This window comes from Furipterus horrens, unplaced genomic scaffold, assembly GCF_987537825.1.
Source record: "Furipterus horrens unplaced genomic scaffold, mFurHor1.1.pri manual_scaffold_11, whole genome shotgun sequence".
Taxonomy (NCBI): Eukaryota; Metazoa; Chordata; class Mammalia; order Chiroptera; family Furipteridae; genus Furipterus; species Furipterus horrens.
Genome location: NW_028327181.1, coordinates 5,381,457 through 5,499,672, shown reverse-complemented (window position 1 = coordinate 5,499,672; position 118,216 = coordinate 5,381,457). Strand labels below are relative to the sequence as shown.

General features: G+C 51.1%; 3 protein-coding genes and 2 long non-coding RNA genes across 8 annotated transcripts; 2 read left to right on the top strand and 3 right to left on the bottom strand.

The window, feature by feature from the left end:
• Positions 1–2,590: 2,590 nt before the first annotated feature.
• Positions 2,591–18,091, bottom strand: OAS2 (2'-5'-oligoadenylate synthetase 2). Its single transcript, XM_090292428.1, has 11 exons — positions 17,786–18,091; positions 15,959–16,232; positions 13,127–13,305; positions 11,450–11,685; positions 10,803–10,944; positions 10,513–10,686; positions 8,839–9,133; positions 7,081–7,268; positions 5,587–5,825; positions 4,573–4,729; positions 2,591–3,530 (listed from the first exon to the last, which is right to left on the bottom strand). Exons 1-11 carry the CDS (start codon positions 17,978–17,980, stop codon positions 3,426–3,428), a joined length of 2,184 nt encoding a protein of 727 aa, XP_090148554.1. The 5' UTR covers positions 17,981–18,091; the 3' UTR covers positions 2,591–3,425.
• Positions 2,591–19,095, top strand: LOC149996826 (uncharacterized). 2 transcript variants are annotated; one of them, XR_016514246.1, is made up of 5 exons: positions 2,591–2,660; positions 2,832–2,991; positions 6,654–6,745; positions 7,612–7,726; positions 17,527–19,095. It is a non-coding gene; the product is annotated as an uncharacterized LOC149996826 (long non-coding RNA). The 2 variants fall into 2 exon arrangements; XR_016514247.1 differs by lacking the exon at positions 7,612–7,726.
• An 8,974-nt stretch (positions 19,096–28,069) lies between these two features.
• On the bottom strand, positions 28,070–35,349 carry OAS1 (2'-5'-oligoadenylate synthetase 1). 3 transcript variants are annotated; one of them, XM_090292424.1, is made up of 6 exons: positions 35,095–35,349; positions 34,106–34,448; positions 32,708–32,892; positions 30,973–31,205; positions 30,056–30,212; positions 28,070–28,489 (listed from the first exon to the last, which is right to left on the bottom strand). In XM_090292424.1, the coding sequence occupies exons 1-6, from the start codon at positions 35,272–35,274 to the stop codon at positions 28,421–28,423; spliced, it is 1,167 nt and encodes a 388-aa protein (XP_090148550.1). In that variant the 5' UTR covers positions 35,275–35,349; the 3' UTR covers positions 28,070–28,420. The 3 variants fall into 3 exon arrangements, with proteins under 3 accessions (XP_090148550.1, XP_090148551.1, XP_090148552.1); XM_090292425.1 differs by having other exon boundaries at positions 28,439–28,618; XM_090292426.1 differs by lacking the exons at positions 28,070–28,489; positions 30,056–30,212; positions 30,973–31,205 and adding an exon at positions 31,628–32,294.
• Positions 35,350–41,624: 6,275 nt separating this feature from the next.
• On the bottom strand, positions 41,625–115,501 carry RPH3A (rabphilin 3A). Its single transcript, XM_090291036.1, has 21 exons — positions 115,246–115,501; positions 115,008–115,123; positions 92,145–92,232; positions 80,583–80,729; positions 66,157–66,286; positions 64,821–64,907; positions 63,793–63,958; positions 61,238–61,276; positions 60,999–61,139; positions 59,355–59,444; positions 57,709–57,768; positions 56,513–56,734; positions 54,804–54,883; positions 52,103–52,177; positions 50,522–50,631; positions 48,695–48,821; positions 46,567–46,623; positions 45,661–45,815; positions 43,773–43,854; positions 42,513–42,609; positions 41,625–41,774 (listed from the first exon to the last, which is right to left on the bottom strand). Exons 3-21 carry the CDS (start codon positions 92,213–92,215, stop codon positions 41,644–41,646), a joined length of 2,067 nt encoding a protein of 688 aa, XP_090147162.1. The 5' UTR covers positions 92,216–92,232; positions 115,008–115,123; positions 115,246–115,501; the 3' UTR covers positions 41,625–41,643.
• Positions 42,965–44,313, top strand: LOC149996824 (uncharacterized). The gene is made up of 2 exons (XR_016513957.1): positions 42,965–43,097; positions 43,851–44,313. It is a non-coding gene; the product is annotated as an uncharacterized LOC149996824 (long non-coding RNA).
• Positions 115,502–118,216: the final 2,715 nt, after the last annotated feature.

Here is a 118,216-nt window from a genome sequence, read left to right as displayed (position 1 = left end):
TAAAATACATATAATATTTGCCACTTAAACCATTTTAAAGTCTACAACTGCTACTCTTAATTACATTCATAACACTGTGTAACTGTCACATCTCTCTAGTTGCCAGACTTTTTCACCATCCCAGACATAAATTCTGTACTTATCAAGCAATAACTCTCCATTTGTTCCCCGCCCACAGCCCCTGGTAACCTCTAGTCTACTTTGCATCTCTGAATTTGCCTATTTTACATGTTTTATATAAGTGAAAACATACAATACGTGTCCTTTTGTGTCTTGCTGTTTCTGCTTAGCATAGTGTTTTCAAGGTCCATTCATGTTGTAGAATGGATTGATCCTTCATTTCTTTTCAGGGCTGAGTACTATTCCATGGTATGGATATACCGTTATTTGTTTATCCATTCCTCTGTTAATGGACACTTGAGTCATTCCCACCCTTTTGCCTACTGTGAATAATGCTGCTGTGAACATTTCTGTACAAGTGTTTGTTCCAGCGCCTGTTTTCAAGTCTTTGGCGTATATACACCTAGGGAAGGAATTGCTGCGGTCAGATGGACATTCTACGTGTAATTCTGAGGAACTGTCAACTGTTTTCATAGTGGCTGTACCAATTTATAGTCCCACTGGCACTGTGTAAGGGGTCCAATTTCTTCACATCCTCTCCAACACTTAAAATATATATATATATATATATATATAGCCATGCAAATGGGTGTGAAGTGGTATCTTATTGTTTTGATTTGCATTTTTAAATGACTAATGATGTCAGGCATTTTTTTTTCATGGGCATATTGGCCATCTGTAGATCGTCTTTGGAGCAGTTCTTTGCCCATTTTAAAATTGGGGTTTTGTCTTTTCGTTGTTGAGTTGTTGGAGTTTTTTATGTTTTCTGTATTTTAAACCCTTATCAAATTTGCAAACATTTTCTCCCTTTCTATGGGTTGTCTTTTCACTCTCTTGTCAGTGTTTGTTTTGTTCTTAAAAAAATAGTTTTCTTGATGAGAGGGAGAAGAGAGAGAGGAGAGGAGAGGAAAGAGAGAAAAAGAGAGACACACAGAGAGAGAAACCTATTGATTGCCACCCATACGTGCCCTGACTGGGAATTGAACCTTCAACCTCTTGGTGCATAGGATGGTGCTCCAACCAACAGAGCCACACCAGCCAGGGCTTGGCAGTGTTTTCTGATACAAAAAAGTTCTAAGTCTTAAAAAACGATTTTATTTTTATTTTTAGAGAGAGGGGGAGGGAGGGAGAAAGAGAGGGAGAGAAACATCCATGTGTGGTTGCCTCTCGCACGCCCCCAACTGGGGACCTGGCCCTCAACCCAGGCCTCTGCCCTGACTGGGAATCGAACCAGCGACCCTTTGGTTTGCAGGCTGGTGCTCAGTCCACTGAGCCACGCCAGCCCTGGCAAGAGTTCTAAATCTTAATGAAGTCTACTTTATCTCTTTTTCTTTTGTTGCTTGGGCTTTCTGGAGTCAGATTTAAGAAACCAATGTGAAATACAAGGCCATGAAGGTTTTCCTCCAAGTTTTCTTCTTATAGTTTTATGGTTTTTAGCTCTCAAAATTTGGATCTTGGATTGGAGCTTGAAATGATTGTTGAGTTAACTTTTTTTATATGGTATAAGGTAAGGGTCTAACTTCATTCTCTGTGTGTGTCTTTCTAGTGTCTTGGCATCATTTGTTGAAAAGACCATCCCCTCACCATTGAATGATCTTGGTGTCCTCATTGAAAATCAATTGACTATAGATGTGAAGATTTATTACTGGGCCCTCAATTCTATTCTATTGGTCTATATGTCTATACTTATGCAAATATCACACTGTTTTGATTACTGTAGCCTTGCACCAGGTTTTGAAATTGGGAAATGTGAGTCCTCCCACTTTGTTTCTCTTTTTAAAGGTTGTTTTGTCTATTCTGGGTCCCTTGAAAGTCCATATGCATTTTAGGATGATTTTTCCCCCCATTTCTATAAAAAATACCATTGGGATTTTGATAAGAATTGTCTCGAATCTGTATATCGCTTTGGGTAGTATTATTGTCTTAATATTAAGTCTCCCAATCCATGAACACAGTTCCATTTATTTTTGAGGATCTTCAGGATTAGCATTTTAGTAGGGGATTCTTAATAGTGGGAATATCTACAGAACTCAAAGACCTGAATCCCTCGTGGTCAAATCTGAGATCAAAGGGAAAGACCTGTTTCTGGAATATACAGCATAGAATGGCTTCAGAAATACCACAGTGGATCAATTCAGTAGCAACTGTCTAGTGTCCCCAGGCTGCTGGGAAGCCCCATGAGAAGAAAACAAAGCTGTTTTAGAGCCGTGGGCCGGCTTTTCCCTCTCTGCTCCTAGGGAGTGTCCGTGAATGCCACGTGGGACCAGCAGGTTGCTTAATGATGCCTCATCGCATGGACCAGGATTCAGAATGAACCCCGCCTCCCGTGAGCGCACCACGGGGGCTTAAAACATCCCTCTCCTTTTCCAGGACTTTCCTGCTTCCTGCTCTGGCTAACTTTGTTCCCTCTGACACCACCAGGTGGCAGTGAAAGCCGGGCTGCGAAGAGCGGGGCGCGGCAGCACCCAGAAGATCAGGCGCAAGGAAGAAGGAGGAAGATGCAAGGAGGACTGAGAACAGAGGACGCGGGATGTGAGCAGGTCAGACACGGCTCCACGTGGATGGTGTCCCCCCCCTCGCCCCCTGGAGTCGCACCTGCACCCTTGGCAGCCTGGGGTGCTGACGGTACCTCCGAAATGGCCCCGTGCAAGTGGGTGGCCAAGCTCAAAGTACCATGAAATTGTTGGAAAACTACTGTTTTCCTTTAACAGTGGGAATGGAGGAAGCAAGGAGGAAGTTATGGAGAGCAAAGAACTACCAACCCTTCCCCTCCTTCTCCCTTCGACTTCCTCCCCGTTGAAGACCCTGCCAGCAAGCCAGGAAGAGAACCTTCTCCCGGATTATAAACTTTTATGATAAGCCGGGAATCTCGTAAGTAAACTGGTTTTCGGAGGCCTGCGAGCCATTCTAACAAACTGTTGAACCTGAGGAGGGGCGGGGGAACCCCGATTTATAACCCGTGGGTGAGAAGCCCTGGAGGCCCGGACTTGTGGCTTGGTCTGAAGGGGTCACTGAATTATGGGAACCAAGGGGTAGGTCAAGGACTTCACTTTCAGAATACGGAGAGAACCCCCTTCTGAAACTTGAAGGGAAAGGAAGGAGCTAATTGAGAGACTACGGATGAGAGAAAATGTGTTTCAGGAGGCAGGTCTTTCAGAGGGAGCGAGGCGAGGCATTAAGAGAAGGATGGGGCAGTCTCGATGTGAAGAGGAGCTGGAGCAGCGAGGGAAGGAGCAGCGGGGAAGCATGGATCCCGGACACACTTTCGCACAACGGGTTCTTCAAAAGCGATTGCCAGGTGACGTCTAGAAGATTCTTCTTCGGTCTAGGATGCCACGACTTCTGAAGGAGAACATCTCATTGACCATCGGATGTACATCGGCCCCACAGCTTCCTGGAGTCTGTACTGTCTAGAAAGGAAGAAATAAACATGTGGGAATAATACGTGTCCTAAGCAGTTAAAACCATTGGTTAACAGAGTTGGGGGTGCAGGGGAGAAGGAAGTGTATCTGAGATGGTAACCATTACCAGGGATACTTTGGGGCACTTGTTGACAGTGCAGATCTTGATAACTAAAGCTAACCCTGGAGTGGCGTGGGGGTTCCTTTAAGAGCAGGTGATTTTGTCCCCCACCCTATGGGGCAATGTCCTGAGACATTTAATGGTCACAACTGGGTGGGCAGAGACTTGGGATGCCGCTCAGCATCCATCATGCACAGGACAGAATGAGCTGGCTCTCTGACCCAAGATGTCACTAGTGCTGAGGCTGGAGAACCCTGCTTTGAAAGAACCTTGAGGAAGAGCTTGGTGGGAGAACCAAGTGTACCTGGTGGCAGGTATCTTGGTAGGAGGGGCGCCTGGGACAGGTGTGCAAGACACTCTTGGTTGCTGACCCAGCCCCTCTGTGGAGCCACTTTTAAGTAACAGGTAGCCACATGACAGTCTGGACAGTGACGTACAAGAGGATTTGCTGGATGAAGCTCCTGATAAGATACTCTTGGGTAGGCATCTTCCCCTTTCTGTTCTTTCTGCCTAGAGCGTGGACCTGCCACCTGGAGGTACAGAGGCAATGTCTGGAGACGTACATTGTCACATAGTGGGGGCAGATCTACTGACAGGTAGTGGGTGGAGACCAGGGATGCTGCTCAGCACCCCACACTGCCCGGAACAACCCCCAGCACAAAGAATCACCCAGCCTGAAATGCTAACAGTGCTGCGGGGTGGAACCTGTTCATGGAGAGGCCACCATGGAGCTGTTGGGAGAGGCCTGGCTTGCCTGCCTGAAGACTTCTTATAATGGGAAGAGAAAAAAGAAACACAATTGCTTAAGGTCCTGAGCTGGGCTGTCATCTATGGCTGAATAAATTCTAGTTGCTACAGCGGGAGAAGCTCTTGGATCTAAGTCTGTCGCAGGGAAATCTCCGGAGACCACTTCCTTTCGGTTATTCTTACCGGCACTTTCCACGACGGCATGGGAGCTCCAGTTCCATCTCTGAAGCACAGAGAACAGGACAGCCATTCGGTGGCTTCTTGTGCTAGAAGATGCCAGCTCCAACGATGCCCTCCGCCCACGTCGCCGGTAGGATCGGCTGGGTCCAAGATCACAGGCCTGGGAGAGGGTTGGAAGGCGTGAGAGGCTTAGAACCAGAGACCTCAGCGTGGGGGACCCATCTCCCTCTCAGCCATACAACCATGTGTCCTTATCTCTGAGGCGTCAGGAATTCAAAGGTACCAATTCTGTGCCAGGGAATTTCCGGGAATCAAATTATATTTGCCAAACATGTTCTGAAAGCTTCTAATTATCGTAGCCAGGAAGGCATCCTCCATGCCAGGCCAGCTGAACTACGATGTGTAACGGGACCAAATATAATGCTGCTAAGTCGGCTGCATCATGGTAGGCAACCCAGCGTACTGTTCCCTCGTTCCTCTCCTCTGTCCTTTCTCAATACTCCTTCCTTTTCTCCCTTTCCTTTCCTTTGGCTTCCAGTGTTTTTGTCCCTTGCTGGTGGCTCGGAGCAGATAACTAAGATTCCTCTTAATCCTTGAAGAGTAAAGGTTTTATGGGATGCAGGTGTGAAAGGGTAGATAAAACCCGACTTAATAAACAGCCTGTAGGATAAATGGGCCTCTGAATGACATGTTACTGCTCAGGGACACGCTTGCAACACCTGTTAGACCTGCTAATGAATCCACACTTTTCCTTCTGACCTAGAGAGACGAAGGCCACGCAGAGACCTGGAGCCTGGGTCCTTCCCTCTCTGTTCCTTCTGGATGACATTTTCTCCCGCCTCCCTAGGGTTTTATCCCGGGAGGCCTTGGGAGGTTCTGTTGGTTAGCACCCCCCGACCCCCCTGCACTTTCACAGGAGGATAATGAATCAGGACCCACGGGAGGAGAATCCAGGTCGCTGAGGTAGTAGTTGGAGGGACTCAGGTCCAGAAAAGGTGGGCGGTGGGGTCAGGGCACCTGGTTCTCCGGATCTGGGTCAGGAGGAAGTGCTTCACGATCTCGTTCTCGAAGTTGTAATTGACCGTCCAGAAGATGCAGAGCTGCTGGTACCGCGTGACCAGCTCCAGGGCTGTCCGGAAGCCTTCGGCGGTGTCAAAATCCTCCATCCCGCTGCCCTGCTCCCAGGCGTAGATGGTGAGCAGCTCCAAGGCGTACTTGGGGGGCAGAGACCCCTTCTTCTTCAGTCTCCTTGCACACTGAAGGAAGAGAGGGGTCACCAGATGATGCTGGTCAGGGCAGCGGGCAAGCACTGTGCATTCAGGACTCCCGGAGTCACAGCAGGGAGCCGCGTCCTGCGTGGGTGGGGCTGCTCAGGGCGGTCTGAGCAGGGCAGGTTCGCAGGTGTCCCTGTAGCCCCTCAGAGGCAGCACCCGCGGGCTTCTCTGTGGTGCTCTGGCCAGATGACTCCCTAGAGCCCTACTATGGCTGCCACTTTCTGACCACCCACTGTGTGCTTATCACGGGGCCGGGCGTGTGAGCCTGTCACTCCTCATCTCCCCCACCACCCTGCAAGGCGGGCATTATGGCTGCCATGGCAGATGAAGCCACGAGGCGCGAGGCAGTGAGGTGACCCACTCCGGGACACCCCGTAGCCTTGAGCCCTCAGAGCACCCCGGGCTGGGTGTGGAATGATTTCCCCCATGTTCTGGGCTGAGAACCACAGAGCTCAGTCCTCATCGCAGGGGGCAGGGAGCTGAACACAGAAGGGAGACATCTCAGGCAAGAGCTGACATCGTGCTGGGTGTCTGCCGTTGTGAAAACACGCAGACACTACTGTGCACGCGAGACATGACAGACGTGAAGGCGGGCTCAAGAATCGTCTAGAAGATGCAGCCCCTTGGGCCGAGGCGGATTTCACGGCGGGCGCACCGGGCGCGCGCCCTGGGCCCCGACTTCTGAAGGGCCCCACAAAACCCCAACTTGACACTTTTTTCTAATGACACCAAGTTTGGTTTCATGACTATGCTGCATACAATGTGGTTAACAGGTATTTTTCTTTTCTCTGTCTCTCTCTTTTTTTTAAGGGGCCCGATGTTTTCTTCTGCGCCCAGGGCCTCAACCGACCTTAACCTGCCTCTGCCCCTGGGACCACGTGCAGCCGCGACCTGCCTTCCAGGTGAGCACCTGCGCCTGTTACTTATGGGCACCGAGCAGCCGGAGAGCCGGGCCGGCAACTCGGAGGCAAGCAAAGCCCACGTCAGTGGCCTTCATAGGCAGGGCAACCTAGCCTCCTGCAAGATTCCTTGGGTGTCAAGCAAGGGCCAGATAAGCCCCAGTGGCAGCTTTGAAGGTAGGGGTGCTCCACGCCCGACACGTCTGAGCCCGGTTAGTGATGGGCGACCCCCACAAGGATGCTCAGGATTAAGAAGCAGGCAGGTTCCTTAAGGCAGCGGAACCCCCAGCGTGGGAGAGCGCGGGCGTTCGGAGCCCATCATACTGCTCACTCTGTACCTGCTTGTACCAGTGCTTCATCAGGCGGATTAAATCCTTCAGTTTGGTGGGCCGCGAGACCACGAAGTCACGCTGCAGCTCCGTGAAGCAGGTAGAAAATTCTCCCTCCGCGAGGTCCACGCTTTTATACAGAGAGATGAGGTCAGTGTAGACGCTGGGGCTGGGTCTCTGGCCAGTTTTCACCTGACCTAGCATGGCGGAGATATGTTTACATGAGGCCTTAATATGTGCCGGAAGTGACCATTTTCAGAAACATCTGTGACCAATGTAACTTAATTCTGAGAAATTACTTTCAATTCTGTTAGTGTCTGTCTAAGATATTGGCAGCATGTCTCGAGGAACGTGGTGTGTAAACAAATGACATGGTGTATAGGAGCACCAGTAGTATTATTAAAATATTATCTGGTTTTGCGTTGGCCAGTGTGGTACCCGTCAGCCAATGGGGCTGTTTGCATTCAAATTAATTCAAGGGAAATCAAATTAAAATCTTGATTGCCCAGGTGCACTAGCCACATCTCAAGCTCTCCACAGATACACAGCAGAGACCGAGAATATTCCTATATCACAGAAAGGCCTTTTGGACCGCGCTGAACAGGAATTTGCTAACTGTGGCCCCCAGGCTAACTCTGGCCTACTACCTGCTGTTGTAAGTAAAGTTTTATTAAAATTGGCATCCCATTAGTTAGTGTATTACCTATAACTGCTTTCAGGCTACAATGGAACAGTGGCGTAGTTGTGACAGATACCGTATGGTCCTCAAAACCGAAAAGATTTGCTATGTTGCTTTTAAAAAAAAATGTTAACAAACCCCCAGTCTGTACTGTTATTTGCTCTTTGAGACACTGAGGTCCCTTTAGAGTTTGGATGGAAGGCACCAGAGTCTTCGTGATTTGGATTTGGAAACTGCCTGCAATAGCCCTGGTTCCTCTTAATACTTCTTTATGTTTCTGTCACCCGTGAATTGAATTTGTAAGGGACAGTTTTGCCTAAGATTGAAGCTGAACACCCAGATTTCTTGCCTTTGTTTCAGAATTCCTCCCACAGTCTGTTCTTTCCTTTCCTACACTGATCCTTGAGGCATTTGATCTATAAATGGGTGAGGAGCTCCTGTGTACCTAGTTCTTTAATAGCTATTGTGAATGACACCACGTGAGAAGAACATGTGAGCCCTGGCCATCTTGGGGTGCTTAAGTGAGGAGTGAAATATACACAGACGTAAGGGCCAGTAAGGTCCCCCTCACCCACAGGGCACACGCTCTCCGATCCCATGCATACTGTGTATTCTCCTATACCTAGAGACCTCACGCTTCTCTCTGGCATGTCTGCATGGCCAGTATCACTGCTCTCGTGCTTTGGGGACATTATGAAGTAAAATTAGGGTGACTTGAACACAAGCACTGTGACCCCATGGCAGTCAGTCTGATGACTGAGGTGGCCGCTAAGTGACTAATGGGGTGCGGGGAGGAGTCCGTCCCGTCCTCGGCTGGATGGAACGGGATCTCGTCATGCTCTTCAGAACAGCCTGCGGTTTAACACTTATGCATTGCTTATTTCTGGGATTTTCCATTCCCTATCTTCCGACCATGGTGGATCACAGGGTCTGAAATCATGGAAAGCGAAACCGTGGGTCAAGGCTGGGGACTCCTATACCGCTCCTGTTATTAACGCCACCCGTGACCCATTGTTGCATAACGTGGCTTTTCCTCCGCCTGCCCCCCCCCCCCATCCCTCCCAAAGCTAAGCTATGGGGAGTCTCACCCAGCGCATTAAATGCTGGCAGCACGTCGAAGTCAACACTGTCGCTGAGCTCTCTGGATTTCAGAGAGAAGCTCAGCACCCTGGGCACATTCCATTTTGAAATCTCAAGCTTCACTTCAAACTTCTGCTCGCGGGCTTCCTGCCGCTGAAAGGCTTCTAGCCGTTCTCGGACTCGCTTGATGATGTCACCTCTCTCAGTTTTCTGGGACTCGTAGCTTCGAAGCGCGTCAACAAAGAGGACGATGTCGGCATCAGAGCCCGTCTTCAGAGCCGTGCCTTTGCTGGTGGACCCGCCCTGGTGAGCAGAGGCGCACTGAGACCCAGCGTTCTCTAGCCCGTGAGCCCCTCACCCCCACGGGCCCCCACCGGTTGGACTAATTAACAAGGACCCCCCCCCCCCCCCCCCGCTGCCCCACGTGGATTCCAAGCTCGGGTCCAGTGAAGGGTGACTCCAAAGCAAACTGTTTCATTTTCCACACAAATAGAATCACAGGGTCCCAAACATGTCTCCTAAGGCGGATTTCACTTTGGATTCTTGTGACCAGAAAGAAATCCACCTGGATGCCCTCATGATGTTCAAGGCTCTCATCTGTTCCCTGAGCCATCCGTTTTCTCCTGCAGTCTGGGCATTGTTGGGCGAATTTTTGTAATTCAGATACAGGGGTTGGCAAACTCCTGGTCAAGGGCTTCTCCATTTCCTTCCTCCTTCCCTCCCCCTACGCTTCCCACCATCCTTTCAACAGCTCGGTAAACATGTAAAACCCGTTCTTAGCTTGCTGGCCCTGCTTTGGCAACCCCTCCATGGGCTGCCAGATGCGTTCTGTCTGGAGTAGCTCTGTCTGTAGGCACAACTCCTTCGCTGATGGGCAGTAAATGCCTGGCTATGCAGGTGAGGGACGAGAGGAGGATGTTCTGTTTGTTTCCTGTCTACAGATCCTCAGTTAATCCCTGTTTCAGCCCAATTCACTCACACAGACAGAGGGAAGAGTATCAGCCATGGCCTCTGGGCCACGGACAAGAAGGATGCCGTCCACTGAGTCTCTAGCTCCGTGGACGGGAGGAATCAGTCTCCAGTCACTGAAGCAAGAACAAGGCTACTCTTTGGTTCAAGAGACACCAAAGTCAGAACCTGCAGTGGCTTGAGCAGTCCGCGGCTCCCCAAAGGCATGCCTGCTGGGAAAGTGCGCATGGGATCTTATTGGGAAAAAGGGTCTTTGTAGATTTAATTACATTAGAGTTCTGTGGGCCCTAAACCCGAAGACAGAGAAGGGAAAGGGAGAAGGCGGTAGGAAGACAGAGGCAGAGATCTGAGGGGTGCAGCCAGAAGCCGCAGCCCTGCTCAGGATACCTGCAGCCCAAGGGCGCTTATGGAGTCACATGTGTTGTTGGTGACGTGTGCAGTCCATCAGCACCACCCACCCCGCAAACCAGGAGAAAATAACAGTCCAGATTGGGGTTTGTTAACATTTTGTTAAAGCAACAGAGAAAATCTTTTCCGTTTTGAGGGCCACGCGGTATCTGTCACAACTATGCCACTGCACCTGCTTGCCAACCTTCCAGCTTCCCTTCCTCATCCTTTGCCCTTCAGCCTCTGCTGGGGCGTGAGCATCACAGAGTCCCAGAAACTGCTTAGCATCCTCTAGCCACAGCCTTTGAGAGAAAGACCATGCTCACCTTGACAGACTTCTGAACCTTGATAGTCGAATGCCGGAAGCATTCTTCCTTGAGGAACGTGCAGATGATGTCCACAGCTTTACGCATCTGATCTAGGAACGTGTCATGGGGCTGGAGAAATAACTTGATGAACTTATCCAGATGGTGGCCTAGGGTCTCGTGGAGCGGCGCTGGCTGGGGAAGGCGAAAGAACCCCACTGTGAGGAAGACTGCAGTCTGGGGGTCAGGACGCCCCCCAATCCCACCCCAAAGCATGACAGACGTGAGCTGGATTTGGAAAGCCCCCTCACCAGAACATCCCAAGATGGTCCAGGTGACTCTTTCAGGCTGGGAGAAGACAACCAGAGTTGAGCTTCTTCCTTTAGCAGTTCCCAGCACATCTTATCTTTGCTCAGGTTATTGGTCGGGTCAGTTGGGTCCAAGATTACCGGCCTATGAATTCCATTAGATTACAAAAAAAAAAAAGTCAGTTGAGCTGCTTGTGGGAGGAGAAATCAGTTTTGGGGAAAGAGGCCTAGACTGGGCTTCTGGTGAAACCTAGATTTTAACTCCTGTAGTTTCTCTCAATTGCTGAGCTGCTTGGTCCAGCCTCTCTGGTCCTGTGCTCTCTGCTTGACAGAGATGTTCCATTAATTATGTAATAAAAGGGTCTCCTCCTGCTGACCTTTCTTCTCTCTCAGCCTCTTCCTTCTAGAAGGGAAAGTACCCCTCAAGTGTTTGTTTTGGGCATAAAATGTGATAATGGTTTGGAACGTGAAAAGTATTGGTCAGGTTTCACTCCCTTCCCTGGACCTCTCTTTGCCTCCTTACCCAATGCTGCTGTCATTCTTGGGGTGCATCCTAGGCTGGGAAGGATAGGGCTGAGCTTTTCTTCTGATGGGGAACAGTCTGGCATGCAGATGAAGAGGTAAAGCGAGGGGCCATGGAAGCTTGGTACCTTGGGGATCGGATCTGGCTCAGCACAACGTTCCGGACAGTCCCATCCTCAAAGTTGTAGTTGACTGTCCAATAGACACACAGCTGCTCCTGCTGCTCGATCAGCCCCAGGACAGTTCTGATGCCTTCAACTATATCAAAGTCTTCTGCCCTGCACCCCTGTTCCCAGGCGTAGACCGTGAGCAGCTCCAGAGCGTACGAGGGCGGCGGCGATGCGCCCTTCCACTTCATCTGGCACTGTGGGAGAAAAAAGGGGCAGTGGATAATCTGGGGACCCAGTTCCTCCCACTCCAGGAGTCTGAAATCAAGAAACCAGATGTCTATAAGAAGTCCCTGTTCCCAACCAGGGACCAAAGGGACACTGTGCCTAAAGTTTGACAGACTAACAATATCAATGATGACAAGGATGTGGAGCCCCTGAAAGTGTCACACATTGCTGATGGCCGTGTCATTTGGTACAAATTTTGGGGAAAACTACAGATGCTGCTCAACTGACAATGGGGTTACCTCCTGAGAAACCCACTGGACGTCGGAAACATCACACGTAAAAACACATCTAATACAAGTAACCTGGCAAATATCAGAGCTTAGCCTAACCTGCCGTAAATGTGCTCACAACATGTACAGCTGGGCAGCAATCTTGAGATTTGTCTCAAGAATCATTGCCTTCCTCTTCTTCTCACCAGAAGCAGGAAACAGATGGGTGTTTTGGAGACAGGATGGGATGTGAAAACATGAAACCCAGCACCCCCGAAAGACTGGCCACACAGCACACCGCAGAGTAGCGGTCGTTTACCCCGGTGATCCTGAGGGTCCCGGTGAGACTGGGAGCCGAGGCGCGTGGCCACTGCCCAGCCCCAAGGGAGAGTATGTACCACATATTCTCAAACCAGGAAAAGATCCAAGTGTGAAATATGGTTTCTGTGGAGTGCCTATCACTTTCCCACCATTGTAGCAAAAAAAAATCCAAAGTCAAACCGTCACAAGTCAGGGCCCGTCTCTATTTGGCAGTATTTCCTAAAATTAACTATGTACATAATCCTCACTGTGTACACATACATGCACACACATATATGTCATGTGCACATGTAGACACACGTATGTTTTCATATACATATGGATAGATAACCCAGCAGTTCTGCTCCTGCATCTTGACCCAAGAGAAAGGAGTGCTTTAATTCACGAGAACACATGCAGGGGAATATCTGTAGTCACCTAATTCATAACAGCCCCAATTTGGAAATGGCCCAGACGTCTAGCAGCGGTAGAATGGATCGATGTGTGGTATAGGAATACAACGGAATAGTATGAAACAATGAAAAATGACTGTCACGCGTACCAACACGGACAAGCTTCTCAGACGTGATGGTGAACAGAACACGGCAGACACAACACACAGTATGATTCCATTTCTATCCGGGGAAAAACAAGTTAATGCATCCGTGGCGACAGCTGGTAGGTGAGTGGGCCATTTGGGGGAGTATTACCTGGGGGGGTGCACTTGAGGAAGACTCCTGGGGGGCAGGAAACGTGCCCTCTTTTGATCTGGGTGTTGCTTAAAAACCACACAAACGTGCATTGAACTGTATACGTAAGATTGTTGTATTTAACCAGATTATAAGTGATCTTGACCGAAAGGAAATGGGGGCTAGCCAGAGATGTACAATTTGAAACGTACCTGTTGATACCACTTCTTTACCAAGAGGATCAAATTCTTCAGCCTCCTGGGATGGTTGTTAAAAAAATTCTGCTGGAGTTTTGTGAAGCAGACTGAGAATTCTCCAGGGCTGGCTTTTGTCATATCCAAGGATCTTTTGAGCTCTCGGTAGACCCAGGGGCTGGGCTTTTCACCTAAGCCTGGCATGAAAAGGAAAAAGAACTTCTGGTAATAATCCAAGTGATTACCCACCTCGAAGGTTGGGTGTGGCTGGATAGCAAACGGCTCCCTCCATGAGAGACGAGGTACGTTTGCACCGAAGCTGAGGGGTGGTTTGCCCTGCTCAGTAATAAAACACAGTCTACAATGACCGGCATGCCAGTGTGATGGAGCCGGCTTGAGACAAGATCAGCAGAGCTACACAGAGGAAACGAGAAACACAATGATCAGTGAAAAAAGAGGAGCCTCAAATTAGTAGGGAAGAGACGGTTTCTTTGAAAGATGGCTTTGGCCTCCACCTGGAAGAAAAGCAAGCCAAGGGAGAGAAGGAAGTGGGTGATATATGGAGCCTGCTGCCTCGAGCCATCTGGGTAGGGTTTTTTCTCGGCTAGACAGCAGTGGAAAGGCCTCATTTTCATCACATACCACTCTGGATACTTTCTTTAAAGATACTTGCATTAACGATCTTTTCATAAGGTATTTAACTGGGACCTGGGAGGCTAAGGGGCTCAGGTCCTGACTCTTCAGTGAATTTAACTGTGTGACCTTGGGCAAGTCACTTAGCCTCTCTGTGCTTCAGTTTCCTTGTCTTGTAAAATGGGAATACTGCTACCTCACACGGTTGCCATGGGGAATTAATTAGATATAATGCCCCCAACTGGGGACCTGACGTACTACCTAGTCATGTGTCCTGGCTGGGAATCGAACCAGCGACACTTGGCTGGAGGGCCGATGCTCGGTCCACTGAGCCACACCAGCCAGGGCTCAATAAGGTAGTTCTTATTACTTCTCTATACCCCTGGCTGGTGTGGCTCAGTGGATTGAGCGTCGGCCTGCGAGCTAGGTGTCGCTGGTTCGATCTTCCAGTCAGGGCACATCAGAGAAGGAAAACTCTGACTCCAAAAAACCTCCGCTGCCTTGCGGCATACCTCTTCAGGGGAAGGGCTAAGGGAGTAAACCCCGACAGAAAATCCAGAGCCGGAGTCCCTAAGGCGGTTCGACGTTGTAGTCAACACCGGCAACTCCTGCGGCGCACCTGAAGCCAAGCTGTATTGACTCCGTCTTTCCCTTGGATCCTTCAGCTGCGAAGAGAGGGGGGGTCAGCTGCATGGGCAACAGCAGACCCTCCATATCACCCTGCCCAGGCTCTGTAGCTTCAGCTTCACTGGAGAGGACACTCCAGCGTCATCGCAAGATGTCGATTCAACACGGGAGGAGACAGATACCGTGTCACTCCCGAGTCGGACTGCACAGCCATTCTCGGCGGTGCAGATAGACTCTTAAGAAGCTACACCATCGTCTCTCGAGACGGACGGCTGCAGACGAATGTCTGTAAAGCATCTAAGGTTCTTGAAGAAGCTGCTACAGTAATACAAAATCATATCTATTAAAGGTGGTTGATTTGTGGGGAAAAATGCAATGGGAAGATGGCAAAAGGTCACAGAATTTAATCAAAGGGTTTCCATTCTCACAAGCTGAGCTCTACTGTTTATAAATGTATTTAAATAAACAGCCAAGAGAGGGGAACCGCCTGTTCTTTTCATTCACCCCAATGAATATTTGCCGACTTCTGACTATTAGCTAGGCATGGTCCTGGGCACTGGGCACACAGGAGGTTGAAGGAAAGAATATTCTATCTTGCTCGATAATGGTAATTATACTGCAACATTTGGGGGGTGTTTATTCTGTCCCATGCACACTTATCACATACAGTGATATATACAGCAGTCCCTCTCTATATCGCGGTTCACTTATTGCGGCCTCCCTGCACCGCGGAATTTAAAAAAAAATTATATTTAATTGTTTATCGCGGATTTTTTGCTCTATCGTGGGATTTTGCGGTACTGTGTATGTATGCTATTAAAGTGACATAGGTTTAAGAGTGTAGAATATGTTTAAGAACATAAGTAGTGTTTATAAAAGTGTGGAAAAGGTTAATAAGGGAGTGGGAAAGGTTAATAAGGGACTGGGAACGGTTTATAAGTGTGTGGGAAGGGCTTATAAAGCCTTAAAATCTATATAAATACTAAAGTAAATGTAAGGTTCCTACTTCGCGGATTTTCACCTGTCGCGGGGGGTCTAGAATGTAATACCCGCGATAAGGGAGGGAATCCTATACAAGCCTCACAAATAACTTACAGATGAGGAAACTGAAACACTAAGAAGTCAAGTAAGTTGAAGAGTCTTGCTTTGGGTCAGACCCCCCAGGGAGAGAGCTGGGGCCGCACAGGGCAGGGGAGAAGGTGCAGAGCTGAAGGAAGTCTGCCTGGACTGGTGTGGAGAGTAAGCCAGCTTAGTTAGGCTAATATTTATTAAAGAAAGTAATTGAAAATTCCCCAGTAGGTTACTTTTCTCAGAAGGCGACTATCGTTTCCTTCTAGAGAGGGATCTTCGTTGGGAGCGTGCAGCTCCAGAGTCTAGAACCTTTTCTGCAAAGTCAGTGAGGAGGTAGGGGAGCAGCCCTAGAGAGGAGAGTGAGCCCAGGGTAGGAGAGACCTCCTCTCCTGAAGGCCTACAGTCTCCCACTTTGCAAATCACCAACGCTGTCTATCCACCACGCCTTTCTTTGACTTTGCTCTCTCAACACACCCCTCCAGAGCCATACTCCCCCATCACGCACCCAGGAGGGCTCACCCAGGGCGTCAAAGGCAGGCAGCACGTCCAACGTGACGCTCTGCGATTTTGTGGACAGCTGGATGGCGAGCCCGCCGCTGGGCCTCTTGATCTCCACCCTGGCTGCCAGCTTTCTTTCGAGCAGACAGGCTCCCAGCCACGCGGAGATTTTGTTGAGGATTCCGTGTTGGCTTTTCTTCTTCTGATCCTGGAATTGTCCAAGGTCACTGGTGAAGATGACAAGGGTACCATCGGAGCTGCCCCTTAAGACTGTTTTCCGGCCATAGGAGCCACCCTGCCAGCGACAGAGAAGCGGGTGTGAGACTTTGGACACTTGTGTGTGGGGGTTGTGGGGCTTCCCAGTAGGCAGTAGTATTTTTTAACTTGAGCAAAAGCCCAAAATGTCGCCATCTTCTTAAAGCTGAATGGCAGGTGCCCATTTGTCCACCCAAAGACCAGGATGCCCACAGCAATACTTTCAGACGAGCCCTGCCCTGGAGGAAACGCAAACGGCCACCAACCCTCAAATGCACACCGGGGGTGTGTCCATGCAGCGGAATACTCTGCAACAAGGAAACGGTACGCAGAACCTGCCCACGACGACAGGCCTTCTGTCGGCACACGCTAGAGCCACACAGTGCATGGCTTCTTTTGGTCTGGTCTGCGCAGCTGCTTGGCCCATTTCCCAGAAACGCCCCCCGTCCCAGACAAACCGGGACGGTTGCTCATCTTACATTTATACGAAGTGTAAAAACTGGCACGACTCACCTCTGCTGTCAGGAGACTGGCTGCCTGCAGTTAGGGGCAGCGCCGGGACAGGGAGTCCAGGGGCTCTGAGGGGCTGGGAATGCTTTGCTTCTTGATTGGGGTGTAGGTTACACACGTCCGTTGTTCATGGCAGTCCAGGCAGACTGCCCATGAAGCTCTGTGCACTTTTCTTTTTGTACACTTTATTTTAATTAGAACAAAAGTTAATATGGAGAGGCAGGATGGTGCCGTGGTTAAGAGCGCATGCTCCTGCCTGGGCCTAACTGCCAGCTCTGATTCCAGCTATTAAATAACTTCCCTGTGCCTCAGTTTCCTCACCTGGGCCAAAGCAGGAGACACCAAGCATCCAAGTGTCTTTATTGCTGAGGCTAGTGGGTGTGTGGGAGGGCAGAGGCTAAACAGCACTGTGCTGCAGAGAAGTGAGTCTCCAGTGCCGGGGAGCATGGGGGTGGGGGTGAAGGATCTCTAACCCCCTCCCTACCCTGGGGTTCTGGCTTCTTCCCAGCAAGCACCCTTTCTTCCCCAAAGGGCCAGAGTCTTCAGCCTCAGCCCTGGGGTTTTTGCCCATAGCACCATCTAACTGGTGAGAGCCCCCAAAACCCTCTTGTTGGAAAACCACGGAGCAACTTTTGGGGAGTTTTACAGAAGTCTTTTAGCCTCAGTTTACTGCTCTGTAAATGGGGAAGACAGAAGCAGTAACAGTGAGTAATTGCAGCTAATTTACTGAGGACTAACTATGTACCAGGCCCTGTACTAAGGACATGATATGCTTACCCCTCATAACTCTTACAGATGGGTATTATTCTGCTCCCATTTTACAGGTTCAGAGACTGAAGCACAGAGAGTTTAAGCAACCTACCTCGGATCACACAGCAGTGCAGTAAGGTGTGAAGCTGGCTCCCAAGCCTGTGCTCCTAAACTCTACGTCTCGTCCTCTCACTCGAGGGGGGAAGGACAAGATGCCATATGATGCACCCAGGGCCTGACACACAGTAGGTGCTCAGCACCAGGTCCCTCTGCCTTTTGGTGACCAGAGAATCTCCTGGCTCCCAGAAGCCCTGACCCCAGCCTTCCACTCACTTTGGCCACATCTACCACCATGGGGAGTTCGCTGGCTTCCTGCAGGGCGGTGCAGATGGTGCCCACAGCCTTGTCGATCTGTTTCTGACAGTCCTCAGAGGGCCTCAGGGACTGCTGGATGTACTCGCCCAGCTTCTCAGCAGGCACTGAGGTCGCAGTTGTCGGACAGGCACTGAATAGCCTGCTTTGCATCATTCCTGCTGGCTGTTGAGGTGATGGCTAACGGCAGAGCAGGAAGCAGAGGAGAAAGCACAGCTCTGGGTGGAGAGCCTGGATGGCGACAATGGCAAGAGCCAGGAAACTGAAACTCACCGGTTTGCCCAGCTGACTTCCTCAATCCCTGTCCTGCCCGCCCCGCCCCTCGGCTGCCTTTCAGCTGTTCCAGAGGAGGAGCCCTCAATGTCAGGCCTGCTCCTAGCTTCTAAGGGCGTGGTGCATGCTAGGCCTCTCTTCTGCCTTGACTTCCCCCTGTATAAAATGGAGTTAACTGTGGTACCTCTCTGATCAGGTGAATGCGAGAATAAAATAATACCTACTAGGTGATCAGAACAGGGCCCGGCAGATGGGCGCAGTTCTACAAGTGTTTGTTAAGTGCATACCATTTTATAGGGGGCAGAGGTTGTCCCTTGAGGCCCTTTTCCCTTCTTCCTGTTCCCAGGGATCTGAGAACTCAGACCCAGTGAGCGTGGTGAGGGGAAAGAGACCCAGAGAGGTGATGGACTTGCTTAGGGACTCACAGCAATACAAGGGCTGAGCTGGACTCGGGGGCCAGAGCGGCCAGTGGGCGGGAGCTTCTGTGTGCTTCATTATTTTCTCAGCACCCATGGAGACCTGCAGGGCCTCATCACTTACCCAACCCAGCAAGGACAGAAAACAGGCTCAGAAGCACACAGGTCAGAGGGGCAACTCCTGAGCCCAGAGCTATGAAAAGGAAACTCCAAAGCAGACCTCCCCAAGGCGTGGGAAGAATAGAGCTCTTCTCTGCCATGATGATGAACTTTGTATGTCAGCCTGACTGGGCCATGGTACCCAGATATTTGGTCAAACATTATTCTGGATCTTTCTGTGAAAGTATTTTTTTAGATGAGATTAACATTTTGATGAGTGGGCTTTATCTCTAGAATGTGGGTGGGCCGCTTCTAATCAGTTGAGGGCCTTCATGGAAAAAAGACAGACTTCTCTTGAGAAAAAGGGCATTCCACCAGCAGATGGCCTCAGGCTGGAGCTGCAACATCAGCTCTTCCCTGGGTCTCCCTCCCGCCAGCCTGTCCGGCCGTGCAGAATTTGGACTGGGCAACCCCCATAATAGCATGAGCCGTTTCTTAAATCTCTAGATCTAGTTCTATATATACTAATGGTTCTGTTTCTTTTTTGTTTGTTTCTTTTTTCTTGTAGAACCTTAACTACTACACCTGCTCATTAAGGGTCCTTCCTTCCCTGCCCTTACCCGACTTTCACTGTAGCACCCAGAGGTTGGCTGGGCAGGAGCCAGAAGGCTCCTTTTTCACGTGAACACACGGAGGCTCAGAGAGGTGGAAACATTTACCCAAGGTCACACAGCTAGTAAACTGTCAGGTAAGGTTCTGACTCCATACTACCTGATTCCAACATCTGTGCTTTATTTAGCATTATTTTTTGAAGACTTGATTCTGAAGTAATTTGAAACACTGAGAAAATGTACAAGATGAGTACAAAGAACTCCCTTATATCCTCCCCCAGAATATCGTCCATTTGCCCCTCAGTCTGTACACACATCTTATCGCTATGATTATTACTAAGGAATTTGAGAGCACGTTGCAGATATCATGCCCCTTTACTCTTTCTAAAAAAATACTTAATTTTTTCGAGGAGTTTTAGGTGCACAGCAAAATTGGGCAGAGTGAATTCCTATGCACTTCCTGTCCCCACACACGCATAGCCTCCCCGACCAAGGTGGGACATTTGTTACCATTGATGAACTCACATCAACACATCGTAATCACCCAGACCCCTTACTCTTAAATACTTGCATGTGTAACACCTAAAAACAAGGCTGCTTCCTCTGTGTCCCCTGGCCTCCCCTCTGGCGGGCGGGGGATCCACACCCTCACCCACCCAACAGACATTCACAGTGCGTTATGCTGGGGTGCTGTCCCGGACACTGCCCCTCGGCCCTGGGCATTTACTCCTCCTTGTGCACCATGGGGTAGGAGGCGAGATATTCACTTTTCAGACTCTCCTGCAGCCAGCGTTCCGTCTGTAATTTAGATTATTTTGAAGGAGGGATGCAGGAGCCCAGCTCCTGCAGCCCTGGCGGCGGCCAAGTCCTGGGAGATATCCGTGGCTGCTGGGGTCCACGTGAGGCAGCGGGCGGGGGGGGTTGGGGGGGCAGCTGCAGTGGCGTGGGCAGAAGTCGCAGCAGCTCCCTGACCTCTGATCCAGCCATGCTGGTCTAACATTGGAAATAATGGTCCGGTGGGGGCTCCAGCTCCCTCCACTGGTCCGGGGGTTTAGATGGAATCCCTTTCCCCAGCCAATTCCCGGATTGCTTTCTGCTTTCCGTGCCGATCCTTCACTAAGAGGGACACTGCTATCGGGCTGGAGGTCAGGCCTGGTGGGTGTGCGCTGGGGGGCAGAGACCCGGAGGGAGCTCTGCCGCTGTCCTTGGACGTCTCCTGGGCAGGGCCTTGCACGATGGGGTGGTCCACACCTGAGCACCCAGTGCGTGGAAGGCCCTGGAAGTCCGTGGGAGGGGCTGTCTTACACACGCCAAGGTTTGTACATTCCTCCTCTCGCCAGCCCCCTCCCACTGAGTAGTCAGGGTGACTGTGGCTCAGAGAGGCGGCCCTTATGGCGCCTTTGTGCTGATTAGCGGTGGGGCCCTTAGGAAGGGGGTAGATGGTAAAGAGGTCCCTGCGGTGGGCGAACCCAGCTTGGTAAGCAGACGATAACTACGCAAAGATTGGTGATTAGATTGCCTCACACGCCTGCTGTCCCCAGCGCCTCAACTCTGTTCCACACCCCACGGCCCCCAGTGCGCAGGAGATGCTCAGAAAGCAGCGAGCACATAAATGAGGTGTAAACCCCGAGGGTCCTGGGAGCCCCTCCCTCACCGGCACCTCCCAGGGCTGCACAGCAACCCCTGCCGTCTGCAGAAAACACGGGGCCAGGCTGCCTGTTCCCCACGTCCCAGCCTGTAAGTTCAGAGGGACAAAAAGATTCTGGTTGGCAAGATAGCCAAGATCAGGGGTTCTGGAGTCCAGCTGCCCTGGATCCAATCTCAATTCAGCTACTTTCCAGCTGTGTGACCAGAGGCGGATGGCTTACTTCTCTGAGCCTCGGTTTCTTCATTTTCAAAATGGGGACAATAACAATGCCTGATCCGATGGTTAAATGAGAGCAATGATGCTCAACGCCACCTGCATGTTAGAATCACAAGACCCAGCCCTGGGTATCTGCAAGTTACAGCCTATGACTTAGCCATTGCATTCCTAGGTAGAAGTCCAACACACATGTATGTGCACTGAAATACAAGGCCGTCTACCACAGCCCTCCGGGGAGCAGACCCAGAGTGGAGATGCCCCAAATACGCATCACACGTAGAAGGGAAAACATATGGCGATGAACCCACACAATGGAAGACAATGAACCACAGCGACATGCAACTACATGGATGAATCTCAGAGACTTAACTTGAGAAGGAGAAGACAGACACAAAGATACATGCTGTGTGATTCCATTGAAATACGATTTTAAAACAGAACTGAAATGATAACAGAATGGGGTTACCTTCAGGAGGAGCCCAAGGAAAGCCCCTTGGGGCCTGGAACATTCTGCCTTGATTTAATGGGGGTTTCCCAGGTGTGTTCCCTTCACAGAAAGTCATCAAAATGTGTTATATGACAAAACATTTAGTATGTGTCTAAGAACACCCCCAAGTGATTCTAATTTGCATCTGGGCCGAATCCACTGAATTAGGAAGTTCGCACGTAGCACGTGGCTTTGGCCCTCAGCAGACACGACCTGTTTTATCATGGCTGATTGCCTCCCCATGGCCCAGGCCCAGGAGAGCAGGTGGTGGGGTGCTAGGAGGTACCTGGGTCTCTCAAGCTGGGGAAGCAAGAACTTCTTAACCGCAGGATCCTTGAAGCTGTAGTCGGTGGTTCAGGAAACACGCAGGTGCTGATACTGCTGACTCAGGCCCAGGATGGGCCGGAGGCCTTGGGCCAGGCTGAAGGCATCTTCTCCACAGCCTTGCTCCCAGGTGAGGATGGTCAGCAGCTCCCGGGGGTAGGCTGGGGGCATTCCCCTGCTCCCCTCCAGTGGGCACACCTGTAAGAGGACAGGGCCGGGGGGCGCAGAGGATGAAAGGGAGGGGACAGCGAGCTCTCTGTCGAATTTTGCCGGATCTCTTGGTCTCTGGGGTGGAGACCCAGCAGGCTGAACCTGGGATGAGATGCTGTGTCCCAAGCCCATTCCAAAAGCCACCTGGTGTTTCTCATCTGCCCTGACTGCTGGGGCTTCAGCAATGTGCTTGGCCCATATTGTGGTAGGGGGAGGAGAGGTATGAGATTCCAGCCCCCAGGAAGGGGGAAGCAGTCAGGTCAGGCCAGCAGGGAGACTGAGACTGTTCTCCCCCAAGTAAAAGCACGGCAGAACCTGCCCAGGGGCACAGAGCAAGTCCACGATTGAGCAAGAATTGGCGTGCAGGACTTCCTCATTCCAGACCTGCTTTAGGAGGCGTGGTCCAAGAGAAGGACCAAGCCCTGTGCCTTAAAATTTGGGGCAGCCTGTTCCCTCTTCTCTAGTCACAGGCTGGGCACCCCATCCCCAACACACAGTAGTCTATCAGCATGCATGGACAGTGCAGGGGGCTATTCCTGTAGCTGGGGTAGGAGCTGTACAAACTCTGCATACTTCATATTGTACATAAAATAGTCCAGGGAGCTTCAAAACCTGAAATATGAAAAGAACGTCTTAAAACCTTTTGGGAGGAAACATGGGAGAACAATTTTAGAAAGTCAGAATAGGCAAAACTTCTTAAACAAGACACACAAAGCACAAATGGCACAGGAAAAAGATGAACACAACTGATTACATCAAAATACAAACCTTTTCTGTGACAAAAGGCCTGTAAACGAAGGGAAAGTGTAAGCCACCGATGGGGAGACTAGATTTGCATTGTGTTAACTAAGTAAAAATCAGCACCCGCAATATATAAAGAGCTCCAACCAACCAACAACAAGGCGGCTCACCCAGTAGAAAATAATGAACAAATTATTTGCACAGACAATTCCCAGAAATAGGAATGGCTGCTAGACAGAAGGAAGTATTCCTGGGGCTTGGGTTTGACATTGGAGCTGAGCTTCCCTGTGGATGTCTTCTCAGGAGGCAGGGAGGGGAGTTGTGGACCAGAAGGGAGGGTCCTTTCCTCCCAAATGGTCAGGCAGGCCCCAGAAGCTGGGGAAGAAGTGCAGCTTCATTCCCAGGAGGTTAAATAGAAATGATGCTTCCTGCTGAGTCAGGAATCCTACAGCCCGGCAATTCCTTTCTCCTGGAGGCTCCCTCAGGCTAGACTAAAATACCACTGCACATACCTTTAATTAATTGGAGCCATGAGAGAAGAAACGAAGCCAGAGAAATATAAGGCAAGGGGTCCTGATTCCTTAGCAGTAATTGCTAATCTTCTTTGAGCACTTACAACATGCCAGGCATTGTGCTGAAAGTTTTACACGAATCCTCTCATTGGATTCCCCACTGAGATCCTATAATTCTTCACCTCATTTTATAGCTGTGGAAACTGAGGCACAAAGAGGTTATATCACTGGAGACAGGATTGGAAGGCACAGCCGGGTGACTTTACAGTGTGTGCCCACCTCCTCTGGGCCTGGTTGGGAAAAGTAAACACTCTCCATAACTTCCTAAGTTCCCGACATCACTTATTTGCTGTGTGGCTTTGAGTGGGTTACTGTATGTCTCTGTGCCTCAGGGTCTCTGTTGGTAAAATGAAAGACAAGACCACCAGACTTCATAGGTTTGTTTTGAGGAGTTCATGAGACAAAACATGTCAATTGCTTGGAGTAGCTATTACGACTAATAACAGGGTGTGTATATAGGCGTGGGAGAGTGTAGCCGTCAGCCAGGATATCAAAACTCTGGATAAATTCAAGATAGCTGTCTCCCAGAACATCATGGTAAATGATCATATTAATATCAATAATAATAATTATAATAAAAATAAGAATAGCAAGCACTCATATAGCCCTATCATGTGTCAGGCACCGTTCTAAGTTCATTACATGTATTAACACACACAGTCTTTCCCAGGACAAATTACTATTGTCCTATTATTACTATCTGCATTTTACAGATGCAAACCCAGAGGCATATTATTATATTAAATCAAGGAGAGTGCAAAAATTACATCAATGCTCTTAAGACAAAATACAAGATTTTGCAGGATGCTGGTGCCAGGCATGTGTCCATTTGCCTCCCCACGGCAGTATCTATGGAAGGGCTGAGCTCACTCAGCAGTGGCTGAAGAAAGTCTCCTCAGTTGTCTGAGCAAGGGCCAAGCATCGTGGCTCCAGGGCCCCGGATCCAGGAGGAACTGGGCCTTTTTGGTCCTTGTCTGGTCCAAACCCAATAGTTTTAGTCAAGAAACTGAAGCCCAGAGAGGGTGGCCCAGGTCACACAGGAAGCTGGTGGCAGGACTGGAACCGTTAGCCCTGTCTTACTCCTGATGATCTTGCCGCACCCAGGAATGGGCCAGGCAGGCACCCCTCACCTAGAGCATCAAAGGTGAACACCAAGCTAACATCCATCCAGTTTTCTGGGTCTCTGGTTGCCAGTTGAAACTGGAGGACCCCAGACGTGTCCTGCTTAAGAATCTCAAGGCTCAGACCAGGGGCTGAGCGCCCACATCTCCCCGAGGATCTCTGTGTGTCGCACACCCTGGTCCTCATAACTCTTGAAGAAGTTGAGGAAGACGACAAGTTCAGAATCACAGCCACCCCTCAGAGCTGTGCCCCAGCCAAAGGAGCCTCCCTAGGAAGAAAAAAACAAGCAACCCCCCCCCCCAAAAAACCCCCACAAAACAGTAGTCTGCACTCTCCAATTCTAGTCCCCACAGAGGCTGGCAGGCGAGTGGGCTGGGTGGGGACTGTGGCCACACAGCTCCTGGCATTCAAAGCCACACAGGAATGTGGACCAAGGGCAGCCAGGTCTGAATTTCCAAGAAAAGCAATTTTTATGTACCAGTCCACAATTTCTAAATGTTGGCAATGAACTATACAAAAATTAAAACTGTAGGGGAAACAAATTCTGGTTTGCAGAACACATGTTCACGACCTTTGCCTGGGATCAGTACAAAGCAGTATATGTAATTTGAATATGAATTTCTGAGACCATTCTCATCAGCGTTTCTTTCCGCAAAGCTGCCAGCCTGAGGAGTCAGGAAGGACAGGCACATTATTCAGGTCTCTGCTCTGTGCCTGGCGCTCTGTCAAATGTCTGACACCTGTAATCTCGCTGCCAACAGGCGGCAACCGTCAGAGCAGTACAATGAGCCACACTAAGCGCAGTGAAGTAACACGGCCAGTAAGAGGGAAGAACCAGGGCTCCCTGGGGCACCTTCCTACCCAACGGGGATCACCGCCCACCCCAGAGCTAAGCCAGCTCATTCGCTGCCAGCCCCTCGCCATCGCACTGCCCACAAAGGGCCAGAGCGCAGGGGAATGTCATAGGCTGAGCATTTCTTTCACGCACAGCACAGGGTCACCTCATTTAACCTTCCGCACAAGCCTGGAGGAAGGTACTAGGATTGCTCTCAGTTTACAAACAAGGAAACGGAAGTGCAGGGAGGCAGCCGCTTTCTCGGGATCCCCGGGCCAGGAGCGGCAGCGCCGGGATTCGAGGCCAGAGAGTCAGGCTCCAGACCCACGTTCTCCGGCCCCCACCCCAATAAATTAATTCACTTAAAACACAGTTCTTATTATGGAAGTGTGCAAACCTACACAAAAGACGAGATGATTTTAAAGATGTCTTTTTGCCACATTTGCTCGTTTGTTGGAGGCTTTTTTCCCCGCCTCTATGTGATTTTTTGAAAGAAATTCCAGCCAATGTGTCATTTTACCCACATATGCCTTCACGGGCATCTCTGAAATGGCGATTCCCCAGCGTGAGCAGCTGTGCCCCCGGGGACATTTGGCAACATCAGGAGACATTTTTGGTGATCACAGCTGACCAGGGGAGCCCCTCTATGTGGGCCCTGGGGGGGTCCTGCATTTTCTCTTCCACCGCCTTTCCGTTGTGTTCAGATCTCCTCCGGGAACTCCACCCTCATCTCTGCTGACTAACTGGAGCTCTTCTGGGTTTCAGTTTCATTTTCCCAGCAGGAAGTTACCCAGAAAGTGGCCTTATCTCTGGGGAGCTCAGAAATATATGCCTCAGGTGCCTCCCTTGCTATCATGCCTTACAGTTGCTCCTCTGTTTCCAAATCTCATGAATTTGCACTTGAACCAGCCACTCCAAAATTCAGCACCCTAGAGCCTTCCATAAGCTGGGCTTGCTGGCTTTTCACAAACCACCAGAGCTGAGCTGAGAGAAATACTTATTAAAATTTTTCTGGAAGAAAAATTGCTTTATTGAGTTTGTGTGTGTGTGTGTGTGGTCATACAAGAAATACAGGTTTAAATGTAAATAAAATCAGAAAATTCAGAAAAGCATTAAGATCACTGGTAATGTTATAATCAGATGTACCTACTGAAAACATTTAGGTCTTCCAGGAACCAGCCATTACAAAACAAAAGGAAAGAAAACACTCTTAGTACAATAACAGAAAGAAATACCAAAGAATAATGTGACAAAAATATGGAAGACCTAGTCAGGGAACAATGATAAAACTTAGTCATTAAAGAAGACTTAAATTAATGAAAAAGGGATTGATTGTGAGAGGTAAGGGGAGGGGAGGGCAGTTGAAGGGATAATTGAGACATCTGAATAGAACAACAATAAAAAAAAAAAGAAACTCCAACTTCACGGATTGGGATTTTCAATATTATATAGATGTCACTGCGCCTAAACTAATTTACGCAACTCCAATTAACCGCCTCCCCATATTTCGGGTGGAACTGTACAAATTGAGTGTAAAATTAACATACAAATAGAAAAAGCCAAGGGAAGCCACGGATTTTGATAAAAAAAGGAGAACCGACTTTTCTTCGAGATAGTACTAATTATTTTAAGATGCTAGTCATTAAGACAAGGTAGTATTTAAATTTATTTAATCCTTAAGTCTTTAACCCATTTTGAGTTGATGTGTGTGTGTGTGGTATAAGAGAAGGGTCTGATTTCATCCTTTGGCACGTGGAAGTCCCATTTTCCCAATGCCCTTTGTTGAAGAGAGAGCCTTTCCCCATTGTGTATTCCTGGCAGGTTTGCTGAAAGATCAGCTGTCTGTGCACAAAGCACAGGCAACAAAAGCAGAAACAGGCAGGCGAGGCTACATCAGACTAAACAAGAAGCAATCAACCGAGTGAAAGGCAGGCTGTGGAAAGAAAGAAAATATTTGCAAACCATAAACCTGAAAGGGTTAATTTTCAAACTAATAAGGAGCCCCTACAAGTCAATAGCAAAACAATTAAAAAACAAAACAAAAAAACCTAATATGTTCACTAAAAAAAAAGGAGCCAAGCACCTGAATAGACATTTCTCCAAAAAAGACCTACAAATGGCCAGCAGATAAATGAAAAGATGCTCAACATCACTAACCATCAGAGAAATGCAAATCAAAACCAGGGTACTATCCCCTCTCATCTGTCAGAATGGCTATTTTATTTTATTTTTCAAAAACTAAAGACACAAGCATCAATGATGTTGTGGCGAAGGGAACCCTCATGCACAGCTGGTGGGAATGCAAAATGGTGCAGCCACTGTGGAAAGCAGAATGGGACTTGCTCAAGAAATTGAAATGAGTACTACCATGTGATCTACGTGGCTTTTCAATTAAGCAACTAATCACTAATTCAACTAAATCTGCTGATCACTGTAATGCTGTCTGTCACCCTGAAATGCTCAGAAGACAACACAGGTGGACTATCCACATGTAGATGCAATGGTGCCGTTACAGGACGCTGAAAGTTTCCTCTTAGCATGGAGCGATACACCTGACAAAGCGGGTAACCAAATTGGAGTCGGGGGTAGGACCCCATTTTTGTAAAAACTCTGCATACACAGGGGGACAGGCAGAGTCAGAGAAAAGGCTAGAGAGACAGGCCCCAAATTTTAACAGGTTGGAGGGAGAAACTGAAAGTGGTTTTTGGTTTTTTGTTTTTTTTAAATGATTTATTTTGCTCATGTTACAGGCAATAACTGAATATGGTCACGAAGGAAGTTTCTACTCGCAGGCCCCTAGAAACAGGAGGTACCAGGGTTGTTCGTGGGGCTGAGGGAGTGAGGGGAATGCGTGGGCACGGGCCTTTGTCACAGTTCCCACGGGGAAGGCAAGGCGGGTGCGCAGGCTGAGGGTGGGCCGCTTCACCCATGGAAGGCCGAGATTCTCTTCCTCCCGCTGGGGGAGGGGGCTTGGAAGGATCTGGAGCGCTGGCGTCCTCGTGGGGCTGATATGTCTTGAGAACACAGGTTAGTCATGGTCAGTCATCTTTGCTGCTTTTTTTTTTTTTTGGCTGCCTTTTTTTTTTTCTTTTTCTGTTTTCTTTCCTTTTCCTAGAGAGAGGGGAAGGGAAGGAGAGAGGGGAACGTGGATAGGCTGCCTCTTGCACACCCCCCACCGGGGACGCTGCCTGAAACCCAGGCATGAGCCACGCTGGTCAGGGCTTTGCTGCCTTCTTAGATCTGAAAGAGAAAAGCACACGGTCCCATCGGAGAGGCGGTCGCCCCACCTTGGCATTTGTGGTGGACTCTGTGACGTGCCACTCGGATCCTCCTCAGAGAAGGACGAGCAAGTGCCAGCTGCCGGGGAGGCTGTCAGCAAACTGACCTTAGGGATCAGCGCCTTTAGGGTGACTGGGGCTGCAGAGAGGCCCTTGCTTGAGGCCATGCCCCTTCCTGGGGTGCTCCATGGTGGGTGGAAAGGCGTGACCCCTTCAGGCTTCTTCTGTAGGACACCTCTGAAGGTCATTGGAGCGCCAGGGCTCCCCGGGGTGCGAGGGCATAGCTGACACTGTCCCTGGGCTGCATCCCAGCTGGACTCTTCCCTGTGCCCACGCCTGCTTCCTTCCCCTCTGACCCACAGGTGTGGGTTGCTGCACACCACACTCCCTCTGGGAGTCTGCTTCCCGGGGAACCCCCCTATGACGTCTCCCATTCCCCAGCATGAGAAAGACCCCAACCCTAGAATTGGAAAGACCCCAGCTCAGGAGTCTCTGCCACGACTAGCTGTGTCACATGTCCACGTCGCAGCTGCTCTAAGCCTCCTGGTTAGCAGGTGCCAAATAGGGGGATGCAAGGCAGGCCGATTACACAGTGGGCTGAGCACTAGCGTGGGAGTCCACGGGTTTGAATCCCACCTCTACCACTCCCTCGCTGAATGCTCTTGAGTAGGTGGCTTCATGTCTCTGAGCCTCCTTTTCTTATCTCTGAGAGGAGAGTATAAAACCTACCTCATCAAGTGTTGTGAGGATTGAATACGATAATGTGTGTCCAAGGGCTTAGGACAGCGTCTAGCCCCAAAACAAATATTAATGAGCAGCAATTGCTGTGTTTTGGGTCTGCTGCATGGGCAACAGCAGACCCTCCATATCACCCCGCCCAGGCTCTGTAGCTTCAGCTCCACTGGAGAGGACACTCCAGCGTCATCGCAAGATGTCGATTCAACACGGGAGGAGACAGATACCGTGTCACTCCCGAGTCGGACTGCACAACCATTCTCGGCGGTGCAGATAGACTCTTAAGAAGCTACACCATCGTCTCGAGACGGACGGCTGCCGACGGAATTGCTGTGTTTTATTATTATTATTATTATTATTATTATTATTATTATTATTATTAGAATGAGCCAACCAGAGTTGTTAAACAACCTTCAGCTAAGGCAACATTAATTAAAGAATGAACTCTGAACTAAGGTTGTGAAAATTCTAGGAACCCTCAGAATGGGGTCAAGTCGGCTGTAAAGTTACCCTGAAACGGGGAGGAGCTTAGCCTGAAACTCTATGCATGAGCGTGACCGCCAGCAAGAGGCAATTTCTTGGGAAGGAATGGTCTCTGGCTATATGCCCCAAGCCGTGTGGAGGCATGGGGCAAGGAAGACAGGGAGGAAGCAGAAGGCCTCACCTGTAACTCCCAGGAGCCCACTGGATTCCCATTCGAGTTCTTACAGCATCGATAAGTCAGCCACTCCGCAGCCTCTACTGCCAGGCGCTCCCAGCTACCCTCTGGGTCGTCAGCACCAATGTTTCCTGTAGGGTCAGCTGGGTCCAGAATCACAGGCCTGAAGGGCAACATTTAGAGGGACAGGTGAGGAGCTGGGCTGTGTCTGGGGAGTATAGATGCTCCTGCAATTGCAGAACTCCAGCATGAGGCGGGGTGGGACTCAGGGTGGGAGGAAGGGCCCGCAGGGCGCTGCTGCGTGGTAGGCAGGGAACCCTGCAGGAGGAGCCTTGCACTCGGCCCTGCAGACCTGAGTCTGAATGTCACCTCTGCCCTTTATTAATGGTGTGCCCTTGGGTAGGTCCCTTGAGCTCTCTAAGCCTCGGTTTCCTCATCTGTGAAATGGGGTGAGATGAACATGTCCACCTCAAAGAACATGGCAGGAGGGCTGGGCCACGGCACATGGAAAGCTCCCACAATACTTGGAACACACTCAGAGGTCCATACATATCAGTTGCAATGAAAATCACTTACTAGTATATTAGAATGTGCTAGTCTTACAACAAGCTTTTCATCCCTGGGAACAATTCTTACTACTGCTGTGGCCGTTGTTACTTCAGTTCAGATTTCGGCCGCTTCGTCCATTTCTGGTAAGATCTGGACAAGCTCCTTACTTAGTGGACTCATCTAGAAAGCAGTTAGCACAGTGCCTGCCACCCAGCGTTGGAGGGGGTTTAAATCAGGTGGCAGTAAAGTGCCCCGCACAAGGGTTGGCAGACGACCAGTCTGCATGGGGCTTCCCACTCCCTCATTTCCAGAGCATCATTGCTGTATCTGGGGGTCCAGCTAGGCGTGGGGCTAGCCCTGTGCGGAGAGAGTACCTGGGTTTCTTGAGTTGCTGCCTCAGGTAGCGACCAATAGAAGGATCGTTAATGTCGTAATACTTTGTCCAGTAGATGCAAAGGTCCCGGTAGCGCGTGACTAATTCCAAGACGGTCTGAAACCCCTGGGCTGTGCTGAAGTTGGCTTCCCCGCTCCCGTGCTCCCACGCATAGACGGTCAGGAGCTCCAGGGCGTACTGAGGCGGCAGGGGCTGCCCCAGTGCCTCCCTACACTGGGAAGAGGGAAAACAACCAGGAAAGTGGGCTCGTCCAGCTTGTGGAAAGCACACTTCCCACGGGCCAAATCCAGCCTACTACTCGTTTTTGTAAATAAAGGTCCTTGGTGCAACATCACGTCCATTCATCTAGGGATCCTCGGTGGCTGCCTCTGGGCTCCACAGACAGGAGTTGAGTAGGTAAGACAGCGACCGTGTGACCCACAAAGTAAAACATTATTTACGACCTCGCCGTTGATGGAAAAAGCTCGCTGAGCCCTGGGTAAGGGCTTGGGCTCTGGATTCTGACTCACGTGGGTTTGAATCCTGGCTCCACCATTGTCTGATTCTGAGCAGACAACTTAGATCCTGGGGACGTGATCGGAGAAACCCTGGCTCTTCTCGCCGATGCAGTAAAGAAGTACAGAGCAGCGAGCCTATCAGTGTGCATGTGAAGTTTATTAGTGAACGCGAGCGCAAAGCAAGGGTGGGCAGAGGCCGGGGTGGCGCGCTCGCCCTGGGGTGGCAAGAGGCCCTGCGGCCTGAAGGCCAAGAGGGCGAGTCCTCTGTTCTGAGGACGTATATAGTTGGCGGGATGGGGGTGAAGAAGCTACATATTGGCCGACGGATAAAATGGTGCCAGCTTTCCAGGACTGGGGCATGAGTACCCAAAGGTGCTCATGGGCTTCTTCCTTTCGGCCCTTATAGGCCCTTTCCTGCCTTTCGGGCCTTGGGATGTAAGCACAGTTTCAAAGCCTTTCCTTCTCACATAGTGGAAAGGACACGTAGAATTCCAAGGGCTTTCCTCTCCCGGGGTTAACACAGTGTTTCTTGCGATGTGGGAACACCCGGCAATATTATCAGACCAGGCCCAGGACCGCTGAGTTAGGGGGTGAGACATGTCTCCCCCTGCTACTCGTTCGACTGTAGCAGGGGGACAGGTCTGGGCGCCTCATTTTTCTCATCTGCCAAGTCAGTGGTAACAACAGCTTCTACCTCATCAGGATATTCTGACAACGGACTGAGAGGAAGCCCTTGGGGTGTGTTCCTAAGTGCCTTAGAGAAGCAAACACAATGCCCTCTGCTGGAAGATGTATAATCCAAAGCCTCAGAGTATTTCACAAATAATTCCAAGTACAACGACCAGCACATAAACGACCAGGCGTGCAATGGAACAGGGTACCCACCATGGTGACCAGCAGGGAAAAAAAAAGAAAATAATAATTTATTCGCAAAACTTTAAATATCAAAGGATCAAATACGGGCTTTAAAATAACTGGGGACAGGATATTCAAAGAAAGAAAAGAGGGGTCTTAGAAGCCAGGCCCGACCTCCTCCTCCCCCTCCTTCTTATCTTCTCTCTCATCTTCTCCCGTCCCCCTCTCTGTCCCCTTCTCCCCCCCTTACCTTCTCGCCCTCCCGTTGCCTCCTGCCTCTCTCCTCCCTGGCCCTCTCTCTCCTCTTCACCTCCCTCCTCCTCCTCCTCCTCCTCAGCTCCTGTCTGGACAGGACGGCCGTACCTCTTGGTACCAGTACTTGACCAGGCGGATGAGGCTCTTGAGTTTGGGGGGGCGGTGCTTCAGGAAGGCTCGCTGCAGCTCCGTGAAGCAGGCGGAGAACTCACCCTCTCTCCCCAGGCGTTGGCACTCTTCGATGAGCTGCTCATAGATTTGGCGCCGAGGTCTGTAGCATTTCGTCACCTGGCCTGTTAGGGACAAATCCGTAACTTGAAGATCATCAGCTCTGCCCAGAGGTTCTCTGAGTCGCTCTGGGGAGACAAGGTCGCTGGCCGTGGGGCAGGGGAAAGGGCCATCTCCGGTCCCCACTTCCCATCCACGGCCATTGCCCTGCGCGCCCCACGAAGCCCGCAGGCTTCTGCAGGGTCCGCTGTCCTGACTGCTTTCTCCATCATGCCCCCCCCCATCCCACGCCCTCTCTTCCCCATTCATCCTCAGCATCTTGCATTTCCCGCCACTATATGTGGATCCTCTCTAAACTCTAGGCCTTTGCCTGTGCTGTTCCCTCTGCCTGGCATGCCCTCCCGCCCCTTCCCTCTCTCCCTCGTGTAATTATTATTTTTGGAGGGGGAACCATTGCTCTCCAGCACCCGACATGGCGCACAGCAACCAGGAGAGAGTCCCAAACTTTTTTTCATGCCCTGGTGCTCTCAGAGTTTCAGTGTTTTTCTCGTGCATCCCCTAGGCCAAAATATAATAAATCCCTAACAGTTCTGTTTATTGAGGAGATCAGTCCCTACAACTTAATACTGGCAGTTTGCATGGTGTCCGAGAGATGTCGCTGTGTTTCCCTCGGAAATTTAAAATCTAAGCTGTTCCTACACACTCCTGTGAGTTAAGTTCCCTGGGGTGTCCTGAGGTGCCCTGGTGCACAGTGGGGGAACTCCCACTTTTGAACACCTACTCGGTGCCAGGCCCAGTGTGTGAGCTTAATGTAGATGATCATTTAATGCTTAAAATAATAGTGTGAGGTAGCTGGTGTGGTTTTACCAGTTTCCCTCCTGTGGGGATTGAACCTCCGATAGGTTATACTTCCTGCCTAAATGCACACGGGTCCGGTCCCTCGTCGTAAGCTTGCTGAGGCTCCCATATGTTTTGGGCATATCTGTGCTGCCTCATTTTTAGGAAGAGAAACCACTTTGCCTTGCAGGCTTACTAAGAAATGCCCTGCTCCCCAAATGTGTCCATCTGCCGTTGAACGTCACTCCTGTGACTGATTGGGCCTCCTTCAGTCTTGCCCCAGAAGAGAATCTAAGACCCCCCCCCCCCATTTTAAAGGAATGCCCTGCTTGGGGAAGCCTCTCAAACTGTGAGAGATTTCTGGTCAGAAATATGAAAAGAGAGAGAAAGAAGCCGTGACATGGGACAGAGGCTGGAGCCCCTGGCGTCTGGGACACTCACCCAGGACGTCAAAGGCTGGCAGGACGTCAAACTCCACCCCGCTCTGGGCGTCGCTCTGGGGCAAGAGCGTGAAGCCGAGTGCACGAGGGTTCCGGATCACGCGGGGGTTCCCCCATCTGTGGCTCTGTGTCGCGGTGGGGTTCCCTGTTCCATTATTCTGGGTCTCAAGCTTCACCGCAAACCTCTTCTTTCTTTGACAGGCTTGCAGCTGTCTACTGATTTCCTCGATGAACTCTCCTCGGCGTTCAAACTGCTCCTGAAAACTTTCAAGGGGGCTGAGGAAGACCACGAGGTCAGCGTCAGACCGGCCCCGGAGGGTGGTGCCTTTGCCAGAGGAGCCGCCCTGAAACAGAGGAAGAGGAAGAGGAAGAGGAAGAGGAAGAGGAGGAGGAGGGGGGGGAGAAGGGAGGGAAGAGGAGGGGGGAGGAGGAGGGGGGAGGAGGAGGGGGGAGGAGGAGGGGGGAGGAGGGGGGAGGGGGAGGAGGAGGGTAACATTGATTAATGGAACATTACATAAATTTCCAGTGTACAACTTTGCAATGCAGCATCTGTCCACCCTATTTTGTGCTCACCACCCAAGCCTGGTCCCCTGTGTCACCTTGTATTTGGACCCCTTTTATCCTTCTTGTCCTCTCCCAGCACCCATCACCTCGGGTTACCCTCATTCTGTCAAAACTTATACTTTAATCAGCAGAAATGGTACGCCCTCAGCCTGGCCACGAAGGAGCAGACTGTTGATCCGAGCTGGGCCTCAGTGTCCCCATCTCTGAAACGGACGTGGCCCGGGATGGTGGTTCACGAATCTCACCGGGGCATCGGACCTCCCCCGTGCCCCAGCCTCCCTCCTTTCACACACTGTGGTTATACTTTTGGGGTGCGTCCCTTTGAAACCACCAGCCCCAAAGACCTCACCTTTGTTGTTCACTCTCTCTCTGTGGGAAGTTGTGCCCGGTCAGTGCTCCCCTCCCCAGTCTGGCAGGGGGGCTCACCTTTACCACCTTTGACACCCGGACAGGGGGGTAGTCTTGCCCGAGGAAACAATTCTCCTTCAGGAAACTGCAGATGGTGTGAATGGCTCTATTGACCTTCCTCCGGAAAGATTTGTTTGGCAGGAGGTTGCATCTGATGAACTTGTCCAGATCCCTGGCCGAGGTCCTTCGGAGCTCCATCGTGGCGCTCGGGCGGGCACAAGCCTTCGGCCAAAGGAAACTGGTAGCAGCCCTCTCTTATACTGCCCAAGTCTGAGTGGCAGTTTGGTTTCGTTTCCAGAAAAGGGAGGGGCTACATCCTTGCTTCTTATCTAATCAAACAGGAGAGGAATGTTCCCCCAGATTCAGAAATGTATACTCCGCCTTTAGCACCTGCCTTCCTTCAGATTGAACTCTGAAAACATTGTTTTTTAACCCCCATTAGTACCTCACCCAAGAGAAATAAGGATTCAAAACTGGTTTTTGGTTTTCTTCTTCCCAGTGTTCGTTGTTGTTGTGACAAAATGGTTTTATAGTCTCCTGCGATCTTCACGACAGCACATGCGCATCGCGAAAAGGAAAAACATCAGAAAACTCAGGAACATAAAACCCTGTTCATAACCCCAAACCCCAAAGATGACCTCTAGGAACATTTTGGTACAGATGTTTTCAGATGTTTTTCTAGGTTAACAAACACACATACACACAAACATTCATGGTTCTCTTTTTCCTTTTTTTTTTTTTAATGTCATGATGCTATAGTGTTTTCTGTAGGGGACGGTGACAGCCGACGTTACAAAAGAAAGGCCAGCTCGCTTGGCCGGGATCAGGTGTTTGCAAGGTCCTGCCTGAGTGTCTACATTTGCTGGTGGGTCAGGTCTTTGCCAGGCCTTGCCTGACTGAATACGTCTACAACAAATAGCCTTTTGATAAGGAAAGCGGGAGCCGTGGGGGCTGGAACCAAGGCAGGAGCAGGGAATGCCCTATTAGGTTAGAGCAGGAGCTGCTTGCAAGATACCTGAGAACACCCCGCCTACAGCTTTCCTCTCTGGTACCTTAGGTTTCCACATCGAGCTGCGCAATTTTCCTGTCGATGAATAGACTTTATTTCTTACAGCAGCTTTAGTCTGACAGAAAAATTGAACAGAAAGTACAGAATTCCCCTCTGTCTCCTCTCCTTCCACCCATAATTTCTATTTTTAACCCAGGAGCACTGGTTATAAGTAATGAAATGACATGGATTCATTATTACTAACTAAACGAAGTTCATCGTTCACTCTATGTTGTATACACTTCCTGGGTTTGAGAAATCCATGAGCTCATGTACCCACCGTCATAAAATCATATAGAATAGTTTTCCCTTGTTCCACGCATTCATTCCTCTCGGTTTAGACTTTTCTTCTTTTCTAATGGAGGCATTCAATGCCAGAAAATTCCATCTAAGCCCGGCTTCCATTTCAGCTCACGATTTTAACTTATTTTTTTCATTGTCAGTTAGTGCAAAATAGGTTTAAATTTCTCTTGAGAATTCTTTGACCCGTGGGCTAGTTAGAAGTGTGTTAGTCTCCAAATATGCTGGAGTTTTCCAGATAGCTTCCTTTTCTTGATGTAGTGTTGAATTTCATTGTAGTAGAGAGCACGCTTCGACGATATCCATCCTTTGGACTGCGTATAGGTGTGTTCTGCGGCCCCAGGGTGGTCTGTCTTGGTGAATGTGCCATGTGTACTTGAGAAGAATGTATGTTCTGTTATTGTTGGATGAAGTGGTGTATACATGCTCATTGGCTATCTTTGTAAATCACCCTTCTCTTTTTAAAAAATTTTATTTATTTTTTTAGAGAGAGGGGAAGGGAGGGAGAAAGAGAGAGAGAAACATTGATGTGAGAGAGAAACATGGATCAGTTGCATCTTGTATGTGCCCTGACTGGGGACCAAACCTGCAACCGAGGCAGCATATGCCCTGCCCAGGAATCAAACCGGTGACCTTCCGTTTTGCGGGACGACATTCAATCCACTGAGCCACACTGATCAGGGCCAATCACCCTTCTCTTAACCAGCTCAGCCGTTAAATGACACTCCCCATTCCTGTATACTGTGTTGACTTTTGCTTAAGGTAAAATGTAACCAGGAAGGGGTGGGCCTCGGTCTGTGGAACACTCGCTTTGCCCACCAGTTGGATTGTATGTACATTAAAGATCCTTCTCCCAAATGCCTTTACAGCGATTGTACTTGCTAATGAAATGTATACTATTGACTAAATGTGTATATGTTAGATTCAACGTGAGTGCAAAAGAGAGCTGTCCTTAGAAAACCAACATGGGACTCTCTGGAAAGATGCAACAAAGGCAAGTTTCACAAAACATTGCACAGGATTAGGTCAGAGTGAGACACCTGGATTGAGGACATACCTGGAAGAATCCAGATTTATGCCCTCATGCCTTTGCAGGCAGCTTTAAGTTCCTGCTCCCTGTAAAGAATGGGAACAGGAAATTCCAGATGACACCTTCTTGTGGTTTTATACAAGACAGATCTTGTCAGACTCCTCAGGGGCCTGTCCTCAGTGAAAAGGTTCTAGGTCATCCTGGACTGACTGAGAAATTAAGGCCCAGGTATGGGCCCAGGCAGCCAAGTTAGAGGATTATGATATTCTGGTGTCCTGCCTATGACATTGAAGACCCACAGGGGGAAGTGACTTGCTCAAGATCACACAGCAGTAGTGGGCCAGACCCAAGCAAAAACCAAACAAACAAATAAACAAATGAAACCAGACCTGTTATATGTATACATGGCAATTGGTATTTCTATGGTGCCGGGATGGATTATTGAACCTTATTAGGCCAATGGCCCTGGCAAAGCTGACTGAGCCGAGGGGGGGCCAGCCAGCGGGTTTCGAGGTACTGACTGTTTAACACACTTGGCCGTGGGCCCAGCTTATACTGCTTTCACCTGGAATCATGTGCCCATTGGCCCTCTCTCGGCCCCTTTCCCAGGTCTCCCCTTGGCCAGGTCTGATAGAAGACTGGACCTTGGACCCACCTCTTTGACATATTTATTATTGTCCCCACTTCCCAGGTGAGGAGACCGAAGCTCAGAGAGGTCGGGCTCCACAGCTAGGAAGGGACAGCCAGTCAGGATCTGAATGCTGGGCTCGAATGGGCTAAAAAGCTGGTGTGCTCTGTTGGTTAGGTGCTTTCTACCACATCCCATCGCCTCTGTTTTATTTCAGTGGGGAGAAAAGATAATTAGCCAAGTCAGAGGCACCGATATTTACCTTTCTTCATGTCTTTATCCCTGTTTCTTTCGCCTGGGGAAGGAGACTGACCATTTGAGATGGACGTCAGTTTCTTATCAACCGCCTGTTAAGAAGGATTCAGAGGCTGCTAGTGGGCGCAGTGCGAAAGTTACCGTATTGATTAGTGAGGTCTGCCATCAGCCTAGGGGTAGACAAGCAACAAGTGTCTCCTGCCATTCCTGGGAGGCCTATGTGGCCCTAATTGGCACCTCTTTACACCTGGTGGCAGCTGAACTGTAGAAAAAACAGGACTTTAGGGCAACTATGACGGGGGTGTAAGTACAGATATCAACCAGGAATATTTTCGAATAGACATTGTGTCCCCAGGATGTAGCAGAATCTGACGGGAGCCAGGAGGCGGCGGGCAGAGCATGGGTGGATTGAAAGGAAAAATCTCCCCAGGTGATTCTGCTATGCTGACTTCTGCCCCAGCATTGAGGACCACCCTTTTGGGGGTTAAGAACAGGAACTTGTCTCAAACTTGGCCTGATAAAGAAGTTTCTGTTGGATGGAATTGACTGCTCCTTCAGGGAAGTACCCAACATTCCTGATAAACTGCCTAAGCACTTTTGGGATCGATCATAGTGAGATTAAGAATCCATCTGAAAAGTTAGTTACCTACTCCGCTCACTTCTGGGCCTGCCGGAGAATCTTGAATGGGGAGGGGCCATCCTGAAGGCTCACTGCAGGATGGAAGGCGCTGCAGTAGGAAGGAGGCGTTTGCTGGTCCTCATTAGTACGAATCTGGGTGTCAAGGGCGTCCAACGATCCAGCTCCCTTCCCGGCGCTGCTGCAATGCGACCTTCCCTTCTCTGGGCTTTGGGTTAGTCACGTGTCAGGCGAGTGAGCTGATTGAACTAGGCCCTGGATCAACACTCTAATCTCTTCCAGCCTTGACCTTCTCTGATTCCTCAACCGTTTGGGACTTTGCCCCAAGGCTGGGGTAGTAGGGAGAGGGTGAGGAAGCTGCCTGCCTCATGGGTGGGTACCAGCATGAAGCACTCTCCTAAGAGGGGGTGAGGTCAGACAAGCTGCCTTCAGCCTGCCCACCCAAGATGAAACCCACCAGAAAGCAAGCCTCCCGTGGGCCTTCCCTGTTTACTGCCGCATCCGCAGTGGCTGGAGCATAGTAGATGCTCATGAAATACTGTCCAAGTAGCATCATGTATATCCTGGTGAGGGCAGGGGAGAGGAGAAATTCCAGGAACCAGAAAGGAAGAGCACAGGCCACCAGTTTTCCTGGATATTCCTACTTTATTTTTGGCTACATCATCACAAAGAAACGCGGGGGGCGGTTCTGCATGCACCAGAGGGTGTGTGTGTGTTCTTGGCAGGGGGGCGGTTCTGTTGGTTGAGGGGAGCGGAGAGAGCATGCACCGGACTGCGTGCGCTGTGAGCTTGCCACATGCTGATTCCAGCGCCAAGACCAGCGTCAGGCTTGGGCGACACAGCCAGCATGCTTTCTCCTAAGGGCACACCATGGGAAGGAGCGGGGCGTTGGGGCCGGACAGAGAGGGTCATGGGGGAAGATGGCACCAGCAGGCTGTTGGCCATCTTGGGGAAGGCGGAGAACTTGATGTTTAGAAACGGGTTACTTGAGGCAAGAAATCAGTGACTTTCAATGAATTGTACAGAGAGCTGTGGAGGGGTGCGTGGAGAACATCGAAAGGGAAGGTTAAAGGGTGTGTGTGCAGAGAAAGTGGGCATCTGAGGGTCTGTCGGGTGACTTCTGCAGATCACGGTGGGCTGTCGGGGTGGGTGATTTTCACAGGGGAACTGGGAAAACCTAAGACTTTTTCACAGGGCACTGAAGATTGCCCAAACCCAAACTGAAATGTATGTTTGTCCTCACTGCCTTTTCTCCTTAAAAAAAAAAAAAATTTTTTTTTAAATGAAAAAGTCTGGATGATTCAGGAGGGACTAAAAGCTTTTAGCATCAGGTTCTGTCACTAAAGTTTTAGACCCATGATGATGGTGTTGTATTCTTCCGATGCACATGGGGAAGAGGGTGGAAGAGGCAGAGACAGAGGCAGACAGGGACGGACAGATTCGAGGTGATTCTGCGTCAGACGTGGTGCGAGAGAGTCAAAGAAGCGAGTCCGAGTGTCAGGGATGGGGTCGTAGCTTCATTTAACTAAGAGCAACGGAAGGAGAAACGGAATCCGGGGGCTCTGGCGAGGCCCCCTCGGGCCCAGAGCTCTGGTTTCCAGATACCTTCTGCCCTTGGGGAGGCCCTGGGCTGAGAAAGCCCCTCTGTGGGGTGTCTGCACAGCCTGCAGGGCGCTGTCGGGCTCCTGGGGTGGCAGCAACCCTCTGCCTGAGGCCGCCTGGCCGGGCCAACATGATACATGGGCCGCCTGAAGAGCAAGGGTCCAAGCGGAACGCCAGGGTTTGCCAGTTACTCAGCGTTTGCTGGCCAGGCCGGTGAGGGAGGCAAGGGGGTGAGGCTGTGTTAGGATATTTTTTGCTTTTGCTATTTAACCCCCTTTAGAGAGGGAGAGAGGAGGAAGGGAAAGAGATGGGGGTAGGAAGGGAACGTTTCATGGGGTGAATGGGACAGGAAGGGGCAGAGAGAGATGTGGGTGGTGGGGTTAGAGAGTGGGTGTCATTTTTTGCTGGGAAGCAAATCAGTGTCCTCCTGAAAGAGGAGGTTACCAATGTCCCTTTGTGTGTTTTGTGTGTCCATTTCTTGAAGCATTTGGGAGCTGGGAGGGGGTGTTCCTAGTCTCCAGGGAGCTTAAACACGGTGGTCTGTTCTCCTAGCAGTTGGGGTGTGTATGTGCAGAGGCGGTGGGGCCCCGGATGCTCTATGTCTGCCCCGATACAAGGTCCTCACGGCCTTGTCTGGGTCCGCTGGCTGCCGAGGGGCCCCGCAGGTGCGACACAGGAAACGCGAATTGTGTACAGGTGCGTCTGTTCTAGGCCAGCAGGGTCTAAAATCAGTCCTAAGTGATGAAAACTGCTTGTAACTACCCACACCGGAAGGTGGTTAAATGAACAGGAATCTCCCCTTCCCCATCCTGACTGCTCCATCCTGGAGAGGCCAGAAAGGGGCTGCGTTCAGAGCCCGCCTCGCAGCAGCGTTGAGGAGGGAGGTCTTTGGCACAGTGCCCAAGGTGAGGGGGGACCCCAAAGACAGGCTCAGGGAGGGTGGCAGGGACGGGGTGGCGAGGCATAGAGAAGAGAGACCAGAGCGCAGTGGGCTTCTGGGGCAGGTTGGGGTGACCTGGGCAGGGGGCGGGGCACGGAGCTGGGGAGCTGGGGAGCTGGGCACCATCCTAATCGCTCGGCACGTGGTTCTCGTTCTGTAGCTGGTGCCAGCGCTCGATCTTCTTATCCTTGTTTTTCAGACACTCGTACCAGTGTTTTAAGCGCTCTCCCTTGGCCGAGATCCCCAGCTGGCAGCCTCCTGGATGACAAGGGCAGATAGGGACAGGTGGTCACAGCGGAGGGACACCCAAATGTCTAATTGGAGAAAACTGCCACCAAACAGAGACTCCCCCTCTGGCATCTTGGGCTCCGTTTCCTATAGGGGGTGGCTGTGATGGTGGTGTTATTACTACCGGCCTTCTCTGCCTACAGACTGCCTGCTCAGCAACCTTTAGTAGCTCCCTACTGTGGCATCGAGTTGTCTGTTTTTAAAGACCTTCTACAAATCGCTACCCACTCATGGAAACTTATCTCCCACTTAGGAACTTGTCATCTATTTCCAAAGAGTTTCATCACCCTGCGCGTCCTGTCCCCATCCTCTGCTCAAGCTATGTCCCTGGCCTGGAGTTCTTTCCCTGCCCCATCTTCAATGACGGCTGTCCCTCATTATTTGGAGGGGGACTGGGAAAATTAGGACCTTCATCCTCTTTTCCGCAGAGCCGCAGACCCCGCGCTCCTGTGATTTAACTTTTCCGCTGGAGGGGATGAGTTCAGCAAATAACCAGTCACGAGCCAATCTCCCCAGCTCTTTAAGACCTCTCATCTAAAGGCATTTTCCAGTTAGACCCAAGCTGGGACCACGGGCTCTGGCTCAGCACTTGGACGAGGTGGTCGCCAAAGGGAAAGAAAGGCACTGGTGGCCCTGCAGCCGGGGGAAGGCTCTCCTCGCCCAGGAGGATGGAGGACGGGTGTTTCCCTGGGAGCTGGGAGCACTCACCGATGTAATCGTTGGACTTGCCGATGTCATAGTCCCAGACTGAGATGTCCAGCGATTTCTTCGCCAGGTCACTGTGTTTGATGTCGTAGAAGAACTCCTGGGCGCCAGAGAGGAGGACATGTGAGGGAGAGGGTCCCCTGAGCCTCTGGGTCCTAGGAGTTCATGGACCGACGGAAGGCCCTTGAAGTAGGCATTCTGGGCACAAGGGGGCCTTCCGGCTCTGAACCTCTATGCCAGGCCTGACGATCCCTTTGCAACAAATACTCTGCATAACAAAGAACCTCAAGTCCTGTAATTCTCTTTTCAACGACTCTCTGTTTCATGAGGAAGGGGTGCTTATGTTTCCAGTGTTTTTAAACATTAATGTGAATATTAATTAGAATATTATAGTATATACCATATCTGTGCATCATACTACATGAAGTATACTATGAATATACTATATCGTGGCTTTCTTTTTCCATTTTATGTGACACATGGCAAAGAACAACGTAGCACGTTCGCAGATATTTTTCCGCATCACCATTACAACGGCTTCATTTCACGGCTGTGTGGCAGCACCGTGAACTAACGCCTGGCAGCTGGGTATGTACCTGTTTCCAGTTTTTCATGATCATTAAAGGTAGGATGAAAGGCACCCTTATCACTAAACCGTGTGTACACCCACGGTGACAAGGGGATGACGAATTTAGATTTGTGTTTTAGAAAGTTCATGCTTACATTGGGGGGGGGAGGGTAGGCTACGCACAGGGAGGTGAGTCAGGAGTCTGATGCAATGATCTGGGCATGAGATGCCAGGGTCGAGGCCAAGGCAGTAACACTGAACACAGAGAAAGGAGCACACTCAGTGGGGATCCAGACAGTGGCTTTAGCAAGACTTGACGTACTGGGTGGATGTGGCGGGAGAGGGAGAGGGACTAGGCAACACCGACTGGCTGGACAGTAATCGCATCCCTATGCCTATTTATTTCCTACACTTTCAGGCCATTTGAATTGGTGAAGCTAGTGGAGATTATTTGACTCTATCCCTCTTCAAACTCAGCTTCCTGCCTAATCTATAGGTTTTTGTTTTAGGCTTGATTCCCTCCAATGACAGGAAACTCATCAGCTGTCCTTTAGATAATCCAAGCTGATCTATGAGAGAAAGTTTTTTTGTTCTTTTTTTTTTTTTACGTGCCTGACAACATTCTAATAGGGAGTTTGTTCCTCTTTCACACAGAGGAAATATTCCATAGCTTGACAAAAATGGGGCAGCCTTACCTCATTAAATTCAGGATTTAAGGTTTTCTTCTTAATTTGAGTCTTGTGTTTGGCCTTCTTTCCCATGTCTGGTTTCAGCCAGCTGAGAGGAGACATGAGAGGCTGTTAGGAGTGAAGTTTGATGAGTAAGAACAGCCCCTTGGCGACATGACCCCACGGGCTCCGTCCAGTGTTAGGAGAATGACTGATGAACACCCCAGCCAGTGAATCCACATCGGTGACGACCAGTGGGCATTAGAGAGCCTGCCTGATGCCAGGCACTGCACCGAGCACCCGAGTCATATTTAGCCCCAACAAACCCTAGGTGGTAGAACTACAGCCACCCAAGGAAACTGAGGGTCCAGAGAAGTTGGGACCAGTGCCCAAGGCCACACAGCGGAGTCTGTGCTCTTAGCCAGGACTTGCTCTCAATGAATCAAACTGAGACCCTGGGTGACTGTGCCTGGCATTTCACCACTGCCATCCCTGGGTCGGCCCCAACTCCTGGGGAGATGTCATGTGTGTAGACAAAAGGGATAAACTGCAAATTTGATTATTGTCATCATGCCTCTGCTGAAAAGTATTTTAATGGCCTTCCTTTGTCCTGGGGGGTAAAGTTCAAAATCTTTAATGTGGCCTTCAGAGCCTGAGAGGTTGGGTCCCTTCTCTAGACTGGCTGAATCTCCCGCCTCGCTCTTTGCCCCACTCCCCACTCACTCTTCTTCCTACCCCAGGGCCTTTGCACATACCATTTCCTCTGCCTGGAAGGCTCTTCCCTAGTGTAGGCACAATGCCTGGCACATAGTAGGCACAATCAATATTTTCTGGGTAAATAAATAAAATGGGCAGAGCCAAGGCAGTCTGGATTCAGGGCCCAGGCTCTCAACCTTATCCATAGAAACACCCATTTTGCTGCCACAAGACAAGGCATAATTCTATTGAGCACAAATCTAATTGCTTTGTGTGTGTTACCTTACTTGGCCTTATGCCCATTCTTGGAAATAAGTGGAACTATTGTCTCTATCTTACCAAGGAAGAATCTGAGGCTCAGAGAGGTTAAGTAACTTGCTTATAGTCACACAGCTAGCAGCTTCCAGTCAAAGGCAGCCACGAGAGTGTCCAACTACAGAGAGCATAACCCACCCAGCTGCTGTGCTTGGAAACCCATGCCATGTTTGTGCCAAGGTCATGTCCCCAGCCGCCCAATGAATGTGGTGGAACTCTATGGCAGGCCTGCTCTTAGGTGACACGGGGCTGGTCTGATGGCCGGGTTTGGCCTAAGGACCCCCAGATGGCCTTGCTGAAGTTGTGTCCAGGGTGCGTCCACTCACCCTTCCCTCACTCAGGGCCGGACTCGGGCTGGCTAACTGCTTTCCCTTCCCCAGCTCCCCCGCCTCCCCCCACACAAGCGTTTCCCTTACAGAAATCCTTGTCTGTTTAACCCCATTTTCTCAGAGGACCCCGACTGAGATGATGACAAAGTCTCTCTTAGTCCCCACGTGTGAGACCACTGGGAAAACCTCCAAAGTCTAAGGGCTTTTCCTTGCATATTTTCAGACTTAACCTGGGAAAGGCCAGATTGCCTCTCTGGTGGTAGGGCTCTGGATGACTGAGGGGCAAGTTGCTGATTCTGGGGGGCTACAAATGGGGCTAGTGTGCCCTTGCCAACTGCCCCTCTCCCACAGGAGGGGACAGAGCCACAGCTTCTCATGTGGGCGAGTGATCGCTGGGACTCCAGCCTCACACTCCAGCCAGCTCTGGCCATCTGTCTCGCTGTGTGACCTCGGGCAGGGTCGTTCCCTCTCCGGGCCTCAGTGTACAATGATGTTGGGGAGGCTCTCTGGTTCCCCTTTGGCAAGGATCGAGGACCCCCTCAGGGTCCCACTCATAGTCCTAAGCACTGACTCACAGCTTGACGAACGGATCTGAGTAGCCATTGGCATCCATGGCGGCCAGGTGCACGCAACGTATGATGCCCACGATGAGGCCTCCCTGCTGTGTGCTGTACATGAGGGACACCAGGATCTTGCCGCGTTCCTCTATGTCACCGATGCGCTCCACCTGCTGCAGTAGGAGAAGCAGGCGTAAGAGCCTAGGCGGGGAGCGGGCCAAGCGGCTGGATGGGAGCATGAGGAAAGGGCCCACAGACAGTAGGAGGGGCTGGGCCAGCGCTAGTGAGTTCAGGGCCATGGTCAGCCTCCCCCCCACCTGCCCCACCACCTTCAGGGAGGGGGGAATGGCGAAAGCCAAGGGGAACCCGTCTGAGGCACAGAAGGCCAGTGGTTTACTTTGACCTGGACACTGGCTAAGCCCTGACTGTGGTGACAGGCTGGGTTTGATCCTGGTCAGTGATAACCCAACTCTGGCCCGGGACTTAGCCTTGACCCTGGCCTGGGCCTGATCCCTGAGTTCAGACTCCCCTGACACAACCAGCCTTCTCCCCCAGGGTCACCCAGAGACCGGGCTGAGGGCATGGATGTGTAGTCCGACCCTAGTCTTGAGAGACACACAGCTCCAAGGGCCTCCAGCACATCCCCAGGGAGCAAAGGTGGCCTTGCTCTAGTCCTACAGAGTCTAGCACAGCTTCTGCCAACAAGGCCGAGGAACTCAAGGGTGTGAGAGGATGGGGCACCTCAGGCTCCAGGTGGGAAGAGCATCCGCCTGGTCTCACGTCCCAGTGCCTTGGACCAGGGCAGCTCTCACGCGAAGCTGCAGGCAGGTGGTTGGGGGGAAGGAGTAGGGACAGGGCCAGGGAGGGAAGGAAAAGGGAGCTGCCAGGCCTGGTCTGTGGCTTCACTACCCATTCAGTGCTCACCTCCTCCTCGTACAGGGCCATGCCTCGGGCGGACCCGGTGGTCCCGGCACGCTTCATCTTCGGAGGGAACAGAAAGGAAAGAGAATATTGGCTATGGGGCTCACTTCCCTAGGCAAGAAGGACCAGATGGACCAGATGCCCCTCACCCCTCCATTAGCCTCCAGAGCCACAAGGACAGGTTTTTTAAGCTTCCCTGCCCATCCCGCTTCCCCCCTATAGCCAAAATTTATATGACACTAACCACTTGACAGTCCACATTAATGCACCATGGCCTATGATGTAGGTTGTATTAATATCCCCGTTTTACAGGTGAGGACGCTGAGGATCAGAGTGGTTAAGCTACTTGCCCAAGGTCACACAGCCAATAAGTGGCAGAGCACCCCATACATGAAACAAATGGGATATGATCTGCACTGGGTGAAGTGGCACAGAGGTCTTGGGGTCTGGCCACCAGGTGGTGCTTCTTCCATGGCTCCTAAAATCCCTTTGGGGGATTCTAAGGCTCTGAGAAATACCATGTGACAGCCACTGGTAAAAGACAACCTCCCCACTTGAGAGATGAGGAAAACTGAGGTCCAGAGGGAGGAGGGCACAGCACTTATGCAGCCCCTGTCCTTGGTGGGGAATATGGGGGGAGCCAGTGGGGGGAGGACCAAGGACAAAGAGCGAAAGATGATGATGAGCAGAGGCTTGTCCCTGTCCTGCCACCTCCATATCTCTGGGGCTGGCTGCGTCCATCGGAGCAAGATTGGGGGACCAAGAGCTGCTAACTCAGGTGGGGGACTGGCCCCCGTCCTGACCAACTGGACTCACTGAGAGAGGGAAGGAACCGGAAGCCCAAGGAACCTGCTGTTACCAGGCAAAGAACTAGAGGAGACGCTCCGCGCCTAGGACTGCCTTCCGTGATTTATTTGGAGCCTGACGTTCAGTATAAATTCTTCCTTGCAGTTTTCCTCATTGTGTCTTGTTTCTTTGCCTGTGCGGTACAAACCCGTGCGCGACACACGGATATTCCATCCTTGGGCCGGCCATCTGGTGGGAGGCTGCTACAAGGCTTCCCTGCGGGGAGCTGGCCCTCTGCCCGGGGGAGCTGGCATGCTGGCGGCTGCAGGAGACCTGGGTCCTGGCTGGCGTGGAGGGCACAGCCGCTGGCTCGCGGTGTGACCGTGACAACCAGCTCCCCTCTCTGGGCCCAAGGTGACCCGTGTGTCAAAAAGGGCAGGTTGGATTCTCTCTAAAAATACAGATTGCTGGCCCCATCCTACCTCATGAACTCAGGATCTCAGTTTTAAAGCTCTGATTTTAAAATCCCCCATTAGTTCTGAGGTGAAGCCCAATTGCAGACCCTCAATTTGGTTCTTGTTCTTTCTCAAAAGGCAAGTGTCACATTTAACTATAATGATTCTCACGCTTTTATTAGTACTCTTGCATGAGTCCTTAAAAGACCCTGTGAGATTGGTATTTATTACCCCATTTTACAGGTGAGAAACAAGGCCCAGAGAGGTTAAGTAATTTCGGCCAGGTTATATGACAAGTGGCAGAGCCAGGATTCAAACCCAGGGACGTCGGCTCCGGAGTCTGTGCTCTAACACTGTGCTATCCTGTCTCCTGCTTATCTGCATGGTGCTTTATGACTTCATGAGTGACAGGTGGGTAAGGCAGTATAATTCCTATAATAACAACAGTTAATAAGTTATGAGCACTTACTACGTACTAGGTCCTGTTCTGATTATGTCCTTCACACAACGCTCCCATGAGGCAGGTCCCGCTATAAGGCCCGTTTACAGACAAGAAAAACTGAGGCTCAGAATAGCTCAGACGCTGGGCCAAGGCCAGGAAAGAGGGGAGTGCAGAGCTGGGCTTTGAACCCAGGCCGGCCACACTGCCACACCCTCTGCCCTGCCCGGCTTTCCCAAAGGGAACTCTGACAGTCAGAGAAGTGATGCTCACATGGGTGAGCGACAGGCGGAGTTAGGGCACAACCCCCAGGCTCTGCCCGGAAATCCTCGCCCTCCTCTCAACAGCAGCAGCTGCCACAGCTCCACTGTCTGGCACCCTGCAGGCCCAGAGGCAGGCAGCACCCCCGAAACTCTCCTCCCCCCTCGAGCCCCCAGGAAGAGGCACTCACCGGGATGACCCGCTCCAGACAGATATTGAAGTTCTTCCTTTGGTTGGGCTTCAGCTTCTTGAGTGAGAACCTGGTCTCGCCGATAAACTCGTTGTGGCCAAATTTGTCCTCGTCACAGACAGAGATCCTGCGAGCCCCAGAAAGGGTGGGGAGAGAAGAGCGGCAGATGTTGGGCTCTTACTCCGTACCGAGAGCTGTGACGGATGCCGGCGGGGAGCGTGTAATGTGCATACGAACGTTTCCATTTCCTATTTAGTGAGCCCTCTGCCAGTTAGTTTTCATTTCGTCTTTACGACAGTGTAACTTACAAGCAGTAATGTGCACAGATCCCCAGTGCACACACCCATGTAACCGCCACCGAGCTCAAGATACAGAACATTCCAGCCCTGGCTGGTGTGGCTCAGTGGACTGAGCACTGGCCTGAGAACCAAAGGGTCGCTGGTTCGATTCCCAGTCAGGGCACAGGCCTGGGTTACGGGCCAGGGTTACGGGCCAGGTCCCCAGTTGGGGGCACGTGAGAGGAAAACACACATTGATGTTTCTCTTCTTCTCTCTAAAAATAAATAAATAGAATCTTAAAAAAAAAAAAAAAGAAGAACATTCCAGCTCTCAGAAGACCCTCATGATCCCTTGTTGCTACCTCCTTCAAAGATAACCACTATCTGTGACCTCTGGGCCCGTGGGTTCGTTGTCCTGTTTTTGACCTTCATATAAATGGAATTGAATGGCTTCTTTTGCTCAACATGTATGTGAGATTGATCCATGTCTCTAGTCATTTGTCCTTTTTATTGCTGTAGAGTATTTCATTGTGTAAATATACCATAATGATTCTGCTGCTGTTGGGCATTTGCTTTTGAGCTCTTTCTAGTTTTGAGCTATTCGGAATAAAGCTGCAATGGCACATTCCCGTTCACATCTTTTTGTACACACGTGTGCACACGCTGACCCTGAGCAACGCAGGGGTTAGAGGTGCTCACCCACTGTGCCATCGAAAATCCCCACATAACTTTGACCCCCCCAGAGCTTAATTGCTAGAGGCCTGCAGTCGGCCAGAGCCTTACCAATAACATAAACAGTTGATTAACAGCTATTCTGTTTATTATATGTATCGTATACTGTATTCTTACTATAAAATAAGCTAAAGAAAATGTTATTAAGAAGGTAATAAGAAGAAAAATACATGTATAGCGTTTATTGAAAAAAAATGCACATAGACGGGGATCCTTGGATTTCAAACCCAGGATCTTCAGGGCCAACTTCAAGAGACGTAGTGCTAAGAAAAAAGAAGTTTCCAGATATGCACAGCATGATGGTTTCCATGTTGCTAACCAGAGTCTGGATGTGCACAGACTCCCAAGAGGAGGAGGCAGACCCAGGCTGCGGGAGGGACCTAACATTTAAATGGGGCCTTGCCTTCTCTGCTAGTTCTTACAAGAAGAATGTATTTGTGTATCACTAACATAATTAAAAAGGTAGTTTAAGACAACATTGTAGAAGAAGATGAGATGCACCAACCTATTGTTAAGTAAGACGGGTGGATTAATTAATAGGATGGCCCGTTTTCTAAAACACTCAATTTTATAAGGAAACGTTGCATGCGTGTGCACACACACGCACACACACACATGCAACCTGGATATCCAGACACCAAGATGTTAAGAGTTTTACTTATCTGTATTTTTAGAAGTTTCTACCAGAAATACATATTGTTTTGTACAAGTAAAAAGAGAAAGAAAAAAAAAAAGACTACGCAGAGAGGTTTTCACGAGTGACCGCGGGGAGCCCGTGTGTCTCAGTGCCCTCTCTGCCCACCCGCCTGGCAGGTACCTGAGGGTCTTCCTCTGCATGTCCTCGTCTGTGATGCCGTGATAGACGAGCGTCTCGTTCCAGATGGGGTTGCGGGTGTTCCGCAGGGTTTTTGTCCGAAGCTTGTTGGACTAGATCCCAGAGAGACAGACAGACAGACACATGCCTCGGTGGGGAGCCGGCCCTGCAGGCACATCCTTTGGGCTGATTTGGGGTGTGGGTGGGAGGAGTGATTTAGGAGACACTGCTTCTAGGAGTGTCCAGGGGCTCAGCGGCTCCTGAATGCATGTCTCAGGGCATGGGGGGGGGGCATCTTCTAGGGTGGGGACTACAGCCATCAACAGGGACGGACACTGAGCCACCCCCCACCCATGCACTGGGCTTTCTCTTTGAACTTTCCATTAAGATTAGAAAGCAGAGACATTTCCTTTTGAGAAAAAAAAAATCATCTATAGGTCAGGGAGGCAGAAGTAAGAGTCACCCACTCCTAGGCAGTAAAGAAACAATTTCTGGGGATACTGGGAAGGTTCCATGTTTCCCCAAATAGCATCCCTCGTGCCTGAAATTCATTAGCAGGGGGAGGAGGGCTGCGGATGACAAAGGTTTTCATTTTACTCTAAGAGAGGCAGCTAGAAATATACTATACCCAGAAGAGGTGGGGTGGCCTGGTGACACATCTAATTCATACTAACATGTAAATGACTCACTGGATTCCTTGGCAAAGCAAGTTTGGATTTAGGAGTGAGCGAAAGAGAGAGCCTTAGAGAGAAGCAAACGTCACTGGGAAGTTAGAAGAAGTAGTGACCAAACACTTCACAGTTTGGCCATGGCCAGGCGAGGGACTATTATTTCTTGATCCAAAGACAGAGAAGATAACGTGTCTGTATGTGTGTGCATGTGTGTGCACACCCATGTGTCCTCTTGTCTTATGGGGCATTTGATACTTGCAGAGATTTTTAACACTCACTTCCCCAAGATCATGCAGCCAAGTGCACAGTCACCCTTATATTGAGGACAACCACGTCCAGGTAATAAGACAAAGCCTGAAGTCAAACCCAAGAAGGCACACTCTCCAGCCATGTGCCAGGTCTGAGCGGGTCCGTCCAATGAGAGGAGATCCAGCCCCACCTTTCCTCCCCAGAGCAAAGTAATGATCAGGGGAGCTGCAAGGGGAGAGAACATGGGTGGGGGGGGGGTGCCTTTTCTCCCAGTGATAGAGCATTGTTTATCTCAAGTGCTGAGCCCTGAGTCCTGGGGAGTTATCTATTTCCATTCAGAGGTAAGGCGTGCCTGGCTGGAACATGAAATGGGAGGGGAAGAGGGGCCATGCTCAGCACTGGGGAGCCATGGAAGGTATTGGAGCAGGTGAAGAGCATCATCGGGGCATCTGCTTTTCTCCTGGCCTGCGGAAGCTCCTGGATTCCAGGTTGGAGGAATGGGCAGAGCTCCTGCCCCCCCCCCCCATAGCCCTTGCAAGGACTCTGCCACTTGGGGTGGGTGGGTTGGGGGCAGAGAGGGCTATTTTAGGCTCGGAGCTGGGAAGCCTGGGTGCCTGCCAGGGCCCGTGTGCCTGGCCTGCCGAGAGACCAGGCCATATGGTACCTTGCTGGCTCCCGGCAGGAGGTGCAGCTTAACATAGGGATCAGCCAAGCCGTTGGAGTCCATGGGCTTCAGTCCCTGGGAGAGAGAAGGCAGCGGTGTGAGGGCCTTAGGAGGGCGGGCCACCGGGCTGTCCGGGCCAGACGGCACCGGCCCGTGGTACCTGCCCCGCCCATCGGCCCCGCTTCCTCTTCCGAAGACAGAGAAGGGAAACGCAGTAAATCATGCGGTGCAAAGAGCTCTGGAATTGGGATGACAGGGTTGAAAACCTGGTCACATCACTTCCTGGCTGTGACCTTAGGCACGTTTCTTAACCTGCCTGAGCCTCGTTTTCCTCACACGTCAAAAGGGATGCGGACAGGATCTGCGGAGGGGTGAGACGGACACACGATGTCACCTGGAAAGTGCTCGGCACAGCACCGGGCACAGCGTGACAGCTCCATTGCGGTGGGACTGCTACACATAGGATGGGAGGCGGGGTTCCGGAATGGGAAGGGCAGGAGAGGTGGGGAAAGGAGGGCTGAATTCTGGCTCTGGCCCCTGCACTCTCTCCTGAGACCTCCGTTTCCCCATCCAGATGATGGGGACCACAGTCTCTGCCAGGGCTGAGATGGGGCTCACATGAGACCCCGGGGGGCAGGGAGTTTGTCTGGGGTAGGAATTAAGTGTTAACATGAGCGACTCCAAGGTTCCCGGGGCTCAGTTATACTCTGGTCACCTCCCCATGCTCAGGCCGAGCTCCTTGGACCTCGGTTTTCTCATCTGCTTGATGGGGCGATCACAGCCCACGCTGCATGGCGCTCTTGGAGGAATTAAAAGGTGAAAACCCCTGTGAAGGCTGAGCTCTGGGCCTGGACAGGTACGGGTGAACAGTGTTGATTACTACTAGCAGGGGGAGGAGGCCACAAAGTGGGGAAGGCTGGCAGGGCCACCTAGTGGGCAAGAACACAGGCTTTTGAGCCAGACCACAATGGTTCAAAGCCCAGCTCCACCACTTCCGGGCTGCGTGATCTGGGCGAGTCACTGAACCTCTCTGCGCCTCAGCTTCCCCACCTGTAAAATGGGATGATGACAGACCCTTTCTCATAGGTTGCTGTGAAGATTCAACGAGACCAAATAATCTATAAAAAGCTCCAGAAGGTGCATAATACTCCGGAAATGTGATGGTGATGGTTTCTTGTCCGCTTCCCAAGGAGAGTCCATGAGAACAGGGCCTGTTCTTGCTCCCTCTAGTATCCCCAGGGTCTAGGGCAGTACCTGACACACAGTAGGTGTTTAACAAACATTTCCGGAATGGCTATTTGGATTGAGAAGTCACACATTGACACATACTATGTTTTTAAATTTTAAATTTGAATATCATTGTGTGGGGCTTGCTCACAGCAGTCTCCCTACGTCACTGTCGCTCCCTAACTTCTCAGCCAGCTCTCTTCTCTCCCTTGGCAGCCCAGCCGTGAGCCTTTGGGGTTCCTGTACACGTCTCCAGTTCTGGAGCTGGACGCGGAGACTGCGTGAATGAACGGTCAGGGACCTGGAGCTAGAGACGGTGACATCTGGACTCCAGCCCAGCTCTGCCCTTTACCAGCTGTGTGGCCTCAGGCCCTGACTTCCTGAGCCTCAGTTTTCCCATCTGTACAATGGGGCTAACAATGGTCCCTGCCTCAGAAGTTTCTGTACAGATGATAGAAGATCATGTACTTCCCTCCCTGTGCTAGTCGGAGGAGGGGGTTCAAGGCATCTAAGTGCTTGCCGCAGTGACGACGCTTAACGGGTACTCAATCAATGCTGGCAGAAGTGACCTGGCTCTGTTGATCTAGGAGTGGTGTTAGGCATTTCATAACTCATTTATCCTCCAAACTGGGGCATTTTGTGAGCGAGGGGGAAGTTTGTCATTATTACAGCAAAGCAACAGGCATGGATGGGGACTGTCCTGAGAAAACTGGAGCATGTGGTCACCTTTCATTTAATACTTATATAGTCACCCAGATGGGAGAGGTGCTATTCTTATCCCCAGTTTGCAAATGGGCACTCTGAGGCACAGAGAGGTTAAGTAACTTCCCCCAAATCACACAGCTAGGAAGCAGCGAAGCTGGTATTTGAACCCAGGAAGTCTGGTTTCTGGGCCTTGCTTGTTCTGCATGCACCAGACTCGGGGTGGGGGTGGGGATCCTAGTTGATTATTTGCTGGGATTTGCACCAGCTTTCCTCAGGGTCTGGAATTTAGCCAGTGCACTCCCCTGGAGGCTTCAGCGTGGGGATGCTCTTCGACCCTGGTCTGCCTTCCCCCTCAGAAGCCCACGTTAGTGTCCTTGGATCTGCGCCAATGGGTCGACTCAGGCTGCTGCTTCAGCTTGAAAGCCACACCAGCCAAAGGAGCCATTCTGTGGCCACGTCAGCTGTCAAATCAGGATGCCATTGCCTCCCGGGTGGCACCTCCTGGTCCCCTCCAGAGATCTTGGCTCTTCCCTAAAGCCCGGCTGCCTCTGCTCCCAGGAGGCGGCTACCCTTAAAGAAAACCCCTCTGGGACCATCCCCAGAGGAAGTTGACCCCAGAATGCTGGCTGGGGCTAATTTCTGCCTTTTTCTCATCACTGCCATAGACAGACAAGGCAATAGACGGGAGTCTGGTAACCCATGTCTACCCCAAGTCCCCTGCAGATGCCAGAGCAGCCTGAGGGGTCCCCGGCTTGGCCCCCTCACCCACCTTGGCCTTGATGATGGTGCAGTTCAGGGAGCTGTTATCCTGGTCGTAGAGAAGGCTGAACTCCAGGGCACCCAGGGTGGCTGGAGGGGGCAGAGGCAGGAACCAAGAGAACATTCATTCAGTCACTCAACAAATATTCCTGAGCACTGAGTATGTGCCCTGTCTGGGCTGGGTACTGAGCCTACAGAAGAGAGGACGACCCAGTCCCTGCTCTGGATGCCCCATCCTGGTAGACCCTCAGCCCAGCTGTGATCCTTTAATGATTCGTGCTGTGCTGAGCCTTGTTAATGACTTCCCATTCTGTTAGACTGAAAGATGCCAGAGGGCAAGGGCTGGCTGTGCTTGTCCTGTTCACTGCTCTGTCCCCACTGGACGCAGTGCAGGCAACACAGTCACTGCCCACTTGCTTACTGAAGGGGTGAGTCTTAGCATTTGCTGCTGCTTCTGCCTAGAATGCTCTCCCTCTAGATGCTCACATGGCTGGTGCCTTCTCATGATCCATGCCTCAGCTTGGATGTCACCTCCTCAGAGAAGCCCTCCCTGATCACTCCATCTAAAGCAGCCACCCTCACGGTCATTACCCTACTTTATTTCCTTCACGGTGCTCCATGTCTATTTGAAGTAAACTCATTGGTGTAACAGCTGTTTCTCTCCACTAGAACATTAGTTCCTCAGATCAGCCACCTTATCTGTCATTTTTTGTCACGATATTGCTAGCACCTAGAACAGTTTGGGGCACCTAGTAGGTGCTCAAAAAATACACGTCAGATACAGAGAGGAGAGAGTGAGGAGTATAGCGTTGAATCTGGAAGTAGGCTTGTTATGAACCTCTGTGGACAGCTCATAGCAGGACGGACACAGGCTGGGAGGGACCATCTATGACGGGCCAGTGAAGGGACATGTAAGGTGCATGGAAAAGGCGGCAGCCGCTGTTCCAGGCGGAAGGACCAGGATGCGGAAAGGCAGACGGGTGGGAGAGACATGGAGCGCTTCCCCCGCACATGTCAGCCCCTGGGTGACAAGGTGGCATGGACTCCCTGACCGCAGATCCATGACCCCTGACCCACGGGAGAGCACAGGGACAGAGGGGACGGCCGACAGGTCACCCAGCTCTGGCCTCTGATCTGCCACAGCAGTGAGACTGACTGCCAGCCCCTACACTCACCAGCCACGTGAGCTCGAGCCTCTCGGAGCCTCTGTCTCCCTATCTGTGAAATGGGAGCAGGAGAGGCAACTACGCCCAGGCTCCCTGGGAAGAGGACACGCAAGGGACACACGTAGAGAAGGGCCCGGCGCGAACCAAGCACCCAGCAAGTGTGGACTACTGTCACCTCCGGCGCGCGCAGCCCGTAATACTAATTCCTCAGTGTTCAGCGCTGCATGACAATAAGGACTGCCTGTTCACCAAGCACCGTCCCAGACGCGCCTCAATTTACGACCCCCCGCCCCGTCAGTCCTGCACGGGACCTGAATGGCGACTGTGATGTTACGTGTCTTTTACCACAGTAACAAATACATACATAGCACCTATTGTTACCTATTTTGTGACACAAATTTGTATTTTTATAACTTGGTTATTGCAGTTATTATGTTTGGCATGCTGGGGGGCTGAGAGGGGTGTATGTGGCTGCCCTGCAGTCAGCCTGTTTCCCTGGGGGTGACCCTGAAGGGGCTTTTCCCAGACACCCCCCTCTTTAAGTGCCACCTACTTGCTTCATCCGAATCATAGCTGTTGGTTTCTTCCTCATCCTCCTCTGGGGGTGGGGGCTGGCGGGCAGGGGTGGCGGCAGGCTGGGGGGCAGCAGCAGACACTTGGGAATAGGGGCCTGGCGGGTGACCCGCTCGGTCCTCCCTGGCTCCGACCCCTCCAGCTCTCTCCTCCCGGGGTGGGGCAGTGGCCCCTGTAGAGCCGGGGTCGCCGGGAGCCACCTCTGCAGGGGAGACGCGGAGAGGCAGGAAAGAGGCAGCTGAGTCGCTGTGTTACCACCACAGCAGGAACACCTGCTTCCGCATCCCAGGTGCTGAGCACCTGCTGTGTACCAGGTGCTCAGCAAGCCTTGCGCCAGACCCACCTGTAGCCCCGCAACATAGAAATACTGCCTCCAGGTGGTGGGGACGGGGCACACTGTCCCGTCCGCTGGGTCTCAGAATGTTGCCATGTCAAAGCCACTGAGGGAAGCTTGCAAATGCAGGCTCCAGGGCCGCACCCAGAATCAGTAGCCTGTGCAGGGGGACCTCAGAATCTGCGTTTTATAGCAAGTCCCAGGAGCTGAGGCAGATGCAGGCAAAACAGCCTTCACAGGGGTACTGATCAGTGATGCAGGCTCTGGAGCCAGACAGCCCGGGCTTGTATCTCTGCTGTGTGCCACAGGGCAAGTTACTTAACGTCTCCGAGCCCCAGTGTCCTCATTTGTAAAATGGGGATGATAATACCCGAAGGCATGTAAACAGTAGTCACTATCATTTTAAAAATTATCTAATACAGCACTTAAAATAGGTCCTGGTACATTAGAAAACAGTACATACGTTGTAGCCATGGTGAGTCTGGGCCACGTGCTAAGGCTTTATATGCATTCATTTGCTTACTCCTTGCAACAACTCTGAGAGGTAGGCCCTAGTGTTATTCCTGTTTTAGAGAAAAGGAAACAGGCTCAGGGAGGCTAAGTGACTGGCCCAGGGTCACACAGCTGGGACGTGACGGAGCAGGGATTTGAACCCAGGCAGGGAGTGCTCTTAGTCACTCAATGTTCTGTCGCTTTCCATCTGTCTGATCTTAGTATGGATTATCCAGAGTTTTGGGATTGGGGAGGGGGCGGCTTAGAGCCCATCAGGCAGGTCTCAGGGTGCAGACTGGGTGGGAGAGAGGTGGCCTCTTGGGCAGGCAGGGGAAGAGGAGAGCACTTGCCTGGTCTCTGGTCAGGAAAGCGTCCGGCTGTCCCAGGACCGGGTCTGCTGCCTCCTGGGGACCCCGAGTGGAGAAAAGAGAGGAGAGAGAGAGCAGAGGTGGCATCACTTGGGTGTTCACCCCTCGCCCCCCTCATTTCCTGGGCACGGACACAGGCCCAGGGGTAGCAGGTGATGCGCAGAGATGACTGGGGCTGCAGGAGCAGTCCCATGGAGGGTTCTGGGGCCCGGAAGGCCAGGGTTCAGGCCCCAGTGCTTCCCCCCTGGGCCTCAGCTTCCTGCTCTGTGAAGTGGGACAGCGAGGCCTGCTCCTCAGGCTCCCTCGCTGTCAAGAGGCTGTCAACACATGGGGACTGCTTGTGAGGTGATGGGCAAGCGTACGCTTTGAATCCACCATTGCTGCTGGGTTATTACTGGGCCCCCGAGTCTTCACAACTTCATTTCCCGAAGTGTGGGGTGCAGGGGGGAGCCACAGGGACAGGGCGTGAGACAATGTTCAGCAACACAGTGAGACAGTCACCACTGCTCATTCCGGAAAGTCTCATCTGGGTGCGACTTGGTCTTTAGACCTCTCTCAACTTTGTGAATTTCCCTTTGGAACAAAAGAGAACAGGCCTCAGGCCAGGAGCCTTCTCAGGCCAGAGGGCTGAGGATTTCATTGCAATGTTTAATTTTCATTATGTTCATTGTGATTGCTCCCCCCAAGACACCCAAGTCCTCGGTCCCAGCACCTGCAAATGTGGCCGATGTGGGGAGAGGGTCTTTGCAGATGGTCAGGTTCAGGTGAGGTCACTGGGGCGGGCCCTGATCTGCTGACTGTCCTTATGCAAAGGAGACCTTTGGACACCGAGAGAGACAGGCACGGAGGGAAGAGGAGGAGGAGACGCAGGGAGGATGCCATGCCCAGGCCACCAGAGGCTGAGGGGGAACTGAACAGACCCTCCCTCACGGCCTCGGGAGCAACCAAACCTGCCGACACTGTGACTTCAGACTTCCGGCCCTCAGAGCTGGCGGACAGCACACTCCTGTCACTGTGAGCCCCCCGTCTGCGGTTCTTGGACCCTCTCTCTGTATCGCACGGAATCCTGCTTCCCCGTGTATGCCATCATTACAGGTTTCTTTACAACCACAAAATCTGAACTGCGCCTATCAGGCATGATTTCCCTCGTCTTCCACAAGCCGTATTTGTCCAGCTGTCCCCACGTTACTAATCTCTTTGCTCGCCGTTTCTACCCGAATTCCACACAACCCTTCTGGGAACGCGTGTCATTTTATTAAAGCCTGACGCCCTTAATTTTCCTTGAGAGAGTTTGTGAGAGCAAGTCCTCAGTTATGTTTGTAACGTGAGTCAGTTTGAAGAAAGATAACCAGGAAATAAGAGGGTAGGTGGTGGGTGCATGTAGTAAGGACTGTGACAGGGGGGTGACAATCCTTGAAGCTGGGACACACTGAGCAATGAGGTGCTGTCACGTCCTGCATGTAGGTGGGTAAGATGCTCCCTCCTGTCCCGCCCGGCTCCCCAGCCCCGGGGATCACTCGTTCTAAGGTCTTAGAAGAGCTCAGGTCTCAGTGGTGGCTGCAGGCTTGCAGAAAGCTGGGGCCACCGCTGAGTGACAGAACAGCCTGGGTGGCTGGGCGGGCGGCAGGTACCTGGCTGCCCAGGCTGAGGAGGCACTGGGCTCTGCACGGAGGCTGGGGCAGGTCTGGCAGCCTGGACAGAGTTGGCCCGTCTCAAACCTGCAGGCGAAAGAAAGGGAGACAGCCTGTCACGTGACACACACACACGCAGGGGAAGCGGGAAGAAGCTGGGACTGGTCGGCTCGCACAAGGCAACGCCTTCTGTATTTGAATGCAACCCCCAACACCCTCAGCTCCTTCAGACCCTCTCTGCCTTAGTGCGTTCTCTTTCCAATACGCAACACCCCACCCCACCCCCACCCCGGGCAAGTCACAGCTGCCGCCTGGGGGTTGAAAAGCACAGGTTCTGTGATATTACTTCCTCCTGTGTGACCTGGTACAAGTGACTTCTCCTCTCTGGTCCTCAGTCTCCTCATCTGTTAAATGGGGAGGACAGCAACCACCATGCAGCACGTGGTGGCGATGCAATGACACAGACCTGCAAAGTGCTCAGAATGGTGCCTGGCGTGTAGTAAACACTCAGCATCTGGTAGGTGTTGATATTATTTTATTATTATTGAAAGGACCCGATCTGTATCTTCACATGGACCTAGCTTTGCCTCTGAGTGTTCTCTTTTCTACGCTGTGTGACTGTGGGCTGGTCACTCACCCTCTCTGAACCTCAGGTGCCTCATGGAGGAAACAACTCTACTTACTTGCTAAGAATGAATTAACATTTACTTAACACTTACCATGTGCCAGCGACTTCACACGAGTCTTATTTAATCTCTACACCCCATGAGATGGGCACTTCATTATCTTCATTTTAGAAATGGGGAAAACGAGGCCCAGCGGGGTTAAGGAGTTCATCCAGCGTCTCTTGGCTGGTTTGTGGCAGAGCCAGGGTTTGAACTCAGGCTGCTGGTCTCCAGGGTATTTTTGAGACCATTTGAGCTACTGCCCAGCTCTGCTGCCAAGAAGAGGAACTGAGACGCGAAGCTGCGAGCCCACTTTTCCAAAAGAGGAGGCCAGAGGTCCAGGTGGGAACTAACAGCCCGTGTAACCTGAACCCCATCTCATGACTTTGCTACACAAGGGGGAGGGGTGCCAAGTTCTCACACAGGGCTATGAACTCAGATCTCCCCAGTCCGGCAGGTATTTCTTTCCAAGGCCAAGGATCCAGGGCTCCCACCAGTGGGCGCTTTTTCTGAGCAAACACACTGCGGGGGAGCCCAGGGGTGCTGGGTGTCAGCGAGGGGAGAGCACCTGCGAGTGACATCCTGGCCATGCTGACCCACCCCAGCACAGGCTGCTCGCTAAGGGAAAGCGATCTCGGTCAGATCTGTGAGAGGCAAGCATCCTGATTTCGCTCAAAGCCCAGGGGCATTCCCTCCCAGAGTTATTTTGGAGGGGAAAAAAATCGCACTTTTTCTTAGATATGGCATCAGAGGAAGAAAGGATATAACCAAAATTTTGGCTGTCTGGAGTCGGAATTGTTTCTGAATGCTGTCCTTCCTCTATCATGGGCTGGAACCAGTCTCTGGAACCGAACATGGCACACGGTAGGTGCTCAATAAATACCGAGTGGGTACCGTGAATAAAAACACTGCCCTCCCCAATCTTTCTGACGCTCCTCATCCAGGAAGCCTGCCTGGATCTGCGCCTCTCTCTCACCTGCCGGGCTGCGGCTGGAGTCCACGGCAGCCCCGCCCTGGCCCTGACTCCAGCTCTCCGGGTCCCTCATCCGCGCCTCCGAGGCCCTGCGCACAGGGGGGCCATGGATTCCTCGCCCAGGAGCTGGGGCCGCCTCGGGGCCTGGAAGGAAAGGCAGGAGTTGAACGGAGAAAGGGCAACGGAGGGATGGGGCAAAAGGACTCCTGTCCGCTGTAGAAGCCAGAGCTGGCCGAACCCACCTGGCTTCTGCCCTGGGCCCCTTCTGTCTTCCGTGTCACCTGGAGAGGGAGAACAATGACAGGGAGGACTTGTTGTAAGGTACCTGGAGGGCCATTAGTTGAGCTCACAAAGGGGTCCGTCCACCACTCCCAAGTGCTTTTTAAAATTCAAACTCTTCCCCCCAACTGTCCCTTTGGCATAGCTTCCATTTGCAGTCCCACCTATTTCCTCTGCGCACACGGACGCGTGTGAGCACGCACGGACGCACGTGAGCACGCACGGATGCGTGTGAGTGCGCTCAGGCTGAGAACAACCAGGCTGGGACACTGGCTCCATCCTCTTCCAGACGGGCTGTGCTCCCTCCATTCGATCTTCCCCAGGACTCACCAAGCCCGTTCCAGCCTTCAGCCCTTGGCGCACAGCATTCCCGAAAAGTCTCTGGGCCCTGTCACTTCAGTCACTCGTCCCCCCAAAGGTCATCCTCCAACAGCCCTTCTCTGGCCATTCCATCCAAAACGGAGCCCCCTGCCACTCTCTCCCCCTTCACCTGCCTCCCGTCTGCTCCCAGCGCTCAGCACTACCGGGTATTACACGGCATTCGTGCTGGCCATTTGCTGAGCATCTGTTTCCGGCACCAGAATTCTAGCTGCGTGGAGGTGGGGATCTTGGGCTGTTCCATACGCCACTCTGTCTCCGGGGCCTAGGACAGAGCCTGGAACTCATCTGGTGCTCTGTGAATGTTCGTTAAAAGAATACTACAAGCACGTATCATGGCCATAATTCCAAATCTATAAAAGACATGGACGTCATTCCATTTTAACTAACCCAGCCAACAACTGCCCTATTAGTGAACATTTAGCTTTTCCCAGTGTTCTGCTGCCATAAATAATGACGCCGCAAATGTACATATAACTCGTGTGTGCACTTGTATTGCTGTTAGATGTATTCCCAGAGAGGGACTGATGAATCAGATGGTATATACATTTCAGATTTTAATAAATTCTGCCACATTAGTTTCTGAGAGGCTGGCGGTGACTTACAGTCCTGCCAATGTCCCCACATGGTCACCAGCACCGGATGTCACTCTAATGATTTTTTAGGTGTCACTACACAACGCTGGTGATGCTACTTCTTCCTAGTGAGGGGGAGGGGGGTGTTACATCTACTGCATTTGCAGAGTTATCTGACTCGTCTGGAGTTCATCTAGTTCATGCCACTTACGTGTGTATATGTGTGTGTCTGTGTACAGGTGATTAACATATTATCAGTCACCATGTAGTACTAGGAGCCGTGCTCTGCCAAGCTCTTTACATGAAGTGTCTCATTTGATCCTCAGACTCACCCAATGAGTTATTAGCCCCGTCTTACACAGGGGGTGGGGCAAAAGTTGTTCATGTGGAAAACAATACAATAATTAACAAATAATAACACAAGAAAAAACTCTGTGTCTTGCGTACTCACAACTGTAGACCTACGTTTGCCCCACATACTAGATGAGGAACGAACCTCAGCGCAGTGAGGCCACTTGCCCGTGTTCACATGGCTGGTACGTGGCAGAGCTGGAATTCAGATCCAGATGTTCCAAGATCCTGATGACTATGCTCTACCATCTCCTCGGCCGACAGGGGGTAATGCGTAACCAGGAAGAGGGAGGCTCTATTCACAGAAACCGGGGGCTCCCCAGGGAGGCAGTGGGTAGTGACCGTTTGGTTGTTCTAGGCAAGGAGTCAAAATCGCTCCCATCTTGTTAGGAAGAAAGGATGTGCTGATGCCTTCTGAGTGCCAGGCACTGTCATGGGCCCCTTAAGAAGTTATCTTACAGGAGACAGAGTTGGGCACCTCAAGTTTTGAGATCTTCCTCCCAGAAGCGCTGCTTGTGCTCAAACCCAGCACTGTCATTCAGCCCAGAAATGACACTTTGTATTAACTGAACCCCTTGCAAAGGCTTTACCTGGGCCGTCCTAGTGGTCTCATCCCGTTCATGTGTTTGTATTGTGGTTGCCTTTTTTTTTTCTTTGTATTGTTTTGCCTCTCCCTTTTAATCATCATTTCAGTAATTAATACTTGAATAATAATGATAATATCTATAGCAGTGGTAATTTTCTTTTACTAATTTCCTTTCTCTTCATTGCTCACTTTTCATTAGTCCAATTTCAGATTTGCCGATGGTGGATAGAAGAAATATCAGGGGCAAGGAAGCCCTTCTCAGCAAACCCCAAATGCCCCCCAGGCTCCAGTGTGTATTTGGCTGTGGGAGTCTCTCTCTGTTAATTTTAATTTCTACCTCTGTTGTATCTCTAAATACTCCATCAAAAATGACAAGAAAGCCTTTTGGAAGCTTGAGATCGTTGCAGAGTTCTCTGTGCTGCCTTATTGGTGAGCTGTGAAGGTGATATGAGATTCATGACCCAAGCCCAGAGGCTGGCTGTTCACCAAACAGGTAGAAACAAACATATCAGGACATTCTCCAGGGAGACCAGTTAGGCAAGAGCTGTCCTTGGTCCTGAAAGAAGTTTGGTGGTTTTTTTTTTTTTTTTTTTTTTTTTTTTTTTGGTGGGGTGGGGTGGGGTCCTACCTCGAGCTGGAGCCCGGGCGGTGTGCGTGGGCTCAGGGGCCGGCTGCTCCGGGGCCGCGGGCTCACTGACGGGCTGCTGGGCCTTAGTCTTCCTCACGGGCATCGGCTGTGGGAGGACCTGTTTGGGGAAGCCCTTGAAGAACCAGGCTCCGGAACGCTTCCACACCTTGGGGAGGAGAGGCAGAGGACGATGATGGAGCGGCCAGGCACTGTGGCTCCTGTCTTCGCAATGCCAGCTTTTAGCTCTGCCCCCTTCCCTAAGCACACCGACACAAAGGCTGCACGCAGTCTTCCGCCATTTCTCTTGGATTCACACAAGATCCCCGACCACTCAATAGAGAGGGCCTGAGTGTCAGACTCGTTTTCTTGATGGAGAAAATCAGACATCACACAGGTGTGAACTAGTGTAAGGTTACACAACCAGAGGGCACGGGGACAAAGACTGGGCACCAAGTCGTCCGACTCTTAGATGTGACGTGCCGCTCCCTGCTACCAGGAAGAGAACCAGAAGGGGAAGAAATCAATTCATTGAAACACACATGTGTTCTGCAGTGTTCACAGCTGGGCTGGGTCCTTCTATAGCAGCCCCTGAAGACACATCACTGGCCAGGTTCTCCAGCCCCACCTGGTTTCCTTGGTTCTAGAGCAGCGGTTCTCAACCTTCCTAATGCGCGACCCTTTAATACAGCTACTCATGTTGTGGTGACCCCCAACCATAAAGTTATTTTTGTTGCTACTTTATAACTGTAATTTTGCTACTGTTATGAATCGTAATGTAAATATGTGATATGCAGGATGTATGTTCATTGTGACACATGGAACATAATTAAAGCATAGCGATTAGTCACAAAAACAATATGTAATCATAGAGGTGTTTTCCGATGGTCTTAGACGACCCCTGTGAAAGGGTCGTTCGACCCCCAAAGGGGTCGCAACCCACAAGCTGAGAACCGCTGCTCTAGAGAGAAAGGGGCCTTGCATACAAAAGGAAGGGCGCGCTGGGACCCCGGCAGGACAGGTATACGCACCTCCCGCTGTTCCAGGCAGATTTTGCAGAGCCACACGGGGTGCGGGCGGTTGTTGGAGGTCTCCACCCCACACTTGGTGCAGACGTTCTGGGGACAAAATATGGGCCGTTGTACGTTCCGCTATGCCATGCTGCAGGCTGCCAGGGGTCCGGGGAGGTGGCTGGGAAGGGTGGCGATGGAGCCCCATTGCAAAGAGCTAGCATCTCCTGTCCACGACCAGAAGTTTCCAACTTGAGCCTTGACTTCCAGTAACAAGAACTGGAGTCATTCCTAAGCACTGGAGAGAGAAATTCTCCAAGGGTCCCCGGGGGTGGGGTTAAGGGTGGGGGTCTGAGTTTTCAGCATCCACACAGGGGAGACAACGGACGTGATTTTTAAAGAGGAAAAGCTATATAGCCACGTTGTTTATTAATTTATTTCTTCTTTCAAGTAAATCTGAGACAACCTAGGCTATGCCCGCAATTTCCACTCTTCAAGGAGAAGGAGGGGATCTGAGTCAACTCCACGACTGTGTCATGAGACGTTATACTTTTGGCTGTTTCCTGGAAGTCAAGACAAGCAGTAAAACCTCGTACATCACCAAGTGCTCACTCCTGGCTGCCTGCAGCACACAAGGTTTTCTGTTTTTGTTTTTTTGGAATAAACTTTCCTCAATATTCCATCTAAATGCTAAATGGGACTCTAAGCAGGAAATGCCAAGGGATACGGTGGGAGTTTCCAGGGGTGTCACTCCCCTGAATTCCTTTCCTGGGAATCAGGCAGACTCAGGGACAGTTCTGTCTCTGTCCTGGAATTGTCGAGTACACACAGTGGAGGAGAGGGTACACATAGAGGAGCACAAGGAGACCCCCCCTCCTTTAAGAACGAAGGCTCTCGAAGCCCAGTGGCCCTAACTTTGCTGGAGAGGGGCTTCTAAGTCACTTGTTCTGTAACTCAGGGTAAGAGAACTCTGGGTTAGCCTTCCATGTACACAAATGTGTAGACATGTGCCCAACGTACTCTTCAATGGGACATGGAACTTGCTAAGCCAGAACCAGGATACTTGCAGGCTCAGCCACAGCTCATGTCCTACCTCAAGCTCCCAAGTGCACCCCAGATGGAGCTGAGCTCTGAGGGGACAGAGGGTCACAGTGACGTCCACAGGAGAACCTGGGGTCAGAGTTACCTCAGGAGACAGCTGGGCATGAGAGCATCCCAGAAGGAATCACATTCTGGCCACTACCCTTCGGGATCCAAGCTCCATTCCCAAGAGCCAGGGTCCCCCAGGGCTTGAGCCCAGACCTAGCCCTGCTGCGTGTGATGAGCAGGGACGCAGGGAAGAGGAGAGTGACGGTACCTTCTTACAGTCCTCACACACGACACAGGCAGAGCCCAGCATCCCCAGCTGTTCGCCACACAGGATGCAGCGGTTCACGCCATCCCCAGCCACGCTCTTCCTCATGTTCTCCAGACGGTCTACCAGGCGCCTGGAAGCAGAGACACGGCACTGAGGACCCAACAGGATGGGTGGCCCCCTGCGTCCCCCACAGAAGCAGGCTGATGGTGCTAATCTCTGAGCCATGGACTCTCAGATAACCGATGGGGACTGCTGGACCCTCCTCAGGGAACATGCATAGGATGTCTGATGCATTTTCAGAAAATCACAGAACCCCTCCCAAGCCCCCCAAAGCCCATTCACTCTACTGACTTCCGATGAAGAATCGTATCTAGTCCTTTCTATTTCATGCCGCCTCTTCTAGGAAACCGCCTTCTGAGCTCCAGGCCTGGGTGTCTGCCTACCTGCATGACGTCCTCACTCCGACGTCTTCACCGGCCTCTCACACTTGGGCATTTGTCTGAACTCTTCAGCCAGACTGCTGTCCACCCGCAGCGCCGGCACACACGCCCCCATTCTTAGGAAATGGCCCCACCAGCCGCTTGCTTCCCCAAACCAGCATCTGGGGCTTCCCTGAGCCCCTCCTGCCCTGACATGCAAAGACCCAACCCCCGCTGTCCCTCTGCCTCCGTGTCTGGAATCCACTCACTTCCCTCCACCGAGCCACCGCCATCTCCGCTGGGTGACTGCAGTACCCGCTTCACTGCTTACGTTCCTGGCCGCTACAATCTCTTCTCCCCGCCACAGCCACGGTCACGGCCACGGCCACACTCCCAAAACACGAATCTGATCATGACGCGCCCCCCCCCCACTCCATTTTAAAAGCTGCAGCTGCTGCCCATTCCACGAGGTTCCGTGATGCCACGTGGTCTGGCCCCAGGAGAACCCTTGAGCCTCTTCTCCATCCTGGTCTGGCGTCTGAGGCTGTAGCTCAGCGGTTCCCCAAGTGTCATTGTCAGGCCCTCAGCATCAGTGTCTCCGAGGAACTTCTTACAAATGCAGATTACTGGGCCCGACCCCAGACCAACGGAATCAGAGACTCCTGAGGGTGGAGCCCAGCAATCTGTTTTCATGAGCCCTGCAGAGGGCTCTGACGCAGGCTCAAGTGTGAGCAGGGCCGCTGGGGTTACGTGGTCTCCGGGTCCCCGGTCTGTGTGCCTCGGCACTTCGCACATCCTGTTCCTTGTGCCTGGAACACAGCCTCCCCGCCTACCCCACGCATTTTAGTGGTTTCTTTCTCTCTCTCTCTCTCTCTCACACACACACACACTCACACTTCTACATTTTTCCTGGCTACATTCCCCTTATCCTTCAGATTCCACTTGAAACACCACTTGCTCTGGCCACCCATTTCATTGACCGTAACAGTAACCCTGAATTATTCCAAAGTACCTGTCCCATTTGTAAGTAACTGTGAGATTATCCGCACCCCGTAATTAGTTCATGGTGAGTCCACTTCTGGCTGCCCCTCTGGACAATGAGCTCCCCTGGGACAGGGACCTTGTCCCTGCAGTGTCCCCAGGGCCAGAACGGTGCCTCCTGGTCATCAGCGAGTGTTCATACGGATGAGTGAGGGCAGCCCACCTCCCAAATTCATACCCAGCAAGAGCAAGCTGAACCGACTGTCAATGAGATACAATAACTTATACTTACACCGTGCTTAGAACTCACCTGGCACGCTAAGAAGTGCTCTGCCAGTCAACCCCAGGAGGTAGAAAAGTTAAGTGACTTTCCCAAGGCCACACAGCTAGGAAGTGGCAGAGCTGAAACTAGAACCCAAGTGCACATGCTTTATACTAGCGCGTCTCAAACTCAACATGCGCACAACTGCACAGACATCTTGTTCAAACGCAGATTCTGAACCACCAGGTCTGGGTCAGGCTGGAGCTGCCGCTGTTCTAGAAAGCTCCCACATGATCCCACATGATGCCACAGGTCTTCGGCACACTCTGAATGGCAAGGCTGCCTAACAACAGCCCCTGGGGTCTCAGGTGGGCTCTGGGGCATATCCCACCACCCTTCCTTCAAACTAAACTATATTGTTCCCATTCCAGCCACAGCCAGGGGACCCAGAGGGAGCAGGACCCTGCCCGCCCCCCCTCCATGGGCTGGGTCCCAGCTGTGGACGCCAATGGTGGGAGAAGCCCCGGGCTAGGACTTGGGCATCACAGGCTCCAGAAGGCCCCTGGCAGCCACCTGATGCTGACTCTCCCCACGGGCCCTCCTGGCTCCCACCACCCCCTCCAAGGGCTCGGACTCGTGATGTTATAAATAGCAGCCTTGTCTTTGTGTTCCATTCAGCAGAGAGCCGCTCTGCCCAGGAAGAGCCAAAAGCAGCCTGCAGGCTTTGCAGCCTCCGCTGTGACCCAGATCGGAGAGAGCTGCCGCCGAAGGCAGCACTCTCTTCCCATTGTCCTGCTGCTCCCCCTTTCCCCTAGAAGTTGTTTTTATAGGATGATGGACGGCGGTGACAGTAACCAGGAGCAAGCCCTCAGCGCATGGTCTCAGGACACCCAGAGTAACAGTAGCCAGGGTTTACTGAGCACTTACTATGTGCTCAGAGATCAGCACACCACCTGGATTTGATGAAGGAATCGTCCCAGCAGCACTACAAGCTAAGGGCTATTCTTGTCCCCATTTTCCAAATGAGCAAACTGAGGCACAGAGAGGTTAAGTGATTTTACCCAAGTCACACAGCTGGGAGGTGGACAAAGCGGGGATTCAGAGCCCATCACCCCATCTGGGTCTGTCCCACCCGCCTCTCACTTCCCTGAGGTTGGGACAAGACACCCAACAGCTGCCCCATCACCTTGTTTTTCTTAAGAACTATCAGCGTAGGGTCGAGAAATCTGGATTTTAGCTCTGGATTTTGTCTCTTTGGATGCCCCTTGGTGCCACAGAATTATAAAAAATACTATGACTCAATGAGGTGAGCTAAGGGAGGCAGGGGTCGGTAACTGCATGGTGACATTTTTCTCATACACAGCCCTGCTCTCCGCCTCTTCTCTCAGCCAGAAAATGGTTAGATTTTGTTCTTCTTATTTGCTCAGTGGGGGTCCCAAAGCACAGAGAGAGTGAGAGGCTTGCCTGGAATCCCTCAGCCAGGGCTAGACTCTAGTTTTCTGCGTCAGTAAATCCTCGCTCTCTCTAGGAAGCCCCATGACCTCCTGCCTCAAGTGAAGCTTTGCCAACAGAGTTCAGAAAGGGAACGTGATCCAGACGACCCAGTTCTGAACGGCAGTGCACTTTGTTCGGGAGGCTTTGCTGCCTCCGCTTGGAAAGCAAAGGCTGTTGGTTCACCCGCCCCCTGTAAACCTACGTTCTAGGCTCCCTTCCAAGGCGCCTGCTTCTTCCACCCTGTAACCCTAAATGCAGAAAGACCCCATGAACACGCGTCCTACTGGGAGTGTCTGGTTGACCTTTGTCAAGGAAGGTATCAGCCTAGGACACAACTACCCATCATGACTCGCTTTTCATTCAGAAATTTTCATTTCAGACCATTCTATGTGGTGCTTCAGGTCTCTGAGTTTGTAAGACCAGCACGCGGGGCCCCCTGGGCTTGTCAGGTTTAGCATGTGGGCCCTTTTTTGTCCACACCACAAACATTCCTTCTGGGGTGAAGACGCTGAAATGTGGTATCTTGAGGATAAAGCCCCATTTGCGACTCATGACGTAATTTTGACTTAGCTTCCTGCAGAGTCTTATTCCCAGGTCTATGCTCTTTGGCTGTCGGAGGGCTGCAGAGAGGGGTCGGAGTGGGCGGGCTGCCAGACACCCCTGGCGCATGTCAACCTTCGCGCAGAGGAGGCGGGTCTGCCTGCCCACCCCACATCTTCTCTCTTTATCAGTCTGTACCGAGGTCACCAACAACAAGGGTCCCTGAGGTGAGCCATCTGAATAGCGAGCTTAAATCCGTTGTTTTTCTGCCCCCTTTGCCCTACCTGAGCCTCTCTGTAGTCTTTCTGCATCTAAGATAACATACTTTCTGTGTGGCTGAGTGATCTGCTTCTTCCAGGCCCGTCAGGGCACCATGTCCCACCAGAGCAGGAGACCGCAGAACCCCTCCCTGTTCCCTTGGTCTCGCCTGCCATCTCCTGTGCTGTAAATGCTCGTTGGTACCTGTCCTGTGCCCACCGGTGTAGAAGTACGCGTCTCTCCGGTCTGCTTTTTATCCCGCCTCAGAGATTCCGCCACTTGGCCTCCTTTCGCCTCCCTAATCTACCCCCAGTGAATTTCAGGTACCCCACTCTTCCCCCTCCTCCTTTAATTCTAATGTGTAAAATAAGCTGCAAAACTACCATTCTCAGGAGCGTTTTCCCAGTCCGTTGAGATCGTGATTCCCAGCAATGGTCACGAGTTTGGCTCAAATAAATGCATAAAAGTTCTCTACAAGTTTAGACGTTTCTTATGCCAACAGCTGTTACCCGTCTCGGCAGGAGAGCGCCGTGCGCATCACGGAAGATGCTTGTACTCCTCGTTGTATGTCAATCCCGCGCAATGAAAAAGAACACCAATGCGTGGGGCCCCCACTCCGACCCTCCCCAGCATGGGTTTGGATAATCCTGGACCCCAATATTTCAGCATGCAGCCCTTTGGAGGACCCAACATTTATGGTGCATCTGGGTCACTGGGGAGAGTGTTCCACATCCAGCCAAGGAGTCTGCAGGGCGGGGGTGGGGCCTGGGAATCTACCTTCAAAGTGGCTTCCTTGTAGGATCCTGATGCTGGTAAGGTGAGTCCCTGGCCACACCTTGAGAAATGTGGCGGGAAGGGAGGAAGTAGTGGGACAAGTCACATGGGAAAGTGCTCTCCTTATTATAGTAAATGGGTTAAAAAAAAAAAAAAAAAAACCCCAAAAACCCAAGATGTAGAATCGTGATCATGTGAGTTTGGGTTTGGAACATGGTCCGCTGAGTATCTTCCTGGTGTGTACTGAACCAAAAAAAAAAAAAAAAAAAATTAGAAAGGGTACACACTACAGTCCACACAGTGACAATCACTTTTGTCACTTTCTTCTTCAATGTCTCCACTGTCCCTTCCTCCCCAAGCACCCGAATAGCTACACTCCTCTGTACCCCCTTCACCTTCCACAAGGACCACCTGTTACCTTTAGGAGAAGAGAAAGGGCATTTTGAAGATAGCAAATAGGTAAGTCAAGGATTAAAGGCACAGTTTGAATCCTACCTTTGATCCAGCCAATGACCTTGAAAAGCCTCTGTTCTCCGGGTCTCTCGTCCAGAATAGAACACGAGAGGTTAGATGAGACGCACCTGAAGTCTCCCCCGTGGGCAACGTTCAGGGATTCTCAGGTCCCGAGGCTGAAACCTCAGGACTGCCCCTCGCGTTTTGAAATGGAAGGACCCTCAGTGACGAAGAGAAGACCTGTCTGCCCTGGAAGGCTGGTTCTGTTTGCCTGTTTAAGTCCCCATATTAAGTGCCTGATTAGCTGGACACTGTAAGTAGCTCTTGCTCTCTAGTTAGGTCTTTACGTGCCTCATTAATCACAAGATGACTCCTGGAGCCTCACAGCCAAGAAATATCCACCACCAGTCCGTGTGCTTAAGGGGGGCTCTTGGTGGCTCAGTAAAGTCAGGTGGGTACCCCCCTACTTCCCAGGCCACTCCCAGAGGCATCAAATAGGTTATGTCTCCTCCTCTGGGCGCCAAGGGATGACCTCTGGAGGTGGTGGGAAGTGGGTTCCCAACGTGGTCTGACCTTGTCATCCAAATGGATCTAGAAGAGCTACTCATCCACCTGACAAATATTTATGGAGCACCTACCATGTGCCAAGTAGGCAGTGAGGACCCAAAAGGGTGCAAAACAGAGGAGGTCCCTGCCTCAGGGAATGGAATTCTAGCAAGGGACTCAGATGTTATTTAGATAAGCACATAGACCATCATCATAATCACACTTAGAGTAAGTTCTCTGAAGGACGAGCACGAGCAGCTATGAGATCCCATAAGAGAGGGACATGAGCAGTCAGGATGGGGCCTCAGAGGAAGTGGCCATTGAGTTGGGACTGAAGCGCAGCTGACGCAGTGGCGAGGCTGAGGAAGAGCACTGGGAGACGAGGGAACAGCCTGTGCAAAGGGCTGAGATGCTCAGCTTGGCTGGCAGGCTGGATGGCGGGGGATGAGGCTAGAGGGACGGGCAGGGGCCACGCCACGCAGTGCCGCAAGTCTCAGGAGTGCTGGGACAGCACCTGAGGGCTTGAGCTAGAGGAGCCTCAACGTCCCCGTTCTGAGCACACATGGACATAGGAGTGGAACCTCGGGAGGCCCGGAGCAGTGAGAGTTTCAGACTCTACAGTGGTTCCAGGCAGGTCCCGGACTCTGTCTATATGTGGGCTGGGCCAGGTCTCTTGAAACTACAAGGCTGTCCGCCTTGAGCTCTGCGACCTCGGGAAAGTTACTTAACCTTTCTGAGCCTCCATTTTTCAAATTAGGGGAAATGCAGTCCTTACCTCCTAGGATTGTTGCAAAGAGAAAATGAGGGTGTTTGTGAAATGCCTGAAACATGGTAACTACCCAGTAATGGTTGCTGCTAATTATTTCTTCTGGAAATGTGTGGCTGTTACAGCTCCCTGGACTCACACTTTCTCTGTGTAACCAAGGGGCTACAACCTAGCTATGAAATTCGTCTTCCCAAAGCTTTTAAAGGGGCTGCAGTAACTAGAAGTTGAACAGGACTCATGTGCCTGTTTCTAAATACACATACATGGATGGCACATGTACCCACATGTGAATACATACGCCCACGGGCACACCAGTAGAGGCACATGTCCATGTGCCCTTGTGAGCACACACACGCACGTGTGCATCGTCAGCACCGACATGCAGGATACACTCCGCAGGCATGGCTGTGCACACTCTGGCCTTGCTGGGAGCCCAGCCCAGGACTGAAGCCGGCTGCAGAACTGAGGGCGCTCGTCAGCCCCGACTCCCTTCACAAGTCCACGCCGGCCTCGGGGATGCTTACACAACTGCCTTCAGGCTCTCAGACCAGTGTTGCTGCAGAGTCTCGCTGAATGGGGAGAGAAGGCTAATGGATGTTCAACTGAGCCGGCAAACAGGCTTAATGCGGCGTCCTGCAGAGCTCAGAAAGACACCCTGCCTGGCAAGGCGCGGGGGATCTTGGTACCGATTCCCGCATCGGAGAGGAAAAGAGCAAAGAGCCAGGTTCCACCACTGAGGGGAGGGGACCGGGGAAGCTGCCTTTAGAGCGGCAGTTAACCATGATCACCCACGATTCATAAAACTGCGGCAAAGCGGGAGCGTGGGTGCCATGTTGTCTCCCGCTCCCTCCCGCTGACACACGCACACGCACACACACCATCAATTCCAGAACCACGCTGCTTTCCCTCTCACCCTCATTGCCAAGTGGGGGGACAGGACCATTAACTTTATTAAATTTGGCATTTTCTGAAGTTAAGATCGGGCCACCTGCTGTGAACAGGGACCGAATTTAGAAAGGCAGTTATGGTTGCTCTGACAGGGGCTGGCTTGAGACCGCGACGCAGGGTCTCTCGGGAACCTGTCCTGAAATGACTGAGCCGCTCCATCCCGAAGCCATGCAGCTGGCTGGCATGCGGGAGGCGTGCATTTCAGACTCATTAATCCTCACAGTTGTTTATTACCGCCACTACCTGGGGAGCCATAGGTCCCAACGTCTCCCCTTGATAGATCGGTGACTAGGATTCCCACCTGCGCCTCAGCACTTTGGGGAGGGGGATCACCCCAGCTCAGAATTGGAAACAAGGGAGCTAATGTGGTCACTGCCAGGCCAGGTGCTGGGTTGCTATAAACCCAGGAACGCTAATAGTTACCAGGTATGTGCATTGTTCTCCTGGGGTCACCTACAGCCTGTGAGGTCAGCTCTATTAGTCACTCCCATTTAGACAGGTGGGGAAACCGAGGCTCACAAAGGGGAAGCCACGTCCCCAAGGGTCCCCGGGCGCAGGTGGCAGAGACGGGATTGGAGGCAAGGTTTACCTGCCCAGATGCTGCTGTTCTCTTTAGAAGAATGAAGTTTTTGCTTTATTTCAGTGTTTATGGTTGGGGCTCTTCCTAACCCCCTCTACCTGCCTTTTCCTGTCATAGAAAGTGGCATTGAGAGCATGCAGTACTGAGGCCCACAGGGGACAAGGGTCGTTGTGGTGGCCAGGACTGAACTGTCCCATTGAAATGTGTGAGACTGAATCAACTCACCCAAGTGAATATCCGAGACACCCTCTCAATCATTGACCTCCCTAAATCCCTGAAGCCACTTGTCCGTGGGTTTCCCTAACTGCACCCTGAAAGGCAGTGGCTTGACTACGTAAAGGCTGTGTGCCCCTGGGCAAGTGTCTTAACCTCACTGGGCTTCTGTTTTCCTGGCTGTAGAGCAGAGACAATGGTCTGTCATTCGGTGAGGACATTATGAGGATCAAAGGAAATGTAATACAGATGAAAGATCCTAACACAGTCCGGTGCTGGGCAATGAATAGCTGCCTTTCCACAGAAGAGCAGAATAAGACTCAATTCAAGCCAGCCAGCCTGGGTTTATGATGCTTATTAACTGTGTGACCCTGGGCAAGTGGCTGGACTTCTTGTGCCTCAGTTTCCTCATCTGGAAAATGGGAATAACCATATGGCCCCATGCACAGGGTTCTTGTGCATGTGCCAGCATGTGGTTCTTTAGAAGAGTGACCCATTATCATGCCCCTAGAACCTGAGAATGGTTGGAAGAAGATTCTCAAGTTTCACCCAACAAGATGGCCAGAGCAGTGGTCCTCAACAGCAGGTGGTTTTGCCCCCCAGAGGGTACTGGTGAGGTCTGGAGACATTTTTAGTTGTCATATCTGGGTGGGGGGTTACTACGGGCATCTAGCGGATGAAGGCCGGGAATGCTGCTAAAAAATCCTACAATGCACAGGACAGTCCCACCATAAAGAATTACCTGTTCCCAAATGTAAATAGTGCCAAGGTTGAAGGAACTTGGAGAGCGCACAGTCCAGGCTTGGTCATTTGGGTGTAGCGTTCACTTAACATCTTCTCTCGTTTATGCCAGACACTGAACTAATTCAGGAATTAAGGTTTGCATGTTCATCTTGGACAAACAGATTTCATAAATTACTGTGGCTGCAGCACATCAGGAAACACTGACCCGACCCCTTGAAAATGAGGAACCCCTCAGTAATTTCAACACTGGGGTTCAGAGTCCTCCCACACTTGGTAAAATCTATGACAATTTCTTCTTTAAAATGCACACAGACACACATATAAATGTGTGTATAATATCAGGATGTCCCAGAACCCCTGAAACCTATCCACAGAAGGCCTAAGTCTCAAGGTCAAAAAATAGGGGGTCTTTCTTTAGAAAGAGGAGAGTACAACCTGGCCTTTCGTCAGCTTGTCAAACTACAGGAAAGACGCCTACCTAATTAGAAGTAGCAAGTTCCAAACACTATCACGAATTCACTTCTCCCTCTGTCCACATTTTTGGGAAATTCTGTGCCAAAAATGCAGGGGATGATGGAACCGAGACAGAGAGGTGATAGGAATCCAACAGATTCTGTCAACGACAGGTTGTATCTCTCTGGCATCCTCTTCTGTCACAGCATCTGGACACCAAGGTTAATGACAAATCCTAATTACTTTTTTGGACCCATCTGTTTAGGGACATTGATCTCTAATCGAAGCCACCCCATTGCCTGTCCCTTCGCAGGCAGGATATGTTAGCAAATGCCTTTGAGAGGTTCTGGAAAGAAACATAATAAGGAGGCTGAGGGGTCCTATCACAGAGGGAAAAAAACAAATTAAAACCAAACCCCACAAACACAAATTTTCCCAAGCTAATGTTGCATTCCAGCCTTCATATATCGCACGGTCCTGCGGACACCTTGTGGGTAAGTGTCCAACGCACGCAGGGCCTTTTCACACTCAGGAGAGGCACTCAGCACCCAGGCAGCCTGGCACCTCTGGCCATGGCTGAATGGGTGAGGACTGAGCACGCAGGGTGAGCTGAGCCAATCAGGGTTCTTTCCCTGGGAATTAGGAATTGGGACCACGAAGAGCTATAGCAACTGGGGAGGTGAAGCATGGCTACGTTTTCTACCATGTGGGATGAGAAGCAGACCTTTCGTGAGGCGAGGCTGTATTTCTGCTCCTGGATCCCTTAAGATAACTCTGAATCGTATATTAAATCCCCCCTGTTGCACAATGTGGCAGAGCCTCCAAAGATGACCAGCATTAACGCCTTCCTATGGATGCAGACGTCTTTCCTCCATGAACAGATGGGATCCGTTTCCCCTCTCCAGGAGAACATAGTGGAGTAATGCCCTACCATTTCAGACCCGGCGGTTACACATCCTGGCAACTTCCATCTTCGTTCTCTTGGGATTATGCTGCCACATAAAGGAGCTCAGGCCAGACTACTGAATAAGAAATAAGCTTTCTTGGACTTTCCAGCCCAGCCCAGCCACCAGCTGAGTCAGCCCATGCCGCATGGAGCAGAAAACCTGCCCAGCAGAGCCCTGCCTGAATTCTTAACCTACAGACTCGTGAAAAATAATAGACTGCTGTTGCTTGAAGTCACTGAATTTGGGATGCTTTATTATACAGCAATGGATACCCGTAACCACCTCACTGGAATTAATTTCCATTCTTGCAGGCCCAGTGTCTTAATGGATATAGAAAGCCTGCAGCAGCCAGGGAATGCAGCGTAAACTCAGATTCTGCTTAGCGCTAGAATAAGGAATGTGGGGGTGACATGAGGCGGTTTAATGAGTTTCCCTTCTGGCCACTGAGTCTCCCTCTGGGGAGCACAGCTGGACGGTGGGCCAAGTGGTGATCAAAGGTTTAGATACTCCCTTGGGCAGAAGCAAAGAGGCTCTGATCTGCTGCGTTTTTCTGGGGCTCCCTGGGTTGGGGGGGCTCGTCTCCAGAAAAACTGCCTCAGGAAGGCAGCACCTCCTGGGTGTTCTGAGGTGTGTGTCCCCTGGAAATCTCAAGAGGCACAGGAGCATGGAGACCAGCTATGGACGTACGAACAGGTTAATAAGATCTGAAAGAAACAAAATCAGCATGGAAGGAGTCCCGGCTTCTTGCTCCCAAAATGTCCCCTTCAAGCCTGAGCTTTTAAAATGTCCATGTTCTGCAGTCTAGAAATGTGGGGTCAGACCTTCAGGAAAGACACTTAATAGCTCAGAGAATAATTCTGCGGGATGTAAATCTCCACTTTGCTTGATCTTAGGCAAGTGACAACCTCATTAGCCAAATGGGGATGATAACAGCACCTACTTATCAGGGCTGAGAAAAGCAGTTAAAGGGTTAACCCATACGATGTTTTAGGCTCAGTCTTTGGCACATAGTAAGTGCTCAATAAATGGTAGCCCTTATGATGATTATTTATTATGCTCAGGAATAATGACTGCCCACCTCTCTAGATGGCTTTCACTCAGATAACAGGAAAGAGGATTTGGCAGCCCAGAGCTGGGTGTGTGGACCCAGAAGGGGACACAGATACATCCACAAATTTAACGTAGTTAGAGGAACTCAGCCGCTCAGAGAGGGGCAGCCAACCACAAGGCATGGGTCCTCCAGCAAACGCCCCCCAATACTGAGGCTCACACTGACCCGCCTTATTGGGTGGTGGAGGACCTAAGGCTCCCAAAGCTTATTCACTGAGAGCCCCAGATTTGAAGTGGGGGCCCCGATGACGCCCTGTTTCCAGCCTCGCTCCGTGTCTGATGTGTGGCTTTGCTTGTCTCTGATCCTCTCCCAGGAAGGATGGGGAGAACTGGAACGAGGGCAGGTTTGGGCTCATAAGACACAAATAGCCCTGGGTTTGCCAACGAGGGCTCCCTGAGGGGAGAGAGCAGGGAAACAGCACAGCCAGAACTGTCCTCTCGGCTCTGGCAGAAACACAGCATCTCGGCAAGGGGAGATTCTGTCACCAAGCGCTTGGCCCCGGCTTCCCTGGGAGCCCCTCCAGTCGCCTTTGGCGGAACCCTGGGGCTGCTGGAATTCCAGGACTTGCCAAACGGGAGTCTCAGGGCACAATTCTAGAATGGAGATCCCGGCCACTGTCAAAAACTGAGCTTCCACAGCAGATTCATTGTTCAGTGATGGCCACCATTTACTGAGCAGGTGCTCTGGGCCAGGCACCACGCTGCTTCTTTGCATGTTAAACACTCATTGAGAAGTGTGTGTTAATGCTCTCCCCGCTTTGCTAATGAGGAAACTGAGGTACAGGGGGGTAAGTGGCTTACCTAAGTTCACACAGGGGGTACATGGTAGACCTGGAATCTGAACCCAGGTCTTTCTGATTTGGGGACCCCAGTGATTAACCATCATGTCACCAGGTTAGTCGAGGGCAGTATCACAAGACATGAAGGACAAGGTAGGGAACCCATCTACCGTGTTCTAGAATGTTCAAGCTAGACTCTTCTCAGTCCACAGAGACCCCCACCCCTCAACTTCACCCCCAGAGACAGACCAATGGTCGTGTTTATATAACATGGGCAGCACAGCTGATTGGCTGAGAGACAGAGAGCACCTGCCATAAGCCAGCCAATCAGAGCCTTCCCTGGGAATTTGGACCCTGGACTACAACATCCTCAACTGTCCAGCCTCTTGGCCACAGGAGATGTAGCAAGAAATTAGGAGGCAGCATCATCTGACATATTTACTCAATAAATATTTTACTGCACACCTACTATGTACCAGGCTCTGGGGAGTCAGTGGTGAACAAAATAGGCCCTTGGGAACCTTATCATCTAACATGGAGAGACAGGCAATCATCGAGGTACATACGTAAATATAAAATATGTCGGCTGGTGGTAAGTGCTGTGCAGGGAAATGGCTGAGAGGAATTCTTGCTTCTAAGTATCAATCTTTAACATGTATACCTCTGTTTTCTGCAAGGTGCAGGCAGTGAACACACACACAGGCACATGTACCCATACTCTCACACACACACACACACACACACACACACACAATCACACACCTCCAGCCTGGACAACTCCCCACTCCTGATCCATCTTTTAAAGAGCAAAGTGAAAACTCAACCCTGTAAGCAGTCCCCTCAAAGACCAATCCCTTCAGCAACCTCACAAGGAGGCAGACACTGGCCATGGCGGGTCCTTGTCATTTGTCAGCAGCACCCCTGATCTCCCCAGTCTGCCCAGAGTTATCTGCAGAGGCTCAGATCAAAGGCACCCACGTCCTGCATGTCTAACATCATTATCCATCCAACAGCCTCCTGAACCCCAAGCTGAGTGTGCGGGCGAGGAGACAAACTGGCACCTCAGTGCCTAAACCTCTGCAAGCAGTTGGCAAAGGCGGCCCTTGGCACGAAGGCCCATGCCCCCCCATTTCTCATTTCAGGGTCCAGTCTTGGAGGACCGCTTGGTGGCCCTGGCAGCCAGAGCTCCCACCTGTGCCCAGAGCTTCCCCCCCCCACAACACGCTTCCTCTCCTGTTCTCTGTCACCCCCCCTTCACTCCTCTGCTCCGAAGATCACCCACATTCCCCCACGCCACTCCTCTCAAGCCCCCCACAAACCGCTTCCCCTCTCTCCAGCACTGTCCCTGCTCACGGATTTAGTCACTGTCACACCCATTACGCATCCTTCTTATATCCCTCGCTTCTCTCCCATACACATTTTTTAAATCTCTGCCCTCTGAACTCCACTTTTTTCCTTCTTCCTGCCACTTATTAAACATGAAGGATTACCAGGGCGGGAAACCGCAGTTATACCATTTTACTTGTTCCAGGCAACAATCCCGTGGGTAATTACTGGTATTCTCCCCATCCCACTAGTGAGTGAACTGAGGCTCAGAGAGGTGGTGTGTGCTCAGGGTCCACAGCGGGCGGGCGGGGAGCTGGGATGGACCCCGGGCCTTTGAGCCCAGACCCACCAGGTGAACACGCGCCACCTGCTGTCACACTGGCCTCCCTTTCAGCACTGATATCCCCAGGTCTCTTAAATAATGCACGTCGGGGGTGCCCTCCGCTTTCCATACTGCCCCGACACACACCCTCTCTCCTTACCTCGCCGCTACATGGCCTGTGTCTCTAGGAAACATTTCTGTACAGCTGAAATGGGCTCACACACCCCTCCAGCTTCCAATGACAATTTCCTTCATCCGTATCGGAAGGTCCCCCATTCTCCCTCTCTAATGCACGCCCAGATGAGAAACGCCCTCCCGGGCCAGTCCCCCGGTCTACCCTCTCCTCTGCCAGCTCTCCAACCTCAAGTGACCAGGATTCCAGTTCTGCCTGGGTGGGTGTCCTGCTGGGTCATGGGTGGCAAAGCGGAAAGGCAGCCCCGCCCCAAGCAGCACAACCTCCTGGGCCCCACACCCGTGGCTCTCCGAATGGATGGGAAGTGTCGGGCCTCACCCGATCCGCTCCTGCTCCATCGCTTCCATTTTCTCGGCTCGCGCAATCACCCTGTTGATAATCTCCTTCTCCTCATCTGTCAGCTCTTCCTGCTTCCTCTGTCTGTCGGGTTGACCACCGGGGTGGACGGACCAGCCCGCCTGGAGCCTGAAAGGCAATTTTGGAAGGCGTGAGGCTGGCCAGGGAGCCACGTGGGTGGTGTAGAGCGGTGGGTCGGCCCCAGTCCCTAGGGCCCGGGAAACCTCAATTCACACCCTTGCTGGGAAACTCCAATGGCTGGGAGGCTCAGGCCAAAGAATCGTCTCTCTCAGAGCCTCGGTTTGCCCATCAGGACAATGGGTTTATTTTCACTGTGTGCTTAGCACATGGCAGACACTCCATCAGCCACATCTGCAGGAGGCTCCCAGAAACCTGGAGGGTAATGGTGTTCTCAGAAAAAGACTGCAGATAGACTCCTACCACTGGAATGGAACCAATTCTGGGAGGAAGGTCTGAAGCCCTGGGTTCCCAGGGGACCCCAGCCCTTGCCTGGCACCAAGATGTTTGATTTGAGCCACAGATTCCTTAAAATATAAGTTTAAACTAGTTGCCAACTAGGTTTATAAAAATCCCTTGATGTCACTAAACATCCACATTTCCAGCCTCAAAAGTTTCTGGAACGTTTTGAGTTTCAACCTGTGTTCTTGGATTTTCTTTAAAAAAAAAAAAAAAGCAGACATGGATATAGCACCCACTGGGTACCCTCATTACCGCATCACCTCATTTAATCCTCACAACAGCCCTACAAGACAGGGATTGTTACTGTCCATATCGTCGGCAGCCGTCCGTCTCGAGAGACGATGGTGTAGCTTCTTAAGAGTCTATCTGCACCGCCGAGAATGGCTGTGCAGTCCAACTCGGGAGTGACACGGTATCTGTCTCCTCCCGTGTTGAATCGACATCTTGCGATGACGCTGGAGTGTCCTCTCCAGTGAAGCTGAAGCTACAGAGCCTGGGCAGGGTGATATGGAGGGTCTGCTGTTGCCCATGCAGCAGACCCCCCCTCTCTTCGCAGCTGAAGGGTCCAAGGGAAAGACGGAGTCAATACAGCTTGGCTTCAGGTGCGCCGCAGGAGTTGCCGGTGTTGACTACAACGTCAAACCGCCTTAGGGACTCCGGCTCCGGATTTTCTGTCGGGGTTTACTCCCTTAGCCTTTCCCCTGAAGAGGTATGCCGCAAGGCAGCGGAGGTTTTTTGGAGTCAGAGTTTTCCTTCTCTGATGTACCCTGACTGGAAGATCGAACCAGCGACACTTAGCTCGCAGGCCGACGCTCAATCCACTGAGCTAAACCAGCCAGGGGTATACTGTCCATATACTGGTGAGGAAACTCCCATATGGAGAAATGAGACCACTTGCCCAAGGTTATGTGGCTAGGAAGCGGCAGAGGTGGGATTCGAACCTAGGCAGCCTATGCACTTAACCTCCACAGTAGAGAGAGGACTGAGTGCCTGCCTACGTAGCCCCGGTGACGCAGAGGCTCAGAGGCTGCTGGGTGGAGAGCTGTGGTCTGTGGCACATTATGATCATCTCCACTAATGACAGGTCCACGCCCCAGGGCACTGAGGCATGTCACCCGAGCGGAATGCAGGGTTAAATACCACTAGAAATTCTGGGCCGTGTTAGGGAGAATGAAACAGTAACTAGGAATCCTCCAGAGCCGGCACCCCATTAGCTGCAAGCCGCTATTACTTCCCCCACTCTAATCTTGTCAGCGGGCATGAAATTGCTTTTTGACACTCAGTGCTGGAAATTTAAAAGCCCCGTCTTCCCCACTGCCTCCTCTGCCATCCTCCGGTCCTAGCTGGTTTGTACTAAAGAGGAGAGAAGGAGGAGCTTGGAGGCAAAGGGAAGCCGAGGTCCGGGCAGATGTTACAGAAGTTATTGGGAGCAAGGGGAGGGGGTGAAATTCTGGTGGAAACACACCTTGCCTGGGAGCCAGGGCCTTTGGGGATGAACAGATGCTAAACGCCCTCAGACCCCTTGCTCAAGGTCCTCCAGTGGCTTCTCGTTGACATCAAATAAAACTCAGAACTGCACAGAGGTTGCACAATGTGAGGAGTATGCTAAACGCCACCAACCTGTGACCGTAAAGTGGTCGATTGTATGTGCTGTGAATTTTACCTTAAGAGAAATAGCAGTCAGTCCTCCTGCCCATATGCAAAGGCCTCCCTAATTGGTCCTTAACCTGCCTCCATCCTCATCACCCTTCACTTCACTCCGGCCTCACTGGCCTCCCTGCTCTTGAACACCAAAACCTTGCTGGTACCTCAGGGCCTTTGCACTTGCTGCACCCATTCCAGGAACACATCTCCCTACATCTCCCCATGGACGGCTCCTTCTCATCATTCAAATCTCAGTTTAAATGTCAGCTCCTTGGGGAGGCCTTCTGTGATCCCCCATTGCCCAGGTTCCCCTTCTTCACTGCACCCATCATTAATTCAAATTATCTTTTTAAAAAATGTGTTGTATAAAGAAGAAGAAAAAAAAGGAGGCAGAGGAGGAGGAGAAGGGAATCTTTGTCAATCTGATGGGTTTACAACAATTCCCATTAAGGTTTTATTTTCTATATGCTCCTTCTCTGTTTTGATTAATAAAACAAGATTCCTTTTTGCTTGAAAAAAAAATTGAGTTGTTTACCTGTTTACTGCCTCTTCTCCCCGCCCCCGCATCAGAATGAGGGATCCAGAAGGGCAGAGCCTTACCTAAGTCTGAGTCACTACAGTGTCCAAGAGTAAGGAGGCACAGAATGTTTTTGAATAGAAGAGATATTAAATGTCTAATTTTAAGTGTGACCCACAGGGAGATGGAAGCAATGGAGGTGACTTAGTTTAGGGGACCAGGGAGAGTGCCCTGAGGATTCGCTGGGATGCTGGTGAAGCTTCAAGGTGGGAGCCTTGTTTGCACCTGCCCCTTTAATTATATAAGCTTTAGGCCCCACAAAGCTATGGCTGGCCCCGGCTGAGACCCCAAAGATAAGCTGGAGTTGGTGAGGGGGAGCCAGAGGAAGAGACCAGAAGTGGCAGAGGGGTGGTCTTCACGCAGACCTGGAGTTGAGAAAGCGGGCAGTGTGCCTGCAGAAGCAAAGAATGATCAATGTGGTAACCAGCCCACACGGTCCCCAGGGGTACCTGCCCGCAACCCACTCCCCCGTAGTCACACCCAAAGCAAACAGAGGGAAATAAGATGGTTTTTCAAACTGAAGCCTTTGTTCTCAAGGGAGACACTGGGCCTGTCTGGGCCTCCCTTGGGCTGGGGAGCACTATAAGCATGGGGACCTCAGGAAGGCTACTGTGACAATCTGGTGGCTTCCTTGTTAAAAGCCTCAGGGCACAGGATTCCAGTATTGGAGTCTCTTGTTCGAGACCAAAGCTGTAGAGCAAAGTACCGCTTTCTTGAACAAGTTACTCAGAGCAGTGTATCTAGTCTATAAAATACCCAAAGGGCCTACTGAGCACCAACCTGGCCCTCCCTGACCTGGAAGAGTTCAAGGTTGGAAATCTGCATCTGTCGCTTATCAGCAGTGTGTACTGGGATTCTGCACCACTCTGAACGGCAGTTTCTGGATCTGGTAAGTGAAAACGATTTCATGTCTGTTTCCTGCTGGGACCCTCCGAGGCTGCATGAGGACAGACCCCCGGCTGACTGGCTGAGACAGGTGAGCGCAGAGAGGGCTGGCCTGTCTCCACTCTTACAGACTTAGCATGAGGCTCCTGGAGAAACACTGAAGGGCACCTGCCTCCTATTCCCCCAAAGTGTCTAAGCCACAGTTTTCAAACTTCTCTCTGAGAGCTGCAGGGGAGTGGGCCACAGAGGGACAGGGCGGGCAGGGAAATAGGTCCTCTGTCCTCCCGTCAGCCAGATGGCAAGGCTGGGTTCCCAACGCTAACAATGCACGGATACCAGTAAAGAAAATCAAAAGAAAAGATTTAAAGACTTAAGACTTGATATTTACTAAAAGTATGAAATATGTGTTATTGCATTGCTGATCAATACTTCTAAGTGTCTGTGCCCTTTGCCATGTGAATTTTAAATGGCCTTCACCGAAGAGTCAGAATCTATTGCCCTACCCCTTGAATCCTGCCTGGACTTATGACTTGCTTTGGTTAGTAAAAGGCAGATGAGTGATGGTACGCCATTCCTGAAGCTAAGCCTGAAAAAGCCTTGTGTGTCTCTGCTTACTCTCTGACACCTCTGCCATGTCATGACAACAAGCCCAGGACAGAGTGTTGGAGGATGAGAGACAAGGGGAACAGAACTGAGTCATTCCAGCCACAGTCATCCTAGATCAGCCAACCCTTGGATGCATAAGCAGGTCCCGCCAAGATCAGCAGAGCCACAGGCTGAGCCCAGATTCCTGGAAATAAATCATTGTTCCAGGCCACTAAGTTTTTAAGATCATTTGTTACACAACAAAAACTAGCTGATACAGTATCCACTAGGACAGCAACCAGCAAAGGTGAAGTTTGTTGGACTCCCTACATTAACTTTACAGTTTGGTACTATTTTAAATTACAGTTGCACAAAGTTCACCATGATACGTTTAACACTCTCAGCTGCTAAAGGTCTTGATCCAGCTGCACTTTTTACCTGTCTCATCTATTTAGCTTCAGAATACAATATTATCCACAGAAAGAGCTTCACTGCTAACAGAAGTCTAAAGATCACTGCAACTGACTTGCTCATTTTCCAAATCCTTGCCTCTCAGAGGCGGGAAGGGAACCACGAAGAAACATATGTGGAGTGAGTATGGTCAGAGGCTCAAGAAACCAGCATCCTGGATATGCCTGATCGCCACCTGAATGTACCAGCTCAGGTGCATCTAGAGAGGATCAGAAGGAGCCCTCCCCAGCACCTGTGGCCCCTAATACAAAAGGAGTCAGTCCTGACTCCAAGTGGAAACACCTCACAGATGTTTCTCTCTGAAATACAGCCAAGGGCAGGCTCCCACCTCCTTTCTGCCTCCCACCTCAATTCTTCATTTCATGCTCACAATAGCCACGTAATAAATACCCACCAGATGTCTCTTTTAATAAATTATAACTCCCAAAAGGAGCGCCATGATGGAAGTGCTGTCGGGGCGCCGAGGCTCTGAAGCATTACACAGCAGCGCTGTGCAGAAAATTAATCCTTTTTCATTGCCTTCTTCTTTCTATCCTTCCCCCCAGGACTCCGGCATAGGCAGGTGTCAGCAGGAAGTCGCATTACAGCTCAGTGACTGATATTTTAATGAATCCTGAAGGAAAGGATGGGGAAGGACAGGCAGCCACACCACAAAATGTTTTATACCTGCCCTGCTGGTATAAAGGCCCTTTGGGCTGAAATTTACGCTGGCCAGACCAAAGGGGTCCACAGGAATGCTGTGGTCACCCTGCCCTCTTCTGAATGCTAAGGGAATTTAGGGTTCCTCCTAATCTGTTATCAAGCCAGACTGAGTATCGTTTGGTTCTTCTAAAATTCCACGCACACATTCATACTTGGACTTTGCCCATGCCGTTCCCCTAGCTGGAACTCCTCTGTCTCTTCTTGACCTTGCTCTACCTTCACTTGGTCTCATCTTACATTTCACTTCCCCCATCATGACCCCCAAAGTCTGGGCTAAGTGCCCCTCCTGTGCTTTCTCAGCCCGCTGTGACTCTGCTATCAGAGGTCCTTGCACGCTGGAGTATGTTTGTTGGCAACTGGCTGTTTGTTTGATTGCAGACCCCTCTAGACACATACTCATACTTTGCTATCCCTGTATTCCTGGTACGCAAGACAGTGCTTGATGCATAGCAGAGAGTTGGTAAATATTTGTTAATGAAGGCAGGGAGGGAGGAGGGAGGAAGGAAGAGGGGGAACAGGGAGTGAAGGAGGATGACCTTCAGTATTCAGGAAGACTTTGTGAGCCTTCGGACCCTCTTGTGATGCTCATATTTATAATCCGACAATGTCTCAACGTCTCTCCCTGGCGTGTCTGAATAATATGTTCATGATATTCATAGAAAGCAGAGCTAGTCTGGCCAGAGTCTTACCAGCCACCCACAAGTGGTCTTTGGCAATCAGCTTGTCCAAAGCTTCCGTTTGACCGATGGAGAAACTGAGATACAGAAACAAGCAAACGATTTCCTGGGGTCACCTTATCGATATCAAGAAAATCTTTAGAGGATTCTGGGCCTGATGGTGTGGTCATTGGAGTCCAAAAAAGCTGAGAAAATTATGCAAATGCTATATACACACACATACACAATGTATATACACAGGGTATACATATATATTATGTATGAATATATGCATGTACAATGAATACAAACACACACAGGCTAAGGCAGCAATGTGATTCACACTTTCCTCTGGCTTTGCTCAGTTTCCAAAGCTTTCCTGTGCTTCTCATGGGATCCTACCACCCCTTGGTGAGGAGGGACAGGGCTGCCACGCGTGTCTTACAAAGGAGACAGCCAGGGCTCGAGGAGGTCAAGGGCGTGCCCAAGGCCACACTGACGTTGAATACCAGAGCAGGACTCAGCTGGGGCTTCCGACGCCAGCCCCGTGCTGGGCTTGTGGCTCCGCGGTAACACCCCCATCATGGGGAGGGCAGAACGACTTTCCGTGGTTTCTGGAGGTGCCCACACAACCGGAGCCCGGGGTGCTCAGCGGCCTGACCGTTCACGTACCGGGCCCAGCGACCCATCTGTCACACACGTTTGGGAGACAAATCCAATTTAAAACACACGAGTTGTGAGCAAAGCTAGGACCTCTGAGCCCAGGGCAGTTCCCTGGGAAGGCAGGCTGACCTCCCAGGAGGGGACAGGGACAATATGTAGAGCACGTAGCTTCCCACAAGCTCTGTTCTGCTCATCATCATCTTTTATCGACGGGGGCAGTTATCTGAGTTAACATTTTCTCAATCTCTGAACAGTGCCCTGAGGCAAATGCTGCAGAAGCAGGCACCGAGTGTCGATAAGCTGGCCGAAAGCCCACAAGTCACTGACAAGAACACAACCGAGGGCTCCTAAGGAACACTTTCCACCCTTTCATCGAGGTATTTCTGTGGCTCTGACAGGTGTGGCTCAGTGGGCTGGGCGTTGTTTTACAAAGCAAAAGGCCACCAGTTCGATTCCTGGTCAGGGCACAAGCCTGGGTTGTGGGTTCAGTCCCTTGTCAGGCCCGTAGGAGAGGCAACCGATTGATGTTTCTCTCCCTCTTTCTCCCTCCCTTCCCCTCTCTCTAAAAGTAAATAAATAAAATCTTTAAAAAAAGATATTTTTTGAAATTTCATAGTTTTTTCTTTTCTCAAAAGGGTTTGTGCTTTTTTTCCATCACTTAAATTGCTGTAGATATGTAAAACTTGATAGCTCCTTTTTTAAACCATCTCTCTATAGGGGCAAGGCACTTTGATCTGGAAAGAGATACAATTCAGTTGATCAAAAAGTAAAATAGCATAAAATACTCACTGCTCTTTATCACTGAAGGAAGGCAGAGAAAGGAGAGAAAGAAAGAAAGAAAAAAGTCAGGAAAGAAATCTCATAACGATATCAAAACTGCCCAGATGCAAAACCACACAGTTCAATGACAGGGATCTACTTCCATTTCCCCCCAGTCATCACGATCTTATTCCGGCACATCTAAAACAAGGTTACTACAAGGCAGGCTTGGAGTGTCCACAGCTGTGAGTAAAGTGACCAATCAGTTCAGCTTATTAATGAACAGAGCTGATCATTTATGTATTTAAATACGGCAGTCCCTCTCCGTATTGCGGTTCACTTACCGCGGCCTCCCTGTATCACGGGGCTTTAAAAAATATTATATTTAATTATTTATCGGGGATTTTTCTCTATATTGCGGGATTTGGCAGTACTGTATACGTATGTTGTTAAAGTGACGTAGGTTTAAGAGTGTAGAATATGTTGAAGAACATAAGTAGTGTTTATAAAAGTGTGGAAAAGGTTAATGAGGGAGTGGGAAAGGTTAATAAGGGACTGGGAACGGTTTGTAAGTGTGTGGGAAGGGTTTAGGAAGCCTGAAAATATATATAAATACTAACATAAATGTAAGATTCCTACTTTGTGGATTTTCACCGCTCGCAGGGCAGGGTGAGGGGTGGGGCCTAGAACGTAATACCCGCGATAAGTGAGGGAATCCTGTATTGGGTTTGGGGCCCTAACGAGAGAGCCCATAATGCTAACAGGGCCAACACCATCCTTGGATTTTGTGGTTTCAAACCCTGGATGGTAACTGGATCAGCCAGAAGTAGAACTTTCATGCCCCAGTTTCGGGAAGCAAAGCTCCATTCTAGAAAGGACACTTACTAAGTGTACAACCACAGACGTACACCCACCATCAGTCCCTCTGTGTGCCTCAGTTTCCCCTTCTGCTCTCTGGCACGCTCTCATTTGCCGACTTACAAGCTATAGAGGGGCATCGATGTCCCAGCATTTCTCCCCACGTTTTGCCAACCTAAAGAGCTAAGCCACTTCCCTGCCGTCTTACAAAGCAGATGCAGGTACCCCTTTCAAACACCGGCACGTGTGTCGGGCACCACTGTTAGACACAAGGAGGCTGAGAAAGGGCGCATTTGAAAATCACAAAAGCAGTGAGTGTATCTGGCTAACCAGCAGTTAATGAAGACTAGATTTCTTAATTTCCTGGAGAAAGACATTAGCAGTATCTGCAGCCGACTAGATAGCATGTGTGATGACTATAATTCACCTATTAGCATTTATTGGAAAATAATTTTAATATCTGAAGAAAATGCAGGAGCAAGCCAGCTGGCCAGAACGCACTCAGAAAGCCAGGATGTTCCGCAGCAGCCCAGAAGCATTGTTAACGAAAGTGCAGCCTGGCTGTTTGAATAATTCTAATCTAATTGTAAAGCAAATTGTTTGGCTTTGTAGCCACTAAAGTAAACTCAGATGGATGCGATTTTAATTAACTGACATTTCAAAAATAAAATAGGTATTTTATCCCATCCACCCTTCAGGCAAGTGTTTATCTTACAGAGACACACTTTTTGGCTGATGGAATATTTCCTGCAGAATAATTTGGCTCCAAGGGGGCATCATGGGAAGGGCATGAGAGAGTAGCTGTTTCCTTTCAAAAAAGAAACCAACAGGGCTCGGTATTGTCTTCGAAAGTCTAAGACTCAGATTTTAGGTAGAAGTAAAGAGACAGGGGGGTTTGCATCCGAGAATATGGATGGACTCGCTATTTGGAGAGACCCCTTCCTGATGCATAACCAGGTCCTGGATAAGTTAGAGCAACACTCTTTCCATGCAGCTCTGGGATCAAGTAAGGGAATTCTCCCACAACTCTTCCCCTTTTCAAAATAAATAAACAAAAGAGACTTCATCAAAATAAAAATAACTTCCCTTCTTCAAAGACTGTTAACAAAAAAGAAAAGGCCAGGGTTGGACTGAGAAAATATTTGCAAAATGCATATCCAACAAAGGACTTTCATCTCTAACGTACAGAGAGAAAAAAAAAAAAAAAAACCCTACAAAACGAAATAACAAGAACTTAAATGACCTGTGTTAAAAATTAACAAAGTATCTGAACAGACAATTCAACAAAGAGGTTGTACGATGGGAAGTGACTGTAATGCAACATCGCAGTCATTAGGGAAATGCAGATTAAAGCCACTAAGAAACACCACTATTCACACACGAGAATGGTTAAAATGAAGAAGACTGATCATATCAAGTGCTGGAGAGCAGGTGGAGAAGCTGGAACTCTCATGCACTTCTGCCGGAAATTTAAAATGATACAACGAAGCTGAATAACAGTTTGGCAGTTTTTTCAAAAGTTAAACATACACCTCCCCCAGGACCTGCGCATTCCACTCCTAGGTAATGTACCCAAGAAAAATGACAGCACACGTCTCTGCAAAGTTTTAGCCGTTCTAGTCAAAAACTGGAAACAACCCAACATCCATCAACAGATAAATGAACAAACACGTGGTACCCACACCACGAAATATGCTTTTCATCAACGAAAAGGAACAAACTACTGAAATGCACAACAATATGGACGGATCATGAAGTAATTATTTCGAGTGAAAGAAGAGAAAGATCTATCCCGCCCAAAAGAGCAGACACTATATGATTCCATTCATATAAAATTCTAGCAAGGGTAAATTAATTTACAGTTACAGAAGGGAGCTGAGTGATTACCTGGGATGGAAGTGGCAGGGAGAGACAACAGGAGGGCCCGAGTATACACACACGTTTAAAAATGGCCTAACTGGACTGCAAATGTGTACTGTTGAAGATATGTTGGTTATACTTCTAAAACCAATTTTTTAAAAAGGTTTTTTAAAAAAACAGTAAACTGAATCCAACACAGGGAGCTATGAGCAGTTAGCGAATGTGAATACCAGCACTGTGTTCCAGAGGCTGACCTCGAGCTCCTAACGAGGCAGGAAAACCCAGTCCGAGCCCTCCCCCCCACCCCACCCCCCACCCGCCTCACTGAGCCGGGACCCTGCAAGTGAGCTCAGGTGCTCCGGGGTGAGCGGCACACCTGACTCCTGCTGGTAGCAAATGCTGATCTCTCTGCCGAAAGATACCCCCAAGAGATCCGCAAGATTCTCACAGATTGAGGTCACAATAAAAAATGACCAAGCGTTCAAAGGAACAAGTCATGACGTGGGATCGATAAGCGACTTCAGGCAGGGCTTGAAGCAGAGCGCGCCGGCCAATGTTTAACAGTTGAATCTGTGGCTGATTCCCAAAACCAATGGGATGTCACCTGTTGGTTTGTTCCCCAAATCAGGGGTGTGCAGGAGTGTCCCCCTGCACTGTATTTCATCATGCAGGTGCAGCAGACATAAGACAGAGAATAAAAAAGTGTAGTAAAAGAATTAAAAAGTGATTAATCTTGTGTTGAATATAACGTAATTGTCAAATTATATAACTTAATTTTTAATGATGGCCATGTTTAACAACAGGCTTGCAAAATTTCTGGAAACTGAACATCAGCTCTTAGGAGCCACAAAGGCACGGATCCAGCACACCACCGATTCAGGTATAATAATAGTCACTGGATACAGAACGTGGAGTCATTTTTACGTGAAATTTCCCAATTTTTAAATGAGCAGCCCCCAAAATTAAAAAACACACTTTGGTAAGTCAGTCATCTGGTGGCCTAAGTTTGCGGCCTCTGATCTAGTCCATCTTTCTTATTTGAGGAAACTGAGGCCCAGAGAGGGTAAGAGAGCTGCCTCTGATCACACAGTAAATCAATAGCTAAAACCTAGAACCAGAGCCAAGTCTAATTCTAACCGCCCCGTCAGTGCTCTGACCATTCACCAGGCCACCTCTAACCTGGGGCATGCAGCTCAGGGTTTCAGCTTGTTTTTCCAACCTTGCAAAGCAGTAAAATCAGTGGAGAAGTTTCCATGACAAAACTCCCACCTGGTTCCCTGTCCCCGACCCCAGGGAAGGAGACTCTAGTTCTTTGCTTGCTCTTCCTGTCCTCCTTCAAGGGGGAAACTCTCGGGACCCCAGTGACCCCACACAAGCCCCTCCCAGGAAGGCGCAGTGACTTACTTGGATTGAAGGGGTCGGTCACTGGGACACACCCAACGGCTAGAGCTGTTGCTGAAGACAGTGTCGGTCATGGCGGAAGTCCTGTTTCCTGGAAAATAGTAACCCAGAGAGGACATCACCCAAACCGTTATTTGGTCACTTCTTACTTCTCACGGCCCCACTCTGCGCCAAGCAGGGGACACAGAGGAGACAGGGACTTCACACAGCTTGTCCACCTTCCAGATGGGGAACCTTGGGCCCCAAGAGGGAGAGTTCCTGCTGGAGGTCACAGCTCCCTGTCGGCAGAAGTGGATCAGAGCTGAAGCTTCCTCCCTTGAGTCCACATTTTTATCTTTTTTAAAAAATTATTTATTGGTGAAAGAGAGAGAGAGACATCAATTTTTTGTTCCACGTCCTTATGCATTCATTGGTTGATTCTTGTAGGTGCCCTGACCAGGGATCGAACCTACAACCTTGGTGTATGGAGTTGGTGCCTAAGCAATTGAGCCATCTGGCCAGGGCCCCACATTCTTCTCATTCACAGACTCAAGGCCACATACCCAGCAGGGGTAGGGTCAGAGTTCCCAGGGACCCCAATTTCCCTGAAGGTCTAGTTACAGCACTGCCTTGTTTCCTAGGAAACTGAATAGGTAAGAACTTGGGAGAACAGGGGGAGAACTCTTCCCTATCCTACAGCCCATGGAATTAGCAAACCTTCGGGTGGGTGAAGCCAGAGGTGGGTAGGTCACGTCGCTGGACACGTGGGGGAGAAACCGCTTACAGAGAAGCCACTTTGCTCCCGTGTGATTAACATAAAGCTTCCCAGATTAATCTGATCACTTCATTGTTTCCACTTCAAAACCAGAAAGATGACTCCTATTGCGAAAGAAATTTGCCAGAAAAAATCGTAAGATCCCATTATCGCCCGTGCCAAGAGCTGGGCGAGGCTGGCCTATGCCCTCCGGGCCCTGCTGGGAGCCCAGAGCATCAGTCCCTGGTAATGAACTTCCTCGGCTGGCCCTGGGCTGGACTGCAGAGGGTTCATTTGAAAGCCTCGCCTCCTGCTTTGCTGCAGAGAAGAAGCAGGACCCTTGGAGGACCCTGGGAGGCCGGGGCTGGGGGGAGCTGGGGCAAGGGATGCAGACCCCCCAGGAACTCTGATCTCCAAATTCTGTTGCCCTCAAGGCCGAACGGGGCTTGCCCACCCTCTCCTGCTTTCAGCCACGCACACCGAGAATTCAGTTCCTATTAAGATTCTGCCTGCAAAGTCCAAACCCGCTGCTGATCACCCTACAGAAACCACCTGGCCCATTGCTCCAGCCCAGAAGCCACCCGCGCAGCACTGGTTATTCTAGCTTGGCCACCCAGGGCTCTCAAAGCCCTGAACAGCCCAGCACTGAACTTGACCCAGTCAACCAGGCCTGGGCCAGGAGCTGGGACTGCCTGAGCCATCGGGGCATTCAAGCAACCAGAAGACAGTCCCAGAGAGAGGAGGTCGGGTTCACAGGCAGATCCCGGCAGGGGGCATGTGGAATGCAGGTGCGGGGTAGGCATTGCAGACGCTATTGATGCCTTTGACAGGTGTCGTGTCTGACCCCAGCCTCTAGGAAAGGCAGCAGCCAGAGACTTGCCCTCAGCCAACAGAAGTGCTGCCTTGCCCAGAGATACCTGGGAGGCCATGCCCGTGCCAGGGGCAGCCCAGACTCAATGACTGACAGGGGAGAGGCTTAGAAGTGCAGCCTCCTTGTCTCAAGGCAGGGTGGCTCTGTGGTGCCAGGAGGTTCCAGGGTCGCCCCACCCGTGGGATCAGGCTGAGGCCAGACTCCAGCTGAGGCCACATCCAAGCCCAGTGTCTCCACTGTCCTGCCCTGAGCCCATCACTAGCACGAGAAACCCCATCTCAGGTTCTGTGTCTAAAGAACTCACACAAGGGTAGAAAGGGGAATCTCAGGAAAGTGGGTTCTGCCCTCAAGCTGGTTACGCCGCCCTGGGCAAAGCTCCTAACCATCTGCCAGCCTGACCTGGTGTGAGCCTGAGGTGATGTCCCACCTGCCTGCAGGTGACCCTCCATGAGGTCCAGCCGAGATCTCAGCTTTGAGAGGAGAAAGTCCAGGGCGAGCCTCTGACGTTTCCAGGCCACCCCCCACTTTCCCGTTGCCCCCTGAGAATCCCCATAATGGACCCAGGGAGGACCGGAGGAGGGAAACCAACCATTGGTACCAGGAGCCTCAGCAGAGATGTGTGCATTGGGTGAACAGCATAGGATTTCAGACCTGGGACCACAGCCCCTAACACACCCCAGCACTCGTGAAATGGCTGCCTATTGCACATAAGATTTAAGATCCCCTCTGTGACACCAAAGAACTGTCATGACCCTCTCGGCCTGCCACACCCCCTGGATCTCTGACCATGCTCCAGTCACACTGGCCTTTCTAGCCACCAGGCCGTGGCCTCTGCTGTTCTAGTCTCTGCTCAGATGTCCCCTCTTCCAAGATGCCTTCCCTGACTACACTCTCTAAGTCATCTCCTCGAACTCCATTACTTACGCTCACTGCACTGTTTCTTTTATAACATTTACCATGATTTGTTATTATTATTATTATCTCTCCACTTTTTTTTTTTTTTTTTTGAAGATCCATGAGAGCAGAACCCAGGTCTGTATTTGTTCGACAGCTGCACCTCTTGGGCACCCAGGGCCAGCTTCACGGCCTGTGGCCTCTGCAGTCATACAGTGCCCATGCACAGAAGGGTCCTGGGCTTAGATGGCCCTGCCCTTGGCTTAAGGCTCCGCTGTCACTGTCTTGAAATTCTTAATGCTTTTTGGACAAGGGGCCTTGCATTTCCACTTGGCAGCCAGCCAGTCCTGAGTATGACATTTAGTAGATGCTCAGTAAATCTTCAGTAAGTCGTAGAGCTCACTGTGAGCAGGGGGCACGGAACCAGCTTTCCTGTGAGTGGCAGGGCCAGTCCTTGCTCCAGCTCTGCCCATCTGCACTGCTTGGCACTAACCTTGACACCACCCTGCATCTTACTGCCTCAGGGACTCTGTCCCACACCCAGAAACGCCAGATTCAGAACCTCTCCTTCCTCCCTCTTCGCATTTTCCTCTGCCTACTTCTCCTCTGGCTCCTTTGGTAGTAGTTATCTGCTAAGGGCTGGGGCTGTGGCTCCATCCCCCAGAATCTCAGCAGGTTTTAGCCGAACTGAAAAACAACTCTTAGGACACACTTAGCTTCAGAGTCACAGCAGGTCTCTAAGTGCGACTCAGCAGGGGCTGGGCTGGGGGGTGGGGTGTGCTGGCCAGGGTTTTAGGTGGCACTTCAGGGCCCTGCAGGGAACCTGCATGAGCTCAGCTGTCTTCTTGGAGTTCAATGCCACAGTCAGCCCCCTCCCCACAAGCTCCACAGTCTTGGAACTGAACCAGCTGCTTCTCAGCAGGACACGCAGCCACCAGCCGGGACGGGGCCCAGGCAGTTCCATCTCTCTGGCTCTTTTCCTGCCCCTCCCCGCCTCCTGAGTCCAGCCCATGGCGGCTTGGTTAGAAGTCTAGACAAACTCACTCAGACTATCTGACGGGGTAGGGAATGCAACTTACATAAAGGTCTTCAAATGGGGGTGTAGTGGGGGTCCACGGACAGGATCCAGGCTGAAAGTGGGTTTTACTGGGCCCATGCAGTGTTTTTTTAAAGTAAAATTAAGCCAATACTTTAAAAGCAGAGGATTTAATTAGAAATATTTATAGAACACCTATTACTATGTGCCAGGCACTGGGGATGCAGCACTAACACAAACACAGAACTGGAAAACCACTGCTGCCCTGTCACGTTATTTACCTTCTACTGGGGAAGAGAGACAATAACCAAGTAAGCCAAATATAAAACCTATCAGCTGATGATGAGCACTTTAAAGATAAATAAAACAGGGAAAAGGGACTGGTGATCGAAAGGGATGGTTGACTTTAACTAGGTGATCAGAAGGGGCCTCTTGGAGAGGTGATATCTGAGCAAAGAGCTGAAGGGGGTAATGGACTAAGCCAGGTGGATATCTGAGGCAGAGCATTCCAGGCAGAGGGGAAAGCAAATGCAAAGGCCCTGGGGTGGGCATGTGTTGGAGAAATGGCGAGGAGGGGAGAGTGGAGCGAGCCAGGGGGAGATGGGTGGGAGCTGAGATCAGAGCAGTGATGGGGGCAGATCATAGGGACCACTCAGGCTCCAGGCTGATGCAGGAGCCAGGGAAGCCCGTTCCCTAGAGCCAGCTGGAACAATAGGCCTTAGCTCCTTTCACGCGGAGCTGGTTGGTGCTTGAGACAGGACAGAGAGAGGCCTAAGAGATGCTCAAGACTACTGGCCTTGAAACCTAACAAACTCAGTGTCGCCCTCTATGGTTCCTCTCCTCACCATACAGCAATAATAGAAAGCTCCTGCCATGCGCCTTCAAGTAGTCGCATAGGCCAGCCCCCACTGTATAGGTTTTTAAGGCAAGCACAGAACCCACCTTCCACTGCTCTGCATCTTGCACAGGTTGCAGACTGTGTGGCAGAGACCATGGTGGTCACAGGTTGCTGCAGCTGCCCTATCATAAGCCAGCCAGTCCCAGCCAACACACAAGCTGACCACAGACACGAACAAGCCCAGCCAAGATCATCCAGGTCTGGCCTAGACCAGAAGAACCACCCAACTGGACTCAACCGAATCGCTGACCTGAGCAATCATGAGATAAGAAAAGGGTTGTTTTTCTAAGCCGCGAATCCGCGGGGCGCTTTGTTATGCAGCAGAAGCTGACTAAGGGAGGAGCCCATTGTTGTAGGACCGGTGCTGGCCTCAGACAGAGTCCTGGGATCCAACCCTAGCTGCGCTATGCGTTTTCTATTTGACTCTGGGAAGTCACTTAGTCATTTGGGCAATCAGGGATCTCACAGGCAACCAGAATTAGTTGAGGTCTGGGAAAAACTACACCAACCGTCAGCCACTCCCTGGAACCCCCACTCCCCACTTTGGAGGCACTGCCCCCCAAGCTCAGGCCTTGCAGGGGGACAGGAGACATCTGTGAAGCACCCACACCGAGGCCTACTGAGACTCTGCACTGGCAATTAAAATCCAGCGACAATAAACAGCACTAATTAAAAGCAAAACTAAGTACTTAATAAGACAAATGAGGTGGCAGTATTTAAAGCCAGGATGGGAGAGCTGGCATAAATTAAAAACAAAGACTAATTTCTTTGCCTCCTCTAAAAAAGCTCTGTGTGCATGTGCATGCGCATGTGTGGAAAAGGTTTAGATTTGCTGATGTACAAAATCCCATGGGAAGAGAGAGATTATGGGATCAGCTCTGCCTCGGGGTGGGGGTCAGGGAGGTCTTCCCAGAGGAGGGAAACGGGGGCTGGCCCTTGAAGGATGAGCTGGAATGTGGCAGACATGAAGGATGGAGGACAGGACAAGGGAACAGAGTGTGCAAAGGCTCAGAGGCTTCAGTGGAATAGAATGTTTAGGAAATGGAGAAATCCAAGAGGAGGGAGTCCAGGGCGATGGGAGGGCAGGGAGAAGGGAAAATGGGGCTAAGTAGATGAACCCCTGTTTACTGCAGGTCAGCAATGACAGTGCAGAGCCTCTCCGGGACTTTCCATTCAGACAATCCCTCCATCCATGTAAAGACCCAGAGGCTAAGACCACATGCATTTAGCAGCCAGCTCAGCAAGGTGACTTAGGGTATGGTTTTGGGGGTCAAGCCCATTCTGCCATTTATGAGCCTGACAAGCATATTCACCTCCCGGAACCTCAGTTTCCTCATCTGTAGAGTGGGGACAATAACAGAATCCATCTCAAAATGGAATTCTTGTGAGGACTGAGTGGGATCATGTCTGTGAAGTCCTTGACCCAGGCAGGGGCTGGCACAAAGGACCCCCTGGTCAAGGGAAAGCTCGCATTGATTATGTTTTGCTAAAGAGCTGGGGGCCCAGCTTCGGCCCTAGAAGGAAACGTCTCAGGCTTTTGCAGCCAGAGTCAGAGCCGCATATGAGGCAGGATGATGACGCCTGATGGAAGAGCAACAGTGACAACTATATGGGTTACGTTGCCATGACCGTGACAACAGGACTGTGCTGACACAAGGCTCCCTTGTTAGTGCTGTGGTTGTCATCAGTGCCCGTGCTGCAGCGGCCCAGCAACCACGCTAGATGTTTCTAAGGCGGCATCTCCTTTCATCTCCGTGGCAGTCCTAGACAGTAAGACCTTTTATTAGCCGGTTTTACAGATCAGGAAACTGATGCCCAGAGAGACAGTCATTTCCCCAAGGACACACAGCCAGCCAGTCACAACAGGACGTGCATTTGCCATGAGTCCACAGAGGTAAACCCATGACGCACACACTGAAGGCAGAGCAGAGCAGCCAGAACTGATCCTCCTGGGCAGAATGTTTCCTGCCGGACGGGGGTGCCCACCACATTTCCTTCCCCCCGATGAGTTACGAATCCTGCTGAGCCCTGTGTCTATAAACCCAAATACCGAAGTGCGAACGGCAAAGGCAGACGCTGTACACAGAACGGTCTTCACGGTTCCCTGCGCAGTCCAGCCAATTATCCGATTCCTCCATAAAGTGGGGGCCTGCCTTTGCTGTGCTGTTAACCAAGCTTATCTTGGACCCAGCGACGCTGTGCCGAGCGAGGGAAAGAGGAACCGCTCAGGATGACTTCTGCATCCATGCGTGCACACACAGACGCACGGTCCCACACAGGGGGGTGTGATTAGACAGGTCTGCGTATTAAAGCAAGTCATTCAGCTTAACGGCCCCTGGCTGCCGTCTGAGGCCCGGGCTGCCATGAAGCTCGTTCTGATGAAAACTCAGCTGGAACTGACGTACCTGCAGCCCTAACTCTCATCGTGCCACGGAGACCGCAGTGCTGTTCTGATCCTTCCTGTGCCTTAGGGACAAAATACAGACGGTCCCAACTTATAATGGTTTGACTAATGATTTTTTTCAACGTTATGATGGTTCCAAAGTGATACGCATAATAAATTACAAGAGCTCAATGCTTCCCTGTAAAAGAGGCTTTGTGAAGATGCTGCTGCCCCGCTGTAGGCTAATGCGTGTTCTGAGCATGCGTAGGGTGGGCTGGGCTAAGCTATGATGTTCAGCAGATCAGGTATGTCAAATGCATTTTCAATTTACAATATCTGCAACTTACGCTGTTTCTTAGGATGTAATCCCACCATTAAGTCAAGGAGCATCTGTACACAGAACAGGGAGTGGCATTTACCCCCTTAAAAAATAACAGCAGTGCCTTGACCAGGTGGTTCAAGTGGTTGGAGTGTTGTCCCCTACACCAAAAGGCTGCAGGTTTGATCCCCAGTCAGGGCACATACTCTATCCTGGTTGTGGTTTCGATCCCTGGTTGGGGCGCGTATGGGAAGGAACTGATCAATGGTTCTTTCTCACATCGATGCATCTCTTTCTCTCCCCCTTCCTCTCCCTCTAAAATCAGTAAACATATCTTCAGGTGAAGACTTTTTAAAAATGTCAGCAGACCCCATCCTCTCACCTACAGAGCATTTTCACAAATAGGCAGGAGACACAGCATTCCCATTTTACAGATGAGGAAACTGAGGCCCTGGGCTTTCTCAAGGCCTCACTGGGAACACGGGGAATATTCCAGGACTCAGACCTGAGTCTCGTATAACTGAACCTTCTGACCACCCTGTTCCATTGATAGCCAGTGAAACCAATATCCTATTTCGTTGAGCATATCAATGTGTCATTTTGATGGAGAAAAATACGGTTGTACTGTGGCCGCATCGCACGGTCCAGCCTAATAATGAGAATAGCTTTGCTGGGTCTCTTCCATTCACCCTCCCCCCACAGCTCGGTGCCTTGGGGGACTGTCCCATGTGGACGGCACCAGCTTTTGGGTGTGCGACCGGTTTCTGAGTGCCTACCACACGCCAGCCCCCATTCTAGGTCCTTCCGTCACCTAATCCTCACAATGACCCGACGAGTGATAATTAGTCCCCGTTTACGAGGGAGGCACCTGGGGCAGGGGGAGGCTGGGCAACATCTCCCGGGCTGCACAGCTGGTAAGTGAGGGAGCCACATCTGGAATCCCGGCAGGTGAGTCCAGGGCCTGTGCTCCTGACCACCTCACTATCCTGCCCTGAGCGTCTGCCCTTAGCAAAGGTGGGCGGCAGAGAAATTAACACTCTTCAGAGGGCAATTTTCATGTACGACCTCATTTCATCTTCAACCTCATCCTAGGAAGTAGGCTCTGAGGTTATCACTACTCTTGAAACTCAGAGATTGCATTAACTCACCCAAAACCACCAGTGAGGAATGGCAGAGGCAGCCAGCTTATAAACCCAGGTGTGCCTCCTTTTAATGCCAACACTTTTAACCACTGCTTGGGACAGTCACTCTTACAACACAGCTGCCTGGCCAGATCTGACACCAAGAAGCAACAGGTAAAATAAGGGAGAATCTGGCTTAAGGTAAAGAACAGTTTAGTAACCATCAGAGGGATCAAAAGGAGGATATGCTACTTCCAGAGGTGATGGGTTCTCAGTCACTGCAGGTAATCAAGCACAAACAGCAGAACTACTTGTTGAGGGTGTTGTAAAGAGGGAAGTGTGCTTTTCTGAATCATCAGCCTCTTTCTGCATTTGGGGGGAAAATGGCTCAAGCTCACAGACTTCCCTGTCAACCTTGACTTGGCCTGACTCTCTTATCAAGCAGTCAGAGACAGTCCCTGGCTACAAGAAAAAGGTCCTCTGGCCTTAGATGCTCCCTTCCCTGGAAAAATGCTTATTTTCACGTCATCCTTGGGAAGAAGAAGCAACAAGAGCCCCAGAAGGGGCTCTACTGGTCTTCCCACCCTACCATGACACACGCACGCGCACACACACACACACACACACACACACCCTCACTGCACCCACGGCTTAAACTTCATGACCGAATCTACCATCAAAAGCTCAGGCTTTGGCGTCACAGACCTGGGTCCAACCCGCAGTTAAACTTAAGCCAGATGAGCCTGAGCAGATTCCTGGACACTTCAGAGCCTCCGTCTCCTTCTCTCTACGATGGGGCTATAACGGCATCTACTTCCCGGAGTTGTTGAGAGGTTGGAGTGGGAGTGGGACACTGGAAGGAGAGTATGAAGACCAGTGCTGGCACTGGGCCAACGCTCCCTAGGTGTGTCCTAGGGGCTCCTGCAGAACCTTGCACGCACACACCTGCGCCCCAAATACCATGGGCTGCAGAGTCTCTGGCTATAGGAAGAAACCTCATGCTTCACACAGTCTGGCCACGGCCACTTCCCTGGGGTGTGGATTCTAAGAAATCCGAGACCACAGCAGAAAAAAATAGAAAGCTTCTCTTAGTCCTCATGAATAATAGATCTTAAAGACCTGCCTCCATCCATCCCCCTCTCCTGTCCGGGCCCTCCTGGCGCCAGGTAGCGGAAAGGGACAGAAATATGAATCTCAGCCAGTGTTGGCTGGAGAACAGGAATGAGCAGCAAAGTTCCCGTCTCTCTCCCCAGGTACCCCCGGGAAACAGTCGTCAGAATGCCAAGTATGGATGGAGCACTCCACAATTTACAAAACCCCTGGTCTTCACAATCACGCATGAAGGCGGGTATTAGGACCCTCATCACTGGTGGCTGAGGAGTGCAGAGGTCAAGAGGGGACAAGCTGCCCGGGTTCAAATCCTGACTCTGCCATTTTCTAACTTCGTGAAGGTGGGACAGTTACGAAACCTCTCTGTGCTTCAGCTTCTTCATCAGAAAAACAGAGATTATAAAAATAGTGATAATAGCGCCTACCTCATAGGGATATTGAAGAATTAAATGAGTTAATACTATAGGCACATGGTTAGTTTCAAATAAAGAGGAATAAGTCACATCACTGTCACATCTCCAGGATATAAAGGCCAATAATAATGCTGTCATTGACATACATTGGCTCATATAACCCTTGCAAAGGAACACCAGGGAGTCCATTTTACACATTAAAAAATTTGCGGTTTATAAAAGTTCATTGGCTTTCCCCCAGATTGGATCAGAGCCAGGAACTAGTCAAGCAGACCTGTTTGACTGCCAACCCTCCCACCCCCACCATCTTCTTCCTCCTCCTATCCTTCTTCACTGAAGCCCTAATAAATAGAGAGCATTCAGCCCGTCCCAGGCTCAGCGAGAAGTGCTTTCCACATGTCAGTCCTGAGTGCAGTGTTATGTAACTCAATCCTCAACTCAATCATTAGCCCCATTTTATACCAGGAAGCCAAGATGGGAAGGCATTAGGCGCTGGCCAAAGGCACTGAATGGCAGAGCCAGCATTCAAACCCCAGACATCAGAGGCCACATATGCACACGCCACACATATAACAGAGGCACACAGAGACATATGTGCGCGTTCAACACCTTCAAGCTACGTCAGGTAAGTCGCCATGCGCCTCCTGCCTCCCCTGACTTAAGACCTAAGGGCAGACATTACACCAAAACTACATCTGAAGCTGGCCTAGTCTCTCTTCTTGTCAAAGCTACTCACTCTAGTTGTGGAAGCGTTTATATTGCATTAGGGGAAGACTTGCACACGGGTACCTTCGCAACATACAACTTCCCAGGAATCACTTTTTGACTAGTCAGGACCTTGCATGAGCTGTGAAAAGGGTTTGAAAACAGCAGCAGAAATGGGCCGCACAGGCTACGGTTCTGTCTGCACGGAGCAGCGGGCAGACTGGTAAACTGATGTCCCTCAGCAAACATGCTTTCCGCAACATGCAGTCCCTTCCGCCCTGACTTTGTGCGCGGGCTTAGCACGCGGCTTTGTTTGGCCAGCGACAAGTCACAAGCAGAGGCCTGGTAAGTGCTCTCCTCTGGAGAAGTCCCACTACTATGTCAGAAATCTACAAACCCGGTCTACCCACTTGGAGTAAAAACTAAGGCCTCTCAGCCAGCAGCCCGGCCAGCAGCTCAGCTACCACCAGAACTGTGAATGAGACTGTCTTGTACTATCCAGCTTTTCAGCCTCCAGACCCACAAAGGTACCACCCAACTGATTCCAGACCAAACTGCAGAAATGCAAGCAAATAAGTGTGTTAAGCCACTAACTGGGGGGATTGGTTTGCAGCAATAACTAACTGAATGATGTGCCGTATCTTCTGCTTGCTCTCCCCATCTCTTCTCCCACCCTTCTCCTCCCGGCTTGCTTCCCCAGAAGACTGGCTTGTATGTATCACTTTAATCGGCTCCCTTGCCCTCTGGCTTCCATTTGGATCTAGCCCGTGGAGAGGCCTAGGAGAGACTGCATGGAGGAGAGTGAGGACCAGGGTCCATCTTGGCAGTGTTGCCATGGGCTGGCTGCACCCCCTGACAAAGGTCACAGCTCTGGTCAGGAGGGCCTCTCCTGCAATGACATCCCCAGGTCTCCCCCTTCAGGAGCAGGGGTGGCAACAGCTCCCCACTGTCCTAGATCCAGCGCGCTTCACAAACCATAGTTGGTTTTCTTTAATCCTGCCCACACTTTTGTATCTCTTAAAAAGTCTTCTCAAATTACACAATTTGAATTGTCATCTGTTTCCTGCTGGGACCCATGGTGACATAGGGAGTGACAACAGTGAGTATTTTCCATGGAGAGAGAAAACAACGACAGACTTGAAGTCCTCATTTGGGAGAAAGGTTGGGCAGATGTTGTCGGCGGATCTGTGGCCGGGGCTGTGGTTCAAGACCACGGACAGCGCCATACGCACTATCCGCCCCAGTGGTAGCGACTACAAGGGTGTGAGACAGAGAGACAGAGAGAGAGACAGAGAGAGACTGGTCATTGGTGCACTTCCTACAGGTTGGAATCCACCGACCAGGTATGATCTGACATTCTCTCCCTGAGCCTCATGCAGCACAAGCTACCGGAATGGTGAATGGTGGGGAGGAACCTTTTTTCAGCCCCTGAAATGTTCTTGCGCCTTCATTTAAACCCTCAAATCCCAGATCAAGTCTTCCTTGACCCATAATGTGTTCTCCAGCCACCTTTCTTCCCTGAATTTTTAAGGTACTAGACAGAAATTCAGGGCTTAGCTTTCCATTGTTCATAGAAATCATCCTCCAAAAGACTTCAAGTTCCATGGGGCATGGGACGCGGGCATCTGCTCCTCCCTCTCCCAGGACCAACACTCCAATTCTCTTTTAGAGAATCGCTTTCTGTGTCAGCCCATGGTGTTCTCATGGGGTTGACCTCAGCTCCCAGCTTGCAGAAGAGGGGGGTCACATGACCCTGGGCTGGCCAATCAGAATATTCCCCTCTTCTGACTGCATACAGTTGATCCAAAGTTGAATAAGTTGCCCAATGCAAACCAGTTAGGCTCAATTCTGGGACTTTGGTTGGGATCTTGAGAGAAAAGATCTCTCTTGGACTTGGCGGGGTTCTGACAGGGGGAGAAAGGCTGCCTGTGAGTGAGACCAACCCAGAGGAAAGCGGAACCAAGAGATGATCAGAATCCGTCCCTAATACCATTTTGAGCCACTGGATAGTGTCACACTGAGGCCGCTGGTTTGGGGACCACCCTCTGAGAGCCACCACTTTATGCCAAGTTTAGAAAAAAACGAAACCCACGAGACCCAGCTTCCTGGCGCACGGCCTCCCTCCTGCCAGAAGCATTCTTCTGTCCTGAGTCAGAGCAGATAACTCCAGGGTGCGCTGTTCAATGTGACCAGAGACCAGGGGAGGCCAGGGGTAGGCTCAGGGCTTTGAGGCTTCTCCTTCTCTCATTTCTCCCCTTTTAAAAATAACCCCCCACTTAAGAGACTGTCCCTGAGCATCTGCTGCTGCCTCTGCCCCAGTGGCCCCAACCCCTCGTCAGCAATGCAGGTCTCTTCTTAAATATTGAATATGTCTGCTGCTCCCCCAGCGGCCACGGCTGGGGCTGAGGTAATGGCGATATTGACAAAGGCTTAATGGGATTAATCAGGTTAAAAAGATCAGGCTGCTGAGCCGGTTTTATGAAAGACCTTCACTTCCTTCCCTATCACCAAACCCTCAGGCGCTTCCAGGCCTTCCTTGTCTGTCCCCCGCCCCCTTCCAGGGTTTGGGGATTGTTTCTCTTTCATCTCCATGAGCCCTTGGGTGAGTTAGAGCAGCCTGGGAAGTGGGTTAGGCCTCAAACAAGAGCAAGGAGCAGCAGACGGACACAGTCAGCGTTCAATGGCCCCACAAATCCTTCTTGAGCACCAACTGTGGGCCCTGGGCATTCGGTGACCAATGAAACAGTCAGATAGTCCTGTTCCGATGAAGCTGACATTCTAGCGGGGGGGGGGGGGGGGGGCAGACAACAAACAAAATAAATAATATAGTGTCCCAAGGAATGTGAACTTAAGAAAAAGGAAGTCTGATGCTTGAGTGGGGGCGCCATTTTAAATACAATCAGAAAAGGCCTCCCTGAAAAGATGATGTTTGAATAAAGGCCTAATGAAGGCGAGGCAGAGGGTGGACAGAATGAACAGGACCCCTTCTAGAATGTTGAGCTCTGAGATTTCATCATCATCACCATCAAAATACCCAATGTTCATTAGCACCCCTCATGTGCCATGCCTATGCCAAGCAAAGACTTTGAAGGCTTATTGACTTGTTAAATTCCCAAGACACTGTGATGAGGTCATCATTATCCCCACCTGCCAGATGAGAAAACTGAGGTGCAGAGAGATTTAGTAACTTCCTCCAAGTCACACAGTAACAGAGCTGAAATTTAAACCCAGGTAGATGGACAACTATCCCTGTCGCCTCTCTTCACTCTCATCCTCCATATTTTCAGGGAGGGGCCCTACATCATGGTTTATTGCAGAACAAACTCTTTCCCTGGTGGGGGTCCCACTGTCATCCTCCTTTCCAGGGAGTTAGTGCCACACTCAGCCCTGCAGGTACCACCAACCTCCTCTCACACTGGTCTCCCCTGACCTTGTGCTCCCGCCATGCTGGCTTTCTTTCAGATCCATGAAGGTCACCTCAGGGCCTTTGCACATGCTGTTCTCACTGCCAGGAATGTTATTTTCTCCTCTCTTTATTCAGTTAGCTCCTATTCATCCTTCAGCTCTCAGGTCGAATGTCCCTCCCTCAGGGAAGCCCTCCCAGATTAGGTCATATTACCTTATGACATGCTCTCAGAGATCTGTGTTCCCGTCTTTAGAACCTCTAGCTCAGGTTCTATTTATATATCTATATGTATGATCACTGACTCATGTCTACCTCCTTGAGAGAAAATATCAAAATCTAAATTGTTTACTACATTCCAGCACTGGGGGCACAGTGCCTGGCAAATACTATAAACGGCCAAGAAGGATCCCCCCAACCAAACAGTCCTCATAAAACAGAAATTTGCCTTTTATCACCTTTGTCCTTAAAAAGTGCCTTACACTGTCAAGCGTTTTTCATCACCTCTGTCAATTTACTTTATTTTGAATAACAAAACTGGTTACATAAATTCTTACTAAACTTTTCAACCACCAGGCAGCTCCAACCAGTATCCCCTCCTTCTCCCATTCTTCACTGAAAGATCTGCAGTAAATGGACTTTTATGAACGTTACAAAACTTACCTTACTTTTCTGGCATGTTCATTGTTTTTATAACATATATGAAACTGGCAGGAAAATGTTTTCATGGATTAATTATTTTATATATTATTTTAAGTATGTGTATAATACAATTAATGAATCAAATATTTTTTTTAAGATTTATTTTCAGAGAGAGGGTAAGGGAGGGGGAGAAACAGGGAGAGAAACATTGATGTGTGAGAGAAACGTCAGTTGGGTGCCTCTCCCACGCCCTCAGACAGGGACCTGGCCCATAGCCCAGGCCTGTGACCTTTCAGTTCACAGGCCGGTGCTCAGTCCACTGAGCCCCATCAGCCAGGGCTGAACCAAATATTATGAATGGACATTTGACCATTTCATTTACGTTCTTAGTAGGTTCTGGGTTTCTTTCTTCCTTTTTCTAATAGGTCATTTACTTAAGTCTGACAAATATTTTGTGGGAGTTGGGGGGACTGATTATTTTCTTGGAAAAATGTGGAAATTAAAGGTCAACCTTGTATTTGGGGCTCTCTGACCTACATAGTCGGTAGACCGCCAACACATATTTATCAACTGAATGAATAAATGAATGATTGTATGTTGGTTGAAGAGAAACCAAATTACCATGCAGGGGAGACTAGACATTCACTTCTGGATTTATCACCCTAGCAAACATGAACTAGGACTTCTAGCCTCCTGCAATCACCTCCTAATGAGCACTGAACTATTGAGAACCATGCTTTATCCTGAGAATTTTACTTCTTCAGTTTGGCTCCAGAAGACAAAATAACCAGAAGTGATGGGAGTCAGGTCTAAGTCAACACTGGGAAGGGTGACTGCTCACAGGACCTGTCGCAGGTGCTGAGCCCCCTTCACTGGAGGCATTCAGGCCCACTGCCCAGTGAATGATGGAGAAGATTCGCCCAGCAGGAAGGACAGCGTTCCCCCAGGACGACCCATGGGCAGGCTGCGACCGAATCATCAGGAAGTGCTTTATGCTGCAGATTCCTGGGCACTACTCCAAACCTCCTGAATCAGAATTTCTAGGGATGGGCTTTAAAAAACGCTCATTTTAAAAAATACCCCAGGAGATTTCTGAGGTTAATGATTGGACAAAATTATCTCCTGGGCATTTGGATTTCTCACATGAATAAAGTTCTTTCCACATTTGTTGCTATTTTTATTTGCCAAGAAAGAGCCCTAATTGTTTTTTTTTTTTACTACCCTCAACTAATTCCAATGTTTCGTTTTTAAAGAATATATTTTAACATAAAAAATTGAGAAAATGGCCCTGACTAGCGCGTGGCTCAGTGGGTTGGGCATCATTCTGCAGACCAAGGGGTCGCCAGTTTGATTCCCAGTCACGTCACATGCCTGCCTGTGAGCTAGGTCCCCGGTGGGGGGGGGGTGGGGGGCAGGGTGTGAGAGGCAACTGATGGCTGCTTCTCTCCCACATTGATGTTTCTCCCCCTTTTCACTCTCCCTTGTCCTCTCTCTAAATAAATAAATAAATAAATTTAAAAAGAAGGCTGAGAAAATGACCCACAAGGATCAATGATGGTCACATACTAGGACATGAGAAAGAAGAATAACTCAACTCCCAGCTCCCTGGGCCAAAACAGAAAAGTCCATGCTAATCCACAAAGCAGATGAGTTCTCCATGGGAAACAGAGGATCTGGATGAAGCCAGCTCTCCTCACATTATAATCAGAAGCAAAGACCCCTTCTATCAGCAGCATGGGAGAACAATTTATTTTTCCCCTGGGGATTTCTGCCTAAGGCACGTACACATCCTTCGAAAGAGAACCCATGCCCAGACCCCTCTGAGATAATACGGAGGCTGGCAACAGCCAGATAAACCCTTCCAAGGAAAAAGGGGGAAAAAAACAAACGTAAAGCAGCAGCAGCGTGTCCCTTTCTGAAAGGCAGAGGAGGTTTGTCACTGGTCTGCCCGTTGCGTTTTCCGCTCTGGGGGCAGGCCCTTGCCCTGGATGGGTGTCAGCCTGGGTGCGTCCTCTGGCACACACCCAGGCCTGATGTCTCCCTCTGGCCTGGGCTGACCGGCTCGGGTGAACCACAGGTAGGTCTCAAACGACCAGAGGAAAACCTGCAAACATCAGAAGCGTACATCTTCCATCCTAGCCAACAGTCTTTCCCACAAGTCCCTAATCCACAGACCTTTGGGAGAAAGAGTTGGCCAGACACCCCCGCCCGACGCAGTGGCAGCCACTTCCAGTGACTTCATCGCCCTCATCAAGTTCCAATACCCTGCCTCAAGCTGACAGATTAACCCAGCCATACAGTGACGGAGGGAAAAGCCAACCGGTGGGGAGGGCCAGGGCCCGGGGCCAGGCAGTGGGACAGAAAGGACCGCACAGATGCCTTTTTGCTGGCATCTTGCAAGGAGGCCTCCCGGTGAACTTGGAGACACCACCCCCCTCTCCCCAGCAGCCCCGCGCGCTGCCCCGCCGTCGCTGCTGGCCGCTGGCCCTGGAGCCTGCTTACATAATCTGTTCTCTACTGAAAGCAGCTTCCATTCCATTCACAAGTCATTGCGTGTCACTGTGTAGGTGCATTAAAGAGGAAAGAAAGGAAAAAGCAAGCAAGAAGCAGGCAGCTGAATGAACTCCCTGAGATTATACAGAGAGATGAGGCAGTCCCTGCCCCCAACTCTGCAAATGAAGCCTTCACAACCCAAGCACCATCTTCACAAACCGAGGATGCTGTCGGATGAGTTTCCTCTTGTTGATTCACTGGGGAGGGGTGGACGCAAGCCCCAGCTTACCGAGGCCTGTTATCCTGCCCGCTAGCTGGATGGCTAAGTCAGAGTCTGACGTGGCTCCATTACAATGAGATTTAAGCATGCATTATGTCATTATAACTAATGACAGCAAGATAATTACTTCGAGGAAACCGTCATGACATTGCACATGGCAGCCTGGGGCCTCGGCACGGCACTGTCGTCTCCTCCACTTCCATGGCCCAAATGGGGAGCCAAGTTGGTCTAAGAAGAGCCCCAGAGGCCTGCCCAGCCTCCCCATCACTGCGGTCTTGTCACTGAGCTATCTGGTAACCCCAGTCTGGGAGGCAATGGGCCTGATCCTTTTTTAAAAATTTATTTATTTATTTTTAGAGAGCGAGGAAAGGAGGGAGAAAGAAAGGGAGAGAAACATCAATGTGTGAGAGATACATAGATTGGTTGCCTCTCACACACCCCTAACTGGGGACCTTGCCCGCAGCCCAGGCATGTGCCCTGACTGGGAATTGAACCGGCAACCTTTTGGTTTGCAGGCCAGCACTCAATCCACTGAGCCACACCAGCCAGGGCAATGGGCCTGATTCTTATTCTGCTGAAACCTTTAGGGGATGATGGGCAGAAGGAGAGCCTTGGCAGAACATCTGAGGCTCCCAACACACCTAGACCTATTATAACTAATGCCTGTAAAAGTGTTTTGTATTTCAAAAAAACAAAACAAAACAAAACAGAAAACTTCCTTTATCTATGGCAGTGGAGGCTTTGAAAATACTGGTCCCAGGGCTCTGTACTCAGAGTTTCTGAGGGTATAGGTATAGGATGCAACCCCAGAATTACCCTTAGGTTCTCCTGGGCATCGGACAGCTTTTTGGCCTCCAGCAGAATGTATATCCAGCAGCGTTCACCTCTCTCTGCCTTTGCCCTCTCTTTTACCTGCAGGTTAGCATGCGCCAGCTCTACTCCCCACTCCAAAAAAGCCCTCTTCTCACTTTGGGGAAAGTATTTCACAGCTCCTCCTCATTAAGTGACTAATAAGAAAGCTGGGTGCATCACCCCGCCCCAAAGCCCCTGCTCTTCATCCAAGAACAAAGCCTTCAGGCAAAGAATGAAACTTTTGTGATGGGATTTCAGATGGCAGTGAGCTGAGTGTTTCAGGGTGACCAAGCACACCCCCTCCTCCAAAAGATCACATTTTATAAGTAGCCACTTGCTTTATCTAAGTCCCAAAGGGGTTGTCACCATTTTATTCCCAGCGCCCACCACGGTGCCATGCATACTGTAAGTATTCAATCAATGCATGACGCCTGGATAAATGTCAATGTTTTGGCAGGAGGAGAGAGGCCTGTGGGCTGCCTGGAGTAGGTCCGAGATAAAAGCAAAGTCCTTCCAAACTTCACCAGTGACTCATCATAATCAGGCCCTGGCTGGAGCCTAGGCCAAGGCACCTCCCCAAACTGACCAGTCCGCAGGTCAGTCAATTGAGGTTTCATTCATTCATGCACACACGCATGCACCCATGGAAGTCATTCTGAGCTGTGTGCAAACTCTGACTCCAAAAATGGAGACGGCACAGCCTTGGCCTTGAAGGACCCCACTGCATAACACCAGCAGGAGCCCTGTGCAGGCGCACCGTGGCAGGGAGTGAGGGAAAGCTCGGGTCCCCCAGGAAAAATTCACAGACTCTGAGACGTGAGTTGGGATGACTCAGCAAAGGCCTCCCAGGATGTGGAGGAACAACAGACTCAGAGGAGTCCAGACGGCTTCCCCTGCGGCAGGGCCTGCTCACCGCACGCACGCCGCCCTGACCCTCGGGGACGCACGAGCTTTAAGGAAAGGGGGTCAGCGTGCCCATTTCGTGGATGAAGAAACTGAGGTCTGGGGACCTCCAGCTACATCCCCTCTCTCCTGGGTCCCAGAGCTGCATGACTGGCAGGAAGGGTCCACATCCTCTCCCTCCCCCTGACCTTGTCTGGGTCAGCGGTGATTCCACTGTTACCATCACCAACATTGTCCCCACTACAAGCAGTCACGGAAACTGACTCTTTGCCAGGCTCAACACAAAGCGCTTCGCAAGCATTACCCCTTCAAATTCACATAATTCTTTCATGACCCCCACTTTCCTGGTGGAAATACTGAGACCGCAGAGCTGAAGTAAGACAACTAGAAAGTGCTAGAACCAGGATCTATACCCAAGAGCTCTCTTTCCAGAGCCCACGCTCTTAGCTGCCACCTCACCGAACTCCCTTAAACATGCCCGAGGGAGCTGAGTCTCAGAGAGACTCGCACGGCCAGGAAACACTGGCGCCAGGGTCCCAACTCCAGTCCGGCTGCTCCCAGAGTCTCACACGGCAGCCCCGGAGGCTCAACCGGCGGCCGGGGACCGGGAGCAGGAGGGAGAGGGGGCTGTGGCACCTCCTTCACATCCCAGCACCTCGAGGACCCCAATCGTGGGTGGCAGCTGACTCATTTAAGCTCATCAGCTCCAGCCGACCACTCCTGGGACCCGGGCTATTTTTAGGGCAGGTCACAGCCCCAGCGCCTAACAGAAATAAACTGTCCTGGCGGCTTCTCATCGCCTTCACATCGGCGGCTGTGGTGTCTGCACTGACGCCCAGCTCCCCACTCGAAGGGGAGAGAGAGCAGAAGACAGGTCCATATGTCACGGTGGATTTTATTAGAAAGTCACAAACTCTCGATGACCCACAGAGAGAGAGAGAGAGAGAGAGAGACGGTTGGGGGGGTGGTAAATAAAAAGTAAATACCACATGCTACAAATAGCCCCACAGAGCGGCTCTCCTGGCCAGAAGGCGCAGCCTTGGAGAGGCATCTGGGGCGTGTAGGAGCAGTGAGGGGAGGAAAAAGCCGAGCAGGCCGGGGAGACTGGCTTCCCAGGCTGCCCTGCGGAGCTGCGGAATCTCTGGCGCTGCCTCTGTTCTGCAAGGGAAAAAGGGAGTGTTCACATCTGTCTCCACGCGTGTGCATCCCCAGAGCCAGCACGGGCTGGTGAGGTGCTACTGTCCTTCCTCCACGTCCCAGGCTGGCTGGCGGCGGCCGCAGCCAGGGGCGAGGGGCTGATGCCTTGTCTTTACGCTGGTGGGTGCGCAGATTGTGTGCCATGACGTGCTGCGGGGTCGCGGGAAAGCTGCTTTCCCTCTCTGCCCCCGTCCCCCAGAAGGGGTTAAACCAGGTCAGAGGTCCTGAGCCTGAGGGGCTCGGATGGGCATTGGGGGGCCCACAAACCCCCTGGTGGTGCATGTTTGAGTGAATATGCATCTTCTCAGGGTGGTGGTTCTCAAAGGGGTCCTTGCCGTCAGCCCCGGGATAAGTCTCTATAGGGGCCTCCACGTGCTGCAAAATCTGAATATCTGCGCTGCACATAAAGCAGAGTCCTCTGCACCTGAGCACAGCATTCCAGAAGCATACCGAAGTTCTCCCGCGGGATCCCCACCCCATCCCAAATTACCCAAACGGGGACTCCTCGACACACATGACACATTCCCAGGGACAGTGCTAACCCTGCCTAGACGCATGTGCGCGCACACTTAGCACACAGACACAAGACCTCAGAAATGGAAGGGGCTTTGGGGTCACCTAGACCAACTACCATATTGCACAGGTGGGGAAACTGAGGCCCAGAAAGGGGAGACAGAGCTGGGGCCAGAACCCATGTCTCCTGCTCCAAGTGCAAGGCTCGTTCCAGAAGCTCCTGTCTCCCTCTTCCTGGTGCACCACAATGCACCATTTCAAATGTGATGGCGGAGGAGGGAAGGCTGCCTCTTGGATCTTAGCCACCCCCAAGGAAGTAAGGCTGGGAGACAGCAAGGAGATGCTTGGAAAGCGCCCACGTGGGGACCACCCAGTCCCTCAGCTGGGCTGACATGCACCGCATGGCTGAACCAGTCATTAAAATATTAGAACACTCACGTACAGATGGTGATGTGGCACTGAGGTCCCTGTGGCTCCCTGCTCCTTCCCCACTCCACTCCGGACCCTCAGAGGTTAACACTCAGCACTGGAAGATCCCCCACACCAGGGCCCCAACCATGGTCGAGCCAGACCAGTTGATGCTGAAGTTCAATGTGTTAAATATCACCCACAGTCAGATATGTGGCTCCTTATTTGAACCAAATTTCCTCACATTTATCATCTATACTTGAGGCTTCCCGGGAAGGAAACTAAGTCAACTTCATCCTCAAGGTCACCCTGCAAAGGAAGCCTGGGATTTGAAAACCAAATCTTGGGCACTAACCACTGAGAAATCCTCCCCTCCCCTCTGCCTCACATGTCCTGCCTGAGCAAGCACATACCCCGGGATTTCGGTGTCCCCAGGGCGGGAGAGAATGGCTGAGTGGGCCCTGCTTGCACTCCAGGCTTGCCAGTCTCCGGGGCTGAGGCTGAGTTCCTCCCACCTCCAAGAACAAGAACTTAAAGAGGAAATCCGTGGGGATGCAGAAGACTGGAGCGACCCCTGAGATAATAGCAAGGATGCTAAAAATAAGGACATTCATTTCCAGAAAGCTAGATGTAATCAAAGCAGGAAGCAAAGAGAAATCCCTTTTTGATAAATCACTGATGAGCAGCAAAGTCGTTTTAAAATTAAATGTGAGTTTTTGGATTCACTTGCAAAGGACCTCCACTCGCCACCCACTAACAGGTTGGTGCAGGCTTATCCCATCAGGATCTCAGATTATGACAGCAGGGTATGCTCTGCCCTGGAACGGAGCTGGAGCTGGAGCTTGGAGCCCTTCCCCAGCATTAGAACAAACCCTGTTCCCTTCTTTGCCTACGTGAGGCAGGCTCAAGGATGGGGTCTCCCAGGCTGGTGCCAGGATGCAACCACCCCCCCATACAATCACTTACAGGTTACACCACCTGTGAAAATAAAACACTGCCTGCTCAGCGCGCAGCTGGATGCTTCCCTCTGGCCCACCCGACCCCTCGTTCCAAGAAAAATGTGCTTTTTCCATGGCCCCCAGTTCTCTTATCTCAGGAAGATCAGAACAGCCAAGTTTGAACACACACACACACACACACACACACAACAAACAACAAACAAACCACAATTGAATTACTCCACTGTCCCTGAAAAATGGTACAATCTGAGCCCTGTCCTATGCAAGCTTCACCTGGGGTGCCGAGGGGACACTAGGCAAGGGTTAACCTTGCAGCCTCAGGTGACCCTCTCCCACGTAGGGCCAAGATGCCCACCCACTAGCTCAGAACACCCAGAGCCCCTTCGTGCAGGGCTGGCCAGCCCCACGAAGGGTTAACTCACTCAGAGAACTGCCGGCTACTCTCAGCAGCCTCTGCTGCAAGGGAGAGGCCAAACTGGGCAGAAGCCACAATTTTTATCGCAGTGTGATAAAACGTGAGCATATTTTACCCTCTCCCTGGGCACTGAGCCGAAATATAATTTGGCTTTGGGGTGCCGCTTGGGTGATCAAACACTGCAGGATGGGGGCAAATGAACGTGGCTGTCCCTCCACACCCCTCCCCTCCAGCCCACCAGCTCACGGACACACCTCATCGCAACTGGGGTCTCAATACCCCCAGCCTGTTTGCACAATCGAGAGGAATGCCACTTACCGACACCAGAGGCTTGCAGGGGGAACGGTGAGCCAAATCCGTGCCAGCCCCCCTTCCCCGCCGGGTGGGAAGCTGTTAACTTCCGATGACTTGGTTTGAAAGCTCAGCGGAGGGGCCTGAAAGAAAATTGTTCATTTGACTCTCCTACTCTTCCCGAAATAAAATCTAAGCGCCGCGCACCCCCCCCCCAACTATCCCTAAATCCCGCAGGGCCGAGACAGAAAGGAAATACCCCCACCAGAAGAGAAGAAAAGTCAGACCAGTCGGCGGACAAGCCAAAGACTGTGGCCTCCCTCACACTGCCCTCCACATGGAGGAAGGTTTTTGCTCTGCAAGTCAGTCCCCCTCTCTCTCTCCCTCTCTGTCGTCCGCCCGCGTAGGCAACTCCAGGCTGCCGGAGCCGACGAATCAATTGCTGCCAGTGCCCCAAGTCAGCGGCAGCCCGAAATCAGCGGCAGCCGCCCCCACTGCTGCAAAGCCCCGTGTTGAGCAAGGGGGCGGGGGCATTAGCTTCCCGGTGCAGGGGAGCCAAGCCTGCCTCCCACCCGTGATTTATGGGTGAGGTGCCTGGAGAAAGAGAGGCGGGGGGCGGGAGGAGAGCGCACCAGAGCTCCCAGCGGGTGCAGACGGCGGCAGGAGACGGGCGATCAGCACCGCGGACAGCGCTAAGATGCACGGAGGAGGGGCTGGGCGGGGAGCGAGCCCTGAGGCGGCGAAGTTAAGTTATTGGATGGTTACCGCAGAGAAGGGGGAGTCCAGGGTAGGGAGGGAGCGAGGGAGGGAGGGGAGGAGGGAGATGGGACCTCTAGCCATCACACAGTGAAGTCGGTGACAGCCTGCCCACCACACACTTGTTCTGATATTGTCACTCGCTCACAGAGCCACGGAGCTGTACCTCGGCAGCCCCTTCCCACACACGCCCCCAGACCTCCCCTGCTCTTCTGGGCTCATAGAAGAGTTCGACCCCAGTGTGGGAACTTTCAAGGGGTTGTTCCCGGAAGAAATCAGCCCAGCGGACCTGTCCTCACCCACATGACCGCAGATTTCTGACCTGGACCTCAGGAGCCTCTGAATTCAGGGTAGGAAAGAGGAGCCTTAGGAAACAGAAATGATTATGGGACAGGACAGCTTAGTTGAATGAGCAGTTGACAGGTTTCTGGGGCCCAGGTCTAACCCCCCACCCCCAACAACCTTGTAAAAGTCATTTAATGTCTCCAAGTCCCACCTGTAAAGTGAGGTTCTGCCTACTTGATTTTCCTAAAAGATAGGAAGGAAGGAATTTAAAAGCAACAATAAGGACGCACCAGATGTAAGCTGCTACAATCCCATAATCCGCAACCTGTCCTACGACTCAGATGTCCTGGCAGAGCAAGAAAGGAAATGACCGCCAGCCCAGACCCTCCTTTCAGCCGCTCATTTGAGCAGGATGATGCTGGGAGATTATTGGAGGTCTAAATCAGACAACTGAGCCTTAGCCAAAGACCCATCCCCCAAAAGGCCCAGTGACCTTCTGAAGTGAAGTCGCTCTATGGACAAGAAAACACAATCATTAGGAGAAATATACAAAGAGAAATTGGTTCCCATGGCGCCCGTGTTCCGGACCTCACGGGTCCTATTCCTGGTCACTCTGGGCAAAGGAGAGGGAATCTCACAGCGACCAAGGTCTGTTTAGACCTCCACAGCAAAGTGAAGGGGAGCCCTCTGTAGTTGGGGACCCTTCCTCTAAAGAGTGCCACTCAGATGGCCCAGGGACAGCTATCACATTTGTCACTTAAGTCTCCCCTTAAAAGGCAGAACTGAAAATGTCAGAATCTTAGAGACCATTTAGAGCTTCACTTTATAGATGACCATGACCCTGATGCTTATGATGGTGGTGATGATAATGATGGTGGTGGTGAAGGTGGCCATCATTTATTGAGAACCAGCTATTCATCAGCCATTCTGCTAGGAACTTGACCTAGATCATCACCTTGAGTCCACACCATGAGGACCTGTGAGGTACTGCTACTGTCCCCGCTTTACAGATGAGGAAACTCAGACTCAAGAAGTTAAGTCTCTTTCATAAGGTTCCGTGGTGAGTGGCAGCACAGGGTTCAAACCCAGGGTGGTATGATTCCAAAGCTCACGTTTCAGAGTGTCAGAGTCAAGTTCAAGTGCATCCTACAACTTTTTGGCCAGGTTCTCACTGAATCTTTTCTGGGAAGGCCCTGTGATGCTAGTTCAGTCCCTTCGTTTTACACATGGAGAAACTGAGGACCAGAAAGGGGCAGTGACTTACCCATCACCAGAAAGCTAGGAGGTGGCAGAGTTGAATCTGAAACTCAGCCTTTCTAATGCCAGGGTCTGTGCCCGAGTGCCTAGAACAGTGCCAGGCACAGAGTAGGCCACCAGTAAACACCAGAGAAGTGATTCAAGAAGCCCAGGGAAGGACTAAAGTCACACGGGCAGCTGGCGGCAGAATGAGAGCCCACGGAGTTCCCAAGCCTCGTGGCTCCTGGTCCCAGGGAATGTCTGCTCCACCTCGCAGCTTCCCTGGGCATCAGACACATGTTCTCAGTGGGTCTGTCAGATCTCCCTTCGGGAATCAAAACAGCTACCACCTGCTAAATGCCAAGCTACCGCCCATGTGCTGGGCACTTTGGAGTAACTGTCACCAGGCTTCACAACCTTGTCCCATTCCCATATGAGAAGACCGAGGCTCAGACAGGTGAAGTGAAGCCCCAGAGCTCACACAGCCAGGCAGCGGCAGAGGCAGGCATGTGAATCCTAGGTCTGACTCCAAAGCCCGTGTTTTTGCCACCCCGGTAGTGTGTTCTCAAACAAGCCTCCCAGAGACTCCCATGGAAGTGAAAAGGAGGCTCATGTTGCTGCCCCCATCCCCACGCCTACCCTCAGTTTCAACTGGAGCAGTTGCACTTTTCACTGGTTTGCACCCTGGGCATCTGCCCAAGTCTTCATTGAAGCAGGGCTTTGCAGGAAAAAAAGAAGAAAAAAGATATGGCTGAAACCAGAACCCCGCAGCTTTCCTGGTGATCACGTCATCTAGAACTGGCCTTGGCTTCTCAGGGAATTTTGTCCCCATCCTCCCCAGCTCCCTGATCACCTTGTCCAGACCCCTCTTCTGTCCTGAGAGCCCGTCGTCCAAAGAACCAGGTGCTGCTGTAAACTCTATCAGTTCTGCAGCAGGGAACACTCACCTCCAGGCTGAG

What these genes read in the sequence shown, in the direction of transcription:
- RPH3A (XM_090291036.1), bottom strand. Translation starts at nt 92,215, where the DNA reads ATGACCGACACTGTCTTCAGCAACAGCTCTAGCCGTTGGGTGTGTCCC. An exon ending in GACCGACCCCTTCAATCCAA is followed by an intron (nt 80,730 to 92,144) that starts GTAAGTCACTGC and finishes ATTGCCTTTCAG; the next exon opens with GCTCCAGGCGGGCTGGTCCG. An exon ending in TGGCCCTGTACGAGGAGGAG is followed by an intron (nt 45,816 to 46,566) that starts GTGAGCACTGAA and finishes CTCCTACTGCAG; the next exon opens with CAGGTGGAGCGCATCGGTGA.
- OAS2 (XM_090292428.1), bottom strand. Translation starts at nt 17,980, where the DNA reads ATGATGCAAAGCAGGCTATTCAGTGCCTGTCCGACAACTGCGACCTCA. An exon ending in TGGTGGTAGATGTGGCCAAA is followed by an intron (nt 16,233 to 17,785) that starts GTGAGTGGAAGG and finishes TGTCGCTGGCAG; the next exon opens with GGTGGCTCCTATGGCCGGAA. An exon ending in TGCCGTCGTGGAAAGTGCCG is followed by an intron (nt 3,531 to 4,572) that starts GTAAGAATAACC and finishes CTTCCTTTCTAG; the next exon opens with ACAGTACAGACTCCAGGAAG.
- OAS1 (XM_090292424.1), bottom strand. Translation starts at nt 35,274, where the DNA reads ATGGAGCTCCGAAGGACCTCGGCCAGGGATCTGGACAAGTTCATCAGA. An exon ending in GGGTGTCAAAGGTGGTAAAG is followed by an intron (nt 34,449 to 35,094) that starts GTGAGCCCCCCT and finishes CCTCTGTTTCAG; the next exon opens with GGCGGCTCCTCTGGCAAAGG. An exon ending in CAGCAACTCAAGAAACCCAG is followed by an intron (nt 30,213 to 30,972) that starts GTACTCTCTCCG and finishes GTTGCCCTTCAG; the next exon opens with GCCTGTGATTCTGGACCCAG.